This window comes from Populus euphratica, unplaced genomic scaffold (assembly GCF_000495115.2).
Source record: "Populus euphratica unplaced genomic scaffold, PopEup_1.0 scaffold2.1, whole genome shotgun sequence".
Taxonomy (NCBI): Eukaryota; Viridiplantae; Streptophyta; class Magnoliopsida; order Malpighiales; family Salicaceae; genus Populus; species Populus euphratica.
The window spans coordinates 389057-526811 of record NW_011499846.1 but is presented as its reverse complement, the minus strand read 5'-3'; the positions used below and the strand labels follow the sequence as shown (position 1 = coordinate 526811).

At 34.4% G+C, this 137755-nt stretch overlaps 19 protein-coding genes, 1 long non-coding RNA gene, 1 other non-coding gene and 2 pseudogenes across 25 annotated transcripts; 14 read left to right on the top strand and 9 right to left on the bottom strand.

Annotated features, from left to right (window-relative positions):
- The first annotated feature begins 356 nt into the window (after window positions 1-356).
- On the top strand, window positions 357-6400 carry LOC105128889 (Eukaryotic aspartyl protease family protein). The gene is made up of 12 exons (XM_011030739.1): window positions 357-747; window positions 836-956; window positions 1208-1635; window positions 1733-1889; window positions 2888-2970; window positions 3100-3196; window positions 3462-3534; window positions 3661-3864; window positions 4964-5088; window positions 5350-5451; window positions 5551-5648; window positions 5918-6400. Exons 1-12 carry the CDS (start codon window positions 494-496, stop codon window positions 6084-6086), a joined length of 1911 nt encoding a protein of 636 aa, XP_011029041.1. The 5' UTR covers window positions 357-493; the 3' UTR covers window positions 6087-6400.
- A 3013-nt stretch (window positions 6401-9413) lies between these two features.
- On the bottom strand, window positions 9414-10273 carry LOC105128880 (peamaclein-like). Its single transcript, XM_011030728.1, has 2 exons — window positions 10082-10273; window positions 9414-9975 (listed from the first exon to the last, which is right to left on the bottom strand). Exons 1-2 carry the CDS (start codon window positions 10161-10163, stop codon window positions 9791-9793), a joined length of 267 nt encoding a protein of 88 aa, XP_011029030.1. The 5' UTR covers window positions 10164-10273; the 3' UTR covers window positions 9414-9790.
- An 11964-nt stretch (window positions 10274-22237) lies between these two features.
- LOC105128870 (uncharacterized) lies at window positions 22238-24917 on the top strand. Its single transcript, XM_011030717.1, has 3 exons — window positions 22238-22854; window positions 23665-24012; window positions 24107-24917. The coding sequence occupies exons 1-3, from the start codon at window positions 22402-22404 to the stop codon at window positions 24728-24730; spliced, it is 1425 nt and encodes a 474-aa protein (XP_011029019.1). The 5' UTR covers window positions 22238-22401; the 3' UTR covers window positions 24731-24917.
- A 2-nt stretch (window positions 24918-24919) lies between these two features.
- On the bottom strand, window positions 24920-38511 carry LOC105128864 (uncharacterized). Its single transcript, XR_842959.1, has 3 exons — window positions 38501-38511; window positions 37985-37990; window positions 24920-25000 (listed from the first exon to the last, which is right to left on the bottom strand). It is a non-coding gene; the product is annotated as an uncharacterized LOC105128864 (long non-coding RNA).
- On the top strand, window positions 29860-31572 carry LOC105128848 (3-oxo-Delta(4,5)-steroid 5-beta-reductase-like). Its single transcript, XM_011030688.1, has 2 exons — window positions 29860-30119; window positions 30235-31572. Exons 1-2 carry the CDS (start codon window positions 30081-30083, stop codon window positions 31366-31368), a joined length of 1173 nt encoding a protein of 390 aa, XP_011028990.1. The 5' UTR covers window positions 29860-30080; the 3' UTR covers window positions 31369-31572.
- Window positions 32591-34348, top strand: LOC105128857 (3-oxo-Delta(4,5)-steroid 5-beta-reductase-like). Its single transcript, XM_011030700.1, has 3 exons — window positions 32591-32652; window positions 32691-32743; window positions 32836-34348. Exons 2-3 carry the CDS (start codon window positions 32705-32707, stop codon window positions 33967-33969), a joined length of 1173 nt encoding a protein of 390 aa, XP_011029002.1. The 5' UTR covers window positions 32591-32652; window positions 32691-32704; the 3' UTR covers window positions 33970-34348.
- A 1407-nt stretch (window positions 38512-39918) lies between the features above and the next one.
- Window positions 39919-48229, top strand: LOC105137942 (uncharacterized). The gene is made up of 4 exons (XM_011043895.1): window positions 39919-40079; window positions 40171-41295; window positions 46711-46830; window positions 46922-48229. Exons 1-4 carry the CDS (start codon window positions 40041-40043, stop codon window positions 48047-48049), a joined length of 2412 nt encoding a protein of 803 aa, XP_011042197.1. The 5' UTR covers window positions 39919-40040; the 3' UTR covers window positions 48050-48229.
- A 6259-nt stretch (window positions 48230-54488) lies between these two features.
- On the top strand, window positions 54489-56706 carry LOC105128841 (3-oxo-Delta(4,5)-steroid 5-beta-reductase-like; annotated as a pseudogene).
- Window positions 56707-57267: 561 nt separating this feature from the next.
- LOC105128830 (cytochrome b5-like) lies at window positions 57268-57862 on the top strand. The gene is made up of 2 exons (XM_011030667.1): window positions 57268-57377; window positions 57459-57862. The coding sequence occupies exons 1-2, from the start codon at window positions 57285-57287 to the stop codon at window positions 57783-57785; spliced, it is 420 nt and encodes a 139-aa protein (XP_011028969.1). The 5' UTR covers window positions 57268-57284; the 3' UTR covers window positions 57786-57862.
- Window positions 57863-57991: 129 nt separating this feature from the next.
- Window positions 57992-61584, bottom strand: LOC105128816 (Syntaxin/t-SNARE family protein). 2 transcript variants are annotated; one of them, XM_011030655.1, is made up of 5 exons: window positions 61003-61584; window positions 60510-60620; window positions 59774-60415; window positions 59475-59658; window positions 57992-58423 (listed from the first exon to the last, which is right to left on the bottom strand). In XM_011030655.1, exons 2-5 carry the CDS (start codon window positions 60546-60548, stop codon window positions 58398-58400), a joined length of 891 nt encoding a protein of 296 aa, XP_011028957.1. In that variant the 5' UTR covers window positions 60549-60620; window positions 61003-61584; the 3' UTR covers window positions 57992-58397. The 2 variants fall into 2 exon arrangements, with proteins under 2 accessions (XP_011028957.1, XP_011028949.1); XM_011030647.1 differs by having other exon boundaries at window positions 60506-60620; window positions 61003-61582.
- Window positions 61585-62068: 484 nt separating this feature from the next.
- On the top strand, window positions 62069-64367 carry LOC105128808 (ankyrin repeat family protein). Its single transcript, XM_011030637.1, has 3 exons — window positions 62069-62556; window positions 62666-63061; window positions 63890-64367. The coding sequence occupies exons 1-3, from the start codon at window positions 62283-62285 to the stop codon at window positions 64198-64200; spliced, it is 981 nt and encodes a 326-aa protein (XP_011028939.1). The 5' UTR covers window positions 62069-62282; the 3' UTR covers window positions 64201-64367.
- Window positions 64368-64859: 492 nt separating this feature from the next.
- On the bottom strand, window positions 64860-67817 carry LOC105128796 (subtilisin-like protease). The gene has a single exon (XM_011030626.1). It carries the CDS (start codon window positions 67552-67554, stop codon window positions 65215-65217), a length of 2340 nt encoding a protein of 779 aa, XP_011028928.1. The 5' UTR covers window positions 67555-67817; the 3' UTR covers window positions 64860-65214.
- A 7576-nt stretch (window positions 67818-75393) lies between these two features.
- Window positions 75394-75960, top strand: LOC105137932 (putative glycine-rich cell wall structural protein 1). The gene has a single exon (XM_011043886.1). It carries the CDS (start codon window positions 75394-75396, stop codon window positions 75958-75960), a length of 567 nt encoding a protein of 188 aa, XP_011042188.1.
- Window positions 75961-76745: 785 nt separating this feature from the next.
- On the bottom strand, window positions 76746-80207 carry LOC105128780 (acyl-CoA-binding domain-containing protein 3-like). 3 transcript variants are annotated; one of them, XM_011030609.1, is made up of 5 exons: window positions 79231-80207; window positions 78333-78438; window positions 78151-78251; window positions 77962-78027; window positions 76746-77059 (listed from the first exon to the last, which is right to left on the bottom strand). In XM_011030609.1, exons 1-5 carry the CDS (start codon window positions 80046-80048, stop codon window positions 77026-77028), a joined length of 1125 nt encoding a protein of 374 aa, XP_011028911.1. In that variant the 5' UTR covers window positions 80049-80207; the 3' UTR covers window positions 76746-77025. The 3 variants fall into 3 exon arrangements, with proteins under 3 accessions (XP_011028911.1, XP_011028919.1, XP_011028902.1); XM_011030617.1 differs by having other exon boundaries at window positions 77962-78019; XM_011030600.1 differs by having other exon boundaries at window positions 77962-78036; window positions 79231-80206.
- A 5103-nt stretch (window positions 80208-85310) lies between these two features.
- Window positions 85311-86749, top strand: LOC105128773 (uncharacterized protein At2g23090-like). The gene is made up of 3 exons (XM_011030588.1): window positions 85311-85584; window positions 85727-85767; window positions 86445-86749. The coding sequence occupies exons 1-3, from the start codon at window positions 85509-85511 to the stop codon at window positions 86562-86564; spliced, it is 237 nt and encodes a 78-aa protein (XP_011028890.1). The 5' UTR covers window positions 85311-85508; the 3' UTR covers window positions 86565-86749.
- Window positions 86750-88251: 1502 nt separating this feature from the next.
- On the top strand, window positions 88252-94903 carry LOC105128765 (transcription initiation factor TFIID subunit 4b-like). Its single transcript, XM_011030575.1, has 14 exons — window positions 88252-88525; window positions 88600-88705; window positions 89341-89831; window positions 89927-90022; window positions 90111-91034; window positions 92506-92630; window positions 92748-92835; window positions 92946-93081; window positions 93206-93261; window positions 93333-93389; window positions 93495-93635; window positions 93857-93922; window positions 94009-94273; window positions 94393-94903. Exons 1-14 carry the CDS (start codon window positions 88487-88489, stop codon window positions 94563-94565), a joined length of 2763 nt encoding a protein of 920 aa, XP_011028877.1. The 5' UTR covers window positions 88252-88486; the 3' UTR covers window positions 94566-94903.
- A 189-nt stretch (window positions 94904-95092) lies between these two features.
- LOC105128757 (uncharacterized) lies at window positions 95093-96658 on the bottom strand. The gene is made up of 2 exons (XM_011030564.1): window positions 95902-96658; window positions 95093-95757 (listed from the first exon to the last, which is right to left on the bottom strand). The coding sequence occupies exons 1-2, from the start codon at window positions 96490-96492 to the stop codon at window positions 95398-95400; spliced, it is 951 nt and encodes a 316-aa protein (XP_011028866.1). The 5' UTR covers window positions 96493-96658; the 3' UTR covers window positions 95093-95397.
- Window positions 96659-97324: 666 nt separating this feature from the next.
- On the top strand, window positions 97325-99343 carry LOC105128748 (PXMP2/4 family protein 4-like; annotated as a pseudogene).
- Window positions 99344-104616: 5273 nt separating this feature from the next.
- LOC105128740 (uncharacterized) lies at window positions 104617-107901 on the top strand. Its single transcript, XM_011030541.1, has 3 exons — window positions 104617-105727; window positions 107240-107301; window positions 107428-107901. Exons 1-3 carry the CDS (start codon window positions 105631-105633, stop codon window positions 107623-107625), a joined length of 357 nt encoding a protein of 118 aa, XP_011028843.1. The 5' UTR covers window positions 104617-105630; the 3' UTR covers window positions 107626-107901.
- A 7059-nt stretch (window positions 107902-114960) lies between these two features.
- On the top strand, window positions 114961-120896 carry LOC105128730 (QWRF motif-containing protein 2-like). 2 transcript variants are annotated; one of them, XM_011030522.1, is made up of 6 exons: window positions 114961-116738; window positions 118419-118538; window positions 119000-119116; window positions 119211-119300; window positions 120252-120359; window positions 120535-120896. In XM_011030522.1, exons 1-6 carry the CDS (start codon window positions 115275-115277, stop codon window positions 120577-120579), a joined length of 1944 nt encoding a protein of 647 aa, XP_011028824.1. In that variant the 5' UTR covers window positions 114961-115274; the 3' UTR covers window positions 120580-120896. The 2 variants fall into 2 exon arrangements, with proteins under 2 accessions (XP_011028824.1, XP_011028830.1); XM_011030528.1 differs by lacking the exon at window positions 118419-118538.
- A 3152-nt stretch (window positions 120897-124048) lies between these two features.
- LOC105128721 (LOB domain-containing protein 39-like) lies at window positions 124049-125510 on the bottom strand. The gene is made up of 2 exons (XM_011030510.1): window positions 124761-125510; window positions 124049-124668 (listed from the first exon to the last, which is right to left on the bottom strand). Exons 1-2 carry the CDS (start codon window positions 124942-124944, stop codon window positions 124226-124228), a joined length of 627 nt encoding a protein of 208 aa, XP_011028812.1. The 5' UTR covers window positions 124945-125510; the 3' UTR covers window positions 124049-124225.
- Window positions 125511-130975: 5465 nt separating this feature from the next.
- TRNAT-AGU (transfer RNA threonine (anticodon AGU)) lies at window positions 130976-131049 on the bottom strand. The gene has a single exon. It is a non-coding gene; the product is annotated as a tRNA-Thr (tRNA).
- Window positions 131050-133737: 2688 nt separating this feature from the next.
- On the bottom strand, window positions 133738-134719 carry LOC105128710 (zinc finger protein ZAT10-like). Its single transcript, XM_011030499.1, has one exon. It carries the CDS (start codon window positions 134586-134588, stop codon window positions 133842-133844), a length of 747 nt encoding a protein of 248 aa, XP_011028801.1. The 5' UTR covers window positions 134589-134719; the 3' UTR covers window positions 133738-133841.
- Between the last annotated feature and the right edge of the window lie 3036 nt (window positions 134720-137755).

The window sequence follows — 137755 nt, the reverse complement described above, 5'->3', positions numbered from 1 at the left end:
AATAAATTTATTTTTTAAATAATTAATCTAACAATTCCATTTTTTTTAGTTGATGGTGTATTCCGTAATGTGATAAGTAATTTTTTAAAATATTTTTAATAAAAATATATTAAAATAATATTTTTAATTTTTGATCCCTATATATCAAAATCATAAAAAATTTATATCAAAAATATTAATTTAATATTTTTTTATAAATTGTAAAAACAAACAAACCTTTAACCTTTAAGCATTCAAAATAACTTTTTATTTAAACATATACTAGGATGATTTTTTTTCAAATTTTGTATATTTATTATGAGCATATAAAACTATAAAATACTAAAAAAATATAAACTTAATATTTCTCCACAGCAAACACCCATAAAAATAATCTCGAAGCGGTCTGACATAGCTTTCCATTTCTTTGGCGAGAGAGGAGAGGAGAGGACTAGTGTGTATTGCTTGTATTGTATCTCTGCTCTCTCCCTCTTCCCCACCCCCGTTGACCATAATGGCTAACTCCTCCTCCTCCTCCTCCCTCGTAATCTCTTACTCCTTAATTTTATTAAATCTCTACGCCATCGTTTCTTCAACTTCTGATTTCAACAATCGCCACCATCCCATGATACTTCCTCTCCTCCTCTCAACTCCTAACATCTCTGCTCACCGGATGCCCTTCGACGGCCACAAAAGCCGGCGCCATCTCCAGAATTCCGAGCTCCCTAACGCTCGCATGCGCCTCTTCGACGATCTCCTCTCTAACGGGTATACACACTATATTTTATTTTTTGCTTTTGTTTCTTGTGTATTGTTGTACAATTGAATTTCGTCGTTGATGAATTTTTTTTTGCAGTTATTATACAACGCGGCTGTTTATTGGGACGCCTCCACAGGAATTTGCTCTTATTGTGGATACAGGAAGTACTGTGACATATGTTCCGTGCTCTAGCTGTGAACAATGCGGCAAGCATCAGGTTTGGCTTTGTTTTCCTGCTTTTCTAAGGTTCTGCTGTATCTCCACTTCATCCTGTACTTGTTGACCGTATCTTTTGTTAGTGTACAGTTCATCGGTTTACATGTTGATTAATTGTTGCAATGTTTTTACTTTTTAAACGAAAGGATTTTTTTTAAAAAAAAATGCTTAATTTGAAATGGGGGTTTGGATTTTTAAAACTAAATCGAACGTGGTGGTTTGAGAGCTGTTTTGTTTGCTGGTTTTATATAGGATCCGAGGTTTCAACCGGATTTGTCTAGTACTTATCGGTCTGTAAAGTGCAACCCAAGTTGTAATTGTGATGATGAGGGAAAGCAGTGTACTTATGAGAGACGCTATGCAGAGATGAGCTCGAGCAGTGGTGTGATTGCTGAGGATGTTGTTTCATTTGGAAATGAAAGTGAGCTTAAACCTCAACGTGCTGTTTTCGGTTGTGAAAATGTGGAAACTGGTGATCTTTACAGCCAACGTGCTGATGGGATAATGGGTTTGGGTCGTGGTCGGCTCAGTGTTGTTGATCAACTTGTTGACAAGGGTGTTATTGGTGATTCGTTTTCGTTGTGTTATGGTGGGATGGATGTGGGTGGGGGTGCGATGGTACTTGGTCAGATTTCTCACCCCCCCAACATGATTTTTTCCCATTCCAACCCTTATCGCAGGTAGGATACTTTATGAACATGGTTATCGTTGATTAATTTTCCTGGTATTCATCTTAGTACATCTCACACATTTAATGTAGTTTTTGGATGATGACAGTCCATATTACAATATTGAGCTGAAAGAACTTCATGTAGCTGGGAAGCCATTGAAATTAAAACCAAAAGTCTTTGATGAAAAGCATGGAACAGTTTTGGACAGTGGAACTACTTACGCTTACTTTCCAGAAGCAGCTTTTCATGCGTTAAAAGATGCTGTAAGATATCATGGCTCTAATTTCAATCTCCTCTACCATGGTTGGTCTAAAAGTCGAGTTGTAGCTCTGCTGTGACTGTTTTATTGTTCTTCTTTCTGCTCACCAACTGTTTTTCAATTATAACTATCAGTGTCGCTGTTTATCATACCAAATGAAGTTTCACCTGAAAATTTATTGTGCTGTTTAGTTGAATTTGCGAATAAACCATTATATAATGGTATTTTTTAAGCCTAATCACACGAATAATTACTCAAATCGTCACTCATCATGTTGTGGGTCTGCTCCTGGAATACCAATGCTCTCCATGCTTAATTTTGCTTCTATGTGAACTTATGATTAAGTCTTGCATTAACCAAGTAAGAACTTTTTATCCTATGTGGCTATCTCATAGTCAAACATCAAAGCATCCATATTCTACAGCCTTACTGTAGGTTAGGTGAAATATTCTTTTGAATGCTAGTGAGGTTATTTTATCAATTCCTTTCTAGTTAGGAGAGGGTTTACCTTGTTAACTAGATTTGGAATCCATGTTTAATATTCTCCATACTCAACTTTAGCTGTGTACTTATTTTGTTACTTCCTTGCAATTGCCAATTGATTTTATAGCAAATACCATATATTAAGTATACAGAGGATAAGGTTAACAATTTGGATGATGCATCTCAATTTTGAGAATTAATCTCCATCCAATAAGATTGGGTTTTTGATGGAATTGCTTGGCTCTATCTAGGTTAATTGCGGCCGATTGCAGAAGTTGTCTATTAAGTGTGAGATTATGTTTGAGTTTGGTGCTAAATCTCAACTTCTTTCGGCTTAATTTCTTTACTGTTTATTCCCATAACCTGTTTCCTGTAGTTCTTATATCTTGTGCTTTGATTTGAAAAAAAACCACCTTGCTACTGTTTGGTATAAAGATTGGTTTCATTATTTTCAGCTATGGGAAAATATATTGTTAAACTGGACTGTTATTTCAAGGTTAACTTTGTACTGAAATGCAGATTATGAAGGAAATCCATCATCTCAAGCAGATCCCAGGCCCTGATCCAAATTACCATGATATTTGCTTTTCTGGTGCTGGAAGGTGTTACCTATAATAAGAACACAATTTTGATGTCTAGCATCATTTTCTTTATAACTTGTCCTGGCTGTAAGATCTTTTGAGTGCTTATTTTATTCTTTGTTCGTTTCTTTTGGTTGAATTGTGATTTAGGGAGGTCTCTCATCTGTCAAAAGTTTTTCCAGAAGTCAATATGGTGTTTGGCAGTGGTCAAAAGCTGTCACTGTCTCCAGAGAATTATCTCTTCCGGGTAATTTTGGCTTTTGTTATTCTTCTTAAATTTCTTCTTGAGAACAAAAATAAGCTTGGGATTCTAGCAAAATTACTTCAGTATGGTTCAGGATGTCTCCTTCTGTTTCTTTTCTTATTTTCCTGCATCATCTGCTCTATTGTGGTTTCAATTTATTTCTTTTATTTACACAGCAATATTTGTCTTCTCCCTCCTTTCCTGTCTCTCTCTCTCTATCCTCTCTTATTTCTGTCTCTCCTTCCTTGTCTCATGGCATGAGCTACAGCACACAAAGGTCAGCGGTGCATATTGCCTGGGTATTTTCCAGAATGGAAATGATCAGACTACTCTTTTAGGAGGTATAATACATCTTCTAGCGTGCATGTCTGAAATTGAAAGTTTTTAGAGTTGAATTCAATAGTTGACGATCTATAATATGCAGATACACTTGACAGATCTCTCTTACCTTTTATCATTTGTGGCAGGAATTGTTGTCCGTAACACACTAGTGACTTATGATCGAGAGAATGATAAAATTGGCTTCTGGAAAACTAACTGTTCTGAACTATGGAAGAGGTTGCAAGTTCCTGGTGTGCCTGCTTCAGCACCTGTACCTCCCCCTAGCAGTAATAGAAGTCAAGAAATGCCTCCTGTGCAAGCTCCAAGCAGCGTGCCATTTTTCCATCCAGGTACTTTGATTTAATCATTTACACGGCCTCATGTTAAGCATGCATCATAAAATAGGAGTGCAAATTTGATTTGGATTTTTGATAATTTTCTATGGTTTGCAAATTTAGCTTCTAAAGAGCTTGGCTTACATGTAAGCTGTTTATTCATGACAAAGTTGTGATTTTTTTCATTCATGATTTGGGTTTTATATAAGATTTCTTGAGTGCTTGATTTGATGGTTCATAAATTGGTTTGCTTTTGCAAGCTTTGGAAATTGGTGTAGAATAAATAGGAACAACTTGGGTTCTTGACTGCTTAATTTTGTGGGGGTGCTTAAGCTGAACAATGATGGTGGGATGGGATTTGGGCTTTTTTGAGATGCTAATGAATTGAACAAAAATGAGAACTGGGATAGGATTTTTAAGTAGAAGAATCTCAAAAATACTCGAGGGCCTCATAAAACAATTTGATTGGAATGGAATGTATAAGTATAATGGTGTAGCTTCAAAGGTGTCTTGTGTGACAGTAGAAAAATAGATTGCAGCAGCTTAGTGATTTTGCATCAGTGGTTGGCTGTTGCGCGCACAAGTGTGGAAAATTGAGGTTTATTTTGTGCTGGATTTCCTTTACATTTTTTTCTAACATCAATCTTTAATGTAATAAAATAAATTTATTTCAAGATTTTTATTTGGAATATCTTATAATTTTTTTTATATATATAATTTATGCATATCACAATCATAACAATCGTACATGTGGCATGATCAATACCACTCATTTGAGTCAACTAACATTGTTAATCAAACATCTATTCTATCACTAATGGAGATGGATGGAAGACTTGAAACCCACTAAAATTGCTAGTAAAAGGGTTGTTACGGACCAAAATGTTGCGGAGCACCAAAAAATAAATGTAGAGGGGCACCCAGTGATTTTAAGCCAGTTATTGACTTTTATTGTTTTCATTTGTTTGATGCTTACTTTCAGGTGCCCTAAATATGTAATTGATATGGTTATGATGATCATCCTTTTCTAACTTCTGCTCATAACATTCTTTTGGTGCATGTTTCTACTATAAAATCTCTCCAATGATGTTGCGTTGTTCCATGTGATATTTAGGTGAAATTCGAATTGGAATTATAACATTTGATATGTTGATCAGTGTCAACAACTCAAACACAAAGCCTAACTTCACAGAAGTGGCAGAGCTCATTGCCCATGAGTTTGAAGTTGATAATTTACAGGTACAATTGAGTTACTTTGGCTTGACATGACTTTCTCTAAACCTTGCTGCAGAGCAACAGGTTTTTAACCTGATGCATTGGGTTTATAGCTCATGAATTGTCACCATTCAAATTAATCTAATGTAGCAGATCAACGTAGTTAATAACATTTGGTGCATTCAATTTGTTGACATCAACAATATCTCAAATATTGTTCAACATTAGCTGATTGAGATTAAGCATAAATTTAATTTGATACTCTTGCAATTGCTTGATTTTCAGGTGCACATGTTGAATTTCACATCGACAGGAAATAATTATCTTGTTAAATGGGCCGTTCTTCCTGCTGAATCTGCTGATTACATTTCCAATACCACAGCAATGGTAATCATACCATTGTGTTGTAGTTGTTGCATATGCAACTGGCTACCTTTTCACTTGCTAACTGAAGTATCATAGCTAATACTTGTTTCTTGTGTGCAGAAAATAATTCAGCAATTAAGTGAGCATCGATTACACTTTCCTGAGAGACTCGGAAGCTATGAGTTAGTCAAATGGAAGTTTGAGCCTCAAAAGAACAGGTATGTGTTTTCTTCCCCTCTCCGAACTCCATTGCCAAACTTGATATTTGCTTCCGATTTCACATTTCTTTGACTATCTCAAAACAGTGCTGTGTACTTCCGATTTCACATTTCTTTGATTATCTCAAAACAGTGCTGTGTATTGTGTTTTCCTTGGTTCTTGAGTTTGCCCATGTTTTGTTTTTAGCTGTTATACTAGGATATCTGCCTTCTTCCAAACAGTGATGCATTTTGCTGCTTTCACATTTGATTCTTTCGGTGTGCTGTAGGACATGGTGGCAGCAACATTTTGTGGCCGTGACTGTTGGAGTTGTTGTTACCCTAGTCTTTAGTTTATTAAGTATTGGCCTATGGTTGGTCTGGAGACGTCAAAAAACGCTTGGAACGTATGCGCCTGTTGGAGCTGTTGGTCCTGAGCAAGAACTTCAGCCTTTGTGATCTTCAGTTTTTGTTGACTGCACGAGGATGATAATAAACATCTTCAATACTTAATCAATCACAGTGACAAATATGCGGTGATGAAGTTTGATTCCACCCTCCTGCTGTACATTGAATAGAATTGAAAGGGGAAATATATAGAAGGGTAATCAGAAGCTTTTTCCCCCCTTTTTCTTAATAGAGACTGGACTCTTATTGTTTAGAATGTCATATGCTTATACGTTCATAGGTGTACACAACGGGGTTAATTGTTGAGACATTGACTGGATAAAGATAAAGGCAAAATTGAGTTCTGTTTTTCCTTTTAAGGCATCGATGCTTACTTCTGGGCTCCTGCCCTAGTCTCGTCGGTTCTAGTGTTTACTATGACAATATGCGAGAGTGCAATCCCCCCAAATCACAACGGCCTTGAACTCAAATAATTGGAGAGACTGATCCATGAAAGATTCCTTGTCAAGGTTACCGGTAAATTTAGGGTTATTATTTTTTAATTTTTAATGTTGATCTAAGCAGGTTTGACGGTTCAATTGAGTTAAAAAATCAACTAAGTCTTGCCAGGTCTTACTAGGTTAGTATTTGATTTTGGATCCCGAGGTTAATCCGGTTCGGTTTAACGGCTTGACACAATAGCGCCAGCCCAAACCTAAACAGAAACTGAGAATTCAACCTCACCCACCAAGGGGAATGCGGTTGCAGTTACCCGGACAGCCTTCGGCATGGAGCAGCTACCTTGTTGAGTAATATCGCGGCCTGCGGAAAGCTGCTTTTGGCATGGAGCAGCAGGCAAGCAACCTGATGCTGGGTCCAGTCTGCATTAAGGACACGTCTTCATATTTTCATCCATCGTCTAAGCTTTCTTGAGTTTTCTTTTTCTTTTTTTAACAGTAGTGAAATTACGTTAATCGTTAACGAGCCTCCAGTAGAATGTAAAAACCTAATACAGTAAATTACGCATAAAGAAATGATCAAATTCTTGAAAATATTAACTGCAGTTTAAACTCGTTTGAAACTGTGTTTTGTTTTCAAGAACTTGAAGTTTTATAATTTGTTTAAAATTATTATTTTTTTATATTTTTTTCACGTAGCTGATATATATCTTTTTTGTTTCTAGCATGTGACATTTCGATATATATGCTACTAAGTTTCCAATTCCTCTCCTTTGAATTGCTCTGTGATTGCTTATTTTTCAACTGCCATGGAAGTTTCTTACATGCAAAACATGTTGTCTGACTGAAATATAAATTTATTAACATGATATTAGAATAGTGTACAAAATCATTTGTGTGCAAGGTCGTTGTGCATCTATTAATGTTTTTTAAAAATATTTTTAAATTAAATAAATATTATTATTTCTTTCAATAATTTGTTTTTGAGGATGTTAAAAGTTAAAAATAAAATATTAAATCTAAAAATCTTATTACAGAACGTTAACAATCATGCATCATCTAAGCACATATAAAATGTTTTTAAATTTATATATATATTTTAAATAACTTTTTACATGAATATTAAAAAAAAATTATGCAATATTATAAAGGCACAATTAGTCATAAAATATAACAAAGGACAAGGCAGTTTACATATTAGAGGAGGTTTGGCAATAGATTAGGATCTAAATTTGTTTCTGTTTTTTTTTTCCTCCTTAATAGGACAAATAGAAATATTCTCTTGCTTTTCAGGAGGTCAAGTAGGCCTTTGGCTATCTGCAGCCGTTAGTATCAGACACAGGTGGCATAAATCAGGAGGCTATGATAATGAAACGGGGACCTTTCATGCCCAAAGTGTCTGTTATATCGTACACTTCACATGATTCTGCCGCGTAAAAAGTTAAGTCAACCTTGAATTCTTGATATCATAGTTATAATATCCTATCTGAATAATACCAAGGTTACGGGTTAGAAGTATCTACTTAAATTAACTTGAATTTTTTTAAAATTTTTAAATAATGTTATTTTAAAAAAAATAGCATCAAGTTCAAATTAATTAAGTTAAAATATTTTTTTGAAGCCAGTTAATTTTTAATTTTTAATTTTTTTCAATTTAAATTCATTCAAATTCTAAATTAATCAAGTTTTGAGTAGATGTAAAGTTATAAAACAATATTTCAAAGGACATCATTGCTATTAAACACTCGTAATTGTCTAATATGTTTAACAAATCTATAATCATTATAACTTGATTTGAATTGAGTTTTAAGTTAAAATTAAAAAAAGATATTAATTTAGTAATATAGTTTTCATTCTAACTCAATGTTATGAATTGCCAATGCAATCACGTCCCTTCATTTTGTGAGTGCAGTGGATTGTTTTTAGAATACTGGAAATTAATAGATTAGATAGAAAAAGAGAAATGCAATTTTTTTTTATTAATAAGATGAAAACAAGACTCAATTTAATCTCTACCTTTTGTTATAAATTGTCTATTTCTTTTAAGGATATATACATACATACATACATACATATATATATATATAGACACTAGAACATAAAATAAAAAATATCAAAATATTTCTAACTAAACTTATAAATTAGTTCTTAAAATTTGTTAGTTCTTCATTAAACGATTTCTTAAATTTCCTCACCTCATTTAATTTTAAAGGAATATAGGGGACACAAGGAAAAACAAAATAGATGTAATGATTTTATTTTCCCAAAACTATCCTCATAAACATATTAAAATCGTAAAATCATCCTTTCTCATAAAAAAAATTAATACCCCTACAATAGCATCATTCTCCAGTTTTTCTACGTTAGTCTACATACTACCTTAAATTAATACCATGTACCAATTCCTGAAGCTTGCATACTACAAGAACTTGTTCGCCGGAGTAACAATATATTCCAGGCACCGCATTTTAAGCAATATTGTGCAGCCATAATTCTCACTGGAGATCAATTCATTTATGTATCTTAACCACATGAATGGAAAACATTTTAAAGATCCTAATTGAAGAGGATGAGCCAGGAGAGGAAAAGGGGGTGATCTTTGAAGTTTTGACTAATCAAAAGATGCTTGTACTCTTGTGTTTTTATGTTTTTTAGAATTGAAGAGGATGAGCCAGGAGAGGAAAATTTTAAGCAACTTTTTGAAGTTTTGACTAATCAAAAGATTCTTGTACTCTTGTGTTTTTATGTTTTATATACCTGACCTTGAAAACTACTGAAATAATGTTTTAGATAAATATTAGAAAATTTCTTGAAATTGACCGGCAAGATCTTATTCGAGTTTAATTACATCAACCAAATTATATGCTGAATTGCTAGTTCATGAGGGTGGTTTGGAATTAAATCTGGCCTAGTTCAAACCCTGAGTTACTGGATCAACTCGTAAAAGCCACCGGGTTTAATACCTACATATTCTAGAATCAGAACCAAAACAATGGACTGATCTTACGTACATTCTCTATAAGATCAGGAGTTGAGAAACGGAGAAGGATCACACACAAGCATTGTTTGGAAGAAAAGGGAACTGCTGGAGATTTTTATAAATATAGATTATTATTATTATGAATAATACTGCTAATTTAACCGGAAAGGTATTCAGGTTGTAGGGTATTCCGGTGGCAACTACCGGAATAGACACAGATCATCCACGTTATTTTCCCAGCTGATTGATATTCTAGCGACGACCTAATTACTAGTAGTTTTACGACGCAGCTCAACATGCAGACATACATCTGTGACACTCGGCATCATTATACAACATCAAGGGCACTTCGGTTTGCCCTTGGAGTTCTTCATGTCCCTGTAGCAAGGGCACTCGTGCTTGTTCCCATAAGTCCCAGATGGCACGCACTTGCACTTTTCACAGCAAATTCCACAGTACTTCAAGCACCGGTCTTTAATTCCTGCTTTGGAGCACCTCACTGAGCACTTTGAGTCACAGAATCCTATTTTGTAAGGCCATACACCATAAATTAACAGCTAGTTTTACTAAATATGTATTAGAAACAAAACAAAGAAGCAAAAAGACAAATCCAACTCATATAATTATACCCGAGGCAGCCACTGTGACCTCAAACAAAGAGGAACTGAAAACAAGGCACAGAAGAAAAATAGCTGCAAAAACAGGCTTCATTTCTGTTGTATGATCTGAAAGTATGTATGGGAATTCTCTCTATATAGCAGAAAATTTAACAAAGACCTGTATACGAGATTTTCCCAGGGAGGAGTTGATATGAAAGAGCTTGGGTATAATACAGGGTATTTATAGGGCCAAATAAGGGTAGGTGAGAGGTCAGGAAAGTGCTTGATTCTATAGAATTTTTTTTTAAGAAAACAAATTACAGACTGTCATGGGGTTTTGGTGAAGGAAGCATCCAGGGTGGATTAATGCTTTCCAGTTTCCAGAATCTTTAAAGCAATGGGCAGATCACCATGATGACGACCAATCTTATTACATGCAACAATGACTGTAATTTAAAGGGTTCTTCCTTGTTTTCCCAGTAACTGCTTTGCTTAAGTGGCATCCATCCATTTGTGTTTCTTACTTGCTGACTACTGACACTCCTTATTTCGGGCTTGCTTATTTCCAAGATATTACGTGTAGCCTGTATCGAGTGATTGTCATTTCTGACTTGGAGTTTGATCCAAGGATAAAAGATCGGTTCATTAATTGAGTTTAGTTTCTATTATTTTTTTAAATAATATGACTTGAGTTTGAAAGAGTTTAATTTTTTCTAATTTAAATTAATATTTTTATGATAAAAGCTTGGGTTATGAATTCGTGTTAATATTAAAAATAAAAAAATATTATTTTAATATATTTTTAAATAATTTTTTTAAAAAATTAACTATACTTATGCTTCCATACATGGATGAATTTTCAGTAGTTTTTGTTTTTTTAACATGTTTTATTTAAGAAAAATTAATTGATGTTATTTTTAGTATTTTTTAATAATTTTAATATATCAATATTAAAAAATAAAAAAATATAATATATTTTTAAATAAAAAATATTATTTAAAAATATCATTTCTGTAATATTAAACATACCCTATATTGTTGTGTTAAAATGTTATTCTTTATATTAACTTATCAATTTTTTTGTCAAATTGATGTTAATTTTTATTAGTTTAATCTAGTCATGAGTTAATAAAATCTTATTAAATCAATATTTTTTTATTTAAATTAAAACCAGACACAAGTGTGGTGTCAGAATTCAATTCACAGGTTTTTCAAATCATTCTATTAATTAAATCAGACTACTTGGATCTCACCAAATAATGGCTGTTCGTGAAGCTTTCGCTTTATCTGCTGCTTCTCCTGTATATTTAATCCTTTCTCTTTAACAGAAATCAAGGCAAATGATGGCTGATCGATGGGAATAGCTTAATGTTTGAGACATAGTTTTTATGGAGCAAATGTGAAAGTGCACTACTCCTAAGCATAGAATTTATTAATTACCAACCTACTATGGAGCCTCCCATGGTGTTGATAATGCAGAAGAAACAAGTATGGGCTCCACGAAGCACAACTGTAAAAGCTATCTGAAAATCACGTTGTATTTGTACATGAAAATCTTTTTTATTCAGGTGAGGCAGGTGTTTGTTTTCCATTGCAGGAGACTTGGTAACATGGTTTAATCTGTTTTTTTTTTAAATTTAAAAAAAAAATTATTTTTTATTTTTATTAAAATTTAATATAATTTATATATTTTGGATCATTGTAATATGTTAATATTAAAAATAATTTTTTAAAAATAAAAAAAATCATTAACATATATTTTACTATGAAAAGTTATTTAAAAAGTAATCGCTACTACACTACCAAACATATTTTTAAATTAAAAAATAAAATATTATATTTTTTATATATTTTTAAATAATTTTGATATATATTAAAAAATAAAAATATTATTTTAATATATTTTTAATTAAAAAAATACTTTTAAAAACTGTCATTTATCACAGTACCAAACCATATAAAATCTGAACATTGATTGCTTTGACAGTGAGATGTTATCCAAGTTTCCCTGTGGGAAAATAGTGGCCTAGTTTAGAGGCTCTTTTAAACCTTATAACGTATTTCTTAATTTTATCGAAAGAATTAATTTTATTTATTTTTGTTTCTAAAAACACAGTTGCTTTGTCTTGTTATTAAATAATAGAAACCCTCTTTTCCAATTACTTTAGAGATAAATGATTTTCATATCTTTATTTTTATTTTTCTAATCAAACATATTCGTATTTATTTTATATCGATGGATGGATAGGTGATTAATCCAAGGCCTTTCCTAGCACCGACGGTAGCTTTTAGGACTCTCGAGAAGGTAGGAAAAAGAGGGGTGACAGGAAAGGGTAAACGAAAACTCCAACGATCTGCGCAGATGCGATGCAACATTAAAGAAGCATGGCCCTTTCTATTTCTAGAGCATGACATGTCATGTGAATTATACGTTATAACAAGAAAGTTGTTTCCACCTCCTAATTTACTATATATTTTGCGTTCTTGACCATTTTTGTGAATTTTCCTTTGTTCTTGAATGATTCCCATGCTTGAATGTAAAACACTTCCTTATTTTAGACGAGCACGTGGATTTGTTTTCTATATATATATATATATAACCTGATTGTAACTCATTTGATCTCTTCCTTGCTGTGTTCCTCTGACTTTGTCTAGACCTAGGAGCCACTTTATTTCTATGATTCTATTGAAAAACTGGTTTAATGACCTAAAGCACTCACGCATCATCTAGGTTGATGAGAATAACAGAAGCAAAAACAGCATCCAGCGTTGAAAAAGAAAAGAAAAGAAACCTAATCTCAGTGCCGATCAAACAAGCTCGGTAGCTAGCACAGCACACACTAAGAAATTTTCACCTAATCTCACCAATCAAACAAATTGCAGCTGTAAAGCTGAAAGAAGCATGCCTGTGATTGTTACGTTCAAAGCCTCTCATCACTCCCCTGATGAATGACTGACCCACCCATCATAAAAGCAAATTGTATGTGAATTGTGTGACCCTATAATAGTTTTGTGTCCTTGAAAGTTCGAGGAAATGTAAAGCAAGTTGAGTTTCCACTGCTCGGTTGATGAATGATGAAAAGATTTTTTAAGGAACAGTAATGTTCCTATTGCGTAAAATAATATCATTTCATGATTTGCTGTCTTTTTGGAAGCTGGCCTGAATGGCCGAAGCCCGTTGCGTTGTTGGAAACATGGTCTCACAGTGAACACGGCTTGGTCTAAAGAAAGGAGTGAATAAAAATAAAAAATAAAAATAATAATAGAGGTCCCGAACCAAAGGCTAAATACTTTAGATTAAGCCCACAAATGATAATTATTAGCAGGACCCCGTTATTTTGATGACTGAGGAATTTTCACCGGCTCTTGATAAGTTGTTTTTTTCATGTTTTAATTTTTCATTGTAAAATATTTTTCTATTAAACCAATTCTTTTTAGTGAGTTAAATATGAAAAACAAGGAAATTATTTTTTAGCAATGTAAAATAACACACCGAAATGATTTATTTTATAAAATAAAAATATATTATTTTATTCTTAGAGATTTATTTTTTTATCTGATTAGTTTTTGAATTGATATGCGAGTCAAGTTACAGTATAACAATAATTGGAGTCGTGATTCTAGAATCTAAAACTCCCGATGGAAGTGGAGTTCATGGAAAGAGAACCCTTTTGCAATACTATCCCAGACAAGCCATCTGACTGTGGAGGAGATTCCAGAGTCCCAAAAGTGCCACAAAGAGACAAACTCTCCTTTCAGGATAAAGTTTTTAGGGGCTAAAACCCCTTTTCCTTGCGTGAAAAAAACTGATATGATGGGGAATCAGTTGGTCATGACTGAGTTCGAGAATGGGAATCGCATCTTGCCAAAACCTTCAGTGATCTGTTTGTCCAGGGGGCGATTCTCTGGTCATTAAATTGTTAGGGAAACACATAATGTACTCAGATGAAGATTCGTTTGAATTCTATGGCAACTCACGGGTGTTTTTGACTTGATGGACGCCGGGCATGGATATTTCATGGTGAAATTTGATCCGGAGTATGATAGGTTGAAAGTGGTCAATGGACGTCCTTGGATTTTACGATAAAAGAGATCACACTCTAGTCTCTGTCAGAATTCTAGATCTTAATGTGGTGTCTTCTGACGAGAGATTTCTTTTAGACCTAGCCACAACACTAGGCACTCTATCAAAAGATTCAAAGCTGATTTCAACACCTTGAATATGGAGATGGGACAATTTGCAAGGATATGCATAGAAATAGATTTAAATATTCCAGTGGTGGGGAAAGTATGGATTAGAGACCACCGGTACAAGGTGGAATACGAGGGCCTGCGTATTATTTGTGGTAGATGTGGGTGTTATTGCCATCATGGGAGATCCTGCCCCTGAGACAACAACAATGACTCGCCGGAAAAAATGTCTGGAAGGGATGGTACAACGGCGATTGAGAAAAACCATAAGAGTGCAGTAAGTCCAGATAATCCTGCAAAAGAAGCTGTGTAGTTATGTGAGTCCGAATTTCATGGAGAATGGTAGTGGTTTCTCGCAACGGAAAATCCAATTCAATGAGTGAAGGGGATTCAGTTACGGAAATATATACTACTAAGATTAACAATAAATATGCAGTTCTTGGGTCATCTAATGATAAGTCAGATGGGCTTCAGAGGGATCATGGGCCTGATAGTGCAGGCCTTAATGGGGGTTTGATGTGGGTCTGAGGCCTACCTTTGTTCAAGGAGAGCCGAGTGGATCGAAGAATATAGCAGGCCCGAAACATCTAATTACCACAAAGAAATTCCATAAAAAGAAAAGAACTAGACAGGAAGCGCTGGTTCTATAGCCAACAAGGGGTGCCGGGCAAGTCAAGGGAAGAGGAGTTCAGAAGGGTCTTTATATGGGCAATGACAGGGAGAGCTTGAGGAATTCGGCACATTTTATATTTAACCTTAGTATTATCGATGCGATGCATGTTCTTACAACAGGCGCTGCTCTAGCGAATAATATGAGCATGAGCAATTATATTCAATAGAAACACTTTCGGTAATGTTCTCAGAAATAAAAGAAGGCTAGAAGTTAGATTGAAGGCAGTTTATAAATGCTTGGAATCTCCTCCAACAGAGTGCCTGGCTTCCTTTGGGAGATCCCTGCAATGCGAATATAACAAGGTACTTTGTCAGGAGGAACTCTTATGGTATCAGAATTCGAGAGAAAAATGGGTCAAGTTTGGGGACAAGAAAACAAAATTCTTCCGCATAGTGGTTGCAGCTCGTAGGTAGAGAAACCGAGTGAGTAGTTTATTTCTATCTAATTGAGGCTGGTGCACAGAGGATAGCGTGTTGCAGAATAAGGCACTTAACTTTTATAAATCCCTGGTTTGCACTAATGTTAAGTGTGTTAGAGAGTGGTTTGCACTAATGTTGAGTGTGGTTGGAGATGTTGTCCGGAAGCTAGTGAAAGAAGCCTTTGTTTCTGGCAGTTTTGATCCTCAATCAGTGGAGACTCTAATTTTCCTAATTCCTAAAGAGGATAATCCCACTTATATGAAGCAGTTTCGCCCAATAAGTCTGTGATGTGATCTATAAACTTATTACCAAAGTCCTGGTGAACCGGCTTCAACCTTTCTGAGACAGTTTGATTGGCCCACTTCAAAGTAGCTTTGTTCCTGGCAGAGGAACATCTGATAATGCTCTAATTGCTCAGAAGATAATGCATTTTATGCACAGGTCCAAGAGTAAACAAGGGTCTCTAGCTGCGAAGATGGACTTGGAAAAAGCCCATGATAGGGTCGAGTGGGATTTCTTGCAAGCCACGCTTATGGAATTTGATTTTCCTGACATCACTGTTAGGCTGATTATGTTTTGTATTCGGTCTACGAACTTGACTTTACTCTGGAATGGGTCAAAGCTCCCCGGCCAGTTTTGCTCCTACTAGAGGTCTGCGTCAGGGAGATCCTTTGTCGCCCTATCTTTTTGTGATTTATATGGAAAAATTGTCTGGCCTGATTGCAGAGATGGTTGAAGACAATAAATGGAAGCCTAGCTACTCATGTGTCTAGAGAAGGGCCATGAATCTCTCACCTGTTTTTTATAGACGATATCCTCCTTTCCACACAGGCCACGACTTCGCATGTAAGGCTTGTCAATAAAGCCTTATCTGATTTTTGAAGAGTTTCTGGGATAGAAATGAACTATGAAAAGTCCAGATTTATGTGCTCGACACTTGTGAGTAGAAGAGACTACTGAACTAAGATATCTCAGCTCTCATCTATCAGGGTTGCCAATGACTGAGGAAAATATCTGGGGTTCCCGCTACTTCAAGAGAGAGTTAGGAAGGCCGACTTCAACTAGAAGATCAACAGAAAGCTAACGGATTAAAAGGAAGATTATTGAACAGAGTAGGGCATACAACTCTTCCAATGTCAGTAGTGTTTGCGATTCCTATTTATTCAATGCTTAACTATTGGGTGCCTTAAGCTATCTGCGATGGCATTGATAGGGTGGTGAGAACCTTCATCTGGGGAAATAAGGATTCGGGGAGAGGCTTTCACCTTGTTAAATAGGAGACGATCACGAAGCCTAGGAAATACGGTGGACTTGGAGTTCGTGAGGCTAGGCTCGCTAATATTTTGTAGTTGGGTGAATTGGCGTGGCATGTCTTTAATAGCCGCTATAAATTATGGGTAAACATGTTACAACACAACTATTTGAACAATAATTAATGGTTCCATAATCAAATACCAATGAATTCTGTTTCATATACTTGGAAGTCCATTCGTACCAAGCTTTCTCTTTATTGTGGGATGTGTTTATATAGAGAATTGGCATGGGTAGCTTGTCTTTATGGTATGATCGATGGCTTGAGGAAGGAACCTTAACATCCTTGGTTCAAACCGTCAGTATCATGGACATGGTCTTAGAGGTTAAGGGCCTTTGAGAGAATGGTCTTTGGAACTTTGATGAACTCAATACAATGCTTCCAGAGAGCTTGCAGCATGCATAGAATTATGGCTATTCCTATTCCTAATTCTTCAATAGCTTGTGACTTTATTGCCTAGATCGAGCACTTCAGTTCCGGGTCTCTTTAAACCTTAGCTAACTTACTCTTAGTTGATATCAAGATCTAGAGACCTGGTGACTGAGCATAAATGGTCTTGGTCATTCAAGCTGCAGGCTCCAGAGAGAATTAGGAATCCTGTTTGGCTTATCTTTCATGACAAGTTACCTACTAATACGTACAAGTTATCTTTCATGATCTCAATTCCTTGATATCAGAAACTTGTTGTCAAGGAACTGAGAAGTCGGAATTTCTCATACGTACAGGGGAGGGCAATGCTTGTGCTGACTATTTGGCGAAGCTAGCAGCGAAGGGTTCAAATGCTTTATTCATTGGGGATTCGCCCCCACAAGGAATGAATCACCTTCTTCAAGCAGATCTTATGGGTTTTTGTTTCTCTAGAGCTTCCTAGTTTTTTCCCTTCCTTTTCCGTTGTACCTTAAAAAGAAGAAATGATTAAATTTACTTTCATTACTTCAAATATCCATAATTTTGATTAAATTTAATATATTTTTGTATCTGAATTAAGTAAGAAAGGATATTTTACCTGATTAATAAAATAAAAGGGTTACGTGTTTAACAATAATGAATCGCATGATATTTTTTAAAAATATTTTTTAATTTAAAATATATTAAAATAGTTTTTTAAATTTTTTTAATTTATAATATTAGTATATCAAAAACATCAAATATATGTAAAAAAAGTTAAATTTAAATAAAAAACAATTTAAAAAACAATTACATCCGGAAATGGAACTAAACCAGCAAAAACAATAAAATAAAGTCATTGCAGCAATAATAAGCTTAGCTTATAAGTGAATTGGATTTTTTTATTCAGTGCTCTATTGAAAAAGGGTTGGCAAAAGAAAGGCCAAGAAAAGGAAAGCGTGAACAGACAGATGAAGAGGGCAAAAATGAAAGGGGGAGAGAATACATTGCTTGAGTTTGAAGAATGAAGAAATGATTCGGCAGCTGCGTCTCACTGTAAAAAATAAAAAGGAAACATGGCATTTATTTATAAAGTGAGAAAAAAAGGACTGAGTGGCCAACAGAAATGCAACTCGAGGGCCCCTCGTACCAATCATATATGTGTTAAACACAGTCAATATTAAACCATAGTCATTAAATTTAATCTCCCCAGTGGATTCAAAGCTTGATTAAATTCGATTTATTCAGTTGATTTAGCTTAAATCGAGACTCAACTAGGTTAACTTCAAATAGTTTTTTGTCAAAAAAGAAAACTAAAATCATGATTGTTTTGAGCAAAGGTAATTCATCTAGTAACAGATAAGCTGATAAGAGGATTCAGTAACCCAATACCAGAACAGATATAAGAACTATGCAACGAACTACTCGAAGAATTGCTTGTCTTCTTGCATGCAACCTGTACTGGGTGGATCATGCATGACCCTGACATGACACATTAACTGAGATACTAAAGTATCGAATGGCACGATGGCAGAACGGGGGAGCTGTAGGATCTTGTTGGGAGAACATATTTAGATCTCGAGATGTCCTGATATCCACTGGAGCTCTACATGTGATCCGATACCCTTTGAAGGTATCGCCGATTTTGTATTCTTTTTGACTTTTGCTTTGTCGTTAAATCCCAAGATTTGGTAGGAATATGATTTGATGCCCACCTACCTAGCATCACTTGACGTGGCTAGGCAGCTAAACACACCTCTCAAATAAATTCAGCAAGATTGGGTTATTATAAAAACATAAACGCTAGAGTGTGATTTCTTCTTAAATTTCTCCTTTCTTCGATATTTTGATGGTTTTCTTTGGTGCTGAGTACATTAGGGCGACACCAGTTAGTATGCTAATTAAGAACACATCCAATTAGCATAAAATAAAATTGAAAAAGCTAAACACTACACTAATCAGACAATATTAATCTTAAATTAAAGAGTATGTTAAACTGAATGATTTTTTCTAGCTAAACAGTTAACCAGCTCTTGATTCTTATTTTGTAGAGAGAATTTAAGTTTATTTCAGATAATGTAAAATGGTGTAGTTGAAAATCATGAAAGATTAGTTATATAAAAATTTTTTATATAAAATAACAAGTAATCTTGCTTTAAAGACAGATAACATAATATTTGATAACAACATCCATTATTTCCTTTATTCATTAAAAAAAATATGAACAAGAAAGTATTTTATTTATTCTATCTGAATTTTTTATACTTATTTTATTTATGCTTACTATATTCAGCTAGTTGTGATTGCTCATCTTCTCAGCAACTTTATTGTTATGTTCAATTCATATACATCTTGATCAAATTAAATTAAATCAAGCAATTGTGATATTTTCAAAAAAGAAGCCGTTAGATTGACAATTCAATAATCGAAGGAAAAAGAAAAAGGAAAAAAAAAACCCAATTGACATCATTGTGGTTGATTTCAGATCACACCATGTTCATTCAATAAGTGGAGCATTCTTTCAAGCAATCATGACAGGAAACAATTGATTTATTATAATTGTATTTAAAAACAAAAACAAAGAAAAAAAAGAAAGGGAAGGGAAGGGAAGAACATTTGACTAGAAGGCCATTGACTAAAAGTGAAGAAACAATGGCATAATGTTGAAAAATTCTGGGAGTCGATGAGCTGTCCCCTTGTTGATAATGTCCATCGACTTTAGGTCAATTTAGAAGTGCAAATTTGAACCACTCCGTATCTATACCAGGCCTCCTCATTTCAAACAAAACACCAAGAAAAAATTGAGGGCGACGAAGCTCCTGTGGGCTGTGACCGTGATTGGCGATGGTGATTGAGCTACAGTGCTTGCAAAGATTCAAAAGGTGGCTAATTTAGCAATTAATTAGAGACAGGAAAGTTGGGGGGGCTACTTATCTTTTTGTTCGAGACATCGTCCATTCAGCGGCTCCTTCGCCTAAAACTGCACAAGGAAGGATGGCCATGTTTTATGAAGCCATCGAGTCACTTTTTGTTCCCGAAACGGAGAAGGAGAAAGGATAAAACGAGTATAATTTCTGTAAAGAAGTTTCACCAATGATGTTGTTTTTACACAGCGTGTTCTCTTTCTGTAAATCCTAATTACTCCAATCAAGATTTTTTGCCCAACGTTCCATACAATTTTCATTGAAAATTATTAGGTGTGTATATATATATATCATTTTTAAATAGAAACATAAAATTCAATATAAAAATAATTCTTGGATCCTTGTTTTTTATAAAAATTAAATACATTTTTTAATATAATAAATAATTTCTTATCTTTTTATTTCCTTCACGTTTTCTTCTTGACTAACATATTTATTTCCTTCACGTTTTCTTCTTGACTAGCATAAACATGTTATGTTGTGTGTGGTTAGTATTTCATAATAAATAAATAAATAAATAAAAATCAATACAGAAAAAAATAATTAGTTTAAGAGTTAGAGATATAAAATAATTTTATCTAATTAATTTTCAAAATAAAAAGTACACGGAGATGTTTCTTTTTTTTTTATTATCTTTATCTTATTTTATTTAAATTAATAATTAAACATTAACCTAATACAAAGTACAAGCCAAATTCATTGTAAATTTAATTTTAAAATTAAAGTTTTTAAATAAATTTTTTATATTAGGTTTTTTAATAAAACGATGTGTTAGGATGGAAGGGATAAAGTAAGATATCGTAAATTTTAAATGATTGATTTTCCTTAAAAGAAAGTAATTATTGTATGGAAATTTTATATGAATTCATATGTATAATTCTTCATATGGAAATGCTTTTCTCATTTTTTTCATCTGCAATTAAAAAATAAAAATTATACAATTAACATTTATAGGTTCTTATATTCTCTTTTTAAAAATAACAAAAAAAAATATTTTTTTAAAAAAAAAAATTGCATGAAGTAACGGAACCTAAAACTTTGAAAATCTGAAAATACTGAAAAGTTAATGTAAGAAACATTAGGATTAAAAAAAAAAATCAAGAAACAAAAACAAACTGCACTCTTGCTGGCGTGCTTAACATGCTGATTACTAATTAGTGATCACTGAACTCTCTAATTATTAAAAATTAAGCTCTACACCCCATGCCCATTAGCATTTCTTTATCGATCCTTTGACCGTAACCTAACCCCATTTGACCGTTACTAACGGCGATGACACGATTTTCCATGTCAATCAATATCTTTTTAATAATTTCTGTCACGGGAAAAGGATTATTGTGTGTCCTTGTCGTTTTGTTTCTTGGCAATAATAATTCTGTATTTGGTAAGTCCGCTTGTAAATTTCAGATGCTATTTCTCCTTTTAAAAGTCATTTTTCCAGGGCAAACGTTATTGCGAGTTTCAAATCAGAAATCAGCTATGGGGGAGGTTTTTTTTTAAAAAAATATTCTTTTAGTTAATTTTATTTTTAATTTTTATTATTTTTATTATCCAGTGTTGTTAAGTTTTTTATATTAAAAGTAATTATAAAATTTGGCAAGTAAAGGCTTTAATGAATGAAAATTAAATATTTTAAAAATCTTATTGTTGATTTTTTAAACTTTGATCAAATATTGTTTTTCATCACTAATGCTTGCATCAATAGCTTTCAAAATACTCTATTTGAAGCTATTTTTAGTTAAATAACATATTTGAGTCAACATCATCATTTGTATTATTCATAATAACATGTTGATATTTTACATTTCTAATTTTCAAATTCCTCATCCAATAACTACAATGATATTGGTATTTTACATCCACTAATAACTTCTAAATTCTATAAATCTTTTTTTTTGTTATATGGGTTTTTTTAAGAAAAAAAATATTAGGTTTTTAAATTAAGTTTGATTATTAATATGATATAAAATTTAGATCATAAATTTTAATTAAGTCATCCTATTTTAAATATATTTTTATTTTTAATTTTTTTTATAAAACAAAACCAAGCTATTTTTGTTAAGAAATAAATAATTAAGGGTTATACCTAATTTTTTTTAATAAGATTGGGTTAAACTCAGAAACTATGAAAATATGAAATTGAACATCAAATAATAACTTTTGAGGAGCAGCATACTTAACGGAAGTGATCCAACGTCATCAACTCCTCCTCGTAGAATGAAAAACACAAGCACAGTAAAAACAAAACAAATAGACACACACTGGCTTCCTTTTACAGTTTTCTTGTCTCGCGGCAAATGATTTAGTTCTATCTGTTTATCTTTACAGGTTTCTCTCTCACACACACCACTCCCTCTCTCTCTCTCTCTCTCTCTCTCAACTCGCTTTGCTTCTTTTTATTTTTTTGCTAGCTTCGCTCTTGCAACAGTGACGAGACTGTAAAAATGGAGAGGAAGCAGGGGTTCTTTTCAGTTGTTAGAGGACTATCACCGGGGAGGTCACGAGCGAAGAGTCCGGCGAGGAGTGCATCACCGATGTCTAGTTTGTTAAGGAGGAGAAAAGGACATGGACAGCACGTGGCAAAGCCAGAGCCCTTGATCATTCCTAGATCAGGGAGCTTGAGGCCAGCGGAAGCTTTATCACCGTTGAAAGAGGGACCAGATCAAGATGACGGTGGAGATTCAAGGATGGAAGGTAAGTGGGGCCAGTGGATGAAAGGACAACTTTCAAGAGGAGGACCGTCTTCAGTCGTATCTTCCTCATCAAATGCTTGTAATAACACTAGTAAACGGTCCGATCTGAGGTTATTGCTTGGTGTCTTGGGTGCCCCGCTTGCTCCGGTTCACGTTAGCACTGCTGAGCCATTGCCTCACCTTAGTATAAAAGATACTCCCATTGTGAGTCCCTTCTCTCTCTCTAGCAATTTTTCTCTGCGTTAGTTTGTATACTGAATTATATGATTGCTTAAAAATAACAAAAAAAAAAAGTGTGTTTTCTGGATTTCTGCTATTTTTTAATCGGTTTTCAGCATTAATTTACTTTACAGTAATGTCACTGCTTCAGTTGAGTAAAATTACTGAGTTCTTATGCAAAAAGTTGATTCCTTTGATGAAATGTTGAAATCAAAGTGGGTTTCTTTGTTTTCATTTCATGCTTGTTTAGGAGCAACATTTTTTTAAGAAAAAAACGATGTTTGTTGATAGAATCACTCGGAAGATTTTGCGGTTCTCGGAGCTGTAACTATCAATATTTACAGCATTGGAAAAAAGATAGAAACAAGAATAAGAGAGAAAATCATATTCTGACGCACTAAAAGTGAAAAGAATATCTCTCTAATTCTCAAAAATATTTTCTTGTATCATTCTCCCTCCTATGCTGTAAGTTTTAGTAGTTACAGCTTGAGCATTATAGAGTTTCTCGAGACAATCACTCCTTTTTTGTGATGTAAGATTCTATTCCTTGGGTTTGTGTATCTGGAAATATACGCAATATGATATGATTACTCTATAATTTGTTGCTTGTGCTTGTAGTTAAAACAAAGGGGGAAATGTGTTTGGAATTATCTTTTTCTTCCTTTACTTTAAAAAAATAATAATAAAGATGGTGTTGATTAGTTGACTCGTTGCTATTGTTAGATTGATCGATGGAGTATGCTCTTTTATTTTAATAATATACATGCTGAGGTGGCTTTATGTTGGTGATTGCAGGAAACTTCATCTGCACAGTACATATTACAGCAGTATACAGCAGCATCAGGAGGGCAAAGGCTTCAGAATTCCATTCACAATGCGTATGCTATGGGGAAGGTGAGGATGATAGCTTCAGAATTTGAGACGGCTAACAAGGTCACTAGAAATAGGAACTCTTCCAAAGCTGCGGAGTCTGGTGGGTTTGTCTTGTGGCAAATGAATCCAGATATGTGGTATGTTGAGCTTGCGCTTGGTGGAAGCAAGGTTCATGCTGGCTGCAATGGGAAGCTTGTGTGGAGGCATACACCTTGGCTTGGTGCACATGCTGCTAAAGGTCCTGTTAGACCCTTGCGCCGTGCACTTCAGGTGAGATGCTTCTCATCTTTCACTCGTTTTACTACCTAACAAACAGGCAGTTCTTTGATCTAATGATTGGTTAAATGCTCATGTTCAATCCCAGGGCCTTGATCCAAGAACAACTGCAAGCATGTTTACTAATGCAAGATGCATTGGGGAGAAGAAGATCAATGGAGATGATTGCTTTATCCTCAAGATATGTGCAGATCCTGCAACTCTCAAGGCTAGGAGTGAAGGGCCAGCAGAGATCATAAGGCATGTTTTGTTTGGCTACTTCAGCCAGAAAACAGGACTCCTTGTTCATTTAGAAGACTCTCATTTGACCCGCATCCAGAACAATGGAGGTGACGCCGTTTACTGGGAGACCACAATCAATTCTTTCCTTGATGATTACAGGCTAGTGGATGGTATCATGATTGCTCATTCTGGGCGTTCAGTAGTAACCCTTTTCCGGTTTGGAGATACGGCAATGAGCCACACTAGGACCCGAATGGAAGAAGCATGGGCAATTGAAGAAGTGGCATTCAATGTCCCTGGCCTGTCCATGGACTGTTTTATTCCTCCTGCTGAATTAAGGTTTGCTTCTATTAGTGAAACCTGTGAGCTTCCTCGCAGTCAGAGGGTAAAGCCTGCTGCGACTGCTTCAGCCCATCGTGCTAAAGTTGCTGCACTAGAGAGATCTCACGAAAATGCTACTAACAATATGATGTGGAAAACAGATGTTTAGAGGGAAGGGGCGGGAAAGGGCTTGTGGTATCTTATCATCACACTGCTAGATTAGGCGTCTAGTTTTACTCTTACCAGCCAATTAGAAGGTGAACGGTAAAGGTAGGAACTTATTAGTGGTTTTGTGAAGTATTGGCATTGAATCAATGTCCCTTTGAATTTGTAAATAGAGAATAGTCATTTACATATTTTCTCAGGTTCTGGTTGAAAACTTATTCTCAAGTAAGTATTCTATCATGGAGCCAGATCTTGTGTATGGTGGGTGACTGTGCTCGAGTTCTCTGTGCGTTCCGTTGACTGACGCTGGTGCAGAAATTTAGGTAGATAATTTCTGTATGGACTCCCCAGCCTGGGCGATTACCTTACCGGTTTGTCAGGGCACAAGCCTCGATGGTCCCTAGCCATGATTTTGCTTCATGCCTCGCGGTATTGTTGTCATCAATTGGGTGAACAACCGTACCAAACCTGGTTTTAAATAGGGTTTTGTTTTGAATTTGTTTTCCCAAAACAATGTTGTTCTGGTTTTAAAAAATGAGGTTGGCCCAATTAAGTGCTGACTGAAGAATTGACCCAATCAGTTTGTGATCTGGATCTGAATGTTGTAAGTATGATTTTAGGGTTCTCCAAAATATACAACCAATTTCTTTTAAACCAACTCTGTGTTGCTCCAAACTGTTGATTAATGTGGCATGGGAGAAGGAAGTACTTGGTCTTGAGCTTGAGAAGAATAAAAAGAATGATTAGGGACTTTTAAGCTCGAGGAAAATAAAATTGAAAACTAATTAGTCTCTTCGAAGCTTGAGTGATCAGAATCGCCCTTGGTGCTTAAGCTAAGTAAAATCCGTGCAATGTGAAAGTTTGAAGTATACCTTGGAAGGAAAAAGGGAGCTTTAATCATGCAAAATACACCAAGTTACGCGTTACGGACCTGGAAATCAGGACTCGGTCACTGACTGCGCGAGAGGGAACCTTACTGCTTTGTTAGGGTTGTGAGATTGCCAGATAAAAGGCAAGATTTTCGTTTTTTTTTTTTCTTTCTATTTTTGTTGATTATTTGTCAATATGCATAGTTTTTCCCTTTTTTCCAAGAAAACATTTCAGCCTTGAACAGCCCGAAAAGTTCCAAGTAGGTGCCAAATTAGAGCAGTTCTCCACAACAGAAACGTATCTTAAAGGTGCCATAATCTGTTATGGAGAGTATTAATGCTTTATGGATGCCATGATTCAGCATATGGAGTCGTGAAAATGGTGCTTGGAGGAGGTTCTCTCCACCTTGTGCCATGCCCAGAATGCTACACGTTAGACAGTTCTTTCCACCATCTTAGTTGGAAGAATCAGATATGATGGTCACGAATTTAACATGGAACCATCATTCATTGCTTGTAAAGAAATATTTCTAGTATCGGTACTACAACTATTTGTAGGCATTAAACATGTTTACTCTTCCTCTGAGACAAAATGATGGAGCCTATGCCTATTATCAGTGTAGCTGTTCAGCATTCTCAAGAATCTGAACTACCTCTCTTTTTATTTGATATTGATGTAGGAAAAAACCAAATCGTTTCTTTGGATACTTTCAACATTTGACTCAAGAAATTGGTGGAAAGAAAACATTCAAACTTTTATTCAAAAAGTTACAGAAGCAAACTATGTCTACCTTTTCTACAGAGTCTAATGTGGCTGCATTGCCTTTGCTTTAGATAGATTAAAATCCGTATGCCTGCTTTTTAGTCTCTCCAAGCTTCTGTTCTCAGATTTGTTAGTTATGGAGTTAGTATGTGATTGAAGCTATAAGTTGAAGAATGTGAAGGGACCATGTCCCATGTTCACCCTGTGGTCCCTCACTCCCTTTTGCAGCCCACTTGAGATCACGTTACAGTAACCATTATCATAACTTGGAAGTGGAAGAAATCAGGGGAGAATGCAGGCTAATGGTTAAGATTTTAACTCTATGCATATGGCATCCATCACTTCAGTCTTGCATAGTTTGTGCGATTGTGGTGAAAAGGGGAAAGTTTTCCTAATTAGAAGAAACTAAACCCTCACCAAAGTTGCAGTTGGTTTAGTGACCATCGACATTTGTTGATAAGCTTCTCTCCTGTCAGTGTTTTATGTTTTGCACTTTTGCATGCAGTTATGGTTAAACTAGTTAAACTAGTTTTCTAACGAAAATGCGACCGTGAGAGTGTGATGGAAAAGCTGATGAAGGAACTCAAACGAAAATGTAGATTCTGGACGGCATGGTGAAGAGCCCGTATAGAAAATCAGGAAACTTTGTTGTGATTAATCTGAGTACGTTAACTGTTTTGTAACTTCTAGGAATCTGCGAAAACTTATCTTGTTGCTTATGCGATCCCTTTAGAGGATCTGGAGAGTGAAAATAGTGAGATTCAAAAGCAAAGCAGAGCTGTTATGTGAGTTCAGGTCTAAAATGCTGAGTGATAGGACCAATTGCTCTATGAACTAGGTGCATGGAAGAGAAAATGATGTTTAATTTACGCGTTACTTGAGGTCCATAAACTGCTCGGGAAGATGAAGGTAATTGAAATTTCTCAATTGTATGGGTTTTGTGGGGTGAAGTAGTGTAGAGAGTATGTATCGTCCTCTCCTTAAGGCTGGCGAGGACCACTTGGTTTATGATGTGGGAACCCTTGGAGAGCATAGAAGAGAAAACAAAGCAAATCTATGGATTGTTTTATGTTCATTAACGGCTGAGAATAGATAATTCTTTTGATATTTAATGGGCTAGATTGACAATTGCTATTATTTTGGGTTTTGAGGGGTGGAGAAATTTAGATGATGCCACCTCCACTGGGCTCCGAATGATAAAATTTTTCTCTCATCCTGACATCTTACAGCATGGTGGTCATGGGATATCAGTTTCGTCCTTGTATAAGATATGTGGAATGCCTTTATACCCTTCAGAAGGATGAACATGAATAGCATCTTGTAACTATTGGATCTTCCATTCTCAAGCTCATAAACAGATGCAGCAAGGTACAAACTCTGTCAGAGCTGCTAGTGAAACAATGCAAGAATAATGTCCATTGAGGTTAAGAAAAAGAGAGAGTGGTACTTCACGGTGACCGAGCTCAGTGTCACTGCTTGGAGACCTAGCTAGATGCTGCCATTAGTGACTTAACTAGAGCTCCCTGCCTGTCCTCTCCTGCAAATTCTCACAGCAAGAGTCCATGAAGAAGATCGCAGGCCATTGACATAAAAGGTTTGGCCCAAGGCAGCTTGATGGACTCTATAATATTCCTGAATGGCTGCATCGAGACTGATACTACGTGTGAAAATTCAATACTACGCAAGCACGAATGATCAGCAAACAGATGGAAGCCTCGTGGCTTTTTGCCACCGTCAAGTCAAAAACGTCAAGAAATCAGCGCAAGCATGCCTATAAGAGTTGCAATTACAAGCAGCAAAAATATGATGAAATGATGAGAATTACGTTAGAGAAAAAGGGTTTTTTTTTTTTTCTGAGGCATGAATTAGCTTTTATCAAACACCTATGTATATAGCAAAGTTATTAAAACCCGGCCCATCTCATGACCAGCTTAAAGCCCTGGATAGAATTGATTAACTTTATTTGACCCAATAAATTTAAAATAATATTATTTTAGAATTTTAAAAAAAGTTTTAAAAAAGTTATTTAAAAAAAATACAAGAAAAATAATTAAATACTAAACACATCAAGTCAATTCTTATCTAGTAAATTCAAGTCGAGTAGAGAATCGGTTCAACTAATTACTAAGTGAACATTGATGCATTCTTGCACAGCTTTATATCACAATATATTTAAGTGTATGATAACAACGAATTCTTTGTTAAACTTGCGTGCCTGTTTCTTGAAGTTTTTAGTGGCAATATCTATGCAAGTGAGTCACTTTGGCTTGCAACTTGCCAGGGCTGCCCACCATGGGAGAGGAGCCAGCCATCACAGAATCAAAGAGAATGGAATCTCATGCTATTACATGCTGAAGCAGAGAAACTGCGATTTGTGACTTCCAATTTTAAAGTGGTGATCTCAGTATCTTTGATATACTTTTTCGGCCACTTGCTTTCTGCAGGTGTGTGGAATGGAACTCCTCAGACAATAATGCAGACCATGATGCTTATTTTATTAAACAAGAGAATGTAGTCCCATGCACGCAGAGTTTGATCAATTGCTGGAATATTTTCAGTTATTTTTTCTTATATTATTCAAGTGGGCGAACATGTGAGGTTAGCACCACTAGTTATGTTAAAGTTATGAGAAAATATATATATATAATAAATAATCATGAATTACAATTACATTGCAAATTTTTTTAAAAAAATATGGATAATGTTTTTACTACTGTTAATTTGTAGATTTATAACCATGATTTTTTATGATTCATTGATTTTTTTTTTTAATGTTTGTAGTTAAATTAGAATGCATCTAATTTAGATCAATTGATGACAGTTCATTGATTCTTTTAGTGCGAGTTTAAAAGTGTTTTCTATTTTAAAATAAAATAAAATATTTTTTATTTATAAAATCAGCATATTAATATTATTAAAAAATATAAAAAAATTATTAATGAGATATTTTATTGCACACTCAACGAGGCAGCAAGGGAAAGCACCCTATAATTACAGTCATCAAACTTGCAAGCTCCACGTGAAGCCAGATTTGAGTTAGCTAGGCTAGGCCCCTGCGTCCATCACTTCATGGCCCCAGCACAAGTCTGCTATGATTAAGCTAAACCAGGTGGCGTGGATTAACTTGTCTGTTGACCCCACCCATAAAAGACAAATAAATGTTTGTTGTGAATCTTGAACAGCGGTTCGCCAATTCCCTCCCTCCCTCACTTGCAGAAGCCCACGTCCCCATATTTGTATCGTGTGATTATAAAGAAAAAATTAATAATAGAGCATTCAACTACCTTTCTCGACTTGTCGTTTTGTTATGGCAGGTAGAGAGAGGAGGTATAATTTTTCTTTTAGATTTGTTTTTTATTTTTAATAGTAGCATGATAAAATTATAGAAAAAAATATTCTTTTAAGCAAAAAAAATAATTTAAAAATTGAATTAAGAGATTGACAATTGAAACGTTGGTGGGCAGCGGGCACTAGCACTCCGTTATATATAGATGGATAGATATCACCAGAGTTTGCCAAGAAAAGATTGCTAGAATCTCTGCATGTGTGACCACAGACAGTGAGCCAGGCCTGAAAAAATCATTAAACCATCCCATACTGTCGTCCACGCCACCTATATAACAATCTTCAAGAATCGGCACCATAGAAACCTAACACAGCAAACAAGTTTGCGAGACAGTGAAGATTTACCCTTGGTTAGAACTTAGAATCTTGTCTAGAAAATGAGCTGGTGGTGGGCAGGAGCTCTTGGAGCTGCCAGGGTAATAAAGATTAAACCAATTACCCCATTTACAAATCTTTATCACTTTAATATTTGAAGTTGATATTTATGTTTTAATTTAACATTAATTTCATCTGTTGGCAAATGTTTTGCAGAAGCAATCTGAAAATGGAGACACATCACGAGGACACCAGAGCGTGGCTTTAGTGGTAGGAGTAACTGGCATTGTTGGCAACAGCTTGGCTGAAATCCTACCACTCTCCGACACGCCTGGTGGTCCATGGAAAGTCTACGGAGTGGCCCGTCGTCCACGGCCAAACTGGAACCTAGACCACCCAGTTGAATACATTCAATGTGACATCTCTGACACGGCCGAAACTCAAGCAAAACTCTCCCAGCTAACTGATGTTACTCACATTTTTTATGTCACATGGGCCCTCCGATTCACGGAGGCTGAGAACATCCAAGCTAATAACCTCATGTTCCGCAATGTCCTTCAGGCTGTTATCCCCAACGCCCCCAATCTCAAACATGTTTGCCTCCAAACTGGTCTCAAACACTATGTTGGTCCGTTCGAGTTGGTAGGTAAGATAGAACCACATGACACTCCTTACACGGAAGATCTGCCCAGATTAAACGCACCCAACTTTTACTACGATTTAGAAGATATTTTAGCTGAGGAAGTGGCAACGAAAGAGGGAGTGACTTGGTCTGTGCACAGGCCGCATACAATTTTTGGGTTTTCTCCATATAGTTTGATGAACATGATGGGCACTCTCTCTGTTTACGCGGCTATATGTAAACATGAAGGGATGCCTTTACTATTCCCCGGGACTGAATCTGTTTGGAATGCTTATTCCATCGCCTCTGATGCAGATCTGATTGCTGAGCAGGAAATTTGGGCAGCTGTGGATCCTAATGCACAAAATGAAGCGTTTAACATCCACAATGGAGATGTTTTTAAGTGGAAGCATTTGTGGAAGGTTTTGGCCGAACAGTTTGGGATAGAAAAATATGGGTTGCCTGAGAGTGGGAAGAAAGTGAGCTTGACGGAGTTGATGAAGGATAAAGGAGCAGTGTGGGAGAAAATTGTGAAGGATAATCAGCTGTTGCCTAACAAGTTGGAGGAGGTCGGGGTGTGGTGGTTCGCCGATTTTGTGTTGGGTGCAGAGTCCATTATTTCGTGTATGAATAAGAGCAAGGAGCATGGGTTTCTAGGGTTTAGAAATTCCAAGAATTCCTTGATTTCGTGGGTGGATAAATTGAAGGCTCACAAGATCGTGCCTTGAGTTTAGTGGATTTAGGTTGCTGGTCTTTTTGCTGCTGTCATGTTGTTTTAAAAAATAATTTGGAAGATTGGTGGATTTTCTTATTGTTGATGATTTCTATTAAAGCATATCTGAATTCTGAAGAAAAAATGTTTTTGCTAGAGGTCTCTCTCTTTGTTCTTAATTTTATAAGAAAAAACTCCGACTGGGCTGGAATTAATATTAGTTAACAACCTGTCTAGGCTGCCTCCCTTCGAGGTCAGGGTCCAGAGCCCACAAGACAGGTAACTTAAAGTTACAATTCTTTAACCGGAGTTTACCCCCCTGTCATCTCAGATTTTGGTTGTTTATATAATAGTAATTACAAGTTTATATATTTTTAAAATATATAAAATTAATTATAATATTTAAGTTCATCTGGATATCCATATTATACTAAAAAAAAAGTTACAACTCTTCCTATAATACAATACAAGTCGAATTTAAAAAACAAGAAGAAGCATGTATCAAGAAATATAATTATTTGATATTTTTTAAATTTTGATTTTTTTATTTTAAATTTTAAATTAAATTATATTAAAATTATTTTAATATGACTCAATCCACCCTAGCTAAATTGTTCCACGTAGTTAACCAAAAAAGTCTAAAGATATGTTGAATCAAATAAAAAATTGAGACAAAAACTCGATTAATTATACCAATTTTGTATGCCATGGGTTACTAAGTGCAAGCAACAAAACCCACTGAGTCATAAAATGCACAAGTTGATGGTGTTGTTGGTGCAGTCAACAGGGACTAACTTGATACCAATTCGATAGATGGAGGGTGTATTTGTAGATTACAATTTTGTGTTTGCCTGATTTTGTACTATGGAAAGGTAGAAGATTGGTATTTTTGTTGTGTTTACTTGCTTCTAATCATCCGAGTCAGCAGAGTGTCATGCACAAGCTGTCGAAACACGAAAGTTTGGTTGATATGATATAGAAAACAAGCAGAAAAAAATTATAACCAAAGGGGATTTTTTTAACAGTAAAAACTCATTTCCTTTAGTTTTTTTTTTTTTAATTTAACAAGTTCAATCAAATTACATGCTAATCCTCTAAATTAATGTTAAATTTAATTAAAATTAAAAATCGAATCACGTTTCTTATCATTACTTTTGTCGGATAATCCCGACAGGCAGGCTTTACTAGAAAACTCTATCTTGTTGTCACGTATGTCATGGCTCGCGTCACGTAGCTCTCGTTTTCACGCGAGAACCAATTTTAATACGGCGATTCCGAAAATCAAAACATATCCAGAAGCAACAGCGAGTTAAGTCCGAAAATCAAAACATATCCAGAAGCAACGAGTTAACATGAGCTGGTGGTGGTCTGGTGCTATTGGCGCTGCCAAGGTAAGAATGGAACAATCCTCTTTCTAGCTATGATACATCCACGCCCGTGTTAATAAATAAAACTCATCTGTTGTATTTGATTCAATCCGCAGAAAAGATCCGAAGAAGATGAAGCACCACGAGGTTACCAAAGCGTGGCCCTGATTTTAGGAGTTACGGGGATTGTCGGCAACAGTTTGGCGGAGATTCTCCCACTTTCCGACACACCTGGTGGCCCATGGAAAGTTTACGGCGCGGCCCGACGTTCACGCCCCAACTGGAACGTGGATCATCCGGTGGAGTACATCCAGTGCGACATCTCCGATACCGCCGAAACCCAATCGAAGCTTTCTAAGCTGGCTGATGTGACCCACATCTTCTATGTTACCTGGGCCAGTAAACCCACGGAGGAGGAGAACTGCGAGATTAATGGTCTCATGTTCCGTAACGTCCTCCAGGCCGTTATACCAAACGCTCCCAATCTCCGCCATGTCTGCCTCCAAACAGGAGGGAAACAATATGTGGGTCCTTTTGAGCTGTATGGCAAGATTGAAGCTCATGATCCACCTTTCACGGAAGATCTGCCCCGATTAAATGCTCCCAACTTTTATTACACTTTAGAAGATGTTATGTTCGAGGAAGTGGCAAAGAAAGAAGGAGTGACTTGGTCCGTTCACCGGCCTGATGTTATCTTTGGGTTTTCGCCTTACAGCTTGATGAATTTGATTGTCACTATTTCTGTTTACGCTGCAATATGCAAGCACGAGGGAGCTCCTTTAATCTTTCGTGGATCAAAAGAGGCATGGAATGGTTACGCAATTGCTTCTGATGCAGATCTGATTGCAGAGCATGAAATTTGGGCGTGTGTTGATCCTAATGCACAAAATGAAGCTTTTAATATCCACAACGGAGATCTGTTCAAATGGAAGCATTTGTGGAGGATTTTAGCAGAAGAATTTGGGATCGAAGAATATGGATTTGAAGAGGGCGAGAGTAGTATAACATTCGCCGAGGCGATGAAAGATAAGGAACAAGTGTGGGAGGAAATTGTGAAGAAGAATCAGCTACTGCCAAACAAGCTAGAGCAAGTTGGGGGATGGTGGTTTGCAGATTTGATATTCGGAGGTCCGGGTATCGTCACGAATTTGAACAAGACCAAGGAACATGGATTTTTGGGATTTCGAAATTCCAAGAAATCTTTTGTTTCGTGGTTAGACAAGATGAAAGATTACAAGGTTGTGCCTTGATTCGGGTGGTGCTCTATTTGCTTTAGAGAATAAACTCGGAGATTTGAGGCATTTTGTTCTGTATCAGGGTTTGTAATCACATTGTCGTCCTGATTCGGAATTGTAAAAAAAAACCCTGCTGTATGAGGTGTCGAATCAACTCGCCGGCATTGAATAAACATGTGTCAATTATTTTATTTTACTTTTTTTCTGTCTTGTGAATGATCCTATCGAGTTTATTCGAGGTGGTTGGATTATTAAAATTCAACCCGGGATCAAGTTTTGAGTCATGGTTAAATTGCCCGACCGGAGTGGCAACTATGTTTGTAATCGAATCAAATTGCATTCGGAGCTGGTCTAGTTCTATCTCCCTGTAAAATCCTAGTAATTTAGTTGATTTAATCTTGCTTGCTGCCAAGGGCTTGGGTTTTTCGTTGGAGTGCTAGAAAAGATTTACCGTGGAGTGAAATCATCATTTTATTTTTGGGTGGGAAAAAATAAAAGCCTTTGTTATGAGGAACAAAGGGTAATTTGATTTTTTGCTGATTCTACTAGTCATTAAAAAATTATCCCAAGATATTTTAGTAAAAGGGTAATTTGATTTTTTGCTGATTCTAAAAAATTATCCCAAGATATTTAAGTATTTTTCAACCTGTTCTAAATCGTTCATTTCACTTGGATCCATCTCTTGCCAAGATATGATTCTGATTGATATTGTGATGTAGACAAGTTAAAATAATAATAAAAAATACTAAAACAAAAATAAATTTTATATCTTTTAAAAATAAATATAATTTTTAGAAATATGTAAAAACAGAAGTGATAACATTCTCAAATGGATAAATACACAACAAAAGAAGAAAAGTAAACGTGATCTTACACTAACAAATGAAAACAAGAATTTGAGAAGCAAGGTTATATCTTAATTAGTTAGGTTTTTAGTTTGTTTTTTAAAATTTATTTAGTTCAATTTTACAAATTTCAATGTTAAACTTTAAAATTATTAAAAAATTATATAATAGTTAATTTTAAAATTTATAAAATTAATTAAAATACATACAAGTTAATTTAAGCACTCATATTAATTAAAAAAAAATAAGCAACTGAATTCATAATTTGTGTAAAATTAGTCTATTGTAGTTTAATTCTAGATGCCTGTTAAATTACTAGACGCCATCAGCATAAAAATTTAGCTTGTGATCTGAATGTATTTTGTCACGAATTAAGTCATTATACCATATAGTGATAGAAAATTCAAGGGGAAAGAGGAGTTTATAATGACTTAATCTTTATAACTTAACATAAATAATTAATAAATCCATGTAATATAAAGTTTAACAACTCGGTTTTTTTATCAACATTAATCGTGGGTTGATTAAATATTTTTTGTTAAAAAATACCTCCTCTCCTTGCCAATATTTTTCCTTTTATCTACTTCTCGTTTCTGTTTTTATATTTCTTCGAAAAGGAAAGAAATTGAAAACTAACATTAAATTAAAGAAAATGAATAAGATGATAATTAATTAATAAGTTTTATTAAATTACATAAATTAAATTATATTTAACATGCATAGAATGATCAAATTTAAAAGAATTAAGATAATATGAAGATAAGGTGTTGACGCGGCGAAACGATTTGTTTTCAGGATTGCATGATTAAGTTTGATCAAGCAGATAAAAGCATGTGTGTGTTTTTTTAAACTCTTTTCTCGAATTCACTTTTATTTTATTTTTTTTGTTTTTTTTTATTATTAGTATTAGTAATGGTATTTATTTTATTTTTTAAGGTAACAAAGTATTTATTAAATTATAATTATGACATACAATTAATATTTAACACAATTATAATGTAATTAATTAAATTATTGATTGATAAAATAAATTATTAAAGTACACTAAAAATTAATAACTCAAATTTGAAAATACTATAATTATCTGAGGAATTTTAAAATATATATTTATATTATTGATTAGTTTTAGTTATATATTTAATATATTTTTATATCAGTTTTAATTTCATTAATTTTCTAACTAATAATTTATATTAAAATTACTTGATATAAAACATTAAATACCTTACAAAACAATGTTGTTTTTTATAAGATAAATAAATTTAAAAAAATAAAAATAAAAATACAGAGTTGAAAATTTTAAAAATAAAATTAATATAAAATGTTTTTTATATAAAAAAAAAATCAAGCTATAATATAGCAATGACATGGCTTAATTCATGATGTTGTCGGGATGCCAATTTAATCCAAACTCATGCACCGACCTGACCTAGTCCAATCCAAACTAGTAAATATTTTTTTATGATCATTTTATCCAATAGATAGTAGATATTGTATAAATTTTGTGAAACTCAATCCAAAATTCACTCGCACGTAATGAAAATATTTAACAAAATTTTAATATAATATATACATAAAACACACATAACAACATAATTTAAATAAACCTTAAACTTAGCTAGATGTCGAGTCCAAGTATATATGAATTTGAAAAAAGTGTCATATCAAACATTTTTAGACTTGGTCAAGCGTTGAGCTCGAATACACCCGAGGCTAGCTAAGCTACAAGACACAGAATCATGAGCCCAAACATATATGGGTTTACCAAGGCTGCTAAATTAAGCATCTTTGTGCTTAACCAAGCACTAAGCACCAAACCCAGACTGATATGAATCTTACAAAACTATCAAACCTAATATATTTTAACTCAATTAATTATTGATATTTCCTCTAATAAAATTAGATATATTATCTTTATAATAAAGTCACATATATTTAATGTTATTAAAAAAAAATATGACATTCGAGCCCTTCTTTCCGAAGAGGAATAGGAATAGGAATGATGAACCATATAAAGGGAGAGGTATAAGCAAAAAAGGGTAATCTCTCCATATTTTTTAATATTTCCTGGATATATATTTTAAGAGTCTCTCTCTCTACAAGATCTTTTTTTAAAAATATCTTGCACCTCATTTTTTTTATCTCTAAAAATATACTTATTTAAACATTAGATAATCCTCAAATCCAAGGAAAAGAGACTTTTCTACAAGTATTAGTTATTGGTCATTTTGATTATTCAAACTCAAGTATTTGATATCATTCACTTCTGGAAGAGTAAATCCAACTCCTATAATCAAAAGATTAAAGCATTGCTCTCAAGTTGCTTGTATTTTTCCAGCATCATCATTGACATTACATGTGAAAAAATGTTAAAATAGCTATTAATTATTCTTTCAGAGGTGGTTATTGACACCCCTAATCATTATCAAATATAGATAATCACGACACTTTTAGACAGGAACGCATAATAAACCTTGTCATAATCATTTTCATATCTTCTCCATCCAAGTTTTGACACCTTTTAATGCGGAGCAAAGAATGCTATATAGTAATTTGATTGTAATAGTTTAGAGCATGATTTTTTATACCTATCTATAGACATGGTAAAACAAGCAAATTTAAGTTATATATTTGCTAATTTTACAAAATATATTTAAGGTCTCGACCTCTAAGAAGAACAGGTGGGGTGGTAATCCAAACCATACAACATGTAAAATAATTTTAGTAATTATCAAAAAGAAAAGAAAGAGTCATTTTCCCGTCTAACACTTTAGTAAAATGAAAATTACCATGGCTAATGAGCTAATGGAAATAAAAATGTAAGTTTTTTATACATGAATAAATTATTCAAAATAATAATTCTAAAATTTTTAGTTTGAGGTTGATATTAATATATATATATATATATATGGTTATATGTAATATATATATATATATATATATGTGGTTATATGTTATTTTTTAAAAGTAATTTTTATTTGAAAATATATTAAAATATTTTTTCATGTTTTCTTGTTGACAACAACATGTTAAAATTATTTATTTAAAAAAAAAATAATTTAATATTTTTTAAAAACAAATAAACTTTTAGAAAAACTCAAAAGCAGAATGTTATAACACTCGCAAGCTTGAAAAACTTTGCATTTTAGTCCTACAAATTTTATTTTTTAATAGTTAAATACAACAACAAACTCAACCATCAAAAACACATAAATAATAATAATAATAACCTTAAGAAGTATAGTTTAACTTATTAAATCATGAGTTTAGTTTTTATAAGTCATTAGTTTAAGTACGATAAATTTTAAAGTCATTAAAAATTTATATAATTATTAATTTTAAAATCTGTAAAATTAATTAAGATAAATATAAATTACCCTTAACATTCTATTAATAATAAAAAAAAAATGAAGAAAGTACTTAAACAACCACTAACCCCTACCATAATGACACAATTAACCTTCCAACTGAGCAACACTAGGCAACTGAGGATATCGAATCCTCGTTGAAACATCAAATTTCCGGGAATCTCCGATACAGCGAAGACCGGTCAACTAAAGCCATCATGGATGGTACATGACAGATACCGTATTGTTCCACATTCTGAAAAGTAGGCTCCCCATTCATCCTTGTCTTGTAATTAACACGCAAAGAGTGATCAAATTTGACAGAATAAAGATAAGGCGTTGACGTGGCGAAACGATTGGTTTTCAGGATTGCATGGATTAAATGCGGTCAAGCGGACAAAAGCATGTTTGTGTGCTCTTTTCAAAACTCCTTTTTTAGAAACTCTTTTTTCGAGCTCACTTCTGGTATTAGTATTAGCAGCGGTATTTTTTTTTGTTTAAGATAACAAAGTATTTATTAAATTATAATTATGACATACGATTAATATCTAGCACAATTATTATGTAATTAATTAAATTACTGACTGCTAAAACATATTATTAAAGGACACCAAATCAATAAATTAATACCTCAAACTTGAAGTTACTATAATCATGAGAAAAAAAAATAAATTAATACCTCAAACTTGAAGTTACAATAATCATGAGAAATTTTTTTAAATTTTTATGCTTACATTGTTTAGGTAGTTTTAGCTATATATTTAAAATATTTTTAATATTAATTTTACTCTCATGCTATTTTGATCTTTTAACTAAGAATTTATTTTAAAACGATACTATTTTGATCTTTTAACTAAGAAAAAAATCAAGCTATATTATAGCACGGCATTTCTCAAGGTTACTGGAAATGGAAATGGTGGGGAAGGGTTCCATCATTTTCCAGGACGACTGCACGAAACACGCAATGACAATTCAAATTCATATACCATCCCCATCCTATCTAAACAAATGACACACACACACACACATATTACTCTTTCAGTAATAAATATTATCAAACTCAGTTATTAATTTATCTAGTTATAACAAACTTGCAAGGATAATTTTATAATCTCCGTGAAGTATCTACTATTATCTTATTAATTATTTATTGGAATCATGTTCAAAGAAACAAAAATATAATTAAAAGAAAAATATTTAATAGAGATATTTTTATCATTTTTAATGAGTTATAAATTTTATATTTTTATCTTTTTATATTGTTTTTTTAAATAAATAAATCCCAATAAATAACTATTAGCATGCTACTAATTACTTCCCAAAAAAATCATTTTTTTCCTAATTTTCCTTTAAAATAACTCAAAGTTAGATTTTTTTTTCCTGAAAATTATATACTGCAATACCACATGTTATACGTAAAAGAAAATAATGGTTATGGTGCGTGACTACTGTTACAAACAACGACAAAACGCAAGATGAAACCGATACACCTATGTTATTAAGAATTTATGTAATAAAAAAATATAAAAAAGATAAGTATTACATAACTTGCCTCCATAAAGAAATTAACTATTTATGCAAGAAATAACAATAAATAAATCGGGAAAAATTGCATTTCTTCAGGAAAAAAATGTATCAAAAAGGAGAATCAGGTTACTGATCTCATCCTTACTTTATCTTCAACGGTTCTGATTCAATTACGCAATCAAAACTTTCGATTTCATGCCACGTCGGCACCACCAAAAGCAAAGCAGCTCTTATTAATGCGAGAACTCGGAAGCTCCAAGCGATAGGTTGTTGGCTCGCTACTTTCGCTTGCCCTTACACTCCCAGTAGCTGTCTTTACTGTCTTCTCCATTTCCCATCTTCCTCTGCTGCAATCTTCCAAAACAAAATGAGCTGGTGGTGGGCTGGTGATCTTAGCGCTGCCTGGGTAAAAAAGATCATATTTAATTAGATATACCTGGTTAATTATTATAATTTTGTGACCTCATTTGTTTCTCCTGTCATGGCTCATTTTGCAGAAGAAACCGGGAGTTCAGGGGGGCCAAGGAAGCGTGGCCTTGATAGTAGGAGTAACGGGAATTGTCGGCAACAGCTTGGCAGAAATCCTCCCACGCTCCGACACACCAGGAGGTCCATGGAAAGTTTATGGAGTGGCCCGTCGTCCTCGTCCAAACTGGCATGAGAACTGCCCAGTTGAGTACATCCAGTGTGACATCTCCGACTCGGCGCAAGCAAAATCAAAGCTTTCTCATCTCACTGATGTTACTCACATTTTTTATGTCACATGGGCCAGCCGATCCAACGAAGCAGAGAACTGCAAGATCAACGGCCTCATGTTCCGAAACCTTCTTCAGGCTGTTGTCCCCATCGCCACTAATCTCCGCCACGTGAGTCTCCAGACCGGCACCAAGCATTACATTGGCCCTTTCGAGTCATTTTATAATTTTGAATCCCATGATCCTCCTTACTCGGAGGATCTGCCGAGATTAAAGGTAGACAATTTTTACTACACTTTGGAAGATGTTATGTTCGAGGAAGTGGCAAAGAAAGAGGGAGTGACTTGGTCTGTTCACCGTCCTGATATCATATTTGGCTTCTCGCCCCATAGCTTGATGAATATAATTGTAACTCTTTCTGTTTATGCTGCTATATGCAAGCACGAGGGAGCTCCGTTGATGTTTCCAGGTACTAAAGAGGCGTGGAACTGTTACGCGATCGCATCAGATGCCGATCTGGTGGCAGAGCAGGAAATCTGGGCATGTGTGGAGCCTAATGCTCAAAACCAAGCGTTCAATATCCACAACGCAGATTACTTCAAGTGGAAGCATTTATGGAAAGTCCTGGCCGAGCAGTTCGGGATAGAAAAGTACGGGTTCGAAGAGGGGGGGAAAAGAGCGACCTTGGCTGAGAGGATGAAAGATAAAGGGCCAGTGTGGGAGGAGATCGTGAAGAAGAACCAGTTGTTTCCTACGAAGTTAGAGGAGGTTGGGGGCTGGTGGTATGTGGACACCATGCTTAGCGGTGATGCCTTTATATCGTGCATGAATAAGAGCAAGGAGCATGGATTCTTGGGGTTTAGGAATTCCACCAAATCATTTGTGTACTGGATTGGTAAGATGAGATCCCAGAAGGTCATCCCCAATTGAAGTAGTTTGTTTGCCATTTTGCTTGTATTAGCCGCTGCATGTCGATAACTTGCTTCCCGGTAGTGTTGAAAAATAAGAGCTACGAGGGAGAGGTGGATTGTTCGCATAAAAATTCACCCAGTCTTAATGGTTGGCAATATTAATAATATGCATTTTGGCAAGATTAATAAATGTGTTTTTTGTTATTCATGATTCTGATTAATGGTTTAGATATATTGGTAAAAAAGGATTTCTCCTCGATTTGGTCCTGTCTTAAGATTATTTAATTTTTTTAATTTACATTAACGTATAAAAATAAAAAAGACGATCCCAAAAAAGCAGAGCCTCTTCTAGTGTTTCCTCAACAGTTTTGATCTCCAATCGGCAAAATAAAAAGATGATCCCAAGCCGCAAGCTCTGATAGGTCCCTGATCTATAAACTTCACAATCGAGGAAACACTTCTGCTAGCTGCTTTATCGTAGTCTCTGGCCACCAGTTTTGATATTTCCTTGGTCGAGAAGCCCTGGTATTAATTATTGGGCGTGAATTATAGGCAATAACTGTGATAATACTTGTTGAATTTTTAGGACAATAATGATCATGATTAATGGTGTCTCGCACTGATTCACAATTCACGCTTCTTAAATTATTAATATTCCTCAGACCACCAAACTCTTTTTTTCTCGCCACTCACGCGCGCGCGCGCGCACTCGTACACCTGCACTTCTTGCACCTGGACACTTCACCCCTGCTCACCCCTACAATCTAAAGGCAATTCCAGAGTACTGTAGTTTTATTTTTATTTTGCTAGCCTACTAGTAATTCTGGAGATAAGATATTTCCTACCTTGAGTTGATAAGAATGACTAGATATTTAATGGGAGCCTTCTGTATAATTCAAGGATGGTAGGTGGTGAGAAATATTTGGATTGATAATATATGTTTTCAGGTATGGTGGTAAAAAAGGATGGCTCCTCTTTTTTATTTCCAGAGTTGTACATTCTTGTTTTTTTTTTTCTTTTCATTTTTATTAATGTATAAAGTGATTTTGAAATGTTTCTATTTATTTAAAAAATGATTTCAAGCTGTCAGGTTGTTTTTTATATTCAAAATGATAAATAAAAATCTATTTTTTTAAAAAAAAAAATCATCTCAATAAACAAACCAAACCGAAACACACAAACAAGAATCAATTTTATCCATAAATCTCTTTCATTGAAATAAGAATTACTAATATCTCTTACATGTGTCTTTGTAAAAAAATGTTTTTTAATAATTATATAATTTTTCCAAAACCATCAAACAAGCTTTCATTGCAATTATAAAACCTCATGAAATCCCTTAATCCAAGTATAACATTTGGTTACTGCCTTAGCCCTAAAAAACAACTGGAACAAAGCAAACCAAACATGTATTTGTCTTTTCTATTTTTGTCTATTTTCTGGAAGAACACTAAAAAATCACTTTGAAATTGTGTTCTGGTAGTATCCAAGACATAAGCGACTTTTCAAAGAAAAAGGATAACACTTATTTGATTGAGAGTAAAAGGGCAGAAATCTAAAATAAATTTGTATATGAAAAAGATTTATAGTGAATTTTTATTTTTTTAAAAATAGAAAAAACAAAAAAATATATTGCCTCGATCTTGCTTTTATCTCGAGACGACAATTACACACTGGATGTATCATCTGGTTAGGTCACGATGAGTACGACATCACACCAAACATCTCCAGTGTCTGGAAGTGGTATCGGAGGATGTTCCAAGCATATCCAAGGAGTCATGTAATTCCAAGGGGAGCTGCTTTTCTTTTTCCCTTAATGGATTCCTTTGTTTGCTTTCGAATCACAAGATGGGGTCTCTTTTAGAACACTCGAGCGGGGAGCCCTTCGTGTTTGAAAATGAAAGTTACCTCATTACTCCAAGTTATATGTCTACTCTTGTGTTTGCGTTGGGCTAAATAGTATGAAATCCTTCTCGATTATTATTCACAATATCATTAATCTTTAAATTAAAATTTTAATATTTGATTTAATTTAATTCGCATATATTTTCAACGTATTATAGTTTGTTCGGAAGAAAAACTAACATTTATTCGAGCAGCAAATATTACAAAACTCTAATATTCCCTTGTCAGGTTGAGACTTAACGTGCTTTATAATTCGAAATATATTTATAAAATTGTACCTAAATGTTTGACTATTCGATGAATAACAAAAATTGAATATTCCCTTCTCAGGTTGGTTTTACAGGAAGAAAATTTGAAATCAACAAAAGGAATATGTTACAATTCTTGTTCTTACAAATTTTAATTTTTTTTGTTTAAATTAAATTTTTTTATGTATTTAAATTATTTTTATATCAAAAATAATATTTTTTTTAAATTATATATTAAAAAAAATTAACTGTCACAATTCTAAATAAGAATATGCGAATTTGCTGCGTCATGCTCTCGTGTAGGAAAGCATTCCTCGCATTTCTCTTCCAGCGCTTCCAGCTTGCATCTACTTACCATTTAATAGATTCATCTTGTGTTGTTGTATGAATTTTTCAATCAGTTGAAGAGACTTATATTTTTTTTATCAACTTGGCTGGTGGTTTCTCCTCTCAACTTCCTGGTCTCACTTTGCTTCAATGCGAGAATTCTCCTCTCGTTACTTCTTGTCACTTGACATTTCCTGATGCCTCTCCACATAACAATGGCTCCACTGTCTACTTTTCTTTGACAAAGACCTGTGAATTCAATGAATCTTCCACACTGTGTATTAATTGTTTCTTGTTGGGCTTCATTTTTCTTACCAGTTTGCAAAATGTCTCTTTTCCTCCGACTATTCGCCGCTTGGGCATGCATACCCCTTAATTATCTTCGAATAAGATGGATTATTTTTTACCAAATCATTGAATCCTAATAGCTCATCTTCTTTGATTACCTCTACATCCAACCATCCAATGCTTTCTCGCGACATTGCATTGGTAAAATCACAAAACTTGAGTCAATTTAGATGAAAATATTTTTATTTAAAGTAAAGAAATATAAATTTAAAGGGTTAAGGGTTTAATAAGAAATTTGAAAGGTTTAATTAATTTTATTGAAGACTTGATTACAAGAAAAAAAGTTTTTGGAGTTAATTTGGATGTTAATTAGATGAAATTAAAGTTTAGGGGCTGATATTAAACTTTGAAAAGTTTAATTGATCAAATGAGAGGCTTAATTGTGATAATATTAGAGTTTGAAAGTTAATTAAGGACTTAATTGAAGATTCCCAGGAGCAAGGATCAATTTGCAGGTGGCACTCAATTTCATGAATAGAAATTGGTGAAATTAGGGATCAAATTAAAATAAATTAAAATTTTGATAATAAATTAAAAATGAAATTGAAAAAATTAAAAACCAAATACTTGTTTGTAAAAGACATTGAACTTCGAGGTTGATAGGGGTATAATTGTATACAATTAAAATTTGAAGATAATTTTGGACGTAATTGAAAAAGCATGAACTAAATTGAACCTTACTAAAACCCAAATAAAGAACCTTAATTTATAGAGTTTAACCTAGATAACATATCATTCATCCTCCATCTATTTTTTTTTTTCTAGCAATCTTAGATAATTGAGTAAACATTTGTAAGTAAATAAACATGGTGCTTTCGACCACTTTAGTGATTATAATCACTATCATTCAATTGACAAACACTCTCTTTACAACCCATATGCCCATAAAATTAGAAGTTTATACCCCAATTCTTCCACAAAAATTTCCAACATCTTATCTCCAATCAACTTTCCTTTTATTTTTAAATTCTGAACTGATTAAGTCGACACATTTGAACAAACAAATGTGAAACTACAAACTTTCAAATGTAACATAGTTTAATCTAGAAATAACTCATGACCCTTCAAATTTACCAAAATTATTAAATACTTTTAAAACCAAAACCACTGTTGCAAAATTAGCACAGTACAAGAGCTTATAATTATTAGCTTTTGTCTAGAATCCTCTTACTTTGATCAAAGAGCTAAGCTTTGATTAAAAATTAAATATTTAAAGGAATCCATTTAAAAACCTAGAACAATTCTATAAATATTCTTTAGAAATCAAAAGGAAAAAAAGAAAGAAAGAGAGAGGGAAAATATAGGAAAATACTTTATTAATAGATCATATTATAAAGATTCAGGATCTTAACATAGAAGGTCTAGCAAGTTATAAAAAGAAAGAGAGTGAAAGGGAAATGAGGAAGAAAAAAAAAAGAAAAAACAATAACCTATAGTCAGTAAACTTGAAGAAGGTATAACCATGTAAAAACTCAATGGTGGAGTCTATATAACTAATTTTAAACTTTTTTTGATATTTTTGAACTTGTTTTAATGTTATGATGTTTTTTAGTTTTATTTGGTTTAATAAATAAAAATATTATTTTTACTATTTAAATCTTATTTAAAGTTGCGGTTAACGTTACTAAGTGTCAAAATAATATGTTTGTGATTTATTTTAATAAAATAGGATAGTTTTGGATTTGCTAAAAATTGATAAAAAAGAATTTCTTCTTTTTTGATTTCAAGAGTTTTGATTTATTACATTCTTAACATTTTTATTTTTATTAATGATGTTCTAAAAAATTCAAGTAGTTTGAGAACAAGGTTTATATCTTAAATAATCTATTAATCTCTTAGTTATAGTAATTTAATCTATTCTTCTTAACCAAGATAGCTAATAGTTAGTGTATAATACCTGTAAATTTTTTTTTATGGATTTGAAGACTTTCTAATAAGTAAGTGAGTTAAGTTTTTAGAGAAAAAAATGATATTTAAAAAAAAAACTTTAAAAATAAATATGTAATTATAAAATAAATTGTTTAATATTTAAAATAAAACATGATAAATTTTTTATAAATATATATATTTACGCTTGATGCTTAGCCAAACCTAAAAGTAATAAATATATTAATTTGTTAAACTTATTTATATTATATGTTAGTTTAGTATGTGGCCAAATCATATTATAAAATTTAATATCTTGTTAAACTTGTATAAATCAAAACTTTATACTTGATTAAATTTAAAAATATTAAGTTTAACAAATCGCTAATCCATATGTTTAAGCTTGTCATTGAGACTAACAACTTCATCTCAGCATTTAGTTTGTCTCGTGAATTCTATTACTAGTTCTATCACGAGGTTGTCGATTAATGACATGAAGATTGTTCTAATTGGATATGTAATTAAAATAAATAAAATATTAAAACTTAATTAACCTCACTGAAATCGGTACAAATCTAACTAAATCAACATTAAAAAATATATTTTTTAATAAAAATAATTGATGTCCAGGCTCCATTAATCAGACTTCAATTCGTAAGAGCATTTGGTAAGTTCGAGACTCATCGCGCATGGGCCTATCACCGCCCCACATTAGTGCGACAAGTTATCAGCAGTAGTGTTGCTTTAACACTCCCACCACCCATCTTTCCTATCTTCTCCATTTCCTATCTTCCTCTGCTACAATCTTCTATAACGAAATGAGCTGGTGGTGGGCTGGTGATCTTAGCGCTGCCTGGGTAAAAAAGATCATATTTAATTAGATATACCTGGTTAATTACTAAAATTTTGTGACCTCATTTGTTTCCCCTGTTATGATTCAATTTGCAGAAGAAACCGGCAGCTCAGGGGGGCCAAGGAAGCGTGGCCTTGATAGTAGGAGTAACGGGAATCGTCGGCAACAGCTTGGCAGAAATCCTCCCACGCTCCGACACACCAGGAGGTCCATGGAAAGTTTATGGAGTGGCCCGTCGTCCTCGTCCAAACTGGCATGAGAACTGCCCAGTTGAGTACATCCAGTGTGACATCTCCGACTCGGCGCAAGCAAAATCAAAGCTTTCTCATCTCACTGATGTTACTCACATTTTTTATGTCACCTGGGCCAGCCGATCCAACGAAGCAGAGAACTGCAAGATCAACGGTCTCATGTTCCGGAACCTTCTTCAGGCTGTTGTCCCCATCGCAACTAATCTCCGCCATGTCTGCCTCCAAACCGGCACCAAGAACTACATTGGCCCATTCGAGTCATTTTACAATTTCGAATCCCATGATCCTCCTTACTCGGAGGATCTGCCGAGATTAAAGGTAGACAATTTTTACTACACTTTGGAAGATGTTATGTTCGAGGAAGTGGCAAAGAAAGAGGGAGTGACTTGGTCTGTTCACCGTCCTGATATAATATTTGGCTTCTCGCCCTATAGCTTGATGAATATAATTGTAACTCTTTCTGTTTATGCTGCTATATGCAAGCTCGAGGGAGCTCCGTTGATGTTTCCAGGTACTAAAGAGGCGTGGAACTGTTACGCGATCGCATCAGATGCCGATCTGGTGGCAGAGCAGGAAATCTGGGCATGTGTGGAGCCTAATGCTCAAAACCAAGCTTTCAATATCCACAACGCAGATTACTTCAAGTGGAAGCATTTATGGAAAGTCCTGGCCGAGCAGTTCGGGATAGAAAAGTACGGGTTCGAAGAGGGGGGGGAAAGAGCGACCTTGGCTGAGAGGATGAAAGATAAAGAGCCAGTGTGGGAGGAGATCGTGAAGAAGAACCAGTTGTCTCCTACGAAGTTAGAGGAGGTTGGAGGCTGGTGGTTTGTGGACACCATGCTTAGCGGTGATGCTTTTATATCTTGCATGAATAAGAGCAAGGAACATGGATTCTTGGGATTTAGGAATTCCACCAAATCATTTGTGTACTGGATTGGTAAGATGAGATCTCAGAAGATCATCCCTAATTGAAGTGCATGGTTTGTTTTCCATTTTTCTTGTATTAGCTGCTTCTTGTTGGTAACTTGCTGTAAGCTAGAGTCGAAAAATAAGAGGATGATGGAGAGTTTGGATTGCTCACATCAAATTTCACCCAATTTTAATTTGTATCGGCATTTAAGATTATATCGACAATGTGTGTTTCATCTTGGCTGGATTGATGCATGTTTCTTTGCTGCTTATGATTTGTGTGTAGTGGTTTAGATGCATTCATCGGTGAAGAAGGATTGCTATTTTTCTTGTTTTCTAGGGTAGAAAAGTTTATTTATTTAAGTGCATTAGTTTAATATGAACAATACATTTTAAAAATAATTTTAAAAATAATTTATTTTTTCTTATTAATATATAAATCAGTGTGGATATCTTTGATCATTAAAAAAATGATTTAAGTTGTCAAGATGTTATTTTATATAAACTATTAGGAACCCTAGTCTTTTAATTTTAATATAGAGAAAAAATCGAGAACAATAAAAATGTGTTCATCGCCAAGAGAAGATTTGATTTGTAAATTAACAGCCGGTTTTATCCACTATCCAATTTTCAGAAATTTAAAAATTCTATTAATCTCTTTTACATGTTTGTTTGTAAGAATATAAATTCTCAATAACCATGTAATTTTTCAAAACCATCAATCTGTCTTTACAATTATAAAACTTCAAAATCCCTTGAGGAAATGGAAACAATTAAGACAAAATCTTTTAGAATGGTGAAATAAAAAGAAATTTGTTTTTACGATAATTTTTTTTAGTAAATTTCTATACTTTAAACTATATTGAAAAGGGATATATATTTTTTCCACCTATTTTTGTCAATATGATACAAGCATAAAAATTAGAAAATTGGCTGAAACATGGTTAAACACAAAGAATTTTTTTTAAAATGTTAATATAATAAATCCTATCTTTATATGATATTTATAAATTTTTATTTAGATTTGAAATCGCCCTTGACAAGATAAAAAAAAAATCCTAAAATAAATGATAAAATTCATAATGATAAAAAAATAACAGAATTAAATCGAATCTTCGCAACCTGATTTAAAAAAATTCATGTAACAGATGGACTAGGAAAGTGATCCTCTATGAACTTAAAAAATTTCCTATAAGAATTTGACCTGAATTCAATATTCAAATCGAATATTTTATCTTCCTTTAGTTATTTTACTGGTTTAACGTGAACAGAGTGTTTTTTTTTTTAATGCTATCACCATCCCACTAGAATATTCACAGAATCTGACCTCGACATAGCATATCTCCGTAGAATTACTAAAAATCTTGAATTTATGCTACCCAATTAAGGCATCACTCTAGCTAATTAAATTATATAAATATATATTTTTAATTAATATAGATGTTGGGATCCATTTTTAAATATCTTAATTAATTTCATAAATTTTAAAATTAATAACTATATAAATTTTAATAATCTAAAAATTTATAAAATTCAAATTAATATTTTTTAAAAAAACAATCCTAAAAATTAAACTACGTCCATCCATGTAAATTATATAAATAATTTAAATTATATAAATATTTTTTTTAGATTAATGTGGGTGTTTGGATTAGCTTGTGTGCACCACGACTAATCCTATAAATCCTAAAATTAATGACTATATAAATCTTTAATAACCATTATATGAACAATCAAAGACTTGAATATAAGACTACGTGAACAAATCTCTTGATGTTAAGTTTTTTACCTTGACCACCATTCAGATAATTAAATCACATAAATATTTGATTGAGACATCAGTGGTCTGATAGCGGACCAGACATCTAATATATAAAAAAACAATTGCTGCAGTTGGGTTGGATGTTTCGAAAACAGCCAAGAAATCTCCTAATCCAAGGTGCCCTGCTTTTCTCTTCAAGAACCGATATCAATGCCCACCTGCTTTTCTTTACCCTTTAAGTATTCTTTTGAATCGCAATTCGAGATCCACTTTAAACACGTGAGCATTGAGCATTTCTTAATTATTAGAAAAAATACCATTGATTTTTAAATTGAAGCTCTTATGTTAATATTTCCTGGAAAAACTATTTTATTTTATTTAATCTATCCTTAAATCAAAACAGGATTCAGTGAAATTGTTAACAGAAAAATGTCATGTGCTAGCAACGTTGGGAGATTAAAAAAATCCTTTCCAACAAACAAAAACCCGTCAAAATTGATATTTTACCCCCCCCCCTCTCTCTCTCTCTGCGATTCCAGCAAGAACCACGGTCAATCTGTCTCTGTTTGCAAGTTTAGCAAGAACCACCACAAAATCAGTATTTCACTGTTATTTTCTCTCTGTTTTTGCAAATCAAATTTTGAACAATCTACTTTTCGTGCTCGCCATTTCACCGTGGTGGGGTGTACAGTTTGCAGTTGTGAGGGATGGTGGTTCAACGGGTAATGATGGTGAAGGTAGGTTCAGTTAGCAAATGGGTTTCGAGAGGCTGTCAGTCGGGGTGGTAATGGCAGGGTTTAACAGCGGTCAATCATGGGAAATTTAATGTCTTGAATCATTAGTTGTCAACTCAATTTAGTATCTGGATTATTGGGTTACTGTATCCAAATCCAAATAACATCATTAAAACAAAAAAAAAAAAAAAAAATGAAATCAATACAGATAGGTTTCATTTTAATTAACTTATTTTAACTTGTCGATTTTATAATTTAAAATAAAATCTTGCTCGGGTTATGCTGTAAGATATGAGTCATTGAATTAACCTAAAGAATTATATTTAAGTATATATTTGATATTATGATGTAAAGTATCTTCTACTTGAAAAAAATTCAAAATAATTTTCTAATATTAAAGTATCAAAATCATAAAAAAAACACTAAAAACAAAAAACAATTATTATTTTTTTCAAGTCAGATATACTTTTATAACATCATTCTAAATACAAGTATAAATGGTATGCTAATGAACAAGAGTTATCAAATTAAAAATAATTTATTTTATTTTTAATTTTTAATTTTAAAAAATAATTTGAAATAAAATTAAGCTTGAGTTAGATACAAATTATCAAATTAACCTGTCATATATTTGATACTATAATACATAATATTTTTTGTTTTGAAATAATTTTTTTAATTATTAACATAAAAATATCAAAATTATTAAAAAGTACTAAAAAACACAAATTAAATTCTTTTGTAAACCACGAGGCTTTAAAAACATATCTAGATATAATTTCAAACATAAAAACAATTAGTATCCTAATAACCATGCTAGAAACATATATCACCTCTACCGTGCACAGTAATTATCATGAAGGAACAAGTTTGAAATTAAGAAATCTTTTTTATGCATCCATCATCATCGCGTGTAAGATAATTATCTCAATTTAATAGTTTAAATTATTAAATGAAATTTTAATATATTATTTATATTATTTTTTAATATATGTTTTAAAATAAAAAAATTTTGGACTTGAAATATAAACAAACTCATATTATTTTGTGCTTAATTTTTATCAAATAAATAAAAATTGAAATTCAAACTCATGACCATTTAGTTATCAAGATGTTAGTACTAAATCAAAAAATCATGTTAACTTAATAATTTAAATTATTTAATAAAACTTCAAAATATAATTTATATTATTTTTCAATACTCTACAAAAACATATATCTATATATACACTGAGTTGCTGCAAAACTCACTTTGCTTGTGAATTTAGGCCAATTCCTTCTTCGGTCATTGACGATGCTATATGCATCCATCATCCATTACTCTATATTGATATTACACTATCCTTTTAAAATCATGGAAGAAATAGTGTCTGTATTGTAGATATAAATTGTGAACCATATTATAAATATAAAATATTTGTATTATAGATGACACTATAGTGTTATATAAATATTATTTTTATTTTTTTAATCAAAAAATACTATTAAAAGCATTATCTTTTCTGTTTTTTGTGCAAAAAATTATTGAATTTGACTTAATAGGCAAACTCGCTATTATTAAATATGGATGGGTAGCTACATTGTAATTGCTTTCAAAAGATATTGGGTTTAGTTTGACAACTAGACCAAATGTTATTGTTGTATTTTCCAGTAAAAAAACATTATTGGGTCTAAAATAATAAAATCCAATAATATTGAATTTCGGCAGGTAATCAAATTGAATAACAATCAATCAGAAATTTATTGTTATTGCACTTGATTTAGTCCATAAATTTAAGATTGTTGGATTTGGTTTGATTGTCTAACCTAATACTACTAGGTTTATTTTACTGTCAAATCAAATATTATTTTAGATTCTAGATTTAAGATATCTAATATATTTTTATTTTCTTTATATATTTTTTTTAAAATATGATCAAACGTTTTTTTTTTTTGTTATTATTATTGAACGATACGGAGCACCAACCAATATGATATTTGCACTTGTTGGCCTTGCAATCCCCTGCTCACTTTCAAATGCCAAAAGTGTCGCTGGTACATGAAAGAAGACGGAAAAGTGTTGTGCGGAGGATGATTGTTACAGTCTTACAGATATGTCATAGCAAATGGTTCATAAATGGATTTATCAAGCATTTTAATTTTAATGTTGGTTCTTGTTCTTCTTACAATTTTTTCGTGGATTCATAAAATAAGATGGTTTTTAATCCCTTTTTTTTGGCCCAAAAAATAAATTTAACCATAAAAAAGTTTAATTATATTTTCGAGAGCCAGTCTGATTTTATCAAGGGTTAATTTTATCAAAGGTTAATATTTTATTTTCGTGTAAATTAGAAATCGACAAATTATTTTTATGTAATATAAAAATTGTATGAATATAACATTTATGCATATTATATTTTCTTCTGTGTTAATATCATCTATGTATATTAAAGTTAAAAATTAAAGTGACGATGATGTGAAAATAAATATGGTGATTAATGGACGAAAAGATAGTAGACTTAACAGAAAGATTAATGGCGTTTCGATCAATAATTTCAAATATTAATTTAGTATTAACCAATAATTGAGGTGATCCTGTACAATTTTTCCATGCAACCAAGAAAAAAAATATCTTAATTTTACCAGTAATAATAATAATAATAATAAATAAATAAATAAATAAACTAGAAAATCCTTGGAGGCCGGCCGACAACTGTGTTCTCGAGCTCTTCGCCGAAGGGATCAAAGGCCCAAGAAGTACAAAATATTATTGCTTGGGCTAGAGTGTTTCCGTGAAGTTCAATTCAGCTTGTGCCCAACTACTGTTATGAAATTCAATTTCTCAAGTTGTATGGGCTCCCAGTTCTAAGGGTAACTGGCCCATTTTAAATCTGGAATTTGGAGAAAGATTTCTTTTGGTATCCATGGCCAATTAAAGTGGTAGATACCGGTTAATTAAAACAATGTTATTTTGAATAGATTTTTAAAATATTAAATTGGATTTTAACTGGATTCACAAATTAGACCGTGTCAACTCCCAGTTGATTTTTTTTTTAAATGCAACATAAACTAGGAATAGATTTGACCACGTCAAGTTTAATAACAATGAATAATAGGTTGAAAAAACTTATCTTAAATTAAAAAAATGTTAATAAAAGGAGAAATGAATTTAGAAGATATTATTGCTAATTTTTAATTGGTGTTTTCCTGTTTTATTTTGCTCGAAGATCGAAAACTCAATCCCGAGACGGTGCTAGATCAAAATCTCCCTTGACTTGTTAACATTTAGCGGTGCACATATTGATATCCAATCCAAAAAACATATAAAATGACGAACATAAAAACATGTAAAGCGGTGGACAAAAGAAAAATTATTAAAAATTATTTTAATTTAATAATTTAAATTATAGTTGTTATTATATGATTTATATTATTTTTTAATATATTTTTTTAAATAAAAGTTTTTTGAACTTAAAACTTACACAAATTTAAATAACTTTATACTTGATTTTTATTCAATTAATAGAGATGGTAAAATTTAAATTCATGACTATTTAATTATCAAAATTCTGATACCATGTTAAAGAATTATTTTTATTTAATATTTTAAATTATTAAATGATGTTTTAAAATATAATTTATATTATTTTATAATAAATTTTTTTATCACTTTAAGGTTTATAAATTTTGATCCCCCATTAAATACTACATGTTCAAATGGTAATTTTAATCTCACTCAGATTTTTATTTAAATAAATCATAATACAGACTTCATTAAATTAGAAAAATCTAGTAAATTGATTTGTGATCAAATTAACTTAGCTAAACTTGACTAAATTACATAACTAATCTCATAATTATCGACTCGGTTTATTTCACAGGTGAAACCCCGAACAAGGTCATACAACTATGGGTTTCATACCTTTCTCTTGAGAATTATTTCTTTTTTTCCTGCTTCCAGAGAGATAAATATAAGTGACTTTGTGTTTCAATGCTGAAACTGATTAATGTCACAACAGTGCCTCTTTGCCATCGTCTCACAACCGTTAGCTACTCAATCACGCAAGACACCTTTGAATTCATTTTAGGAGCCAAACTATTCACATGTCCAGACCATTCCACAATTCATGAAAGCAACTAGATACACATCAATGCTCTTGTCATCTGCCCGCTCTTTTTTCTTCGGAACTCTCTTATAGATCACAACAGCTAGCCTCCTTGATATTTCACTAACAAGAATTTTTCGTCTCTTTATCGATTATCCGATAACAAAATGAGCCCGTGGTGGGCTGGTGCTGTTGGAATATTTTTATTAATGAAAAATATTTTTACATTTTATTTTAAAGAGTAAGGTTGTTATTATTAAAAATCTAAAAAAATAAGCGTGTGATCAAATTGCACAAACCATTAATAAAATAATATAATTTATGAGCTGCCCATTAGTACCACAAATCATATCATGATTTGTAAATCTTGTCTCATTATTGATGTCTATAAATAAAGGCATTGTTTGAGAATAAAACGAGAGAGTGTGAAAGTACAACGTGTAAGAAAAAAAGAGAAAAAAGAGTTGTTAAAGATAATATCTCTACTTTAATATGCAGCCGTGTGTGAGAGTTAGAAATTGAGTTAAAGTGTATGTAATTATTTTTTTTTTATATTTTTTTTATTTTTAATAATATTAACTTTTCTGTTTATATAAATAATTTATCAAACCACATTTAATATTATATAAATATACTTAATTTTTTATAAATAAATATTAATATATTACCAGTTGGATTTCCTTACAGCTGCTATCGGTAGTCCCAGGTAATTAAAACACTAACTCCGGTATCTTTTTCCCCGGTTAAATTTATTTTACTAGAAACTATGTATGATTCTGTTAACGTATGTAGCATCTGAATGGTGTTGGGGTGTTAATTTTTGCAGAAAAAAATTCATGACGATGACGGGGCATCAGGGACTACAGGAGTGTGGCGCTGGTGGTGGGTGTAACAGGAATAGTTGGCAAAGTTTGGCTGAGATTCTCCCACTTGCTGACACCCCTGGCGGTCCATGGAAGTATATGGTGTTGCTGGAGGTAAGCGGCCTAACTGGAATGAAGACAACCCAGTGGAGTACATCCAGCGTGACATTTCTGACAGGAACCAAACACAGTCAAAGCTCTCACTGCTGACGGATGTTACTGATCACAGCTTTTATGTTACCTGGGCCAATCGAGAGACGGAGTATGAGAACTGCAAGATAAACGGCCCAATGTTCCGCAATGTTCTCGAGGCTGTTATCCTTAATGCTCACAATCTCCGCCACATCTGCCTCCAAACCGGCACCAAACACTACGTTGGGCCCTTCCAGTTCTTCAGCAAGATTGAAGCCCATGATCCACCCTTCACTGAGGATCTGCCTAGATTGGAATTTCCCAACTTTTACTACGCTCTGGAAGAAATTCTGCTCTAGGAAGTGGCAAAGAAAGAAGTATTGACTTGGTCTGTTCACCGACCTGACAACATCTTCGGGCTCTCGCCTCATCGTTTGATGAGTATTGTTCGCACTCTTTCTGTTTACGCTGTTATATGCAAGCATGAGGGAACTCCAATGCGGTTTCCTGGGGTGAAAGAGGTTTGGAATTTTTACGCCATTGCCTCAGATGCTGATCTCATTGCGGAGCATGAAATTTGGGCGTGTGTGGATCCTAGTGCCAAAAACGAAGCATTTAATGTCCACAATGGAGATGTGTTCAAATGGAAGCATTTGTGGAAGGTTTTGGGAGAACAGTTTCGACTAGAGGAGTATGGGTTTGTGGAGACAGAGGAGAGGATAAGCTTGGCAGAGACGATGAAAGAAAAAGGAGCAGTTTGGGAGGAGATAGTAAGGGAGAATCAGATTCTGCCCACCAAACTGGAGGAAGTGGGGACGACGTGGTGGTTTGTGGATTGATATTTGGCGGGGAAGCTTCTATACCTAGCATGAATAAGAGCAAACAGCATGGGTTCCTGGGGTTTAGGAATTCCAAGAAGTCGTTCATTTCTTGGATAGAGAAGATGAAGGCTTACAAGGTTGTGCCTCGAGAAACTTGGGCATGCTGGCTTTTGTTAGTAATGTGATTTTTGTACAAAAATAAGAACCATGTAGATTGTACCATGGGGACAATGGGGAGAAACAACACTGTATCATGTGTTGAGAACCGTCAGTCTGTTTTGAACTACCAATAAAAGAATGTAGCATAGTCTGTTCAAGCACCATTTCGCCCTTCTAAAGAAATTTCCAGGTGTCAGATCTAAGCTTCCGGGCCGTTTTCTACACTGTTTGGAGCTGAAAACCATAAAAAATGATGTTTTCAAGCTTGAAAGGCGTATAAACACGTAGACAAACGGACACAATTTGCCTAGAGCCAAGTTAAGCGAGATAATCTGCACCCTGTTTCCCCTCTATTTTTTCGGAAATATTATCACATAATTTGCTGGATTGGTAATTAAGGAGACAGTTCATTTCTTCATGACAAGGACTCTCATGGACTGCTCGTGTGAAGGCCACAACATAAGACCAACAGGTCTCCACCCGGGTAACCTCACATCCTCTAGAAAAACTTACCTAGACAACCTTGCTGAAATCACTCGGTTTTGGGGACTTTTGGGCTTCAGGTGTACCGAACAAGCCCAGAAAAATAAGATGGCATCATGGCATCAGCTACCACTCTACGACTACAATGTTAGATCACACGTGAATGACCAGACTCATGGCGTTAGCGCACGTGACCAACCAAGATCAAAACCTAACCCCGTCCATTTTTATAAATTACTTGCACGCCACTTGAATTCCCATGTGCAAAATGGCTGGGCAGAAAACTTTCACTCTTTCACAGGTTGCCCAACACAGATCCAAAAAAGATTGCTGGTTTGTCATCAACGGCAGAGTAATCCTCTCTTTGGAAACATGTAATCCTATATTTTTCCGTCTATGTCTAGCGGGTAATGAAGTTGTTTCGTTTTAACAGGTACTCGACGTGACGAAGTTCTTGGACGAGCATCCAGCAGGAGGAGAGGTGCTTTTAGAGGTTGCAGGAAAGGATGCGACGAGGGAATTCAGTAACATTGGACACAGCAAGGAAGCCCAAAACTTGCTCCTGAAGTACCAGGTCGGTGTTCTTCAGGGTCACGCTTTCAATGAGGCAGACAAGAGTGCTTCTTTTGTGGAATCCAAGCACAAAGAAATGAGTGCCTTTGTGATCAAGGATGATAAAATGCCCACGTATCAAGCTTTTCTTGAGTTCGTCCTGCCATTAGTGTTTACTGGTTTCTACTTTGGTTACCGGTATCTCTAAGACTTGTCTGTCACTTGATCAGCAACTACCTCTGTAAGGCTTATCGGTAATAAAATGTATCAGGAACATTTCCTTTCTTGCATTTTTTCACTCATCTTGAGAGGCTCCCCTTAAGCACAAAATCTAGGTGATGTCCAATTTTAGTCTGATAGTTCCAATTCCCCCACTTCATGAACAGCTATATCAGATGAAAATTCCTCGATAGCTTTGAAAAAGAAAAGAGAATTGTTTTTCTCCAAACTGTAAAAATACTACACCAAAGTGGCTTTGAAATAAAAAAAATGTATTACAGGATCAGATGGCACTTGAGAAATGTTCCCGGCCAACTTTCTCTGCCATCTATTGGCTCTTACAATTATACAACATAATCAAAAGTTTGAGGAAGAGCGAAATGGTGGTCAGGAAGGGGGGAAAAATGGGTGAGCAAGGCTTTATTTACAGAAATAATACTGGCTACTGCATAACAGGAGAACACATACCTATACTGAAGCAGTCACTTCATAATAATGAAAAGCTCTTGTTCTCTCAAGAACATCTTTCCGCATATCACCATTGTGATGCCCTCCAAGCTATTTATTGCCCCAGGCTGGAATTTGTAAGATGAACAGCACCTTAAATTGCACGCAGCACAATTAAGACTGCAGATAGACCAATAAACATAAGCTTCTATAAACCAATAAACTCATACTAAAATTCTTTATCATTCAAAAACTCTTTATAAAAGAATCATCATAATTTTTATTGATATTGGTTTCTAGATATGTCCGTGCCTGTCTTCAGAAGTTTTGTTTTCATCATTTTATAAAATGACAGTTTACCATAATTTTACGATTTTTTTTGGTTCACAATGAACAATTATTCATAATAATATTACTGCAGTTACAGGTGGTTTGAACGCTTTTATTCACTTGTCATTCCACTCAAAATTATGTCAGTTGCATTGTAAATATTGGAAGAAAAACAAGGGAAGCTTCGTAGCTTTATTTGCATATCAGTTCAACCTTGTTTACACCTGTTTATACCAAACTTGAAAGTGGTTATTGCTATTGACCAAGCTCAATCCAGTGCTAAAGAAGCAACACAGAGCAGTGCTGAAAAGGCAACAAACTACTCTGAATGATGACTGACTTCAAAATAAAGCAAAATCCCAAAAGCAAACCTATGATGGCTCATTTGTTTCTCCTTTTCAGTTTTTTTTTTAAAAAAAACTTTAGCAAAAGCATTACCAAGTGCACACCCACTTAAGAAAATTACATGATTCAAATAGAAAGTCCTTAAGTTGATAGACAACGATGATCATCATTTGATGCAGAAGCTTCTAATTTCTACCTGAACCATGCATTACCTATTCATCTAATAAAATGAATTAAATGCCTGATAGCAAAATGCAACGACCAAAAATTAACAACAAAGAACATAAAGTAATAAACATCATATATACCACATCATCTCATCTTGTTGCAATCTTAAGATTTTTTCTAATCTAATCACACTCTTAAAATGCTTGTAAAACTACATGCATCCAGTAATTATTTTAAGTCAATCAATTTATAAATATAACCAATTGCTGTAAAGCCTATAGTGCTTGCTGGAAATACAACTACAAAATGAAGAGTGGCATATTTGAAGTAACATATATAACCCCACACATGCAACAAAACAAGATTTGAACGAATCTAAATAGCTCACCAGTTAAGCAAAAGAGAAAAACAACCGACAAGGCTGCTTGGACAGGCCGACTATATTGCATTTGATACTGAGACCGTTGAAGTTGGCGCTGCATAGCTCCATACCAACCATAAATTTGCTTGTCATAACATTCATTATAGCTATCCAGACAACTCTTACTTTTCTCATAGCATGCATCTATGCCCTATACAAAAAGTTAAGAATACCCATTTCTATTAATAAACGTTAACAGAAACATAATAAGAAAATCAAGAAGCAAATCCCAATCAACAAGTCAAATAGAATAGAAATACACCAACCCTAGTTAACTGTGAAGATTGCAATGGTATTGTATCAGATTCTTGTTGGCAATCCATTGCCTTCCATTTCCGAACTCCATTCTTTGGCCAGTTGAATTTAGAAACAGATTCCATTGAAGATACGATTCCAGACAAACTAGGTACCTTTCGTGGGGGTCGCGGGATGGGGGCCTTCTCATTACAAGGATCAGATAGGCAAACATCTTCAGCTATAGCAATTTTCCACGCACCAATATCAGCACTAGCACTAGCCGTCCTCCTATGCCCATGCAACTTCTCGTCCCTGGGCTCCAGGGAGGAGCACATGACCAAATTAGTCAAGTTCTTTGAAGAATGGGGGGTAGACTCTTCACCTCCTTCTTGCGTCATCCCACTCTCCATGACGTGATATTTTGATATATTCTCTCTAGATGTTGTTGGTGGCCCTGACAAAAACAATGCAAGTTCATTGCACTCCCCTTCATCCAAATGCACCCAAGGCAATGAAGTCTTGCCCTCTGAAAGGGCACATTCCTTTAACGAATTTTCTATTCTTAATATATGATCTTCGATCGCAACAATAAAATCACGATGCCTGTCTCTTGCATCATCAACAGAGCTTTTGACATAACTCGACCCGACAGCCCGAGCAAACTCCTCTAACTGCATTTAGTTTTCCAACCCTAGATCAAATTAAACTCAACTAAGCTGATCAAAACAGAACATTCAATAAAGAGTAGAGGGCGAGATGACCTGCCATTTGGTGGTGCCTAGCGCAGTATGCAGGTCTCGACATAGTTGCTCGGAATCCCACATGCTAGATTCCTCTTTCTTTGAATGAATCCATGCTCTATACGTTGATTCCATCCTTCATATAGCATACAAATTTAACAAAAAAAATCTATCAATATAAAAAAAAGGTCAAAAGACAGGCATACTCCCTCAAACAACTAGCTTTAATCAAACCTTAAAGGATAGAATAAAAAAAAAAAAGTTTGCCTTCGCTTCCTAAAAATACGAAAACAATAAATTAATCAAATATTATGCTGTTTCACCTAAATTTTCAGTACTAAAAGCGAAACTTAGGAGGTAAAGTCAGAATCTCTCGTAAAAAAAGAAGAAGCTAAATTTAATCAGGAAAATATGAAAATCTCTAATAAAAAACTAAATTTAATCAGGAAACAAATAATAAAAATTCAAATCTCTCATGATAAAACCATAAATTAGCTAATATTAATTAGAAACGGTACCTGTCTGCTGATTCTTGAACTTCCTCGGCCGCAGAGAAGAACGGATCCTTCTCCCATCGATCAAAACTTGAAGCCATTAAAAAAAATTAATAGAAGAAAAAAAAACACCCTACCTTGTAGATTCTGTGAGTATTAAGCTTCTTCACAGCATTTGAATGAAGATGCGGATCCAAAGCAATCTAAATATTTGCGAGAGAGAGGGGGGGGTGCTTTTTTTTAATGATTTTAATTGTGTTTGATTGGAGCCACATGATTTCAACAAATAAACTGCATCGACGACCGAGGTTATTTCTGTACTCGAATGGTTAGGCTGCCGCGAAGGAGAGTGGTATTTCTGAACGATGACGTTTCAACGCGGGCAGTTTAATCAAACCGCGGTCAAAGTTGGTGGATTTATTTGGGATATGGCAAACGTCATTACACTAGCGCCAAATTAAGAGTAAGAACATTAGCATGCAATCGGCCTGTTTCGCCAAGTCTCCTTATCCGTATTAATTTGTTGCTGTACAGACAAGTTCTATTGCTTTTGATTTCTTCAAGGAAATTCATTCGGATAATACAGTAATTGTCGTAATTGATCTAGAAGAATTTGAGTAACTGGGTTGTCGGATTAACTCCAACGTTATCAGATAAATTCGAATTAATTATTTTTATTAAAATAATATTTTTAGAATTGATGCTAGTTTAACCATGCCTAAATGAAATGCTAGCACTAATATTAAAAAAATCAATAAAACCCATACAATTTCATGGAAGTAAGATGAAATTGATGCCTTTTTAATTTAGCAGCTAGTTTATTGGATTAACTTGTAGATTATTGATTTTTATTAAGTAATATTATTATGTGTTTTAAATTACTTAAAATTATCCCAACTAAATTTGACTGGGCTACTAGATCATCAAAAGTCAATTACGTTTGAATAAAATGTCTAATCGATGAAAAATAATTTGTTTAGAAAAACAATCGATAAAAATAATTTCATTTTTTTTCAGACCGATATTCATAATCAAAAGGCAAAAGCCCAAGGCCGAAGTGTAGATTAACTAACAAAAATAAAGAGAGCCCCCGATTACGTTCAAAATCGGGCTACGCCCACACAAGAAAACGATCAGCTCCAGCCCACCAAACCAAATTGTGGAACCAGAAAACATACCTGATTATGCCACGTAGCTCTCATCTTAGCCGTCAGACTCACCGGGAATTCCAAAAGAAAGGCACCTCCATTTCTTAAAAAGCCGCTGGACTCTGGAGCAGGGTTTCACTGTTATCGCGCGCAGCCATGGACGAATTCGAAATTCTCTGCGAAGCAGCGAAGAACGGCGACGTAGACAAAGTTAAATCTCTCATAAACTCAGGAATCGACGTTACTTACTTCGACAGCAATGGCCTCACTCCTCTCATGCACGCCGCCAAGCACGGCCACGCCGCTATCGTCAAGGACCTCCTCGAAGCTGGCGCACCGTGGAACGCTCTCTCTCCTTCCAATATCTCCGCAGGAGACTTCGCCATGGAAGCTGGCCACCAAGACGCCTTCGAAACTCTCCTCAACGCTGGTACAATATAAAAAATTATCTTGGCTTCCCCTTTAATCAACTCCAATCGTAATTAATTAAAACAGCTTATGTTTGGTTATAATTACTAAAATAACCTTTAATTGAACAGGGATTCAGTCTGAGTTAATATTAGGAACAATTGCCAGGAAAGAGAAGCCAAATTCTGGTTATGGTGAGAATTACTTAGAAGATAGGGTTAGTTTTAGTGAAGACAAGATAATGGACTCGGATAGCAAGGCGATAATGATGGCTTGGGAGAAGCCATTGATGGAAGCACACGCAAAGGCGGTTTGCTCAGGTGGGGGTCATATACTGAACATTGGCTTTGGAATGGGGCTTGTGGATACAGCTATTCAACAATATAATCCGGCTATGCATACGATTGTTGAGGCGCATCCGGAGGTTTATGAACGGATGATTCGAAATGGTTGGGGTGAGAAGGATAATGTGAAGATAGTATTTGGGCGGTGGCAAGATGTTCTTTCTCAACTTGGAACTTATGATGGTAAATCCACGATGCCCGTTTTAAACATGATTGTGTTTGTATTTATATTTTTGCAAAAGGGTGTGGCATATCGTGATATGCATTGTTATTGTTGTCATTTCAAAGTAACAATGTATAGCTTCTGTGATTTGAGTTTGTTAGGGAAACCTATGTTGCTGGCTAACAGTTTGTTCATAAGCTCATCGTATTGTTTGATGAGAAATTGAGAATGCATACTTTTGCACTGCTTGTTTAACTCACAATAGAGTGGTAATTTATTGTTTAGCTCTTAAGCTGATTCTCTTTGTGAAGATACACTGTATATCTGAATTTATGTTCATACGAAGAATATAATACGCTGTATTCTTTTGTGGTGTGTGCACGAGACAGGTGCTCAGAAATGGTGCTTCTTTTGAATTTAAAACCCATCAACTTCCTAAAGAAAATAACCCACTCATTGTAGATCTTCATTTAATGTCAGCATTGAAAGTCATACAATGTATCATTGGGAACATGCAGTGCAAATGGATTCGTGTTTGGTCATGAAGTATACTAACTTGAGTTTCAACTTCTCATATTACTCCACCTTCCTTATAAATCTGTCTTGAATAATTCTTATCTAACGGTAGTTTGAGTATGGGTATTATTTTGGTCATTCTGTAAAGTGTAAAGTCTTAGCAGTGTTGCAGACATAAGGAAAAGTTTCAAGAAGTTTTGTAATGTCACCAAACTATTTTGTCCTTGCAGGGACTGAAAATTATAGTTATATGATGAAGTGTATTCTCTGAAATGTCAGCAGAGCGATTGCGTATTATATAGCTTTCTGAAATATGGGCTAAATCTGTGCAGGTATTTTCTTTGACACTTATGGAGAATATTATGAAGATCTGAGGGAGTTTCACCAACACTTACCTGCGCTATTGAAGCCTGGAGGAATCTACTCTTTTTTCAATGGACTTTGTGGAGGTAACGCATTCTTCCATGTTGTTTACTGTAATTTAGTCTCGCTAGAACTCGAGCACTTGGGCTACTCTACACAGTTAATTCCCTTGCCTGTTAAGGATTGTTTGGGAGAAGAAGTTTGGCAAGGTGTGAGACACAAGTATTGGCAGCTTGATACATACTATCTCCCTGTTTGTCAGTCTATCGAGGATTCATGATGTAACCTTTTCTCCATTTTTTAGAAATCTATAAATTATACTTGACAGTTCAGTTTTGTAACAATTTTATTCATTGATGCAATTTAGGAGTATCCTTCTAATGTCTTGAGGTTGATGGATTGCTCACTGCTTTGTTAATTTGAGTCTATTTTAGCATTGGAATGCAACCTACCATTGTTTGATCAAGAATGAACCTTAGGTTATAAGATCATGAAAAATGCATTAGCAACATAAGTAATTGGTTAGTTAATACTTTTTCTATGATGCCTTAGCCCTGTTAGTGAATCAGTTGAACCAGGCAATTGCTAAATTTGGAGAGTTTTGAAATTTAGATGAAGGTTAATAAGAATTGATATCTGCTTTTGAGGTAAAGGAACGACATGGAGGAATTCGTTTCGTAGGGTGTCAGAACGGATGAGTGGCCTGAATATCCACAAATTTTCCTGGTATTAGAACTTTAACACTACATTGTGTCTATATTGTACCTCGTATCTCAGTTAAATTAGTTCAAGGGATGTATTTGATGATTTCACATCCCCTCGTCTTATTCATCTTAGGTTGGGCTTTGTAAAATTCCTTTTTTCAGTTAGTTTTTGGGCATATGTTAATTTCACCTAAGCAGTCACAAGAAGTTCAGTGTGTGAGCATTTTTGTTCTCCTCCCCTGTCAAGCTTAGTTTTATTTGATGTATTGCTGCGCAAACATGCCCAAGTCCCTTAATCTCAGCCATGCAGTGTATATTGTTAAAGGCTTCAGATTGAGAGGCACTAAAAGCAACTGGAGAGTTATTTTCATTTCACACAATTCTTTCCATTATCCCCTGTACAATTACCCCCCCCCCCACCCCAAACTTCTTTTTTATGTGTCCTCTGATCACCTCAGAGAGCAATTATGAACAGCTTTTCCAGTACAGCAAGCTGTTAGAACAGCAGGGAAGAGATTGAAAATACATACAAATTCAGGCACTTGTCGCGTGAATGACAATCATTTATGGGATTTCTTCAGGATTTCGGATCATGTCCAGCTGAAAGCTATTGGACTACCCACAACATGCTTCCCATCTGACCACTCCAGGTGAGCAAAGCTGTTTGTACCGGAAGGCATGGATTTAGCAGTGAAAGTCACTGTATAAGTCTTTTTCTCGTATTCTTTAGAAAAGCTCAGGGACTCTGGCTCAACTAGGATCTTAACTGACGGAGTTTTTGAAGTCATGGAAAGCTTGTATGTTGCTGGAGCACCCACATTTGTCAGAGTCCTGGTGTATTTGACTGTACTTGTTACACCAGCACCGCCCCCTTTGCCTGAAGCAGTTTGTAGTGGAACAGAGAACGATGGGTAATTAAGATCCCCCAGACTGTATTTCTTGCTCGAGTCACAAGTGAAGTCTTTGTTTGCGATTTGTTTAATGTCAGATGCACTGTAGTTTAGAGCACAAAAGAAGTCAATGTAGTCATCAACAGAGGCATCATAAACAAGGCCAGGATCAAGGGCTGCTACTGGATTTACATGTCCGGCGCCAAAATCAAATGGCGTTGATGGTTGTCCCGTAGCCACGTCCAATATGTTTTCCCCATTTTTGTATGTTGCATAAGCTGTGGTCATGAGAGCGGACTTGATGGCTGCCGGACTCCAGTCCTGGTGAGCGGCCTTGATGAGCGCAGCTAATCCACTGACATGAGGACATGACATTGATGTACCCGAAATGATATTGAAGCTCACATGCCTCTTGTCGCTTGTTAGCCCAGTTGGGCCAACTGCCCCGGTCCATCCCGCCAGAATGTTGACTCCTGGTGCTATTAGATCGGGTTTGAGTACTTCTGGAGTTACCAGATTTGGACCTCTGGAACTGAATGCTGCTAACACTGGCGATGGCTCAACTCCAAGCTTTGTGCCTCCAGAAGCAATCGTGGCCATTGGCTTTGCATCAGAGAAGGCATAATTCTTAATTGCATCCGCAGTTCTTTGCCCTACAGTGGATGTGGGTAGAAGATGTGCATCAGCGACTAGCTCTTCTCCATACAGCTCTGTGTTTGCTAAAATCATCCCTAGACCACCAGAATCTCTCACCACCATGCCCTTTTGAACCCTGCTATTCAACCCTCGATCACATATCACAATTTTTCCTGCAACATGAGAAGGAATCAAAGTTCCTGTCATGCAAAGGTTGCCGCTTGTTGAATTGCTCGCATTACCAGCATAAACAAGTGGCAGCAATGAATCAGATAATGGCTTTCCACTATAAAGTGATATGCCTGAGTAGTTCTTTCCATTTCCAAGGTTCACATAAGCTGGGAAATCACGGTCCAACGTTCCAGCACCGACAGTGGTTATCCAAGGAGCAACATTAGTCAAGCTGCCTGCGCTTGGCCCACCATTTCCGGCCGAGCATGAGACAAGAATTCCCTGTGCAACTGCTCTGAAAGCTCCAATCGCTACTGTATCTCGATTGTAATCTGAGATTCCTCCTCCAATGGACATTGAAATGACATTAACGCCATCTGCAACAGCCTTTTCCATTGCTGCCAAAATATCAGAGCTAAAACATCCACCCAACCAACACACCTTGTAAGCTGCTACTCGAGCTTGTGTAGCCATTCCACGCGCTGTCCCAAAAGCATACCCAAAAAGGCTAGCTCCTGAGACAGCTGACCCAGCTGCTGTAGTTGCAGTGTGAGTTCCATGGCCATCATCATCTCTTGGTGACTTCGATTCCATTGTCTCATCGATAGGTCCAAATGCTGCTTCATAGCCTTTTGAGAAATATTGTGCACCTATCAGTTTCCGGTTACAGCTCGATGAATTGAAGTTCTTACCCACCTCGCAGGTACCTTTCCAGGTACTTGGTATGGGGCCAAGCCCTGTGTCATCAAAGCTTTTTATTTCTGGCCAGACGCCAGTGTCTAGTACTCCAACGATCACCTCGCTTATGGAGGCGGACGCAGAGGGAACAGCATCGCTTTTCCCCAATCCAAGGAACTCAGGGGAATGAGTTGTGTGAAGCTTGTAAATCATTTCAGGGAGGACCGATAGAATTCCGGGTTGTTTTTCAAGTAATTCAGCTTCCTCTGGTGTGAGTCGGGTGGAAAATCCATGGATTATGTTGTTGTAAGCGTAAAGCATGTCAGCAGATTCTGATACAGATTTTAAAGATGAATCGTACCATTGAAAATGATCTTCGTAAGTTGCTGCCATCTTGGACATGTCCATGTGAACTATGAAAGTCTTCTTCGTCTGCTGGCTCTTCTCTTCTGCTAACGCGTGTGTGTAACAGAAACACAAAACCAGAAGTGTGGCTATCAGTTGAAGCCCGAGGTTCGAGTCTTTCACCCTCATGACCTGTCTTTCCATCTTCATGTTGGCGAATTCAGGCAGTATAGTGTTCTACTTCTGACAACTGTTCTTTTTTTAAAGTGCAAGGAGAATAGAAAGTGAGGTTTGCATAGGACAGGGAAAGATTCTCTTGGCTCCAAGGTAGGTCTCCATGAGTTTATATATATAGCATGATGACAACCGGTTTGACTCAAACGAATTATTGTTTAGAACTCTGAAAAAGATTCGGAGCTATGCGGAGGAGATTATGAAGCTGATCAAAACTAGTAGTGTTTTATAACTAATTATTTAACCTCTGGAAACTCTTCAATTGGCACTACTATAGTTTACTCTAGTTTTGTTTTATCTAGAAACCAATCAAGTTCGAGGATAAATGCACGAGTAAAAGCATTAAAGTAGGCATGCACGATGATGGCCGATAAAAGGCATAGTTATCGAAACGGGTCCCGGCTGAACCTGACTTGTAAGGCTTTTATAGCAGGTTTTAATTTAGTAACTTCAAAATGATATTATTTTAATTTTTTTTATTATTTAAAATAAAAAAATTATTAAATTTGTCTTGGTTGTAACAATCAATCAAACTGGTTCGAACCTGGCCGGGCCATATTTTATATCCACGGGTTCCCGGGTCGACCAATTCAATTATTTTCTTACGTGGCATCGTTATCTGGATTCCCGAATCTCATTTCAGTTAATGGCCGGCATATTTATCTGTGTTAAAAGGAGAGCTCTAGAGGTGATGTATTTTGCCAAAAAAGGTGTTGCTTGGGACGCCGAACTTCCAATTCAAAAGGCTGGGATGTCGAAGAAGGATTACGAAATTTCGTGTAACATTCAAGATTCCGAGGCTGCTAGCATTTCAAGTCCAATGTCTTTGGATTTCTCTCAAAGACACTTGAGAAAGTGCCCGATCAATGATATTAATAAGCACTTAATTCTTGCAGCCACGTAGACGGATGCAGGTATACATCCATGTCTTAATTCTCCGCAAGCAGTTTGGCCACATGATTTGCAGGTTCTATATGAACAAACCCACTCAAGAGGGTAAATGAGATAGACCTTAGTGGTGGGCGGGGATTCGTTCAATCTGCCATTGTTTCTAAACTTTACAGGTCATAATGCATAAGAACAAGTGCTCTTGGGAATCCCTGATGCTCTCAAATTTGTCAGAAATCATGGAATCCTGCGTTCCTTTAACGTATAAAAATATAGCTGCATGCACTTCCACAACTTTATTGGGAAAAAAAGTTCTCATACAGGACAATCGAAGTGTGTTTTACTAGGCGAAGATTTTTGCTTGGCTACGAAGAACGCCAATCATCAGAGAGCTTCGACAATTATTTCTGTGATTGCAATTTTTGGTTATCAATAATATATGTTATCCCCATCTGGTTTAGGTGAAAGATATGATAAAATATGTGATCTGTTTTTACCCAACACATCACTTCACTTGCAGAAGATAATAATCTGCTTAGGTTTAGTGGAAATACCACTAATTGTTCATCTCAATTATATCCAGAAAGATTGAAGTCGTGCCCTTCAATCATAGTTTTTATATCCAATTAGGAACCCAAACTGAAAAGTACTGCTTTTTTTAATATTGACTCATCGGGATTTGAACTTGGACTGAATTACTAAAAATCAAGAATTTTACCGTTCCATTCACTGCAAAAATCAAATCCGAATTATTGCTGTAATTCCAGATTTTCTAGATGAACATGTCGAATCCAAGAAAATTTAACCAGTACCCCTCTAACAACTGTCTTGATGGGTAATTATCAATACCAGATTGTGATGGGTGGATGCCTAGTCAAAGGTCAGATTTTGGGGCATCTAGATTGAGTAATGGATGGTGGAGAAACGAGTACTATACGAGAATACTTTAAAGAAAAGAGAAAAGCCAAGAACATTAGGTAATGTTGTGCAATTATCAGAAAGTGATTAAAGGCCCTAAGAAAAAATAGCCTTTACTTTGATTAGATAATTGAATCGTTGCAGTGTTTAATCACAGCAGAGATCCAAATGGGTGTTCCTCACAATCTTCCAGCCATATTTTTCTTGACAACTAGCTGGAATGGACCACCACCAGCACTAATAATTGCTTGATTGTTTCAGAACTAGGAACAGTTTCTACAGGTAAATAATTACACGCTATCCATCTAGCATCCTAACTTGTTAGTCTGGCTTTTGTTTGATTCATGCTTAAATGCGGATTAGCTGTGGAGAAACGGACTGGCACCCAAGTCGAATCAGGATCCGGTCCATTCAGGGCTGGGTTTTAAAATCGAGTTGATTTAACGGTTAATAACTCATGTTATAACCTGCTTAAAATTCATTGATTATTTTTATTAGAAAAAAATAAAACATGTCGTTTTAGTATTTAAAAAAATGGATCAATTATGGTTAATTTATCTAGCACATAATCTAAAACTTCTCCCGAGTCGGGATTAACACCCACGGTAAATATAGTGATTGTCAACAGGTATATGTGGCTGCAGATGTTCTAGCAGTATATTTTGCTACAGGGTATTTGTATCACACACTTTTATCATAAAGAATGTGATTAACATGGATAAATCCAGTCATTCCTCTTCAGTTTTTGGGTTTTGATGGAGTCAGTGTCGTGATCGAGTAGTTAATATGTGAAAACAATGTGAAAATTGGACCCTTTTTCATGCTTAAACTTCCTTTTCGTGCTGGTATCTCATCAATTTCAGTTATCTACAGTCTAATCGGCCTTTAAACAAAAGGTATGAAAAGAAGAAATTAATGATGGAAAGAAACAATGGTTGGCTGTGGTTTAATAATCTTTGAAGAGCTGTCTGGCTCTAACTTAATTAAGATCCCTGTCCTAATACAAATCCCCTTGCAGTGTGGGGTATGGATTATGATCGTTTGGAATCTAGATTTCCATGGACAAAAGGACGGCAGTGGCAGCAAGTGCTCGTTCCTTCCTCCATATCTAAGATTCTGTATACGAGTTTTTATCAATTTGGCACTCCTCAAATTACAACTTTCTTTATTCCACTACATGACCATGATAGATGTTGTCTTGTTTATTAAATCCGGCCAGGGTTTACACAGGTATTTTATAATTCAAAAATTTTATTTAGGTCGAGTTGAATCAAATAGAATTTTGATTTGGTTAAATCCATTTAACTTGAACAACATTTAGTGATTCGATTAACCTCCACAAAATTAATTTCTTGTAGCAAAACAAATTGCTATTGTTTTAATAAAAAAAATTGATGATTAAAGATTAATGTAGTGCCCGGTAATTCAAATTCTTTTTCAAGTTGTTTATGAAATGGGGTACCATCTCTTTCTCTATCAAATATTGAATCCCAACTATCTAGGTGGTGGTCAAGTGGTAAAGACTTGAGACTAAGAGGTTTGCTTCCTCTGTGGTCTCAGGTTCGAATCCTTGATTGCTCATATGATGGCTACTAGAGACTTACATGGTCGTTAACTTCAGGACCTGTGAGATTAGTCGTGATACACGCAAGCTGGCCCGGACACCCGTGTTAATCTAAAAAAACATATTGAATCCCACAATACCTAGTAAGAAATTTTATGAATTCTTGGATGGTTTGCTTTAGATTATAATAGGGAGATAAATTTAATTCCAAAACGTGAAAATTGATCGCAAGAACTATCTAATTCTTGACCGAAAATTAACAATAATAATTAATATGGGCGTAGCCAGGAAATTTTTATAGGAGGGTTAAGATTAGAAAACAAAAATAAGAGGGCCAAAATTTAAATTTTAATAATTTTAACCCTAAAATTTTAAATTATTTAAAGAGAAATTACCCAGATTTATTTATTTTTTCAGGACCATGCCTCCCACTCCACTCCTACGGCTGCTGTGTGCGCTGATTTTCTTGCACTCCATACAAGATTATGCTGAGATTTGACTGTGTATTTTTTTTTATTATTAAAATAAATATTTGAATTAGTTTGTATGTATTTTAATTAATTTTATAAATTTTAAAATTAATAATAATATAATTTTTTAATAGCTGTAAGAGAATTAAAACTCATAACCATTAGAATAAAAATTTAAAATTTGTCAAGTTAAGTTATTCTAAAAAAAAAATACCATGTTTTTTAATTGTTAATTATTGCCAAGAAGATTGACTGAAATTTAGTTGTTCATTTTATTTTTCCTATCACTTTAAATTATTTTAAATCAAAATAAAAATATTTTATTTATTTTTTAATAAAAAATAAAATCATTTTGTTATTATCAAATTCAACATGAAATCATAATTATTAAATTTAATTTAAAATTCAATCCATAAAAATTTAATTTTTTAAATTGTTAAGTTAACCTGAATCGATGCAACTCAGATTTATATTTTTACTTAAAATAGGTGATTATGCTGAGATTTTACCGTGTTTTTTTATTTTTCTGATCAAATTATTTCCTCTGTGCCAAAATAACTTAGGTTATGGATCATGTATCTGCTTTTGGACAGTGGCGAGAAATGCAAATTTTGATAACCGTCAATTATTGCCAAGAAGATTGATAAGTACTGACTCGAGGTTCTTGGTCTTTTGCTCCAATCACTTTAAATTATCGACTTCAATAACGCTTTAGATTATTGGATTGTTGAGTTAATTGGAGATCCCTGATATAACCCAGATCTATATTTTTGCTTAAAATAACATTGTTTCTGTTCTTTTTTTCAAATGAAATAGTGTTGGCCTAAACAAATCATGACTAGTTTTGCATACGATAACCTAGTCCTGTCAATCGAGTTTTGCCGGGTGAGTGCCTGTTACTTAAAACTTAGCTCCAGCAAGATTCTGATCGTTTGTTTTCCAATCAACCCGGGGTTTCTCTGGATGAAAAAGCACGCGTAAAGTCGCTGACTGTTAGAAGCAGATTTGAAAGGAAGGCTGCATTAGGTATTGATTGAGGTTCCCTGTTGCAGACTTGGAAATAAAGCGATCGACCACAGCAAATGTTTTCAGAATCTTCCCAGAGTTGCTACCATGTCACTGTCCCATGCACATCGCAGTCCAAATAATTGAGAGAGCAGGCAGTCAGCAAGGAGTCGTTTCTCTTTTGAATGCTCGCGATCCTCGGTGGTCCTTCTCTGATTACTATATTCACAGCCATTCAAGTTTTTCATAGGCTAAAGTTAACACCTCCCCCCTGCAATTATACAAAGGATAGGCTTTCTATTCACGAACAGTCTCAACAGTCTTTAATTATGACAAGTCGCTGTTTCGCATCTGGCCCAAGTCGAGCTGGTGTGAACACATTGTTTATGCTGTTTTTGTTTTTGAGGTCTAACTGAATTTTTTTAAAAAGAAATAACTGTTAATTTAGTATTTTTAAATTGTTTTAGTGTGTTGGTTTGTAAAATAAAATTTAAAAACAAAAATATATTTTGAACAGTACCATTAAGATGATCTCAGCTCTTCTTTATATGTAATTGAGTGTTGCATTCAAATAGATTAGTGAAGAGCTCTGTCGAGACGGGTATAATTTTTAATTGGTTATCTCTAGACAGAAAGTTATGAATACAATGTGCAGTGAAGGAAAATTATTTCCATATCATATGGCTAAAACTTACAGGCAAGGATTTAAGGGCAGAAATAAAAAACTATTTGATTAGATAAATAGCTTTTGTTTGTTTGATATTTTTTTATTTGTTTTATATTTAAAAATTCATTTCTTATTAATTTCAACAAAAACATATTTTTTTAAAAAATATATAATTAAAAATATTTTTATTAAATAAATTTCTTCCTTAATGTTAAAAGACATTATTGCAAAAATCCCATCAATGCGCTGGAGCTCATCGTTGAAAGAATTGGCTATCTTATTAAATGCTGACACGTGAAACAAAGACAAAAATGTAATAAACTGAAAGATTATCAATAGGTTGCTTTTTAGAATTTTTTTATTTAAAAAATTATTTTTAATATTAGTATATCAAAATAATTTAAAAATATAAATAATTTTTTTCATAAAATACTATTTGGAACCAAAAACATCATTATCTAAATCAAACAAAAACTTTGTTTTTACATAAATTAACTGAAAATACAGTTATATTAAATCTAAAAATTGATAAGAAAAAATTTTATGACGTTGAATTATACATTATAAATTATTGAATTAATTATTCTTATTAAAATAAATTTGTTTTATGTTTAAAAGATATATAAATTCTTTATTACTGTTTAGACCAAGTTTGATAAAATTACTAAAAACCTATTCAACTCAAAGATTCCTTGAATAAGCACAGATCAAGTTCAATAATCATTGGTAAAACAAACAGAAATCATGGGCCGTCAGACAGTCCTTGAGATTCTCGTGGAAAGAATTATTCGTTGTCTTTAATATGGGTTTGATTGCAGGATGGAAAGATGAAAATCTTGGTTACCTAATACTAGAAGAAGGGCCCATGATCACTCTTCTTCATAGGCCCCAACTTCTAATTCACAAGCAAAGTCTTTTTCCATCAACCGTCTATTCGGTGAAAAAATTATTAAGGCCCCATTCATTTTGTTAGTAGTAGGTTTTTTGACACATGAATTTTTAAAAAATAAATTATTTTTTAATGTTTAGTAGTGTTATAAAAAATAAATTAAAAATATTTTTTAGTATTTGACTATGTTATTAAAAAATAAGCTGGAAAATAACTTATTAATATTTTTTAAAACAATTGTTAAAATAATAAATAACAAATCTTACAAATAAAAAAGTTGAATGAGAATGAAATTGAAGATAAAGAACTAACTTCATAAATTATATCAAATAAAATAAATAATAATTAAAATAATAGAGATTAAATCTAGCAAATAAAAAAGTTAAAAGATAATAAAATAAAATAAAAATTATAATATCATAAATTATTTCAAATAAAATAAACAATAATTTAAAAAACAAGGACCAAATATAATAAATAAGAAATTTCAATGAAAAAAATGATAAGAGAAAAGTAAGCAACAATTATAAAAATAAAAACAAAAGTTGATATAAAAATCAAAATATAATGGGTAAAATTAAAATAAAATTAAAATAAAATATATAATAATAAAAAATTTAAAGACCAAAATTGATATAATCAATAAATATATTTTATAAGTTTTCACAATTTTTAAAAAGTATTTTCATCTAAAATGAAAAAATACTTTCCTAAAACAAAGCTAAATTTTACTTTGATGGAAAAATATTTTTAATTTATCAACTTTTTTAATAGAAAATAAATTTAAACAAATTTAAAAATTAATTTTCAAAAAACCACTTGTCATATTGCCTGACTCGTATTCTTGTTTGAAGCGCCACAGAGCACATTCTTTTGATCTTTAACTCGGAAGAAGTCTTGAACACTTCCACGTAAATGTATTTAGCCTGTGTGGCCACTTGAAATTCGACTCCGGCCTCACCAACAAGGCCGTAATCGTAAGCTAAGGCCTATAGCCCAGCAACTAACTTCCATGTCCATGACCCCCAAAACTCACACACCAACACCGCATTGCAGTTCCCTTGTGCTCATGCAAATAGCTCCCATCACCAGATTAAGCTGGCACGCGTCACCCAATCAGGCACAATCTGCAGGCATGCCCACCCCTCGAACCTGCTTCATAGCTCCTAGAAGCTAAAGGTAAAATTTCTATATATAGCTTCAGCCTTCAGGCCACTACCACTACCAACAAAAACTCCTAGACTTATTACCAGTGAGCTTGCAATAAGATAGAGGCTACTAGACAGTAGACACTGTACCAGATTTTCACCTTCTTTTTTTTATTCTTTTCCTTTTCTCCCTCATCCGTGTTGTTTTCCTAGGAGCAAGGTTGGTTATTTGTCGAGGTGCAGTTGATTTTTGAGCGACAGGAGGTATGGAGAAACAACATGTGGTGTCCTGGCTTCTCATCCTCTTAGGACTCGGCCTTTGTAGTTATGTGCTTGCTGAAGCAAAGAAAGAAGGGAGATTATTGAGGGGCAGAAGTTCTATGGACCATGAGGCGAAACGTGTACTCGGAGTGAAGGCTGGATATCGGGTGTCTTCTGGTGGTTACGGTGCAGGTTCAGGCAGTGGTTATGGACAAGGGGGTGGACGAGGCGATGGTAGTGACAAGGGCTATGAGCCGGGTAGTGGAGGTGGGGGCTACGGCAGTGGAAGTGGAGGTGGCGGTAGCGGTGGCGGTGGCGGTGGCAGTGGAGGTGGGAGTGGGAGTGGGAGCGGGAGCGGGAGCGGGAGTGGGAGTGGTAGTGGTAAGGACCAAGGTGGCGGGTTTGGTGGCGGCTGGGGTGGCGGCTTTGGAGGTGAGTCTGGTTCGGGTGGTAATGGTGGAGGAAATGGGTATGGCTCGGGTTATGGTGGAGGCATAGGTGGTGGGGGAGGCGGGGGATATGATCACAACAATGTCCATATCACAGGATCTGGGTCAGAAAACCGATCTTGATATGGCGATGAGAACCCCATGTTTCACCAATGAAGAATTACTAATTTCCCTGGTCTTTAAGCAGAGGATAAGGATGAAACCTCCATAGTAGCTTTTTATGCATTCTCTACCTTTGTGAGTTTGTCGATGTTAAGCAGCATGCTCTAATAAAATAGGAATCGTTTTCAGTATCCAGTGCTAGGGTCATCCATTGCCACCTCAAATAAATGCGATAAAACAGTAAATAAGGAAGCCGTCCCTAACAATTGAAACGAAATCTAACTTATTCATGCACTTCCAACACGGAAAATTAAAATCTGAGAGCCCTTTGAACAATTCTGGTGGACCCAAATGGCCTTGGTCGTGTAACTTGCCATGCCAGCAACCATGAAATTCTTGCAAATTGTTTTACTGGTCGATTTTTCTGTAATTATTAGGGCTGTACACCCAAAAAATACCCTTACCTCGTTTGAGCATGTCTAAACTCCAAGTGAATGATATCCACACTGTCTCATCTAAATCCCAATCAACATCAAGGGATGCCCCATATTATTGGAGTTTACTGCTAGGGAAGAAAAAGGAGAGTTCTTACCAAAAGAAATAGAGAGACTACTTTCCCTCTCAACAATTCCAAACGTGAGGAGCACTTCAATTGCATGCGAATGTATTCTCGATAAGTATTTGGCAAAATAGCATAATTAGTGCAAAACTCTTAGCACATTCCTTTCACGAAATGCCAACATGGCTTCATATATTCTCATGGATTAGAATAAAAAGTCAAACAAAGGACCACAAAGACTGGCATAAGCATCGAGTCTTAACCATGCCTCAGAAAGAATGGTGCATAAACATCATATTATAATTCAATGATCCCAACCAGCAGGGTATATATACAAATGCATCAATGCACAACGCATAAATGTTATTAGTATCACACAATGCATCGTTCACTTCTAGGGACATATAAATGATAGTATAAACAGGCAAGAACCTTACATTACATACTTGAAACAGATTATACTTGGCAACAGTAATCAGTCTTGTTTGTCGTCAAGCCAAAGGAGAAGGGCTCCCTGGTTGGAGATATCAAGCAGCAGGGCAATGCTTGTCATTCTTTGGCCTGAAAAATTTCATGTAAAATAGGTTATGAGCAGCCCTAATTGGCTTGCGTATTGAAATCATTGCAATCATGACCCTTCCATAAGAAAGAAATGAGTGGCGAGACTACATGAAAATTCACTAGAGCAGTGCTCAGGAATATGACCCAACTCATGCATGGCAGATTCCTCATAGATTGTCACTGGTGATTGTCTAGTTACAGATGACAGGTAAATAAGAATCTTCATTTAAATAAGTGGCAGAATCAATAAACTTTTCACATAAGAAAGTGGTGGTGCAAGGAATGATGATCATCCACCCATTTTCCTTAAAATTTGCTACGTTACATTTATAGCGTGATGCCTGTGGTTTCTTTTTCAACAAGAAAAAACTATTCTTTAAAGGGATCTGATTTTCTTGAAAAGGGATTTCTTCTCAGCCTCATTTGAGGTTCAATCATGATTGAGGAAAACACCCTCTAAAACATTCCAAGAGGTAATTAAGGATAATTCAAAATAGACAGAAACCACCGGCCTTTTTTTTTTGGTACAATGGAGAACTTTAAGTCAAAAACCTAAGATCTGAACTCAAACTCCCAGACCCGACCACCTGAGCTACACCATGCGAGGGGGCAACCCAGGGGAAATTTTAGTTACTATAACGCTGGTGCTTGTTTTCCAAGTGGTGGTTATAAATAAACCTTATAAATCAGACTACTGATAAATGACATCAAATAAAGATTTCTGTAAAATATTTTCTGCCTTTCTGCTATGCAAAGCACGGAAACTACATTAATCATATTGTCCTATGAAACTAACAACTTTCTATTCAAACCTTTTCAGGAACCCTCAAATTCCCGCAACAGCTTAGGAGAATAAGGCATATGGAAGAGAGAGCAATATGCATGAATTAACAATTTGTAACCTGCTATCCAGGTTTGAGCCCCCTGTCGGATCGCCTTCTTCAGCAACAGGCTTCGGTTCTGGATTCCTACATGTCCTAAATATGAGAATAGTGATAGTATCATAACATAATAATAAGCTAATGAAAAGACAGAAACGAACTAAACAATAAAGGATTGAAGTGGGAAATAGCCAAACATTCAGGACATACATTTCATCTGTAAAATTTGATTGACGGGATGATAATGTACTTAAATCTGGAGTCACAGCAACAAGATTTTCCACTTCAGATGATCCTGGTTTATTGTCTCCCTGTAAAACGAATTGACCAGAGATTGTTCAAAGTCATTACAGGAAACACAAGTGCTCTACGCTGCAGTGGAAAATACCTACACTAGGTTTTTCTTCCATCCACCCTGGTGCTCTCTCCAATACAAGGGCAATATACTGCTCCATAGCCGCCTCTGGACTCATGTTTCCCAGCCTTTGCCAAGCATTCCTTGCACATTGTAACCAGTGCCCTCGATCACTCATACATAGCAGCTGTCAACCCTGTTATTGTAACTAACTATCAAACTATACCGTGCAATTTTTTGGTATAGGCAGCCCCTAAGGTGTTGTTCTGTGCTTTCATTTTCTTTTTCTTAGGTGTACAATCCCTCTAGCACAAGATTATGGCTGATGGCTGCCATGATCTTTTATTTTGTTTGCTAAGCTTTCGGGCTTTTTGGCTATTTCCAAACAATTAAATCAATACCAGTAAAAAATCTAGGGTGGAGGAAAAGGAAAAGGACTTCGACCAAACCAATCGTGAAAAGGTTGGAGCGGCAAGAGCAACAACTATAAGTTTCCAAATAAAGACAATAGGATCATCGTGTTTTTTTCTACAAGAAAGTACTATGGTAGACCTAAGCATGGCGGGAAACAGACAAAATGGCCATATAAACATCATTTATAGTAGTACTACCTGTCCAGACGTGGATTTCTACGATTTCCATGTGTTCGTATTCTGATTTTCTTTTTCTTTTTTTTTTTCCCTTAATAAAAGACTCTAACCTTGTTTGACATCCATTAATTCACTCACCCAAGACTATATTCACTTTGTGTATCACTAAACCATATTCACTCACCCAAGACTATCTTATCCTATCCGCTGACAAACTTAAAACCCCTAATGGAAAACGTTTATCTGCTCTCATTCGGACAATTTAGCAAACAATAAGAGAACAGAATGCAGAGAAAAAAAAAGAGTAAAGCAGAGACATTATGTTAATTTAGGAAAATTTAATACCACTTAGCACGAGCAGAAACCTTGAGAGCCATGGGAGGATGCTCCCGGCAAGGTCCCTCAGTAGCAATCTTATGAAGGCCATACAACTCCATCTGCAAATCACTCCCTACACTTGCCAATCTCTCATCTTTATTTCCTGACTCCTCAACAAACTTCGCTGCTTCTCCAAATATTTTCTCCAATTCACTCCTTTCTATCCCTTCCCAATCATCATCATCCTCGACCTCGTTAACTTCAATTTCTTGAATCCTCTCTTTGGAATCACTCCCAGCAACCCCAATCTCCTCGACAACGTTTAATTCAACGCCAATCGGTTCCTCTTCTCTGTTTTCTCTATTAGAACTAACCAGGTTTGCTTGCTTGACGTCTTCATCGTAAAAGTCACCTTCTTTTAGCTTGTCTTCCTCCTCCTCTTCTTTTAAACTTGCCTCGATCAATTCTTGAACCTCAGTTTCACTTGCAAGTAGTATCTCGTCACGAGTTGCTGAATCTTTAGCGTGCTCGACAGAAGAAATTCCTGTAACAAACTCATAGACCTTTTCTGTTACTTGTCCAACAAACTCTGTTCTCATTTCGCTCTTAAGCCCCTCAACTTCCAATCTTTCACGATACCGTACCTCCTCCATCATCCCCTTTTCTTCTTCTTCACCGACAATCTCTGCTGCAGAAAAAGCTTCTCGATCAACATTTTGAGTTTGAGAATCGTCGTGGTGGCTAGAATCACCACTGGACATGGCCATAGAAACAAGTTTGGCTATGATAAAGGAGAACAGAACAGCAATAACACCAGTCACAAACAGTTCTTTAGCAAGCTCCATCTTTTTTAATCTAATAAAAGAGAAGAAGCAGCGAGAAGGGGAAGGTCTTTTGTTTTCGATGGTGGAAGTGGAGATGACAGAAGTAATAAAGGGATCGAAACAGAAGAGAAGGAGAGGGAAAGGATATTTGCAGGGAAGAGCAAAGCATATTCTGCATCTTTATTTTGCTTTTTGGTTAAGTTTATACGGTGATGTGGGTCCCAGATAGGCTAACACTATGCTGGGTGTCTAAAAAGTGCACAATCAACCAACTGGACCCATGGTGACTCGGCATGTTTGCCTTTTACAAGTGATTTTTAATTATTTTTTAAAAACAAATATCAAGCAAATATTTTTAGATTATTTCATATGATATATTTATCTTTTAAAAAATTAAATGGATTGTTTTGATATTTTTTTTTGTGTTTAGTACTGTGTTTACTATGATTATGATTTGAAAAGGTATTTTTTGAAAAAAATATAAATCGTAGTTATTTTTATTCAAGATGAAAAAAAAAAGAGATTTATGTAAAATTATGTGAGTATTAAATAATTAAATATTTTAAAATTTATAATTAAAACAAAATACGAACAGCACGGCATAAACAAACAAAACGTTAATAAACATTTTGTTCATGCTCGTCAAAGTCGGTTTGAATATGTTTCGGATTCATGCTATTAATTTGTTGGAATCGAATTGGATTTGCTTTGAACATTAATCCAGTCAAAATTAGGTAATTCATAACCCAAATGTTCCATGCCAAACTCTACGCAAACAAAACTAGAACGAAAGGAATTATTGGTTTTAATTTAACTGTGTTTGAACTGGACATATTATATCACCTAATTTCAATCAAGTCAGCGCTGAGAATAATTCAAGATAAAATTCAGTCTAGACCATGCTTCGAACAGCTAGATCACTGGATTGTTTCAGAATTTGTGCTAAATAAAATTCAGTCTAGATCATACTTCGAAGAGCTAGATCACCGGGCTGTTTCAAGATCTTTGCTTGCTCGAGACTCGGACCTCGCTGCGTGTGTTTTTGTATTGTTTTACCACTCGCCATCCCATTCTTGGAAAATCACTGTTCCACCTAACCAAAAGGTGCCCGAGATGTATCTATAGACCATAGTTTTTTCTATATCTCTGATTTAATTCCTTTGAGATACGTTTGTAGAGTAGAATAAAGTTCGAAATTGATATAATTTTATTACCACAAAGAAAAAGTACGCTTGCCAGCGTCTCCATAAATGCATTCCTTTGAAAAATGGATTTAGAAATTTAGAATGTCACCAATTCTGTCAAATTTTCTTGAGTATCAGAACTAAAAACCCATTGTTTTGCAGTCCAGCCTGACAGGTCGGGTTGCCGGGACCAGTCGGATTAATTTGGTGGAGAAGCTCGATTTTTAAGGGAAAAAAATCTTAAGATAACGAAAAATCCCGGATTTAAAAAAAAAAAACTTTCTAGGGGTTTTTTTTTCAAAAAAGGTTGGGTTTGATCCAACTAGCTCACCGGAGATGAGTCTTGGCCAGGTCGACCTCGGAAAGACCGGCTCGAGACAAGCCATGCGTGGTTCACGATTTTCTTTTATTCAACGTTGCTCGTGTTTTTTCTTTGAAAATCCTGTGATGCACTGGCGTGCTTATCTCAATCTATGGGGCGGTGATGCCTGCAGGTAAAGGCATCCTTCTTTAATAATGAGGGTGGGTTGCAAAGAGGAAAAATAATAAGACGATGATGAGATAAGATAGGAGTGTGGGTCTTCGTTTCCCCTCGGACAACTATCCATAAATGATTCCATGGACGAAACCAGACTAATTTCAAAGTATTGAATCTTCTCTCGAGTTGAAAAATCACTATAAATAAATCCCAGAAATGCAATTTGTCAAATATATATATGTAAATTTCAACGAAACAAGCATAACCTCAAACCAGGGGAAAAAGGAAACGAAATAGAGGTCGATTAACTATCATCACTGCTAAACTCCTTTTATTTTGATGAACCGATATAAAACTTTACTCGGGTTAGCTTCTTGATTAAATAAAATAATATATTAATCTAACCAAGTTAGTTTAGGCTGAACGAGTTTTTAGTCGTTCAGATAATTAAATCGAACTTTAATTAAAATTTACCGGTTCAACGCAAATAGATAAAAATATTATCATCTTAGTAAAAAAAATTATTGACTGAAATTAAACCGATGATCCAAATCCTTTCAAGGTGGTCTCTGGATTAGAGATAAACATCTAGTCAACAACCTGGCAACCGGGCTAGACTGAAAATATAGAGGGGAGTCAGGGTTGATGGTCCAGTAACGACATGGGCCAGAGCCTAGTACTTTTGAACTTTCGGCTTGGACCAGGATTCCACCTTCAGGGGTGATAGGCTAGCTGTTCATTGACAGTGCAGGCTGTGGCCCAAACTAGATTGGTTTTAGCCTGGCCTTCCCAGTGTATTAGGCTCTTGCATAGGTGTGCAGATTTCGACACAGAGAGCGGCCGTGCCTATGTCAAAGGACTGACGATGAACAGTGGCAATACCATTAAGTATTTTTTTTATTGTGTTTTGAAAGTATTTTTGAAAAAAAATATTATTTTTATTTATTTTAAATTATTATTTTTTAATATTTTTATTTCATTTAGATATATTAATATTAAAAATAAAAATATATATATTATTTTAATATATTTTAAAATAAAAAATACTTTAAAATTCAATTGTTACCACATTTCTAAATATATATTAAATTTGAATAATGATTGGGAATGTAGTTAAAATTATATATTTTTATTTAAAATCAAATTTTTATATCTTTTATTATTTTAATATATTAATATAAAAAATATATTATTTTAATATATTTTCCACAATTACCGTACTTTAAATACCTTCCAAGTTGCCGGGGCTCTATTGGTTAATTAACGTGGCAATACCTTTTGTAACAAGCATTGCCTTTATAATTTTTTTAACGTGGCATGACTTGTGATCGAAGCATGAAAGCTGATTATGGATTCTCCTATGCAATGATTATGGTAGTGGCGCAATAATTTTGATTTTTAAACCAAAATTTTCGATTCACGTCCTTTTTTATATATAAATCTGGGACAAATTATCAATTGAAAATGGACTTATTTGTGTAAAATTCATTAACATTTATCTGTATTACGTGGAATCATGCTGTGAATAGATCTTATTACTGTTTTTTTTTCACCTTTTAAATTGTTCCAAATAAATTATAAAATCCATGAATTGGGGCAGGGCTGGCGGACTGTGAGGATAAACTTGAGTTGATAATTTTTTAAAAAAATATATACATTATTTTAATAAAAAATATTTTTTAAAGATGAATCAATGAATTAAGTACATGGTTTTGTTTTTCTGGATCATACCAAACTTCTAATAATAAAATGAAAATAGTAAATGCTAAGAAAAAAAAAATACTTACACAATATCTAACCTCGGCATAAAAAACGACATCAGAATTTAAAAACTATGGACTTGAGGAACATGGATTGAGAAAAGTGAGAGGAAGAAGAAGAAAAATGACGGATAACTTACCATTTATTTAGTTGTTTTACCAACCAGGAAAGAAAAAAAAAAAATATTCTTAATTAAATTGATTAAAAACACTATTATCAAATAAAAGAAAAGAAAAAAAAGCTTGTTCGTGAACTCAACCATGCAACCACCGTACAACGAGCAAAGAATGGCTCCTCGCCTCCTCCTGTACAGAAAGCCAGAGTCAAAGACCCGAAACGAGTGAACGCGTGCTGGTAGTTGCCGATGGTTGGGCCATTTATTAGGAGGCTCTCTGTTATTGGGTTGTATGGGTCCACCACTAATGCGTGTTGTCAGAAGCCTTGTCATGCGGACCACCCCGGTTCCTCAAAGCAAGGGCATCTTCCATGAAAGACGCTACTTCGAACTTACTACGGCGCAATATAGTTTTTATGTTTATTTCAATTATAAAAAATGCATTGTACGTAATTATTTAAAAAATTTAATATAAGCAGGATGAAGTCTCAATTTTTTTTTAAATTATCAATTAATTTAATATTAAAAAAATATAATTAATAATTCGAGTGAACTTCAATAAACACACAATATAAGTTACGAGGTAAACATATTTTCATAAAAAATAAATAAAAAAATAATTTTTTTTTAAAGTAATGTAAAAAATACAATTGCAATGAATAATATTTTAACATTATTACAAGATATATAAGAATAATATTTTTATAAAAAAAATAATAAAATAATATTTTATTTAACATTCTCTTCTTAGTATGGAAAAAAATATTTTATTTATTTATTTTTAGCTTTTTAGTCAACGTTTCTGGATATGCGATAACAAGATTTGTTATTGTTGTGTGATTATTTATTTTTTAAAAAAATTTTTATGTAGAATTATTTTTTTATGTTTTATTTTATTTTATTATGTTAATAAAAAATAAAAATTTTAAAATAATAATAAAATATTATTTTGTTGTATTTCAAAATTAAAAATACTTTAAAAAATAGTTATTATTATAATACCAAATATTACCCAAATAGTATTTGGTATTATGATAAGCTATATTTTTTAATTTTTTTAATTTTTAATTATTATTTTTATATTATTTTGATACGTTAATATCAAAAATAAATTTTTAAAAATAAAAAATTATTTTAATATATTTTTAAATAAAAAATATTTTTAAAAATTACTCTCATAACTCTTCCAAGCAATTAACTTATAAAGAAATTATTAAGTAATCAAAATATTATTTAAGTCTTAAATTCAAATCGAGAATAAACAAAAAACAATTATTTAACTGGGATTATTAATTTTTTTGAAGGCTAGCTTGATTTTCAAACAAACAAGTGATCTAGTTTTGTTCGTATCCGCTGCTTTTCTACTTTAAAAAAATAAACATTGTGCGTGAACTTTCCACGGATGGGCCCCATCTATAAATCAACTTCCACGAGATGAGATTAATACACCTCTAAATTCTCCCACCTACTCCCGTCATATGAACGAGATCCAAGCCTGCCTTTAACGAAGTTTCTAAGCTTTCTTCGTTGAATTTAAGGTCAGTCGAATAAATTGGGTCGACTTTAACAACCCGCCCTATAGCTGATTTTTCATTAAATTTATTTTTAATGTTTTTTAATTACTTTAATATACTAGTTTCAGAAATAAAATTTGCGAAATAAAATAAAATACCATTTTAATATATTTATATGAAAAAAACACTTAAAAAAAGGCTACAGTCCCGAACAGCTCTGTAGGCCCATACAAACCCCCACCCAGTAAAACAAAATCCGTCGGCGTGGTTCTAATGGAATTGTCCTTTCGGTTGGCTATCTTCTCTGAACATAAATAGGGTATCCTCCAGGTAGAATTGGCGGTGGTGTCCTCTCCTCTCTTTAAGTGGTAGATTCCCAAACCACATCTCATATTCTCCAGTGCCTGTTTCACCAGAAGAAGGAAAAAAATGGGAGGCGGCAACGGGCAGAAGGCAAAGATGGCTCGCGAGAAGAACTTGGAGAAGCAAAAAGCTGCTTCCAAGGGTAATTGATTGACTATTTATAAAACCCTAGCAAGCCTAATCTCTCTCTCTTTGTTTATTTGACTGCTTGATGTTTTTCCGAGGAGATCTATGTGGTCATGTTCATGTCCTGACTCGGTTTTGTTCTTCCGATTTATATGCAGGAAGTCAGCTCGAATCAAACAAGAAAGCCATGTCGATCCAGGTATTTACCGCTCTTGCTCTTCTCGGCCGCTAATTTTGTAACAATTGAATTCATAGAATTTTTAAATTTACTTTATTTAGTGAAAGCTGAAATTAGGTCAAGATAGGCTGATTTTTTCAAAGAATCAGTTCAACCCGATCACCCTCATACATACATGAGAGTATGTATTAGGGAGCAATGTAAAACTATTTTCATGATCTTAGCCAACGGCTTGAGATTTTGAGTTGAACTGGTTTTTTTTTGATAGATTTTGGAAAGGATCTGTGTTTTCTACCGATGAATAATTACTTTGTTTTGAGAGATAATCCTCCTCTATAGTCACTTATCTAGGCAAGAATTAATCATTGGAAGAAACCCAGTCTCAAAAACTAATCAATGATTAAGAATCATCTATACTAGCTTTTCCATGTCTGTCTGACCACTGCTAGGCTGCGGTTTAGTATTGGCTTTTGAATGAATTCGTGGCAATTGAGAGATGCCCTGATCTTCTATTTTATCTATGCTTTTCTTTGGCTTCTATCTTGTTATTGTCTCAGTGGAATTTCTTAGATTATCTCTGTTGACTCGGTGAGATTACCTTCTCGTTAGGTCTTGACCTATAATTCCAGTCACGGAAGTATTTGGACTGAAAATCTTGTTTTTGGTCGTCTAATAAACTGGTGGGTTTTTTTTGGCAGTGCAAGGTGTGTATGCAGACATTCATTTGCACCACTTCGGAAGTGAAGTGCAGGGAGCATGCAGAAGCCAAACACCCCAAATCTGACGTCTATACATGTTTCCCCCACCTCCAGAAATGAAGATGAAGCAGGAGAGAAAGAAAGGACTTGTGGGGATTGGTTAAAAGCTTCATATATATTGTCGTAGGTGATCGAGTTTGGAACTTTCCAAAGCAATTCGTTCAGATTCTTGGATGTTTTTGCTATGTGTTGTGGAGTTTGTCTATATTACTATGATGCCTTGGTTACATTATTGACTTTATCTTTGCCCTCGTTGTTTCTGCTTTAATTCCATCGAGATTACGCCATTCCCAATTGCATGTAAAACTTCTGTCCTCTTCAATTGCCTTCTGTGTTCCAGTTTATTGATAAGCTGCCACACAAGTGGGAGGAAGTGGGGATTGTGCTCTTTATAATTGAAAAAACCTCACCGCACCGCATCGTTTCAGGTCAAGGCTAGGTATAATATAACTGATCAGTAATAAATAATCTCCTCAATGAGCTAGTCACGAAAACTCGGATCCGAAACCTCAGGTTAGATGAAACCCATCTTATTGTGTGGACTGCTGTGACTTTGTGTTGTGGACTCATTACGTTATCTATTTTAAATCTTTTTATTATTATTAAAGTGGAGTTCTCAAACGAAAAAATAAATAAAAATGAAACGGGCCTCCAAATAAAATAGCACACAAAGGACTGCTCTCTAAAAACACAAGTCCACACTAACAACAAACCCAAGCCCATCGTGAATAAGGTCGGCCGAAAACCCGGTTGTAAATCATCTAGTGCTCAGCGTATAAAACCATAGCTGTTAAACAAAAAAAAAAAACTCAGTATTTGAAATCTAAATTGGCTTGAGTTATAGCGAAATTGAATAAGATATTAGTACATCCTGATCAATTAGGTTACTAAATAATCGATCATGTAAATATTAGAGAATTTTTTAAAACAAAAAAAATAAAATTATATAATTTTAATAAAAAATAGTTAATTTCATTTTACGAGGTAATCCATCTATCCATGTTTTTTCAGGCCAACCTCTAAACTTTTTTTCAGGCCAACCTCCAAACCAGATAAGAGAACCATATATAAAACAATTAAAGCATCACAATTATTAAAAATCAGTCTGGTTGTCCTGACTCATGAAGGTGCTGGTTATTTTCTTTTTAAAAAATTATATTATTTTAATAAAAATAATTGATCTCAATTAAATTCAATAATTTATTACTCTTTTAAGTTGGTCTCCAAACCAAATAAGAAAACTATTTATAAAGCACCACAATTATTAAAATTCAATCTAATCTGATAGGCAAACCCAATTTTTAGAGTTTACTTAATAGAGTAATTGAGTAATTATGGTTGTTTTTTAAATAAATTTTTATATTAAAATGTATGTTAATAAATTTTTTTATTTTTTAAAAATTATTTTTAATATTACAACATTAAAATGATTTAAAAATATTAAAAATATATTAATTTAAAATAAATAAAAAAATAAAAAAAATTATTTTTTTAATAATATTTTTAAAAAACAAAAACAAACACTCTTAATCCTTAACGAGATATAGATTTTTGAAAAAATTAACTTGAAATTGACCCGTTTGAGTTTTTTCATTTTTCTTTTCCTTCTAAACAATATTATTTTTATTTTAAAAAATAAATTAAAATGATATAAACCCAGGTTAATCATTTTAACCAACCTGTGACCCAAATCTTTGACTCAGTTGGTGTCATGGGTCGAACCGGTTTTAAATAGCTTTGCAAAGCACAACGAGATTGCAACCTTTTCCTCTTTCTCCGTATAGCATCTCTCTGGAACGCTGAGCAAAATCAAATAGCTTCACTATCTCATCTGTCCCTTAATCTCCCAGGTTTAATCTCCTTACTAGTTATTCACACCTCGTATACGAATACAATTATAAATCTTATCCACGCCAAAAGCAAACGGATCGTTGAAATAAGCAACATAGTCGCAACATCAACCACAGGCTTTTTGGTTGGTGATGGACCCTAACATAATGAGGCTTCTCGAAGAAGACGAGGTAAGCATTATTATTTTTCTTCTTATTTTCAACTCAAGTTTGATTTTGAGGGGTTTTTGGAATTGTGCTTAAAGGACGAAACCATGCATTCCGGTGCTGATGTGGAGGCTTTCCAAGCTGCCCTGAACAGGGATATTGGGGGCGATGTGTCCAACTCGCAGCCGTCTGATTCGAGTGCGGGTATTTATTTGATCTTCATTCAACCACATTTTAATCAATTAATTCAGTTTCTTATAATTTACTGGCAGTATAGAATTATATGATTTAGGCTGAAATATGAGAACGTGGAGATTAGGATTAATATGTAAGCATATAAAATTGGAGATTATTTTTTTTTGGCATTGTGCTCGTTTAATTGCTGCAGGTTGTCAAGTGGCCAGTCAGTTTATCATACTTGCATTACTACTTGTGCTTGTGTTTAGTCTTTTCCTACTTTCGTCAAGTTAGTTGACGCAGCGAAAGATAGAAAGCTAGGATTTCCCAATTCCTAAATCTTATGGCCTTAAACTGTAGAGAAAGAAACTAGCGTATAGCTGGTTATAGTTAGCTGACCTACTACAGAACCAGGGAGGTAGAATGCGCTGGCAAAATTTTAGTCCAATCTAACAGTTAGATTAAAATTTACACCCATTCTTGTCAGAAAGCTTGTTTGAAAAGTACAGATTTCTTGCTGGACTTGCTGATACTCTTCTCGCTTGTCTGGAATATATTTAAAATATTGATTATTTATTGTACACAATTGTAAAATATAGTAGTTTTGTCCCACGAAAACAATCAAAGTTCCAGTCAACAATTTCCTAATCGGCCAACTGCAGGGAAAAATGGCAATGCCAATAATACTGAGGAACTTGATGCAAAAAATGTTCCACAACAACATCATCAGGAGCAGCACACATCTGCAATGGAGACAAAGCAGAATGGACCTAACGCTGAGAACCAACAGCAGCAGGGGGGTTTCCCACAGGAACCAACCCACCTGCCATTACTTAAGAAAACATCCCAAGATGACATTAAACAAGAGCTTGTGGAACAGGCTCCTCTCCGGACTCCTCAATTGATTGGGATGCAAAGCTATGAGAAAAATCCTATCCCAAAATCCGAGCCTGATAAAATGCAAAGTTCTGATGGTGATCCTCACTTTTTAAATTTTCAGAAGATGAGCAATCAGCAAACTGCAGGCACAGATCAGGCAGGTAACCAAAAGAATAGCAAGCAGATACCTTTTGCGATATTGTTGCCTGCCTTAAAGCCTCATCTTGATAAAGACAGAGAGATGCAGCTACAAACTTTATATAATAAACTGAGGGTGGGTCTCTAACATGAATTTCTTTGTTCTTGTGCTTTCTCTTTTATGTATGGGACTGGTTATTATTATGATATATCTTCCTTTTTTATTTTTAGAAAAATGAAATTGCAAAAGACCAATTTGTCAGACTCATGAGAAATATTGTTGGGGATCAAGTGCTCAGGCTGGCAGCTGCACAGCTGCAATCACAGGCAAGTACTGTATGGGTTAGTGAAATTGTAATGAGCTTAGGACACTCGTAGTGATATTAGGCTAAAACTAGCTTGTCCTGCACTGCAGCCAGGTACCAACCAATCCCAGTTACAGCCTCAAGCTGATCGCCAGCTCGATGGGCGAATGCCTGCTGGTATCAGTGCTGCTCAGTTTCCTGATCCACATCATTCTGTACTTCATCCGAGGGGATCTATTCCTGCAGAACCATCTCATAATCCTCCTTCAGCAGTCCAATTGCATGCTGATTCAAGCATTGTCAATTCTCAGAAATCCAAAGCGGTAGAATGGAAGCCAGATTCTCTTGTAATGCAAGCGAGCCAATCACATTCCTCCAATGCCAGCATTTCCAATCAAGAAAGAGAGCGATCCTCTATTTCAATACAAGGGCATAACAAGCAACAACAACATGCAAACTTTCCACCAACTTCCTTTTCAATGTATGGAAGCAGTGGTGGTAATTACCATCCATATTCTGGGACAAATGTTAGTACTTCAGGACCATCTGTGAAGCCACAACCCCATGATCCACAAACAAGGCAAATTTCACATCATCAAAATCTGGGCGTGACTCAAATTGGAGGGCCAGCGCACAGCATGATAAGCACGCCGAAGTTTGAGAGGCAAAATTCTGCTGATGATCCCAGTAGAGTGCACAGTGGTTCTGTTTCCCATTATACAAACAAATCAGCATTGCAACAGAATTCAGCTCCTTGGCAAGCACCACCAAATAGAGAGAAAAGTCCTGCTTCATTCTCTTCGTTGAATTATGTAAAACCAGGTTTGCTTGAACAGGCTGGTGAGCAGCAGAACAAACCCCAGTTGTCGAGCCCTCAAGTGCTGTCTCCATCACCTGTTGAAAAGGGAAATGCAATTTCAGGAAATTTAAAGGATCAATCTCTAGACAAGCAGTCTACTAAAATTGTTTTTTCAACAGTGCCTCCCAGTTCTGCCCCCCCTTCAATTGCGACTCAAATGGACCCCAGTGGCCAGGTACTTTCATACTAATCATGAATATAATTCTAACACATCTAGTTGTTAGGTCTTGATTTCATAGTTTATCTATCATCTTATAGGTCGTTTTTTAACACATTTACAGAAGAACATGACCATTTGTTTTTTGCATGGCTGCTTTACTTTTAAACTTTCTTTCTTTCTTTTTTCATTTTTACTTTGGTCTTATGTTTTCAAGTGGTGAAAACCCCCCAGTACTTCCTACTAATTTGCAATGGATAATTAATTTCATGTAATGCCAGAAACATTTGATTTTGTTCTATTCTTGTTACTATGAACATTGATGAGGCTGGATTAAAATAACTTGTCCATTGGGCATAGGAGAAACTTGATATCTTATACCAAGCATCAGTGAGAGCAAACATACATGATTTAGAAACAGGGATTGAAAAAAGTGGTAGAAATAATGCAAATTGCTCTGCATCCCTGACTCTTTATCAATCAGATAATGGTGGTTGGACCAATTAGCAATAGTTATTAGGTTGGAGTTTTTGGGTGCTTCACAAGCCCAACTCTTTTAGCCAATGATGATTTATCCAGCTGTTGAGATGAAACATGATGATGTTTTTTTTTTGGGGGGTTAATCAGGTGGCCTTTTGAGTCTTGAGCTACACAAATGGGGGTAGGCCTTTCTTATAAAACAATGAGCAAATAAACTGGAGTTAGTCGGACTTGAACCTGCTTCATTAAAGGAAGCTTCTTTGAAACTGGTTGAAAATTGTAGCCTTCTCCAAGATCCTTGAAAATGAACCACAAATGTCATCCTGCATTTTGCAAAACTCAAGTACTCTTTTGGTGTGTGAATATATGATGTATAGTGGGAAGAGATATGAAATCAAAATAGCAAAGAACAGTAAATATGATGTCTGAACTAGAAGAAAATTGAAGCTGGAACTGGAAAAATAAGTTTACAGTTTGTAGACGGTCTCTAAAACACAAACCGATTGATAAAATATAAGAAATGTCTGGAATAATAGCATAGGCAGCCTTATTTATACTAGTTGTAGGTCTAAATCCTAATCCTCGTCAGAAAAGGAAGCACTATTAAAAGTTATAGGACTAATAGTGAATCCAAATAACACAAGCATTTTCTTAACCAAATAAAAAAAACTAAAATTACTAAGCAAATAAAAATCTTCTGAAAGCTCCTGTGTCAACATGGTATATAGCTAAAAGCATCCGCTGTCTTAACATTGGCTTCTAGCTCTGGTGGAATATATGAGTAAATTTGTCTTTACCAGCTTATTTCCCTGTGGTTTGACTCAGATTTAGAGTCAATATGGTATACAGATTCTCCAATCCCATGAAATTTTATGAAGATTTTTTAATTTAACTCATCAGAAATATGTTTTGTGCACTCAATTTCACAAACAAAACTGCTGGAATGACTAAACTAGACATTTTCTGTCCATCGATGAATAATATCCTTTTTGCTTCTATATGTTATCAGGCAGGCATGCGAATCTCACCTGTAGCTTCTCCTGCTGGAGTTAATGCAAGAACGCCTCCCAAAAAGCCTTCTGTTGGCCAAAAGAAGCCATTTGAAACACTTGGTTCTTCTCCACCTGCCTCAACGTAAAATAGCTCCTTTTATGGACCAAGAATGATTTTAATTGACTCATTTATTTCTTTAATTCTATTAAAGCTCTTTTTCAATCATGTTTGATGCATAATCGATGGGATAACATGCAGTAAGAAGCATAAGGTATCTGGGGCTTTTTCGGATCAAAGCATTGAACAACTCAATGATGTCACTGCTGTCAGTGGAGTTAATCTCAGGGTATTTTTGGCAACCATCAAGATTATGTGTACAAAAGTATCATCTAGCAAGGAAAAGCACTCCTTTGACAAATAAGCTTGGAATTCTCAGGATGTTCTGCTTTGATGTAGGAGGAGGAAGAACAGCTATTTTCAGGGCCCAAGGATGACATTCGAGTTTCTGAAGCATCGCGACGGTTTGTACAAGAAGAAGAAGAAAAACTGATGTTGCAGAAAACTCCTTTGAAGAAAAAATTAGGAGAGATCAGTTAGTATTTTTGTTTTATGGCCCCTGTTATGTCCGCTGTTAATCCATTTGTCTATGCACTTCGTGCTTTATGGAAGGCAGCATTATTCACATGGTTTGATATTTATTGTTCTATCTGTTTCAGTGGCCAAATGTGGTTTGAAGAACTTTGGCACTGATGTGGAGCGATGCTTGTCCTTGGTGAGTTGCTAGCTCTTGGTCCATTTTTTGGGATAATTTTCACACGTTTTCTTGTGGAATTCAAATTTTAGTGTGTGGAAGAAAGGATGCGCGGACTAATAAGTAGCATGATCAGGCTGTCAAAACAGGTGTGTTTTTGTTTTCTTTTCACTAACTTCTCAGACTCTTTCTCTGTTCGTGGATTTATTTGCTTACTTTAATCATCTTTCATGATTTAAATTGGATCTCTACAGCGTGTTGATGCCGAGAAGCCAAGACACCAGACTCTAATTACTTCAGATGTTCGGCAACAGATCATGAGAATGAACCGGAAAGCCCAGGAAGAATTGGAGAAAAAGCAGGCTGAAGCAGAAAAGCTCCAAAAAGTTAACGAAGTGGGTGCTTTGTTTGATACTATCTACTTTCTTAATACATGATTCAAGAACTGCATGCTCATATAGAACAATACACTTTCTTAAACTATCATTATATATGATTCAAGAAGTACATTCATAAAGAACAATACACAAGTACATATGTAGTATTTCTACATATGATATATTTGTTCAAGCATGAATTCCTTAACTTTTCACGTACTTTGCATCTCTGTATACAGCCGGACAGTGACAATGGAGGTGAGGGTGAGAAAGAGAAAGATGAAGGTCGTGTGAAATCAGTGAAGGTATTAAAGATGTTGCCAGTATTAAAAGTTTGCCTTCTAGCCAAATAAAACAAATCTCTGTTTTTCTAATTTCTATAACTATGTAGGCTAACAAAGAGGAGGATGACAAAATGAGGACAACAGCTGCTAATGTTGCTGCCCGAGCAGCTGTTGGGGGAGATGACATACTGTCAAAATGGCAACTAATGGCTGAGCAAGCCCGGCAGAAACGCGAAGGTGGGATGGAGGGGGCATCCGGTTCCCAGCCAGTTAAAGATGTGAACCGCAAACCTCTATCACCATCAGGAAGAAATATGATGGAAAATCTCGAAGCAGAAAAAAGGAGCCATGTGGTTCCTTCTTCTGCATCTGGTAAGTGTGACAATTCAAGGGACACATGCTGGAGCAAACTTTCTTTTCGAAATCACATTATGTACTATGGTGTTCATTACATTTGTTTGGTTTTTAACCTTACCTTTTTCCTTTGGCAGGAGCTGGGAGGAAATGTGCAAGGAATCAAGCAATTGTGCCTCAAACCAAGGTGGTTCGTACCATTTCTGTGAAGGATGTAATGTCAGTGCTGGAAAGGGAACCTCAGATGTCCAGGTCTACTCTGATTTACCAACTGTACGAGCGAATCAGGTCTGATGCTACAGCTGAATAACGCCACGCGTGCCTCCCCCACAATGGTTTTTTTTTGTGTTTGGTACCTGACAAGATTACGGCCCTGAGTCCTGACTGTTGCATGGCCAATCATCGTCTGATTTGGCTGGAAGGACAAATTTGTAAGATAAATCACCGTAATTGTCTTGCCTCTGCATGACAGGGCTCAGAAATTCGACTTAGAAGCATCCATAGAATCTTGTGGCCGCCAGAAGATGTGCCTTGTTCAATGCTTTTGCTGTTGCTCGTGTTAATTTCACCACCTTAATTCTTGCTTTACTCCGTGGAAACAATATACTCTGATATTTTTGTTGTAAAAATTAGCGTTGAGCATATTTTGTGAGTTTGGAACTCCAATCGAATATAAGTGTATACTTGGCACTCCGAAGCAGGACCATGCAAAATTTATCATTGAAAGATGATTGCCACTCCTGTTTTTCAAATGGTACGCATATTGCAAGATCTCCCGTGACAATGTTTTTTTTTTCAGAAATGGAAAGATTACTTAATGTTTGTAAACAAAAATAATTGGCCAGCACAAAGAGGAGGTCATAGATTTTCATAGACATCCATACATCAGGAGATGTAAAATTGAAAAGCTTGAATATGCATGCAAGAAAATCTGACTTTCCTCGGCCAGTACAGATGCCGAGGCCCTAAATTGCAGTTTTCTACAGCTTACATGCGAACTCTGCATGCCTAAAAAATTCTCAAGGCAAGAAATGACAGGCACCAAACAGCCAACGTGTTACATTTCCTTGCAAGTGATGGGGTCTGGAAACCAAGCCATTCAGTTAGATAGTTGTGCTTCCCATGAAATGATGTGGTGCTCACTAATCCTTGGTGCAGTGGGCATCTGTACCGTGCTGGACACAATGACTATAACCAACACTTAGGAGGAAATCCCGGATCTCTTTGGCACTACTGTTGCTCGCTTGCAGCAACCTTTCATCTTCCTCGTAAATTAGGTAGGGGGCTTCATCTTTCTTTCTTGACAGTAATTTCACCGCCCCTTTCAGTACATGATATTCCCATCCCTGTACATCTATTTTGAGAAGCAACACAGGCTCTGAATCTGTTATTAGTTCGTCAAGAGGGATGGTCCTTACTTGAAGGGCTATTTCTTCGTTGGACTTGAATGCCAGCTTTGCACCAGTGGCTGAAACAGCACTATTGTCAAGCCGACCTACCAGCTGCCAGTTTAGAAGGACTAAGATGATGAGTATTCAGTACAGCAAATGGAAGAAGTAGGGTTCAAATTAGGCTAAATCAATCAACCAGTATAAATCTTAGCCCTAAAAAGAGAATTAAACTTTGGGAAAAGATTGCTTTTTTACCTTGTAAAAAGTGATATTGCCAATCCGATCAGAGACAGCAGTCTCAAAAACAGTAACCAAGTCCGCAACACGATTAAACCAAATCCCATCACAAATCCTCAGAAGGTTGTCAATCACTGGCTCAAAAGCCAGCACTTTAAAACCCATAACCGCGGCTGCGAAACTCGCCATTCCCACATTAGCCCCAACATCCACAACCAACCCATTTCTCCCTTTCATTCCTTCAAGAAGTTGCTGAATCGTGGCTGAAATATCTGGCTTTCTGAAAGGCTTTCCTTTCAGAAGCCTGACAATGTTCTTGTGGGGCTTGTCGGGCAAGGACCCAAAATCCGAGAGAGAGTAGATGAAGGGGTATTTGAGGTTTTCCACTATGTTGGCAACCACAGGGTGAGCTTGGGGAGATTTTAAGCAATCAAAAGGAGGGGTTGGGTAAACTCGGGGTACATAAAGCGTGGAGTTAGGAGGATTCAATGGGGATCGAGCGTAGAAAAAGAAGAGAAACAGGAGGAAGAGAGAAAGTGAGAGGAGGAGAAGGATTGGAGAGAGGTATCTTGGCTGTTTGTTGCTTTCTCTTTTCCAGGCATTTGCCATCCCTGAAAAAGTGAGGGAAGATTGGATCCAACCCAATCTAACCGTCGTGAGATGTTAATCACTTGATTTTATTAAGATGACTTTTTTAGGTTTCTGCCCCCAAGCATAGTTCTCGCTTCTCGGATCCGATCCTAGAACTGTTTCTTCATAGAGTTTGAGTTTTGTTTTTTAAAATAAATTTCTTAATATTAACTCGTCAAATCTTAATTGGGTTTGTCGAGTCAGGTTATTGAAAAACTAGCCGGATTTTCCCGGTTTGGTAGAGTCAATATATAGTTTAATTCAATTAGAAATCCGATATAAATTCGACAATGAATTTCAAGTTTTCTAAGTCTATTCATTTTCAGATTTGAACAAGGTTAGTTAAGTTAATTAAATCATTGAAAATCTGTTCATAATCAATTGGGTTTAATATTCATATCTACTAGAAACTCTAAATTTAACTCATTAAAAACATTATTAAAATTAATAAAGTTTTATCGATCTCAATTAAAAATTTAGTCTTAATTAGAATTAGAATTTTAAATTTTTCAGTTTGTGTTTTGAAATTATGGTATAAAATATTTTTTAAAAGGTTTTTTTATTTGAAAATGTATTAAAATAATTTTTTAATTTATTTTTAATATTAATACATCTAAATTATAAAAATACTAAAAAATAATTTTATGTTTTTTAACTGAAAATATTTTTAAAAAATATTCAAAATAAATTTTAAAAATCAGAAAAAAAAACTACTGTTTTTTTTTTTTTCCCTTTCGTGTATAGACAACACTCCCTGGTTATTTTTGGAAGGAAACAGAAACAGAGGATCAGAAAAACCAGCGCACAATATTTCTTATCTGAAGATGCAAGCGTATGATTGACAGATTGTGCACTAGCTAGAGAGAGAGAACGTTTATCATCTAGCTTGCTTCTTTCAATTCTCTTTTCTAAGCTTAATAAATGCCAAAACTTTAACCAACATTGAAGTTTTATCTCACTTCAGTTAGTTGTCACAATCTCCATGGCCTGCAATTATAGTTTGTGGAGCTATTGCATAGTATTTATGATGTATAATCACAGGTTGAGGATGGAACTACTTGATTTAATCCCTTCTTCTGCTAAAGTATCTACTTAAATTGATACTTGATCCTCTTTTCTGTAGCTAGGCTCACCGGGTTAAAAACTGTATAAAAAATTGGCTGTGCAGGTTATGAATTACTTTGTTTGGTAGATTTATGATATTTCTTCTGGTTTAAGTGATCTTACAGGATCTCTTTTTATCCCATTGTGTGCGCGAAGGGTGTGGGTGTGGAAATTAAGTTCCTTGATTGCTTATGGTAAACATTTGTGCAGATGATTTCATCAACATCATCTAGTTCTTTAGACTTCATAAGGGCATTACGCGTGGCTGGATATGGTTTGCTATTTTTAGGGCCATCATAGCATCTTTGGTTCAATTTTATGTCAAAAGTTCTCCCAAAACGTGATGTGCTAACTACCTTCAAGAAAGTTTTTATGGGACAAGCAGTTTATGGACCTGCTAATGCTACCCTTTTTTCTCCTATAATGCAGCTTTACAAGGTGAACAAAATTTTTATTTCAGTATGATTTCAGTGTTCTATGGCACTAGTATTTTTATAACGGCATTTATAGTTGGCTCTCCAGGGCATCTTGTGTTTTTTTTCCACCACAAGGTTATAGAGAGGCAGTAAGTGGTCAATTCTTTATCATCTCTCATTTGTACAAGTCTGTGGAGGCAACATCAGAGCCCTCCTCTAGGTATCAATGCCTGTACTTGGATCAATTTGATCCTATGGTAGGGCTCCATCTGTTTGATGCCAGTGAAGGTTTGGCATTGTCCTGGATGTTATTGGCTGCTGGCATACTCTGTGCAAGCTAGCTTTTTTAAAAAAAACTTTGGAGCTGTTACAGGTCTTCGCGGGGCCTTGCTGTTTGATGATTTCTTTGCCTAGCCAGAGCTGCAGTTCAGTAAAACAGCCTCAAACAGAAGGCCCCGCTGGATTTTACTGCTGCAACATGATAATTTAAACCAAGCCAGGCTCTGTCTTTACATGTTTGTTCTATTGTTTATTTTCTTCCAAAAAAAACTGGGCCTCAACCATATGTTAGGACATGAGATGGCGTTCAACTCGTTTCACTCTACATCCCTCGCTTTAGTGATGGGAGATATGTCAACTTGCCCGTGGACCTATTTATATTTGAATATTTCTCTTATCCTTTGGTCTTCGGCGTTCCTGAATGACTGTTCTGGTACCAGCTCAGGTGAAAGAGGCGATGAGATAGTAGCTAGATTGAAGCGTGACCTCCTTCCAACTCTGAGGAATGGTCTTTTGTACTGGCCAGCATGTGATTTTGCAACATATAAATTTGTGCTCGTTCATCCACAGGTATACACGGGTCCTTTTCTTTCCTATATATGAAAATTTGTGTAAGCCTAATTTCTATGACTCGGAGGTAATTTGTTTTTTTCTTTGCTAACATATGGGATTTCTGGTAATGCTTTTGACAGCCACTGGTGAACATTATTTGTTCATATGTGTGGACAATCTATTTAACAGGCATGGCAGGCTTCAAGAAAGCGAGAACGGATTAATCCTCAGATTTGGACTTCAAATGCTGCACATGTTTCCCCGTTTGAGTTATAGAAGACGAATGCAACGGCTTTACCCCTTTTGCTGGTTCAAGATTATTTAAGCATTGAAATTAGATCAAATTATTGCTTGTAGGCATTCCTTTTAGCTCTAGATAATCATGCTCGTGTCGTGAAATTTAATGCTTAGATCCTATTGTATAAGATCCTTGATCGTTGGAGTTGGAATACATGCATTCATGCTTGCACCTTCTCATATCTCTCCCTGTCCCTTTTTTAAGCAGACTGTTCTAAGAATTTTGTAGATAATAAATTTTTGTTGGCTGACACTAATGGATGATGCCTGTTCATCGGCCAAGAAAATTTACTTGGCAGGCATTGCTAACATCCAAAGGTAACTTGATGTGTGCAATTTATAGGGTGCAAATCAGTTTGGTTTGGTTTAGTTGGTTTTAACATTTTAAAATTGAAACTAAACTGAATAATTTTTTTAGAATATTTTAAAATTAATTTTATTTTCTCAGTTTAATTTTATTTTCATTTTTTTCTCACCCTTTAAAAAATTATGTTTGCCATGCTCTCATGGGATTGTGATCTACGAATTCCTCCATTTGAAACCACGACGAGACCCAATATGTAGCATAGTCATTTTTTTTTAAGTGTATAAAAAATTGCTAATTATAAATCAATTCACACCAATAATTTAAATACTATAATAAAAAATGAAACTCATATTTAAAGTAAAATACATAGAATAAAACTATTTACACTTAAATTACCTAACGGGGTGTTTTCTTTGGTGGGAACAAGGCAATTCATAAAATTTGTTATTAAAAAGAATGCAATCCAATATTTTTTTAATACAAAAGTTGCTGTATATGGATTTTCCTATCTTTATTTAGAATTAAATATATTATAAGAAATTAATCACCATCATTCGTCATTCTTTTGGAAAATATCTGTGCATAAAAAAATTAAGAATTAAATCATAGTTAAATAAAATAAAATATTGACATAATAAAATTTAATCTACTCGATTAAATTTTAATAACCTAATAAATTTTTAACCGGGTTAATATTAAAATAAAACAATGTCGTTATAATTTATCTAAATATACCGGTAATTGATCCAAGCCCATGTAGTTTTCCCAAGTCAGTTGCGACAACTATGAAATGACCTATAAAAGCAGCCACATATCACCTCCCACGCAAACGAAATAGCGGTCAGGGTTTTTGGCACTTGAGAGCGGCGCAGCGACTCAGGCGTTACTCCGTCGATCACAACAACTAGATGGGCCACTCAAATATTTGGAACTCGCATCCCAAGAACTACGGTCCTGGATCCCGAACCTGGTATTTTATGGAACTCAGCTTCTTCTTTTTTTTTTTTATTTACCGCCAACTTGATTTGATGATTCCCATGTTGTTTTTGTTTAATGTCCTGTCTTCTTTTTGAATTGGTTTTCGATCTCTGTATGCTATCTATTTTCGTTGCTTAGTTTTCAAATTTGAAAGAACAACTCATGAAATCCATATTTGCTTAAGTTTTTGCTTAGGTTTGATGTTTTTCTTGATTGCCTTGTTTGTTTAGGTCCTTGTAAAATGATGGTGATCCCTTTTAGGTCAAGATATTGTATTTTCTTTGCTTTTGATTGTCTAGTTGCTATGTGGACTAAATCTCTTTCCTGAGTGAATTTCACGTCCTAACTTTATTCAGTTAAGGATTTTGATTTGAAATCTCCTTGTTGGCAGCCGAGTGTGTGGAAACCCTCATGGGATAATCAGGAAGTATGGACTGATGTGTTGTAGGCAGTGTTTCCGCAGCAATGCGAAGGAGATAGGCTTCATCAAGGTAAGATGAGAGAAATATTTGATAATTCTGGTATTTTTATTTTTTCATTTATTTTTGTTAGCTCATACAGTCTTATGGTTGCTGCATGAACTGTTTGCGGAATGCCTTTAATTTTGGATTGGTAAATAGTTCTTGTCATGCAATTTTGAACTCTAGAGATCCTTTATTTTCTGATAATTTTTACAATGAACTGTTTGTTTAGATAAATCCCATAAGTTAGAATGAAGCAAAACAGGAACCAATTCGACTTGGCTCGAATTTGTAGTGGCCTCTTTTATTATGCAAGGTTCACGGTTTGAACTCTCCCTAGAGTATTTGAGCCCTCAACCGTCCTCTCTTTGCAAAGGAAAAAGGAATAAAATAGGAACTTCAACCAACTTCAAAATCAAATTCTTTGAAGTGTGGGATTGCCATGGATTAGTCTGTTTTGTCGTTGCTAAATTTGTTTACTAAGTGAGGTGAGACATTCGTATTTGTTTCTGACTGCAGTACCGCTGAATGGAGAACTCGTTGATATCTGTTTTTGAAGGCTCTGTCTGAAATATGGTGTGCGGGAGTTTGAAATATGGTGTGCGGGAGTTTTATCGTCCTTTTCTTTTATCATCTCCAGTGATGTAATCTACTGAATTCTGAAGTCTTAACTATATTGTCTTGTGTTATTTTTAGAAAGGAATTTGTTTAGAGTATTTTGATTTGTGTTTTCATTTCATTCGTAGCACGCTGTTTATGTTTTGTGATGGTTTCTCCTTTGTTTGGAGTCCTGTTTTAACAGTAGCCAGTCCGGGGATTTACCGATGTGGTTTTTGGTCTAAGCATGCACTTGTTCAACAGAGTTGTATAAAGAGGAACCCTACCCAGATACCTTATTGAACTGATGTTCAAGTACCACATGCTAATTCTTGCAACCTTAGCTCAGACAGTGGAAATTTTTTTGGTTCGCCTGGATGGCCTTGTGGTGTTAGGTTCCTGTTTCACCCGACCCATGATTTTGAAGTAGCTGTTTGGTATTGTGTTTAAGTTGGCAAAAAACAAGTTGAGTCAAAAGTAGGTGTTTGGTAACCCTTTCAAAACCATGTTTTTGAAAACTTGGTACACTTAAAATCATGGTTTTTATAAAGCTGAAATTTGAGGCTTTTTTAAAACCATGGTTTTAGATGCAAATCATGGCTTTGAAAACACAATCCCAAATTAAACCTAAGTCAGCTGGGGCCAGGTTACTATCAAAGTCGTGTTTCCAAAAGTAATTTAGCCTGGCATTCAACCTGTTAAAGCAATTTACCAAGTTCTTTCATATCTCTTATTTTTCATATTGTTAGTTAAATTCTTTGCATCATGATAAATGACTATCCTCCGCCAAGAATTACACAAATAATTCACTTTAATGAAAAGCGGCAAGACTTGGAATTGTGAATTTCTTAATTTTAATGTACTGCTTATCCAGTTAAACGTGATTAGTGAAGGAAAACAAGTTTCAAATGCGAAATAGCCAAATGGTCATGCCGCTTGGCGCGCGCGCGCGCACAGTCAAGAACGCTATTGCCAATGACCAAGTGTACCCCGAAGCTTGTAAAAAGGTATAACGTGGTTGCCAAATTCAAGGAAATTGAAATAGAGGCCCTTAACCAGCTATGATCCAAGAAGTTTTTGGAAAAATTCTTTTTGGCATATAAGAAATAGAAACAACTGAAGAGATGGGCTGCACCACTGGGTTATTTCTCGTAATTTTGCAGTCAAAGCTGCTACCCTTATCTTTTTCTTTAAGCAAATGAGAAATTATGAACAGAGCACGTACCCGTGATACACACGCTCGATTTTCTTTTGCCTGCTTGTATTGCATGGCTTTGTATTGGGGGCTCACTGTGTAATTCACTCACCACCCTCGATTTTGATGCCTGTTGGGGTCAGGTTACCAGCAAGGTCGTGTTTCCAAAATATTGCTTGAACATGCAAGTCCCAGGTATTCGTGCCGCTGTCTGAACTGGATGAATTATTAACCGCTTCTATTTCTTACACAGAAAATAATTTTGAATAATCTACGATTGTTAAAATAGGAACTTGGCCGTCTTATGTTAGAAAGAAAATATAAATATCCGAAAATACCTACGAAATGTAAAAAATAAATAAAAAACATCTCCAGCGTATAATTCAGGTACCTTTTCGACTTCAACTGGTCAATATGGCTCTTAGAACATCATGATAAAATTCAAACATATAAAAAATTATATATATTTTTGTTAAAAAAAATTCATTTGACACGTATGAACTTTCTGATTGATTTAAACTTGTAGCCATTCTATGACAAATCCATATCTGATAGCTTAAATCTGCCGAGTCTCTTGCATCAATTCGACTCGACCAGGTCATATGAATTACTAACAAGATTTGTATCTGAAACACTCCTGGTCCAGATAGAGAATGAGCCTAAATTGCAAAAACAGAACCCACAGCCAATGATACTTCCAACCTTGAAATTGTCATAGTTATTTACGATCTGTTTCTTGCACGCTCACAATGCAGCTCTGTTTGTTTGTTGTGATTTTGATGTGTGATAGGATTACAAGCTTACAAGACTTGGTTATGTAGTTAGGCTTGTAGACGAAGTTAGTTTTGATATTACTAGAAATGGATTGATTCATGATCCATTCAGATGAATAGTCTAATGTATATTTGAATTTACAAGAGAAATAAATCTAGATATAAAACAAGGTTTGCAATTACTAAGGTATTATTGGATTCAACTTAAATTTTTATAAGTGATTTTAATGCGTTATTGAATCATATTTCAGAATTGTATTTTGAGTATTGATGCTTCTAATATGATAATTTTTAGTATTTTGTTTTTTGAATTTAGTGTTTTAATTCGGATTTTTTATTTATTTTCTTTATGTTTTCTACTTCTTTGTTAATTCCTAAAAGAAGTAGAGGTTTTTTAACCTATTTAAAGTTATTGTAACCTCTTAGAAAAAAACAGCCACAGTATTCATTTATTTTCAGACAATAAAAATGATGAATTGACGATTCGCGTGATCCATTAATCTTCTGTACAGTGTAGCTTCCGCCTGCGCAATACTTTTTTTGCGTCCCTTCGCGGTTCCAATTATGATGACCTGTGATGCATTAAATTGGATCAAATTTTCCATTAAATATTAATCTTGTTAAATCTTGATCTTCAATCAGGTGTCCAGCTTCTCGCTTTCATCTTCCCCATCAACAATGTCGTGTCTCTGTCCCGTATTTCGTGCTTTGAAAGGCTTTGCCCATACTTCGATGACTCTTCTGAGAAGAAAGAGAAGAATTTCAAGTCAAAAGTTAATGCTTCTATAATATATATGTATATATATCGGCTGGCTACTTGCCTTCCATTATGGATCGTCCTGCTCTTGGCTTTTAAGGAGTTATAAATCGTTACTGCAAATTTTGACCAAGATAACTTTTAGTTGTCGTTTCCCAGATAAGAGAGTGAACCAAATGCACATCAAAATTCTGAATAATAATTCTGATATCCAAAAGAGCTCACAAAGTGACTTTAAATAGCTAGGATTGAAAATTTTGTTGTTTTTTTTACTATTTAGAAAATAAAAAATTATACGAACTAAAAACAAAGGTCTAAATAATAGAATTTGGTGTCTTGAAAAACCTCAAACATCATATCTTGATGTCACGACATGCATCTCTTGCCTTAAAAATGTTACGATATGCACAAAAACATCGCAAATCCGACTGAACTATTGTTTCCTTAATTTCATCCTTGCGCTGATATGTCTTGCCAAGGCAGTTCAGCAACTTCACTAGTCCAAAATACCCTGGATTAGCATGTGGGGTTTTACATCGTTCATCCAACCGTAGAATTTGACTCTTTAGTTTGTGAGATCAGTGCTCTTCTTGAGCTGAAAGAACTGGAGCAGCTTTCCAGTTAAGGATAAATAAGATCTCTAGCTAGTTCAGTAAATAAAATTTCTTAACATCTCTTAGATTTTCTTTTCTTGATTGCCAAGGAGTATTCGGATCATTGACTAACTTAGCCTCCAAGGAGATGTAAGCTGGAACTTCGTATCAATGATCCTCTTGGGTTGGTCCAAGTGATAAACGAGTTTACTTTCTTTATAGTTACAGCATCAAATTTAATAGGAAACTCCTAGCAAAAAAGGAAACGGTGTCGTTTGATAAACAAGGTGATGCATGGCAGTTCGGTGCAAAATTGCTTTTGCTTTGCTGTCAGGACTCAGGAGCAGCAGAGGACGTGCCTGACGGCTCGCATTCCACCACAACTCTATCGAAATCTTCATTAATTCCTCACTGTTCTCTTCTACGCTAAAAAGCATACAACACAAAGACAAAACCCCAATTTACTCCCTTCCTGCTTCTCTGGCAATGCAAGACAATGATACCCACATGCTTTCTTTTATTGTTCACTTACCCTCATAAAAACAACGCAGTCTCTTTTTTAATTTCCTAGACATGGGCTCTAACCCTTTTACTCCTTATCTCCTCTGATTTTCTGGTAGACTTTCGTGCTCTCTCAATCTTTTGTGACGAAAGCTGATCAGCGATCATCCCTTTTCTCCTGGTCTTCTCTGTGGGCTTACTTGCATACTAAGGGGCTGTAAGGTGTCTTCTTAAGGAAAGATTCTACAGTTATTTTCGAGGAGACAGGCTTTTGTTTGTGTGTCCTTTCTGTTATTTTCAATACATTATGAAGGTTTCTGGGCTCTGGATTTTGTACTTGATGGTTGGGACAGCCTTAATGTTCCTTAACTGCTCACCATGCACAACTTGCTTGGCAATTACTGGTAAGTGCCTAAGTGGTACTGCTAACTATTTTCAGCTCCACTTGTGGTTTTGCTTGCATCATCGCATTATAGGACAGACATTGACAGAAAGTTTCTGATTTCATATAGGATCTTGTAGAGTTTCTCATTCTCATTGTCTTTTCTTAATTTGGTTGTTGGGTTTTGATTCTCGACATTGCTTTCTCTTTTTAATGCTTGTTCACATTTGGTTCTCACAATTAGGAAACAGATTGAGAAAATAATGCAATGATAACCTTTTTTGTGTGTGGAGATTTGTTTTCAGTGATCGATACGTAAAATGAGTTCGGCCCCTCTTCACTACGAATTGTCAATGTCAAGGCTCTGATTCTGATCTCTATAATTGAAGCAGAACTGTTTGTTTTCTTTCACCTATGAATTGCCGAAGTCACACTAAGAAATCGGGGCTTGCAATACAAAATCCTTGTGTAGCCGAGTCCCTGCTTTTACTTAAGAGTCGAATTTCGTGATCCCTATTGGGTTGTTCTATCATCATACCAGCAGCATTTATTGTTGTAGTTAGCCGTCTTAACAAATCAGGTGGAAATATACATGGAAAATCCAAATCATGCCTAAGTAAAGCTTCTTAAATCCGAAATATTTATCAAGCAATCAATCTATTTAATCATTAATGTACTAGAAGTAAGTTAACTGAACACAGGCATTTCTGCAACTCGACAGACTGGAGAGTACTGTTAAATAATAGTCGTCGGTGGCCGAAATTCTTTTTAAACATGGAGCGCTGGGTGGATTCTATAATCAGGCGCATTGATTTATGCAAAAATGAATTCTTAGTTCAAAGGCTTGTGTAACCAAAGGAAGACTAGCCACTAGATACAAAAATAAAGAAGAGGTGCTTAGCTTTCCCTTCTTAAAATCCCTGCTTTGGAGAGGGCATAACTTGTATTCATCTAGCACCTGTCGTTGTTCTTGAATGGATCCTTGGTTTTAGAGACTGAATAGTTGGCAGAAGAGTGAATAATATGTATTTGTTGTCTTGTAATCATTCTGCAACTTAAGGGTCAGTCCAGAATATGCTGGCTTCAAATCATGGGATTCTTTAAACAATTGGAAATCTTTTCCGGAAAAAACTTGTGAATTGTGATTGCATTTTAGTATCTTTCCTCTAAATAACACTCTAATCTAGAGCGCGCATTGTGCAGCAAGGACTGCAACAATTATACATTTGTGGGCAATTAGTCCTTGGACACAACAATTTTTTGGCCATTTATTGTATTCTTTGCCTTTCCAACAGTGGATAAGGGTTGTCAAACCTTGTATGATCAAATTAAATGTCATGTGGAGTCTTTTGGAATTCATATCAGTGATTATGCTGTGGAATTGGTGCACAAGATCTTGTAAGATGGTTTTTCCAGAGAGAAATTGTTCAATGATGACGAAACTTCAATTTTTGAATTGTTCTTATCATTGGCTAGCAGGAACCACTGGCTAGTGATCATGCTAACACTATGTTATTCCTGAATGTAATTCCAGATGCGGTCTTCACTGACTCTAGTGGTAGCATGACAATGGCAACAACAAGCAGGAAGCTCAAGGTACATGCACTGCAGGCATAAAAGGGCATATAGGCTAATATAAGAACCATTCATTTTGCTTTAATTATGAAGATGCAACAAAGTAATTAACTGGTACCTTTTTATTCTTATCCTATGAAACTGCAGGACAATGGCTATGATCTGAACGATGATGTTAAGACCAATGCACACAACGTGAACCTGGAAGATTACCACCCTATCGATCCAGTTCCAAGTTCAAAAGCTTCCATAAAACCTGGTCCTATCGAGCATGGCACTCCTCTTAACCCATATATTCCCAAGCCTTCTCCTCCTAGTCCTGGTCATCCAAAACCCTTGGGTTAGCTTGGCGAACATACTCATTTCTCAAAAATGATGTAGCCCTTAATCTCTATCTGGTGTCTTGTGTACGTGCCTTGCCTGTTTTAATGTCTGCGTATAGCTAAGTACTTATGTATCCTGCTTTGCTTGGTTTGAATTTTCTTGTAATTTGATGATGTTCTTGGGATTTACTATCCTTCAACAATAACTCTAATGTTTATGCAGTGAATAAATGTAGCAAGATCGCTTTCTTCCCTGAGTGGAGTAATGATTGACAGATCTTGCTGCATGCTTATTCGTTATATTACTTGCTTACACTTCGTTATCCATATCTGTGGCCTGAAAGAGATGCTCAAGTTCGTCTCCTAATCTATGGTTGGTCACTTTAACCTACCACGAACCTTGTTAGATTTGTTAAAAGCTTCTTCTTGTGCTCTTGTATCCTTTTTCTTATAATTTTAAAATCTAATGCTGGAAAGCTTGAGTTACAAGTCGGAAGAGTTGGCTTCAATACCGGATTAATGGCCGGCTTTTGAACAAGTTATCGGGTCAACATGAATTTTTAACTAGATCAGTGAATTTTTTGTTTTGTTTTTTTTCAGCTTGGAATAGTCTAGATCCTAAGGTGACCCGTTAAATGGATCTGGCTTGATTAGTATCCATTACAACTCGAAATAAAATCTAAATCTGATCAAATTCATAGAAACCAAAATCAGAGAATCAATCACGTTTAATAGCTGTAGTGTATACGCTTTATTTACCTACGAGAATTGTTCATGAAGAAAAAGAAAAAGAAAAAAGAAAATATCTTTATTAACTTGAGTGCTAACGAAGGAACAGACGTTTTTCATAGAGGTCCTTGTATACATTAATTTCGCAAGCATGCAAAATGCTCGTAGCGTCCAAGTCCTGATTCTGATTCATAGACCTCAAACTCGTCCATTTCAGTTCGAGAAAGGTTTAAGCAATTAATTAACCTTAATTAATATAAGCTTTTCCTACTGACCATTCCTACCTGACCGAAGGATCTGAGGATTTCAAGCACCAGCGTTGCATCTTCACCTTGCTATAAGCATTATTTATGAGACCTTCAATCAATGGCAACTCCATTTCTAACTTTACATCTACTTTTGTTTTTGCAATTCTTGACGACCGATACTGAGAATTATACCTACTAAGCAACTAGCAGAAAACAAGCCAAAAACATGGAGAGAATACTAATCATGGTGTCCCTCTCGAGAGTTCTAATAAGAATTGAGTGGTAACCATGAACAAGCTTGATCTAGAGGGTGACCAAACCAAACCTAAAAGCAGAAGAAAAATCAAAGAAAGTAGAATTATCCACGCACCAACCCTCATTGACCAGACCCAGGAACAAAAACGATACCTTCTTCTCCAAGCTAAATCTTATTTACCATCCAATTTTTCCCATTAATCAACGTCTCACCTAGCTAGTGCACCAATATTCTCCTAGCTGATTCTCTCTCACAATCTCTCAATGAGAAGATAGAGAGTATCATGATAAGACTTGCAAAAGAGATCCCCAACCATCATTTAGTCCCTACGTGCTGTCTCACTCTTTTTTCTTCTTTTCTTCTCTGGGCTTGCTAGTGGAAAGATGAGCATCGTACTCATTAAAGCAATTGGATCAAGGAAAAAAGCCATTTATCCTAACTCTCAAAGTGGGGTATCGTTCATTAGTTTAGAAACGTTACTTAATGTAAAGCTTAGTTACTTTAAAACCAATTATAATATAAATTGTTGCTTAAGTCACGACACTTTCTAACTCCTAACGATCATGATTTGTTAATAAAGATTTGATTTTAAACTAATTGCCATCTTTTTTTAAGTTACTAACGAATTAGCTTGCCTGTAAATCAGTGCAGGTGTCAGCTTGGAACCACATGATGACCTTGTCAGCTTTTTAGTTCGCTAAATCATTTCATGTTAATGGATTTTAATTATTTTCTTAATTTTTTTTTAAAATAGTTTTGTAATTTCTATCTCTAGCTAGGAAGCTATCACCGTCCAAACCACCAATTACCATCAATGGAACTAGATCAAAAAAGTAATAACCTAGTGCATATTTCCTAGGTTTCAATGCCCGTGTAAAGCTCTGTTTAGCGGTGTGCTGCATGTTTCTTAGTTTTCAATGCCTGTGTAAGGCTCTGTTTTAGCATTGTATTGCAGTATGTTACAGAATATATAATATAAATTATACCTGAAAGTTAATCTAATAACTTAAATTATTAGGTTAAGATAATTTTTTAATATATTATTAAAATTTTAATAATTAATCAGTTATAAATTTGAATTTCATCATCTTTATTTATTTAATAAAAAATATTGATGATCATACAAGTTTTAAATCTAAAAAACTTTCACTTGAAAATATATGTTAGATAATATATAATATAAATTATATCTTAAAACATTACAGAATAATTTAAATTATTATATTCAAATAATTATTTGATATAGTACAAGACATAAGTATGACGGGATTGTGTTTCACTTCAAAATTGTTTTCTTAAAACTCTAATTTTTTTAAAAATATAATTTTTTTTTTTTTAAATCCGGCCTTTTCAAACAGCAAATGCAAAAACTACCCTAATACTGAAATTACATTAAAATAGAAAAAGACTCATGGGGCACATGAGATCAATAGCCCATATAAAAGGAAGGGAATTGTTCATATAGAGAGGCAATTAAGAACAGAAACAGACAGCATGGGACAGGGCATCCTAGAAAGAGCCATGCTTTTTAATCCGCACATGTAGTGTTTTTCTCCTAGATCTTTACGTGCAGTGATTATATCGTAGTGCTTGGGACATCTTTTTATTGCAATAAAACAGTACTAACTACTCACGTCAGGTGCTTGTTAGAGAAAGAACAAGTTGAGGGTGATTCGGTTAGGTTTATCACCATTTTTGCAAGGCAATTAATTAAGCATTTCTGATGAATGTTTGTAGAGAATTAAGATTGCTTGACATGAGTAGTGTTAATAAAGCAATCATTTCCATCTTCATCATCTTAATTGCCTCATAAAACAATGGAGTATCGTTCTCTGTGGTCATAATTCCTTGCCATCTAATCAATAAGATGTTTAATAATTAAAGTTTGCCAATCAAATGAAAATTTTAAACGAAAACCCTAGTTGGGCAAAAGCTTGTTTGCGTCATTGCTGCCGGCAGGTTTAAGTCACAAGTCATTGATATGTATTGCCGGGTCAGTCTGCAAATAACATAGTTTTGGAAAATGTTTTTTCATAAACATCCCAGTAATTAAGTCTCTCATTTAGGCTTGAGTTTGATCGAGTGAATATTTAAAATAAAGCCTGTTTGATTCAAGTTTTAAATATGCAAGTTATAAATCGATTTATGGTCAAATTTAATAATTATGGCTTGTAGAACTTATGATATATATATATATATATATATATATATATATATATATGAGAGGATTGCTTATAAAGAAAAAGAAAAGGAAAAGAGAGAACATCTTTATTAATTTGAGTGCTAACGAAGGAACAGACTTTTTTCCGAGTGGTCCTCTTATACATTAATTTCACAAGCATGCAAAGTGCTCGCAGCGTCCATGTTGTGATTCTGATTCACAGACCTCGAACTTGTCCATGGCAATTTGTATAGTTTTTCCATTGCTGTCTTGTTTGCCTAGCTGTAGCAAAAGGAACCAACGGCCACTGGATCCTGCTTGTTACATAAATGCACACTAAAAATAACTTCCTTTTAAATTTTTAGTGGCACCAAATAATTATCTTAACTATATCAAGCCTCAATTTCCCTTTTATTTCTTCTTCTTCTTTTTGAAGATATATTAACCTTGGTTATTGAATACAGATTCTGTCACCTGGGGTTGGTTTATATTTTTTTTAAAAAAAAAATTAATTAGATGTGACTTGGTAAAATGCCTGAATTAACTTACAACTCGATTAAAAAATTAAAAAAAAATCATAATGATATCATTTTAATTCATTAAAAAAATAATTTATATGGCCTGTGATCTAATGTATTATTTTAGATCGATCTCTAAATTAAGTTTAAATAATATGGTAGTGAGATGCAAGTTTTTATTGAATTAAATTTATATATGGAGAGATGTTACATTAATAACTTATTAAAATTACATTAAAATTTAAAAAAATAACTGATTTTGATGGGCAAAAATGCTTTTCAAGGCCTTAACCACTCTTCAAAGAGTTGGTATGATAGTTGGAGATCATAAATGTTTAGTAATGTGTAGCTAGGGTGGGTACAAGAACTATAATTTAAATTCATTCAAGTTTAGGGTTGGGATGGAAATAGGAGATCGGCACGCTTTTATTTTTGCCAAAGCTGCCACCTCTCCCCACCTTTTTCTACAAGGCAGCTAGTTAGTGCGGGTTAAGGCTCAAAATAGCCCTCCATACATATACAGGTCCTCCTTTTTTTGAAGAGGCAAGGCAAAGGTGCTTGGCTTCGAGCTCTGGTTTTTAGCTTCCTACAAAGCTTGGAGTGGTGTATGGATAACTAGTTGCTCATGCACCCGAACTTAACAACGAGGGATTATAGAATTTAAAAAGTACCAAGGCATAAACATTTTATGCTGGGAAAGTTAATACTTTCACATTTAGTTTTGTAAGACCAAATCAAATCTAGTGACTTGTCCAACCAAAGTAGCAGAAAAATCCGGGTTTGTTTTTATCAAAAAAACACTGTTCAGGTAGGTAGAAAAAACTTAGATTTATCTAAATTAACTCATCTAATCTCTTTATAATCTAAATATTAAATCAAGTTAACTCAAGTTATTTTATAATATGTATTTGATAATGCAGTATGAAGTATTTTTATAAAAATAATTTTTAATTAAAAATATATCATAGTAGTTGATAATGATGTTTTTTTAAAAACATTATCTATTATGTTAGTATATTAAAATTATAAAAATAATATTTAAAAAATATCAATTTGATATTTTTTTAATTAAAAAAATAAAAAATTAGACTGAATTACATAAATAAAATCACCCTGAAATATGCTTCCACATATATACTCAAGCTAAGTAGATAAGCTAAGTAGATAAAATGCATGCTAAAGACATAATAATAATAATAATAATAATAAAAGAAAGCACTATCCAAAGTATTTCGAAGGTTAAAAATAATTAAGAACTAATGCGGGGTCCGGGGTGGAAAGAAGTTGGATTGATTTTGATACCACACGGGTTAATAAAGCAAACACTAATGACTTGGATTAACTTAATATAGAGCTTGAGTTATAATAACTCAAAGCAGGATGATAGTCCTTTTTCAACAAAAAGAATATTAATTATAGTTAGTTAGCATTTGGTTATTGGGGACGCAAGTGACTTTCCTAGGCCCAGATTAATTATTGGGTTTTGATTTAGTTGGTGATTACATTCTTTATTTTCCTTATTAAGTGGTTGATGCTCTACGATAGCGAAATTATTATCGTCTTTAGATTTTTTTAAATATATATTATTTTTCTGAAAATAATAAATTAGTTTTTTATAAAATTTTAATGTATTGATATAAAAAAATTAAAAATTCAAATATTTTAATATATTTTTAAAAGAAAAACATTATATATCACAATACCAAATACACTTTAAATATAAAAAGAATTATAAATAAAAAAAAAAAAAAAAAAGATTTTTACAATAAGAAAAGCATACTAAGCATGTAATTTAAAATTCAAAAAGCGACGTTTTGTTATTATCTTTAAAAAAAATGAAATAATGAGGTCACAAGGAATATATTTCATGTTTTAAAATATATTAAAGTATATAAATTTAATTAAAAATTATCATGTGAATAAATTTATTTTGTCTTTATTTATATTTTCAATCAAACATGTTTCTTCTTTTCTTTGTATTTATTTTTTAATCATAAAATACTAGCTAATCATAGTTGAATTAACGAAACCTGAGAACACATTACCACGCACAAAACATCATTACCTCCCCATGTTATAGTTAAATTTTTCACTTCAAGAGATGGTTAAGGTATGATTATTAACTTATTATTTTCAGATGATATGTTTTGGAATCTAACTAGAAAAACAAAAGGGTATTGAAGTCTCTCCATCCCATCTCTATTTTATTGCTTGAATAAATCCACGAATAAATGTCTTGTCAGCGCAATTAGGTTGTCTAACCATGATTTCTATTTGTCCGATGTCTTACTTTGAATGTCACTTTCCATTTTACCTCAAGCAAGAGACATAAACCATCATTTGGGTCTAGGAAAAGCATGATGAATATGATCAAATGATGATGAAGAATTGCTTCAGCTAACAAAACAAAGTTTATATATATATATATATATATATATATGTTAATTTTGCCCCTCACTGTGATTGTCTTTGTCCTCCCCAATCCAATGACTTACTTTGAAAATTACTTTTCACTTTACCTTAAGCAACTCTAGTTTGAACTGAAATTTCTTCCTTGTAGATCGTACATTCAGTTTACTTTTAGGTGAAGCTAAGAGTTTTAGTTAAGGCCAAACAAATCATCATTAACGTTATTCTGACACCTTTTTTATTTATTTTTATATTTATATTAACATTTTAGCCATGATAATTTACACCTACCACGAGTTCTTGTTTGTAAACGGTAGATATGGCTTAGCACTTTCATTTTGGGAAAATTTGGTAATCCAAGTCATTGTTTTGTGATCTAAGCCTGCTCTGGAAGGTAATTTATAATTCATTAATCTGAAATTTAATTCAAATTAGTTCGTTAAAAAAATATTATTTTAAATACTAAATTGAATTAACCTAGATTAAATCATTAACACTTTAATTTTCAATTGAGTTAATTATAGAATTGAGATTTATAATTAAAAATGAAAATGGAAAAAAATAGAGGAAAAAATATAGAAATTAGTGTGTATTTAACGATGCAGTGGAAATTATTTTAGTGAAGTTTTTTAAAATTAAAAACTACTTTTTTATTTTTAAAAATATTAATTTGATATTTTTTAAATAAAAATACTAAAAAAACAGATTTAACTGTATTCCAAAGGAGTAGTTTCACACATGTCAAAATCAAAACGGCTATTTTTTCCATAATTATAAAGAAATTTAAATTCAGCGCAGTGTCATTTGCGTAGCGTCGCTCCAAAGATTCACACGCTGCCCCTTTCTTTTCATACACCTCCAGTATAGCGTACAAAACTAACCCACAAACTCGCTTTCAAGTATAGCCACGTCATCAAAACGCAACATTCTCCTTGCCCATTTCCAAAACTACCCCCATTATTAAACACGTCACCTCCTTAACGCGCGAGTCTCCGATCCCATATATAACCAGCGAGTACATCAAATCTTCAAAAATCGTGTCCAAATTCACATTTATTAGAGAAAAAAAATTGGAGGACGACAGTTATTCTCCAAAATCTCGCCTCCAGTTAAACGACACCACTCTTTCTGCTATCACGCCGGGAAACGGTAACGGTCATAAAAAAACTCCCCGGTCAATTTTTGTTTCTCTCACACTCTCTCTATATCCACACTCACTCACTGATTTATCTCCTTAATTCTCTCTATAATTATTTTTTAATAAATTAATTGACTGGGTTGTAAACAGATATTAGGGTTTCGACGAAGAATGATATCTGAATTGAATTTTGAATTTATTTTCTCACGACAATGGTAACTGCAGTTTCATCACCGATAAACCCCAAAACGAGATCAACAGCAAGAACAACGCAAAACCTAAACCCTGCAAGACCTCCTTTATTACCATCAGACCCTGACAATGCTCTCGCTCCTCGCCGTCCCAAATCCCGGGAAGTCAGTTCTCGTTACTTGTCATCGGCATCGGCATCCTCTACTTCAACAATTAACCGGTGCGCATCACCATCAATTTCACGACGAACGGCCATGATGACTCCAACTCCTTCCGCTGCTTCCGCAATCAAACGGTCACAGTCATTGGAGCGCAGGCGTCCGGCTACTCCGAGAACTAACTCTCTTGATTCGAGAATAGGAAATGCCAATTGTGGTGGTGGTGGTGAGATAACGAATGCTCAGAGAATGTTGATTACTTCAACGAGAAGATTATCGGTGTCGTTTCAAGGAGAGTCGTTTTCGTTTCAAGTGAGTAAAGCGAAGCCAACTTCGTCTCCCAGTGCTGTAAGAAAAGGAACACCGGAGAGGCGTAAAGCAACTACTCCAATACCTACCAGAGGAGCTGATCAGGCGGAGAATTCAAGGACTATGGAGCAACGTCGGTGGCCAGGGAGATTGAGGCAACAGAATTCCATGACTAGAAGCATGGATTGTTCTGATGATGGGAAGAAATTAGCTGGATCTGGAGTCAATTTGAATGTTGTTAGGGCATTGCAAAATTCAATTGTGGGCAGCAGCAGCAGCAACAACAACAACAATATTATTAGGTCTTCAACTGAAAGCAGATTGAGCTCTGACTCTACTGCAATTGAATCCGCAAAGCCGTTGGATGTTAACGGATCTGCTGTGCATAGTGAGCATCGTTTGGCTTCTGATACTGAGAGTGCATCATCTGGTACTACTTCAGAGAGTAGTAGTGGAAATGCTGTTGGTGTCGGAGGACAAGGGGAGCGTGGAGCTCATGTATTAATTGTGCCGGCAAGGTTTTGGAAAGAGGCTAATAATAGAATCCGGCGGCAACCAGAGCCTGTGTCACCAGGTTCTCGGAATGCTGGGTTAAAAGGACCTAAACCTGCTAAACTTATTGCACCAAAGAAGTTTGGAATTGATAGTCCGGTATCTTCTCCCAAAGGAGTTGTTAATAGTCGGGCACAGTTGTCTCCTATACGTGGCGGAGCGTTGCGGCCTGCATCACCTAGTAAGTTTGGGACATTATCAGGAGCTTCGTTGTCTCCTATGAGGGGAATGAGTCCTTCGAAAGTGAGGAATGCTGTGGGAGGTGTTGTCAGTAGTAATTTGAGCAATGTGAGTGGTACTTTTTCGATTTTGAGCTTTGCAGCTGATATTAGGAGAGGGAGGATTGGGGAGAATCGGATTGTGGAGGTGCATCTGTTAAGGATTTTGCATAATCGGATGTTGCAATGGCGTTTTGTCAATGCCAGAGCTGATTATGCTTTGTCAGCCCAGAGGTTGAATGTAGAGGTATGATCTCTGTTTTCTATGATTTAGTATATATTTTCTTTATTTGGTGTATTTTGCTTGGTAACTACTACCAGTTGATGAATGGCATGGAGTATTTTAGTGGAAAGGAAACCATAATAATATCTTTGCTGCTTCTTTCCATGTTGTCCTGCCATTGGTGTTCTACCATTGATATAATTGTCAGTGAGAAGTGCTGGTTTTCATTTTTTTTAACTTAGGGATTTGATCTAATCTGGATGGTTAAGTAATGCCTAATAAAAACTGAAGAGCTGTCTTGAGGTTGATTGGCAATCAAGAAGTAGATAGTCATGGTCATTCACAACAGAAGGGGATGAATTTTTCGCCCAACTAGTTGGTCACATTTGTGAACTACTAGTGGAAGGGAACTTGCTAGTTCCTGATAATGCTTGCATAAGCAGTAGGGAAGAACTTATAGGTTGATATCAAATTTGTGCCATGATGACTGGTGTAAGGTCATGTAAATTGATCGGTTGATGATGTATGATTGGTGGAGGTGGGGTGGGGGGCATTTGAAAATCCCTTTGAACATGCTGCTTTATTTCGTAGTTTCTGACATGGTTAAAAGGAAACTTACTGCCTGAAAAGCCTAACAAGAGGCTGAGCCATTGGAGATGGGGCAATGTCATTTGGCGCTCTGCCCTCTTATTTTGGTGTTGGAGTTTGAATGTCTATGTTAAAAACAGGTAGTTTGGCGTTAAATTCCCATCTAGGTACAACCATCCATCAAGTCTAGTTTTGAGTGTCATGTATTCAAGGGTGAAGATGATCTGTTAATATGGTAATAAACATAGTAGGGGATCAGTTGAAAAAAAATATATAATTGTCAAATCACGTGAGTTTAGCTTTTTAAAGTTTTGTGGAGGGTGTGATTATAAGGTGAATATAAATTTCTAGTATATTGCTTTTCATCTCTCAGCCTAAATTCTTAATAATGACAACTTATTGAGCGGCAATTTTTATATATGGGTCAAACCTTCTTAATTATGGGATTGATGACTCTTATTAACGAAGAATTTGTATTGTTAGTGAAACCATACTGACAAGATGAATATTTTCTTGGCTTGAGATGATATGGAGAAAAGATTGATTTTTAGTTTTTACCCTTGTATTTAATATGATAGGAAGCTGATTCTTCAGTTCGCATATTTTGATCATGTTGACAGGTCATGGATGCTAGGTTTTCAAAGTTTCTTTTAGAAGCTTTAGCTAAAAATAATTGCTCAGACCCCCTGCCCCTGTGTTTTAGTTCCCTTCTAAATTTTTTTTTTTTTGAATAAGTCAATTCTAGAACATGAAACTCACAATTATATTATTCATGTTGAACTATTAATATTTTTCACTAAAGCCTGATTGACTGTAATAGCTTGTCCATGTGAGAAGACATGTGTTGTAGATGTGTCCATCTATCAATTCTAGCGTTTAGTAAGATTGTGGCAAAAGTCAAGCTATTTAAGGACATGTAAATAATAGTAATACCCAGCATTTCCACTTTTGGCTGATATGATGATGGATGTATTGATTTTTTGTCATGCTTACCTTCAATTTTATTTTGGTTGACTTGTTTATTATGCAATTTAACTTATTTATTATGCAATTTAACTTAACCAATCAAGTTATCTAAGAGGAATTTTCTTGTCTAAATGTTCTTCTCTGTACCAGAAAAGCCTGTTTAATGCACGTGTAACAACATCAAAACTGTATGAATCTGTTAGAGCAAAAAGAACAGAGTTACAGTGGTTAAGACATAATTTGAAGTTGACTTCCATCCTCAAGGGGCAAGTAAGATACGACTGCATCATACATACAAGCACTACGTTTTCTTCTGTTGCTGTACTTGTTTTTGTATTTTATGCAAATTTTACTGGTGCACTTTTAAAGTGTTTCTAATAAATTGAATTTTAAAAATATGGCATTTTTAATTTTAAGCTAATATTTAAATCCCGTGATTGAAAGTGTTTAAATCCTCTTTGTTTGTCACCTCATACACACGCTTTTTCATATAAACTTGACTCTCACTAGGCTTTATTCTTGAGCCGATTGTCAAAGATGTTCAAACCATATGACTTGATTTCAACCATGTCATTGCTTTGAATACTATTTAAGTTTTTTCTGTTTTGTTAAAGAGCAATGGCCAAATCAAAGTTTTATTTTAATGGAGATGTATGCTTTATTGGAGAGCTTAAAGGTAGTTTATTTCAAGTGATTTTGTGTTTTAAACTAATGGTGCATGATTGCTGCAGATGCTATATTTAGAAGAACTGGCATTGATTGACCAGGATTACTCCCATTCTTTATCAGGAGCCATTGAAGCTTTGCAGGCTAGCACACTCCGTCTGCCTGTTGTTGGTGGGGCAAGGGTATGTGCCATTTTCCTTGTCGTGATTTTCATTTTGGGCATGTTGGTTTCAGATGGGTTTCTGATAATTGCGTGTTTGATTTGTAATTCTACAGGCAGATGTCCAGAACCTGAAGGATGCTATATGTTCAGCGGTTGATGTGATGCAGGCAATGGCATCCTCAATTTGCACACTGTTATCCAAGGTCATTATTTTCCTCTTCCCACTCCTCTCTTTCATTTTCCTTTTTTAACCTTCATTCTTTCACTCATTCTTTTCTGGATTTTATTCAGTATCAATAAGTGAACATTTTGCCATGTTATGCTCTGTTTGTCACGGGTGAAATAACTTGTTTTTTGGATTCAAGTAAAAAATATTTTCCTGGAAATATATCATTTTTCTTTGCTTGACTATTTTAAGTAAAATTTCCTTGAAAATGATTGTCTGGTTTTTGGTATATATGGAAAAAGATGATTTGGTAAAATATTTTCATCTCTTGAGAACAGTAAGTTGTCTTCCTTTGTTTCAAGCTTTTTTGCCCCTTTGATTGTAAATGTTTTTCTGTTGACCAAGTTTTTCCAATTGAACCAACATGAGAAAATGAGAAATATTGTATGGAAACATATTTTACGAGAAACAAACCTACACACACACACACACACCCCCACACACACACACACACACACACACACATATATATATATATATATATATATGTATATCAGTGTTTAAGCCCTTTTCTTTCAAGTTTTAGATAGTTCAGTGTTTGTGCTTAGCTAGAGGTCTAAAGTTTAATCTTGATATAGATGGAAGGGATTTCTAGGATGAAGAGCGGCTACTGCATATTTTGTTGCTTGGAGCTGGCCATGTTGGCCTCCCAGTGAATACCCCTTCAAAACCCTAACCCCCCAAAGAAGCTCCTTAAATTTTATGGAATTGTCATTAAAATCCTTCTGCCTTGCCAGGGGCCTACTACTGGAAATGATATACTATCTTCTCTTGGTGACTCACAAATGGAAATATAAACACTTTGTTGTGACTGATTTTTATTGTGCGCATACAACCTAGTGTTGGCTGAATTATGAACCTTCCAAAGATGGCTTTGTGCGATCATTGTCAACGTGTTAACAGTTTATTTATCCTTGCATTACCATAGGTTGAGGAAGTGAACTCTTTGGTGGTGGAACTTGAAAAGGCAAGTCGGAAGGAGTGTAATAGGCTTTATCAGTGCAAGGATCTATTGTCAACCATTGCAGCCTTGCAGGTAATTGTGTTTGGTTTACTCTTACAAAGAATTAAGAAGGCGGTATGGAAGTAAAATTCATTTTAGTGCTTTTGTTATACTTAGTAGAGGCGCCATCTATATCCTGATCTTGTAGCTCTTGGCATTTTACCTTTAATGCTGTTAGCTTTTTAACTAAAAGTGTTCATGTTGCCAGGTAAAAGAATGTAGCCTGAAAAGTCATATTTTACAGCTAAAATGAGTGCCTTCCAGCCTGACAACACAAGTGTAAAAAGCTCAAATCACTTAACTCCTTCCTTAATGCTAACAATATCAAATCAAACCCCTTTATCCTCCGATTCAAGGAACTGAGAGGAACTAAGAAAGTATTGAATGGACAAGCAAAAAGTAGCTATTTTGTACGCGTAGATGGCACGAAGTTGTCGATCTCAAAGTCAGATTTAGATTGTATTTAGGTATTTCTCTATAGGGCAGAGTTCATCGTATGTAAATATATACAATGATATTTTCAATCTCTTTCTTTTCCTGGTTTCCTCTTCCGGTTTTTTTTCCATTCTTTAGTTCTTGTTTGTACTGTTTTATTTACGTGCATTCGTGACTTGTGAGTTGCATTAGGTGTCCCAACGATGATTCTCTGCAGTTTATTTCTCAGTACATCCATCTGTTGTGTATCTCCAACCTATTATCCTTGCTTGATCAGCAGTTACTGACCTCAATCAAAAGCGAAACAAAGAATGTTGTTATTCGAAGTTGTAAGAAATTTAATTATACCATCGGAAAAGAATGACTGTGTATTGGGCGTATTGCCTGAAAATGGATGTCATTGCTATATTAGGCTTTTTCTGGGCCTGTTCTGCAGTTATTCTCTTTCTATGAAAAGGGACCATTGTTATTTACACGACTCTCTAGTCAAATTCAATTTTATGCTGTTGGTTACAACCTATATATTTAGCTAGTACCTCATGCATCAGGATTATTAATTTTGGGTTACAACTTGATTTTCAAAGTATTTTTTATTTTAAATAGAATTAAATTGATTTTTTTAGTGTTTTTTTTATAATGTCAATGTATTGATATCAAAATTGAAAAGAAAACATTATTTAAATACATTTTTAATTAAAAATCACTGCACAGCAATATTAAAACACATAATTCCCCTTTCGCATCATCCTATCTCGTAATTTTTTTGTTTCTTTTAGTTGTTTCTTTTTTCCATTGCTTTTATTTGGTTAGCTTCTAAAGAAGAATTTGTTTATCGATGAAGAGTTAATCACGGAATCACAAAGCAAGCTTCAGTGGCTCAATTACTCCATGCATGCATGCTACACGAGCCATCTGTTTATAGCTATCAAATTACTTGAAAAGATCACAGTGATAAAAATAACAGTAAGTCCCTGCCATGGAACAGGAGGTGATCGACTTTTATAATGTTGTTTGTCAAAAATACAGTGATGTTGAAAGCAAGGAATTATGATGCGATCTCAGCAAGATTCCTCAAGAGTCTCTTTCGGCTTCACGTCATTCCCTTCATGTCCATGAATTAATAATCACTTTTCTCTCCAAGTACGAAGCATTTAGCCTGCTAACTTTACTTTTGCATCACCGAACTCCGATAGCTAGAACAGAACGGTGAAGGAAAGTATGCTAAAATGGCGATCCGATGGAGATGAGGTGGGATCCACAGCATATGCTATGAGACGCAGCGACTCGAAAGGATTGGAATAATAATGGCTTTCTTTTGCTATTTGTGTTCTCTTTTCATATATGTCATCTAACGCTGTCTTTTTGCCAAGAAAAGTTTCTTTGGTGTTAAAATGCCGTGGAACGCACTTCCAGTGGAGGAGGACTAGGGGGAGGAAGCTGGCGTGCACCGCACCATTTTTTTCTACACAAAATCTCAACTGGGACCCATCCTTTTCACCCCCATTTTCAGTCCCATGTCAAGAACGTAATTCTATGATGCTCCCTCGTCATCTACCAGCTGCTTGGCTCGTTTTAGACCATGGGTCAAAAATCATCTGCCTTCATGTGAAGTCCATGCTCCTTTTGCGTTGTACTTGGCATCTAGCCTAGCTCCTGCCCCAAGCTTAATCAACGAGATACTCGAAATCTGTAAAGAGAGAGAGATAATAAGCCAACATCGAATTTACATTAACAAGGCTACGGAATAATAATAATAATAATACGTCATAATCTCATTTGTCATCAGTGAACCTTATCAGCATCAAATCATCCCTGTGAACAATACATTATCAGCTAGCAAGGATAGGATAGCTGAACTAGACATATGATTGTTTACATATGCATCTATTTGGTTTGGACTTGCCGCTCCATCTCTCTCCGAGGACTGGGGAGGCATCGCAGACAACTTTGTCAAATTTAACCGGTGCAGTGAGTCAATCTAGTAATTTGACAATACACGATTTAATTAGGTTTGTGTTAGGTTTTATATTAAAGTGAATTTTTTTAAATTCAATTGATTTAGCTAGTTAATCTACCACCTGAACAAACTATTTTCAGTTTTTTTAAAATTATATTTTAATTTTAAAAAATAATTTTGAGATAATATTATTTTGAATTAATATATATCAATTTAAATTAACTCACATAAATCATCTGAGATCCAATAAGTCAACCCTAATAATTAGATAATCTAAAATCTAGTTTCGTGTTAAGTTTTATATTAAAATAAATAAGAATAGACTCGTTTAAATTTAATTAACTTAGCTAGTCAATCTAATCAAATTTTAAATTATCAAAAATATATTGATTTTTATAAATTATATTTTATTATTAACAAAAATTAAAATAATATTATTTTAAAATAATATAAAATATATTCAAGTTAACTCGTGTATAACACATGATAAATGATTAAAATTGGGTTTAATGACTTTCTTGTGAAATTGATTTGGTGACATACATATGGCAGCTCAATTTGTGGGCTATCTTTCAAAACACATGAGATCACAACTGATTAGAATTGACAGTGTCTTCCATCGGGTGTAAAATTCTCAACTCTTGATCTGCGTTTCAACACTTCATCATTATCCTTGAAGGAAAACATAGCATTGTAGAATCTAAGAACAACACACCGAACTCTTCATTCAAAAACCATGGTTCGTCTAGGTCTGTGGCCCTCTCCCTCTGAGGTGGTACCACCCCCGTCACGGGTCTCAGCAGCAGCAGCAGCAGCAGCAGCTTATCTCTATCTCTGAGAAGCTCCCTCGCTTCTCCATATTTACGGACCGGACCTACACCGCTTTCATGTACTGGCAAATTAATTAACAATAATGATGTTATTAATTCTATTTTTTTAGTTATATCAATAAAGATGATATTTGTTAAATCCTAGATCTGAATCCATACCCTTACTCAAAATCAAGTTTTTTAATTAAATCATATTAAATATATTAAATCCATTTAATTCAAATAATTTTTAATATTTTTATTTATTGATCAAGTTAAAAAAAAATTAAGAAAATTATCATTTTAATAAAAAATAATTAATTTGAGATGAACTAATTCAATAACACAAATCTTTTTCTATTAGTTCTCAAATTGAATTTAATAGGCTTATTCTCAGTTGATTTTACAAATAACATAACCATGAATGATGGATTATACATTGAAAAAAACATCAAATTGATAAATAAACACATGATGAACCATCATTATCATAAAAGCGAAAAACAAAGAGAAAAGAGTAACCGATAATTTAACTAAAACAATAATAATAATTAAAAAAAACTAAAACAAAGTTACACCGGAAAAATGTCCATATCCAGCCAAAAACGCACCGGATTAAAATTCCGGCATTATATTTATAGAGGAAAAAAAGAGGTTACAACAAAACCTTTACTCTGTGTCTTCATTTTATTATTTATTCAAACAAACAGGTTCAAAAGTTTTTTCTTATCAGCCCCACTGCTTTCAAAGCTTGTGGTCTCCGATTCTCCTCCTGTATAAAACGACACCGCATCTCTTCCTCTCTTATCTCTTCCACCACTTCCTCTAGCGAGACACAGATTCACATGATGATCAGACACCACTTGATTATTATTCTCCTTATCAAACGGTTTTGATTGATTCCACGTCATGCTATGCACGGCGTACGCAGCCGCAGAGAAACTGTCAGATGATTCATCACAATTCTGCGCTAAGACTCCGGTGAGAATTCCAGGTAACGGCCGTAAGGTTTCACCAGAAAGCACTGACTCGACAGCCGCCTGACACAAGTGCCAGTTACCGCTCCACAATAGCCCCACCGCTCCGTTCACCGGATTCACTGTTCTCCCGCACGCCTCGAATAACAGCGATTGAAACAAAACTACAAAAAGAAAAGGTAAAATTAATTTGTACTCTTCTACATATATAGATGTGTATATACGGTTTTGGGTGTGTTTATAAGTTTATACATACCAGGGCGTTGGGACTCGGGAACGGCGGAGATGAGAGAGATGAGATCACTGCGGCCAAAAAACTTAGCTAGAAACAGGGTAGCGTTGCCTTGGGCTTCAGGGGTGGGGATCCAATGCAGACACGACCTCAATACGCATGTCTCGCTGCACCCCTTTCGCAGCACTCGGCAACCATTGCAGCTCATATCCACCGTCTGATATAATTACTCACTGATCTTGATGCTTTTCGTGATGATCAAATAAAATGGTGATATTTTTCTTGGTGATAAAGCAAGAGAGGATTAGTTTTAAGTGAGGGGAAGAAGTGAGCTTTAGGGAGCGGTGAAGGTGTATAAGAGGGCAAAAGGAGGGGGTGTGGTTAAGTGGTTAAGTTAAAAGGAAACTGCGGTTAAGTTAAGGGGTTTTGCTGATTGAACGGTGGGGATTTTTTAGTGATTTGTGGGGTCCGGGAAGGGTTTGTGGTTGTCGAGGCGAATATCTTCCAAACTCTGGGCACGAGCGGCTCCGTGTTTTCGCGTCTTTTGTTCTACAAGTCAAGGTACGCCATTGGATTTTATTTTTTTGAGTGTTTTGGGTCGTCAGATTGAAGTGGGTCCGCTTGCTTTTGTTTTTTCTTTTAGTTGGTTTTTTTTAAGGTACGGGTACGAAGTTAAAGTCCAGTTGCCCCATAGGTGGAAGCGTGGGATAGAGCTGGGAATTGATGTCTTCTTTTGTGGCTCGGATGTTTAGCTTGGTGGTCCTAAGTGGTTGTGCTTTTCGTATTATTATAATTCATTATTTGACTTTTAGAAGAGATTATAAGAAAATATATATGCTTCAAGTGTCAATTGGTATTTATTTAGAATCATTGAAAATATCTGCTTTTTAAATATAATTATTAAATTGAAACAAGTTTGTACCAGCCAACTTGAAATTTAAAGTTATTCAAATTTTATAAAAAAGCATAGGAATTAATTGACTTGATATAACATTATTAAAAACTTAAGTTAATTTGTGATTTGATTAAAAATTCATTTATATTTTTATAAAAAAATTATCAAACAAATTACTTTTATTTTTATAAAAAAAATTAAATTTTTAAATTAATTCACTGACATGTGATCTACACTCTATTCTAAATTTTAATATATAAAAACTAACATGAGAATATATTGAATTGTTAAAATTGAAAAGAAAAGGGAAAGAATCATTTTTATTATGGTATTACCCATGACTATTAATTTTATCTAATATTTGCCTTTATTTAATTTTATCTAATCTTTGCCTTTATTTTTCATTTCTTTCTTATGCTAATGAGGCTAAATCTAAGCTCATGTCCCCGACAAAACTTGCCAGGCATAAGAGGTAAGACAAAAAAAAACATGATGTTTTTATATATATATATAGAATAAGCACATGGTGTCTGAATATATGGAACACATTCATTTTCAAAACAAATGAGAAAAAACTACAATAGCAATTTAATATGGATTTTGAAAAATATTTACTATGTTTAATGCGATAAGAAAAAGATAATTATCATAAAAATTATAAAATAGATAAGATAATTCAGCAGATCAATAAAAAAAATTAGTTGATGGTTTTCAATGTAAAAGTTCATTTTATTAACTCCCCGCTGACCATTGATCCATAAAAATCCCACCGACCACAAAAACTCCATGCAAGCCATCACAATCAGGCCCTCAATTTTCTGGCCGAATGAAGCTCTCGCTTTGAGGAAAAAATGGCAGGCTCAAATATACCTTCCATCTATTATGGATGAACATTCAAATACTCTCAATTCAGATGATTTTACGATTTTAGTAATTATTTTTTAAATTTTTTTATGTAAAAATATATTAATATAATATATTTTTTAAAAATTTAAAACATCAAGGTATAAAAAAAACTAAAATGTATTAGGACAATTTGCTTCCTAAGAATAAGAACATGACCCTTGTTTTACCAAATCTTTTTTTTTTCTTTTTCCTTAAGATAATTATTATCCTTGCTAATTAGCCTAATTTAAGCTCATACGGGACCCAAAAAACTTGTCAGGTATAGGAGTAAGATAGTATGCAGCATACCCTTTGAGAAGGAAAATTATGTTGCAGGTTTCTTAGATAAGCTTGGTGCTTCCCAGATTTCTACTAGTAAGGTTTGGGATTCTCCACCTCCGAGTTCGATTAGACTCCTTTCGGGTGATGCTGCTAGCATTTTGTTCATAAGACCCTAGTTTCTTTATGTTTTATCCTTCATGCACCGCACAGAAAAAGAAGATAATATACATGATATTTTTTCTTTTTCTTTTTTTTAATAGAATAAATACGGTGTTTAAATACATGGAACACATTCGTTTTCGGCACAGATGAGATAAACATAATCTGTTTTAGTAGGCCCACTAGGAAGATATCAACAGAGAGTTGGACAGACAGCGATATGGAAAGGGCACGGCTCGGCTGAGAGTTTGAGTTGAGTTGAACTTCTATTACCCCAATTATTTCTTCCCTGTAGCGAGCACCACCGTCTACTCCCACAATTATTTTAGCACCGTGTTTTTTGGGATTAAATGCCTAACCTATCATCCATGATACGTAGCTTCACTTGATGGTTCTTTGACGAGAAGAAAGAATCCATTGAATCAAGGCACAAACTCTCGACCTCTTTAACATGGTGTCCGGAAGTGTTAATTACAATTTAGTCTACTTGATTTAGTAAAATTAGAGTTAATTAGTTCTCATGATTTTAAAAATTATTTTTAATTTTTGCGTTTTAAACCCATTTATAATTCAATCCTCTTTGTTTAGTTGATATTTTGTTAATCCATTTTTAAAAATAAAAAAGTGAAAAAAAAGAGTAGATAATGTGATAAGATAGTTGGATAATATTATGAGTTGATTATTGTTTTTGAGATATTATATAGAATTATATGAGTTGAGAGTATATATTTTTATCAACAATAAATTATTTTATGTTGATTATTTTCTTGTGAATTATTTTACACCAAACAAAATCTCTCGACTCTAGCATCCGATCGAGGAAATAAAAAAACTAACTTAATTTTCTTTTAATTACTCTCATTTCCATTCCCTTTCCTCAAAATAGACACACTGTTAGTAAACCGAAGTTACAGCATTCTCAAACCCCTTTGGCTAGATTTGCATAGGCACATCTCTTAGTTGAAGACAGGAGAAACGAGTCCTTTCATCCCAGACACCATTCATGCTATATTGGCATCTTGCATCTAAGCTTCAGTTTCAGCTCGTAGCACTAATGCATCTTTCTGTCCTCGATTTTGTCTCTTTTTTTGGATGCATGCTTTGAGTTTCAAGACGAATCGAACTAGGTCTCTACCGACAGCAACATCAAGTGATTTGGAGCTTTCCATGTTGTGTCATTGCCTTATGCTCTGAGCAGGCCATCTTGTTTGCTTGGGAGGAAAACTGTGGATCAGTTATCGAGGATGTTTAATTCATAATTTAGCCAGGTAGGAAAAACAGAATTTGTACTTGGTCCACAGTTTAAATGTTTTGTGCCATTAGCAAGGTAATAGAATTTAATGGTTTTTTTTAAGTATTTTTAGATAATTTTGGTATCAAAAATTAAAAATATTATTATTATTTTGATATATTTTTAATTAAAAATACTTTCAAAAAAATTATATACTAACCTACCAAAAACACAAAATGCTGCTGATTGTTGTATACTTTCAGTACAAGTTTGATTCCAGGATAATCATTAATATTTGGTTCATACTTGATATCAAAGTACTGGAAGTTATTTTAAAAAGAAAAGGAAAAGAAACACTTTACTGAAAGCTTTCTTCATGAGCTCAATTGCTACTATTGACTTTCAACCGAACTGTCAAGCTTCAGTATTCCGGAGACTATTATTTCACAATTCGCAGGTATGTATAGGTATTACACGCGATGCAGTAGGAGGATGGTGACCTGGAGTTGGCTCATGTGAGATTTATTTTTTTAACTATTTTGGATATTGATTGAGTTAATCCTATATGATCCTTTGGATTAATTCATGGTTGATTGAGTATGACAGACTTGTGTAAGCCTCGTCCATATAAAATTTACATTTTAAAAAAAATTGCATCCAAATCAACTTTATTTTAGTGTTTTTTCCATTTGTTTTATTAAGGATAATATCATTTTAAAATAATTTAAGTTAATCTAGCTTTCTAATAACCTAGACCTTGCAAGTTGTTTCCGGAACAAGTCTGTTAATAATACAAAATATAATGAAGATATCTGATAATAAGCATCATAAAATTTTTTATGTCTAGTGATTTTGTGGTGCTCAGTAAATAAAGTAATTGGTAGTGTTGTATTAGTTATTTTCTTGATTTTTAAAAAAAATATATAATTATGAAAAAAATTCTAAATAGAGATATTTTTATAATTTTATATAGATCATGAGTTTTACATCCTCTTTCCTCTCTTTTTTATATGGTTTTTATTTTTTAAGTAAATTCTAAAAAATAAATAATAGAACAACACTAATTACTCACTCAATACCATAATTTTTTTTTAATGTGTGTGAAGTGAATTTTGATTTAAAGTTTCGTGAACTCGCAATTTTATTGATTTGTGGCCTCGGTTAACAGCAACATGTATGAATTTATGGACTCTGTGTCTCTGGGAACAAGCCCAGATGAAAAGGGCCTTTTTTAGTTTTTGTTGAAAATGCAAATCGATTTGTTGTATTTCCTTTAAGGCCTCATTAGCTGTATGATCAACCTCATTAGTCTTTACTTTTAATACATTGAGTGATGTTCAACATTTGCTCTCGATAAAATTAACGGATTTTATCATATTTTTTTGAAGTTTTTTTTTTTTTTGGAATCTTCTGCTTGTTTATATTGATTGAGTCCCTTCTTTTTTAATTATGTAACTAAATAAATAAATAAAACAAAATTAAACGCATGAAAAATAATTTATTTTAAATAACTAGGTTTGTTTAGTTATTTTTCATTGAATTTACTTTCTTTTAATCGTCCAAATTCCATCTCAATTTAAATTCAGTACCTATATTCTTTCATCATGCATTACCTACAAGGAAGGAAGGAATTGACATTTAAATATTTTTTTTATATGACCAAAAAAAATCTCAATTTATATTCTATTTTTTTATTTATTGAATTGAAAGAACACATGTACAGAATTTCAGGTAAAAAACAAAAATCAAAGTTATGATTTTTCCCATTCAGCTGGTTGTTAAACAAAGACCAGTTTATAATTAGAGCCACGAATTGCCATGGAGTTAAATTCCAAGCCAAAAAAGTCAATGGTTGACTTAATCTTCCTCTCTTATGGGTGTGTGATTATTTTACTCTACTTTTCTCTGCCTACCAGACTGGAACGCGTTCTCTTGATTCGTACAGTACAGTCAATCGATGCATTTTCAATTGCTTCTCGGTCTTGTACTTATATTGTTTAAAAACACCCCTCGAAAACCTTCCTCAACTCAACCAAGCGAGTAACCGTTTTTCTCTGGACTCAGTTAAGGAAAATATCTCTTCTTTTTTCTTTTTGTTATATTTATAGTTTGAATTTTACCTTATACTCATTAAATATATATAAATTTTTTTAATAAAACATTATATTTTCATTAATATTAATATAAAAAACATTACCATCAATATTATAATATATATATATATATATATTTCAATATTATTAAGTAATATTACACTTTAATCCCTCAACTCCCTTAAAAAATTTATAGGCCATAAATAAATTATGAATAATTTAAATAAAATATTTAAATTTTTTATTTTTTATTTTATATTTATTTTCAAAGTATTTTTATATAATATTATTATATTTTATCTTAAAACATTACTAGCTTAGTTATGAAAGAATCCACAACTTCACTAAATAAGATATTTTTGTATCTGCCAGTTATCAATCATATCAAAGGAATAATAAATCAATTTTTCAAAATTAAAAGATTAACCAATAATTTAAGAAAAAAACAATATTATTTTAATAAAAATAATTAATCCAATGGTTCATCAAGGGATATAATAAACAAATAACATAAATATCTTCCCAGATCAGATTTTTGTAAAAAAAATAGGAGGTGCCTAATCTTTACTTTCATGGCATAATTTTTTTGTTTACATGTCAAAAAAAAAAAATTGACAATTCTGTTCACTAGAATTTTATTTGGATCCAACGAAGGTGCGTGTACTTAGTTATCGCGCAAAAAATATCAAATCATTGCTCTCGTTGAGAGTCGAACTCAAGACCTCCCGCTTACTAAACGGGTGCTCTAACCAACTGAGCTACGAGAGCTGTTGATGGTCTCAGAAAGACTTTTTTATATATCATTCAATATAAGTCATGAAGTCATTTGCTTATGTCCCTCTTAATCCTCTTTACTCTGTCTGCCGACCAACTAACTATTAATTAGTTAGTTTAATTTATTACAAGATGACTGGAGTGGACCACGATAGTGAATAGCTGATAGCTCACGCATGCACTGGAGCCCCAAAGCTACAGATTCAACGAATAGAAACCACAGGAACTGCTATCAGAAGTGGGGCATATGAAGCAAGTTGATGGAAACTGGGATTAGAATGACACAATAATTAATTAACAGGCAGGTGGGAATACTTAAACCCCCCTTGAAGCATGCTTCCTTAGTGGTGTGAAATAATCCCGAATAGTTGACTTCTTCACATTGTTATCTTCCATTAAAAGTTCAATTAGTGTGTATTTCACATTGTATAAACTTGAAAAGTTAAAAATTAAATTTAAAAAATAGAAATTATAGTTTTTTAATTAATATTTCAAAATAATTATCAATGAATTTCATGCAAAACTGTGGTGTATGTGTTAATTAATTAATCCACGAAACATTCCACGCCGCCCCCTTAACTTTAATCTTGTGCCAAATAACTTGGATTTTCACTAAAATTGTTGAATACATGTTTGTATCTATTTCAGTCTCTTCGTTTTACATATTCAACCTCTTATGACTCGAACTCCAAATCCGTGATTGGCAACGTGAAAACGATGCTGTGAGGGATGCCCTATCTATGCCAAGTCTTATAACATATATATCATTTATACAAAATACACACCATTTTGTAAACTTTTAAATGTTCCTTAAAAAAAAAATAACACTTCATAATACTTGTTACAGTATAAAATCCAGACTTTAAATATAGAAATATAGCAGTGGAGCATCTATGATACTAAAAAAATACTAAACAAAAAGTCTTGTAAAGCAAGTAAGGTATACCAACAAAGAAAGTAACAAGAACTTTCAACAAATCAACATACTAATAAAAACTAATAAACTGAAAATAATATCAATAAAAAAGAGTGAATTCAACTAATTCGGTGAGAAAATAACATTTAATATATATCTTAAACATTACAGAATGTAAGTTGTGAATATATTGATATAAATATATATACTAAGAGTATTAGAATATGATAATAAAATACATGCTATCATATAACAAATAATAGATGAAACCCTAAGGTTTGCAGATCAGAGTACTGTGGGATAATTAGTTATCATAAGTTGATATCTCTATTACTGGCTAGGTATATAAATACAATGTGTACAAAAACTAACTGCTCTTTATTAATATGAAGTTTATGACAGGATTGATATCAATACACAATAAATATTTATATAATTATCAAAATATTTGAATGTCATGTCAAATAAAATTTAATTTAACAAAATATAAATATATTCAAGAAAGAAACTGATAAATACTCAAAAATTAATAAGCATATATGGATATTCGATGATATTATATGTCTCATCATATAATTAACATAATTTATCTATATCATATGTTTTTAATGGACTAATAAAACTAGATTGGAAGGACTTGGTAAGCCCAGCAATACTTGCTAAAAAAATAATATAATATTTAAGTTAGTATAATGTTTATATAGGTGACGGGAATTATAAGTATTTTCTAGATTTAAGTGGTTTTTACACTTTGTTTAAATCTTGTATTAGACCCGTATTGAATCTTATATTTTTTTAATAGAGATAACCCCTCTCTTATTTTCTAAAAAAAATCATTTATATAAACTTTCTAAAGATAATTATCTTTAAAATATCTAAGTTTTAATATATTTTTATATAAATATTTAAGTTATAAGATATTTAATATAAATATTATATAAATATCCTAAATATTTACGAAGATATTTAATAAGATGTATATATTATATAAAATATTATTCAGGCTTAATTGGACTCGCATAAAAATTAATATTCCCTTGTAATTTTTTCTTTTATTATCACAACCAGAAGACCAACGTGTTTCAACAGTGCAAACCACCGCGTTTTGTCTAGTTTCTAGCTGCTTCATGAATTGCGATAAGGACCGTATGTTTTTTAGATTGCAAGCTTGGCGTGGAAAATATTTTATATTCCCATGACACGTAATAAGTGGACCTCAAACCATGGATGTTAAATTTGCTATGCGTTGAAAATTTTATGAATTAAAATTTAATTTAAACAGATTTTCAATTGAATTTAAAAAATATTAATATGATAGCATTTAAATACAATCGATTCAATATTAAAGATTTTTAAAAAATGAATAACTTGTTTTAATTGAGATATTCAACTAAAAATCTTTAAATTGACTATTAACACAGTAATGTAGATTTTTTTCCAAGTTAATCATCAAAACCAAATCTAACAACTTTGCCGGACCCGACAACTACGCTCAATTTTCAAAGAACTCGCCACCACTACTTGCTCCGCTGGTCACGCGGCTGTGCAACTCATCATGAGGTGGTCAAGCTATGCGCACACATCAAAGCTGATGCGAGCACGCTAGGGTAGTGAATGCCAAAAGGTATGAAATAAATACAAACAACCCAACACGTTGCAACTTGAAAAGAAAATTAAATTAAACTAACAGATCCAACAAGTTAAGTTAAGATAATAAGATACTTATTAATTGAATTTCAAGTATTACAACTGAAATATCCAACTTCTATGCACAAAAAAAATTAATTAAATAAATTAAAAAAGTCAAAACAATGGAATAAATCTCTAAATTGACATCACCTAACACAGCCTAACAGAGGTTATAATTTTTCTACTGAGCTTGGGAGACTACAAATCTGGGTGGCATCGAAATACGAAGCTTTTTCGCTGCCGGTAGAGGGCTCATAACTTCATCTTCACCAGATACAGAGAAACATGAAGAGAACTCTGGCAAGGCAGGAATATTGAGGTCAAATTCGTTGTGGCTATGAGTGCGAGTGTTAGTAGATCCAGCACTTTCAGAAGTTGAAGTGACACCACTCTTTTCGCCGCCTCCTATGATGCCTTCATAGTGACACCTCTTGTGACCACCCAAGGCCTGTCCAGTGGGAAAAGTCTTGTGGCAGATGGAGCACTCGTGAGTCTTACCGCTTCCGTTAGATACGGTTTTTGTTGCTGTTATGACAGAAGTAGTTGTACTGGAAGTAGTTTGGTCTTCGCCGCCTCCAGCTAGTTTTCTGTGACTCGCCTTGTGACCGCCTAGGGCTTGGTATGAAGGAAACTCCTTGTTGCATACGGAACACTTGTAACTATTTTTTAGCTCGGAAGATGTGAAAACTGTTGATGGGGTGAGGGACTTCTGATGGCCTGAAGTGGAGAATTGGAGATTGGTGGAACCTCGAGCTAGCATGACAAGACAGAGAGCGAGATATTCTTCTTCAGTAGGCTGGTGGTCGAGACGTGGACGCTTAGAGCGCTTGCGCTTTACCCATGGCTCTCCCGCGCAGGGGAGGCTTAAATCCTCAAATTGAAACGATGTGGGGGCTGCAGTTGGAGAGTTTAAAGCTTCTAATGCCATCTGATTCGTTTTCTTAATATAGAAAGCAGAAGAGGAGTGATGAATTGCTGATAACTCTAGAGAGAGCGAGAGAGAGAGAGAGAGCTTGTTTTTGTGATAGAAGAAGAGTGAATTTTATGAGTTAAGAGTGAGGGGATGGTGTGGGTTATATACAAGGGACAAGTACTCGAGAAGGAAGTTGCGTGACAAGTGGTTGGAAAGTAAGAGGTGTGAGCTAACGAAAGAGATTCGAAGGGTTAGTAGGAATCCAAAACAAAAATCCAGTGGAGCACGTTTAGTAATAGGAAAGGCCAAGGAGGCGTCTTTCTTGGTGGGCAATTTTGAGGCTCTTGGTGGCCAAGAGTGACTTGCTGACCTGACCAAATTCGGTCAAAGTAAGAGAATAGTACAAGGACACGCCAGGAGTGAGTTAAAGTAGCAAACAGGACAGCCTTCGGGAGGGAGTAGCGGAGGGAAGACCGGGACTGCTTCCAAGTCAAATACAAGGAACCTTTACTTTTCCAAGCAAAGGTGATCTTAAATCAATTTGCCTCTTTATACTAGACGGCAGCCGACGTCCGTGCATGCACACTTGGATATTCATAGGCATCAAACAACCAACTAGAGTAAACAGTCAATTGGTAGTAATTAGGAGGCGAATTGAAGGGAGAATTTTCTAAGTTTGGTGGACAACATGTACATGTGTTAACCAAGTGATGGAGGTGTAGTGGGGAAGCTTAAACTTTCATTTAAGCTGAGGTAAACCCAAAAAAAATAAATATCAAAGGTGTCTAATATATGCAAGTGGGTGGTATCTTCCAACAACTTATAATAATTGACTAGCTATGTAGTTCTTGCGTTAGCGCAGGCTGGTTAAAAATATTTTTAGCAAAAAGAAAATAAAAATAATATTCATTCATTGCAAATGCGTCAGTAAAAAAAAGAGGAAAATCCGCATTGCGGGTTATATACCTGATTAAGTCAAATATATTATATTAATTTTAATGAAATGAAATGATTAAAAAAAGAATAATAGTAAAAAGAAAAAAAACCCAATGACAAAAATGTGAGGATAAACTAAAATAAAGAAAATGATGCAGCTAAATTGTAAGCATGCTAAGCTCGAAGGGATGGGACTGTGCGTGAAAAAGGAGGGAAAAAAATCAAAACAAAATAGGCTAGTTATGCTCTTGGTCTTCGATCTATGGCGCATTCAAAAAACAAATTGTTTAGCGGGCTATTCTTATCTTGGGGAAAGATTAAAAAAACTTTAATGTAAAAAAAAAATGGTGAAAAAAACAAACCTTAAGTAAGTAAATACATGTTAACACAAAAAACCTTTAAACATCTTAATAACTCCATATAAAAAAACTAAAAAAATAATTAAGTTAAATTTTCAAACAACATAATAAAAGATAATGAAACATGCAAAAAAATAATAAAAACAAAATACATAAAAAAAATTAGAATCAACTCATGCTAATTTTTAAAATTCACCACCCAATTTATAATGCTAGGATTTGCCCATAAAAGGCAATAATGAAAAAAATAACGAAATCAAATCTTCTCATTATAAAAAATATTAAAAAATAAAATTGAAAATGAAATAAAAGCAAAAAGAAATAAAAGGAACGGGGTTACAACTTATAACACAAATTAAATGAAATAAAATATTAAGGAATTAAATTGTAAAGAAAATAATAAAAAAGTATTGAGGATTAAATAAAAAGAAACCAAAACAACGAGGACTAAGATAAAAAAAAAAATTGAATAAATATAAGGGACATGGGTGTTCACGGTCTAGTTCGGTCCAGTTTTAACCCAAAAAATTAGCTGAACCGAAAAATAATATTCCTTATGAATATAACTCGAATCGAACCAAGAACCGATTCAAACTGAATTGGTTTTGTTATGGTCGGGTTGGTTTTTTAGCATAAAAACCATAAAAAACCAGATCAATCTTCATCACTGAACTAAATCAAAGGAAAAATTTGACATGAAATATCAATCTAAGTTATTAATCACAGCAACCACTTAAAAATTTAAGAAAAACAATAAAAAAAAATAACCAGCAATCAAAGTCTTCCACATAGGAGCTGGGAAGGGGAAGGAAAAGGGGAAAGGGAGGTCCCGAAGTAAGCTGATTGACTATAATTTTTTTTCTGATCTTTGGTTCTTTTGGGGTATGTAGAGAATCTCAAAGCTTGCCTTCGCGCAGCACAAGGATGTAACTAGTATAAGTTATACTGTATAACTATCAAAGTCATGATTTCTTGAATAACAGTTCCCTTGCATTTGGATTGTGAAACTAGAAGGGGAAAAGGGAAGGGAAGGCTTGGGGCGGTGGTGGTTGGAAAGGAAAAAGGTGTTTTAGGGTTTTGGGATGGGAAAGAGGAAGGGAAAAGGGAAAAGAAAAAAGGGAAGGGAAGGCTTGAGGGGAAGTGGCAACTGGAAAGGAAAAAAGTAATTTAAGGTTCCGGGAATGGAAAGAGAAAGGCTGAAAGGGAAGAGGGGGTTAACGACTAGAAATTAAGAGGATAAGTGATTTAAGGTTAATGATGATTCTTTTTATATCTTTTTTTAAATCGATTTGGTTTGGTCTAGTTTAATCGTTTTAAGCTTTTTTAAACTAGAATCGAACCGAACGGGGTGGGTTTTTTTATTTTTTATTCAGTTTTTTCAATTAATTTTTTCTCAATTTTTTTGGTTTAATCGATTGGTCAATTTTTTTGAACCTTCCTAATAAGGGATGCAATTGAGAAAAAAATGATTCAAAACAAAATAAAACAATTAGCAATTAAGAAAAAAAGGACCAAATTAGGAGATAAGATAGACTCAAATGATCAAATTGAAAGAAATTAATTAGAAAAACATTAAGGATAAATAAAAAAAATCAAAATAATGAGGGTTAAATTCTAAAAAAATTGAATTGAATCAAATATGAGTGATGCAATTGAAAAAAAATGATTCAAAATAAAATAAAGCAATTAGCAATAAAAAGAATAGGGACCAAAGTAGAAGATAAAATATATTCAACGGATAAAATTAAAGTTTGACAAAAAAAAAGAGAAAAAAATAGGATAAGAAAAAAAAAGTCTGATTGAAGGTTAACCATAGCTCCACTAATAACATACGATAGACTACCATGAAGAGAACAATTAGACTTTTATAAAGTCGTCATGGAAGGC

What these genes read in the sequence shown, in the direction of transcription:
- LOC105137942 (XM_011043895.1), top strand. Translation starts at nt 40,041, where the DNA reads ATGAGCTGGTGGTGGGCTGGTGATCTTAGCGCTGCCTGG. An exon ending in GTGATCTTAGCGCTGCCTGG is followed by an intron (nt 40,080 to 40,170) that starts GTAAAAAAGATC and finishes CTCATTTTGCAG; the next exon opens with AAGAAACCGGGAGTTCAGGG. An exon ending in CCCAGAAGGTCATCCCCAAT is followed by an intron (nt 41,296 to 46,710) that starts TGAAGTAGTTTG and finishes TATCAGCAGTAG; the next exon opens with TGTTGCTTTAACACTCCCAC.
- LOC105128773 (XM_011030588.1), top strand. Translation starts at nt 85,509, where the DNA reads ATGGGAGGCGGCAACGGGCAGAAGGCAAAGATGGCTCGCGAGAAGAAC. An exon ending in GCAAAAAGCTGCTTCCAAGG is followed by an intron (nt 85,585 to 85,726) that starts GTAATTGATTGA and finishes ATTTATATGCAG; the next exon opens with GAAGTCAGCTCGAATCAAAC. An exon ending in AGAAAGCCATGTCGATCCAG is followed by an intron (nt 85,768 to 86,444) that starts GTATTTACCGCT and finishes TTTTTTTGGCAG; the next exon opens with TGCAAGGTGTGTATGCAGAC.
- LOC105128765 (XM_011030575.1), top strand. Translation starts at nt 88,487, where the DNA reads ATGGACCCTAACATAATGAGGCTTCTCGAAGAAGACGAG. An exon ending in CTTTATATAATAAACTGAGG is followed by an intron (nt 89,832 to 89,926) that starts GTGGGTCTCTAA and finishes TTTTATTTTTAG; the next exon opens with AAAAATGAAATTGCAAAAGA. An exon ending in GGTTCCTTCTTCTGCATCTG is followed by an intron (nt 94,274 to 94,392) that starts GTAAGTGTGACA and finishes TTCCTTTGGCAG; the next exon opens with GAGCTGGGAGGAAATGTGCA.
- LOC105128730 (XM_011030522.1), top strand. Translation starts at nt 115,275, where the DNA reads ATGGTAACTGCAGTTTCATCACCGATAAACCCCAAAACGAGATCAACA. An exon ending in CTGTTGTTGGTGGGGCAAGG is followed by an intron (nt 119,117 to 119,210) that starts GTATGTGCCATT and finishes GTAATTCTACAG; the next exon opens with GCAGATGTCCAGAACCTGAA. An exon ending in TTTGCACACTGTTATCCAAG is followed by an intron (nt 119,301 to 120,251) that starts GTCATTATTTTC and finishes GCATTACCATAG; the next exon opens with GTTGAGGAAGTGAACTCTTT.
- LOC105137932 (XM_011043886.1), top strand. Translation starts at nt 75,394, where the DNA reads ATGGAGAAACAACATGTGGTGTCCTGGCTTCTCATCCTCTTAGGACTC.
- LOC105128757 (XM_011030564.1), bottom strand. Translation starts at nt 96,492, where the DNA reads ATGGCAAATGCCTGGAAAAGAGAAAGCAACAAACAGCCAAGATACCTC. An exon ending in GCAATATCACTTTTTACAAG is followed by an intron (nt 95,758 to 95,901) that starts GTAAAAAAGCAA and finishes CTAAACTGGCAG; the next exon opens with CTGGTAGGTCGGCTTGACAA.
- LOC105128880 (XM_011030728.1), bottom strand. Translation starts at nt 10,163, where the DNA reads ATGAAGCCTGTTTTTGCAGCTATTTTTCTTCTGTGCCTTGTTTTCAGT. An exon ending in GGTCACAGTGGCTGCCTCGG is followed by an intron (nt 9,976 to 10,081) that starts GTATAATTATAT and finishes CTTACAAAATAG; the next exon opens with GATTCTGTGACTCAAAGTGC.
- LOC105128816 (XM_011030647.1), bottom strand. Translation starts at nt 61,079, where the DNA reads ATGGCTTCAAGTTTTGATCGATGGGAGAAGGATCCGTTCTTCTCTGCG. An exon ending in GTTCAAGAATCAGCAGACAG is followed by an intron (nt 60,621 to 61,002) that starts GTACCGTTTCTA and finishes TGCTATATGAAG; the next exon opens with GATGGAATCAACGTATAGAG. An exon ending in AATCTTCACAGTTAACTAGG is followed by an intron (nt 59,659 to 59,773) that starts GTTGGTGTATTT and finishes CTTTTTGTATAG; the next exon opens with GGCATAGATGCATGCTATGA.
- LOC105128889 (XM_011030739.1), top strand. Translation starts at nt 494, where the DNA reads ATGGCTAACTCCTCCTCCTCCTCCTCCCTCGTAATCTCTTACTCCTTA. An exon ending in TTCATGCGTTAAAAGATGCT is followed by an intron (nt 1,890 to 2,887) that starts GTAAGATATCAT and finishes ACTGAAATGCAG; the next exon opens with ATTATGAAGGAAATCCATCA. An exon ending in CAGAGAATTATCTCTTCCGG is followed by an intron (nt 3,197 to 3,461) that starts GTAATTTTGGCT and finishes CATGAGCTACAG; the next exon opens with CACACAAAGGTCAGCGGTGC.
- LOC105128848 (XM_011030688.1), top strand. Translation starts at nt 30,081, where the DNA reads ATGAGCTGGTGGTGGGCAGGAGCTCTTGGAGCTGCCAGG. An exon ending in GAGCTCTTGGAGCTGCCAGG is followed by an intron (nt 30,120 to 30,234) that starts GTAATAAAGATT and finishes AATGTTTTGCAG; the next exon opens with AAGCAATCTGAAAATGGAGA.
- LOC105128796 (XM_011030626.1), bottom strand. Translation starts at nt 67,554, where the DNA reads ATGAAGATGGAAAGACAGGTCATGAGGGTGAAAGACTCGAACCTCGGG.
- LOC105128740 (XM_011030541.1), top strand. Translation starts at nt 105,631, where the DNA reads ATGAAGGTTTCTGGGCTCTGGATTTTGTACTTGATGGTTGGGACAGCC. An exon ending in AACTTGCTTGGCAATTACTG is followed by an intron (nt 105,728 to 107,239) that starts GTAAGTGCCTAA and finishes ATGTAATTCCAG; the next exon opens with ATGCGGTCTTCACTGACTCT. An exon ending in CAACAAGCAGGAAGCTCAAG is followed by an intron (nt 107,302 to 107,427) that starts GTACATGCACTG and finishes ATGAAACTGCAG; the next exon opens with GACAATGGCTATGATCTGAA.
- LOC105128780 (XM_011030600.1), bottom strand. Translation starts at nt 80,048, where the DNA reads ATGGAGCTTGCTAAAGAACTGTTTGTGACTGGTGTTATTGCTGTTCTG. An exon ending in GTTTCTGCTCGTGCTAAGTG is followed by an intron (nt 78,439 to 79,230) that starts GTATTAAATTTT and finishes ACAATGTGCAAG; the next exon opens with GAATGCTTGGCAAAGGCTGG. An exon ending in TCAAATTTTACAGATGAAAT is followed by an intron (nt 78,037 to 78,150) that starts GTATGTCCTGAA and finishes TCTCATATTTAG; the next exon opens with GACATGTAGGAATCCAGAAC.
- LOC105128808 (XM_011030637.1), top strand. Translation starts at nt 62,283, where the DNA reads ATGGACGAATTCGAAATTCTCTGCGAAGCAGCGAAGAACGGCGACGTA. An exon ending in CGAAACTCTCCTCAACGCTG is followed by an intron (nt 62,557 to 62,665) that starts GTACAATATAAA and finishes TTAATTGAACAG; the next exon opens with GGATTCAGTCTGAGTTAATA. An exon ending in TCAACTTGGAACTTATGATG is followed by an intron (nt 63,062 to 63,889) that starts GTAAATCCACGA and finishes AAATCTGTGCAG; the next exon opens with GTATTTTCTTTGACACTTAT.
- LOC105128710 (XM_011030499.1), bottom strand. Translation starts at nt 134,588, where the DNA reads ATGGCATTAGAAGCTTTAAACTCTCCAACTGCAGCCCCCACATCGTTT.
- LOC105128830 (XM_011030667.1), top strand. Translation starts at nt 57,285, where the DNA reads ATGTGCAAAATGGCTGGGCAGAAAACTTTCACTCTTTCACAGGTTGCC. An exon ending in GGTTTGTCATCAACGGCAGA is followed by an intron (nt 57,378 to 57,458) that starts GTAATCCTCTCT and finishes TCGTTTTAACAG; the next exon opens with GTACTCGACGTGACGAAGTT.
- LOC105128870 (XM_011030717.1), top strand. Translation starts at nt 22,402, where the DNA reads ATGGAGAGGAAGCAGGGGTTCTTTTCAGTTGTTAGAGGACTATCACCG. An exon ending in GTATAAAAGATACTCCCATT is followed by an intron (nt 22,855 to 23,664) that starts GTGAGTCCCTTC and finishes TGGTGATTGCAG; the next exon opens with GAAACTTCATCTGCACAGTA. An exon ending in CCTTGCGCCGTGCACTTCAG is followed by an intron (nt 24,013 to 24,106) that starts GTGAGATGCTTC and finishes GTTCAATCCCAG; the next exon opens with GGCCTTGATCCAAGAACAAC.
- LOC105128857 (XM_011030700.1), top strand. Translation starts at nt 32,705, where the DNA reads ATGAGCTGGTGGTGGTCTGGTGCTATTGGCGCTGCCAAG. An exon ending in GTGCTATTGGCGCTGCCAAG is followed by an intron (nt 32,744 to 32,835) that starts GTAAGAATGGAA and finishes TTCAATCCGCAG; the next exon opens with AAAAGATCCGAAGAAGATGA.
- LOC105128721 (XM_011030510.1), bottom strand. Translation starts at nt 124,944, where the DNA reads ATGAGCTGCAATGGTTGCCGAGTGCTGCGAAAGGGGTGCAGCGAGACA. An exon ending in TCCCGAGTCCCAACGCCCTG is followed by an intron (nt 124,669 to 124,760) that starts GTATGTATAAAC and finishes TTCTTTTTGTAG; the next exon opens with TTTTGTTTCAATCGCTGTTA.